General features: G+C 41.7%; 2 protein-coding genes across 2 annotated transcripts; both read left to right on the top strand.

Moving 5' to 3' along the window:
• Positions 1-2,115: 2,115 nt before the first annotated feature.
• Positions 2,116-26,345, top strand: IL18RAP (interleukin 18 receptor accessory protein; the record flags this gene model as incomplete). Its single annotated transcript, XM_080814500.1, has 10 exons — positions 2,116-2,185; positions 4,563-4,875; positions 4,972-5,161; positions 13,521-13,671; positions 15,795-15,860; positions 17,710-17,833; positions 20,556-20,707; positions 21,802-21,939; positions 24,609-24,782; positions 25,528-26,345. The coding sequence occupies 10 exons, from the start codon at positions 2,116-2,118 to the stop codon at positions 25,890-25,892; spliced, it is 1,743 nt and encodes a 580-aa protein (XP_080670626.1). The 3' UTR covers positions 25,893-26,345.
• A 23,762-nt stretch (positions 26,346-50,107) lies between these two features.
• Positions 50,108-110,662, top strand: SLC9A4 (solute carrier family 9 member A4; the record flags this gene model as incomplete). The annotated part of the gene is given in 13 exon segments (XM_080814383.1): positions 50,108-50,126; positions 50,129-50,407; positions 56,628-57,091; positions 78,495-78,754; positions 80,149-80,366; positions 82,788-82,990; positions 84,041-84,127; positions 87,459-87,529; positions 92,578-92,739; positions 98,189-98,285; positions 102,948-103,079; positions 104,215-104,302; positions 110,307-110,662. Coding segments are annotated over 13 exon segments (2,436 nt in total).
• Between the last annotated feature and the right edge of the window lie 6,720 nt (positions 110,663-117,382).

Here is a 117,382-nt window from a genome sequence, read left to right as displayed (position 1 = left end):
TTTTCCTTTCTTTCCTTCTTTTTTTTTCTTTTCTTCCTTCCTTCCTTCCCTCTTTATTTTTTCTTTTATGTCATCACTGTATTTGTTTCTGTCTTGCAACCTCCTGTAATTGCTTATTTGCAAGTTTGTATTGACAAAGACTCTCTTCCTGACCAAATTTTAGTCAGGCTCCTCTGAGATCTCTTCCCCACTAGACCTCGAACCCCGCCCTAGGCGTCTGTCTGGCCTTACTAGCCTAGTCTTAGCAAAGCATCCTGCTAAGTCATCCTCCTACCGTCAATGTCTAAGCCCTTGACTCACCTTGAGCAAGAACTCTGTTAGGTTAGTTCAGTAAGAATCCTTCTACTTCGATGTTTCCTTAATAACTCAGCCCCTGGCTCACCTTGTTCCTTGACTATATCCTCCCCTGTTCTTGTTGTCCTCCGAGTTGAGCTTGATTCCTCTTTCCTATTGTAATAGTCTTGAATGATAGTCTTTCTAATTATTTCAATAAGTGTCGGAATAATTTTTTATTTAACAATGTGCTTCACGTTGTGACAGATGGTTGAGGAAAGATGCTTGAGGACTGTTTATTTTGTCCCACACTACCCCCACTTTAAAGAGCCTGAGACAGCATGGGATTGTTTCAGGTGGAATTTTTCGGTAAAGCTCAGGGGTAAGTCTCCTTATTCCCATAACCCTGAGAGTAACACACAGAGTAATACAGAGTACTTTTTAGGTTAGTGATAATAGTTCAGGACTCTAGAAGGACAGATGAAGTAGTCGTATAACAAAATCACTTTTATTTTCTGCTCAAGACAACATTAAACATTAACCAAATATTACATACTATACTTGATTTTCCAAACTCACATGCTGAAATTCTAACCTTTAAAGATGATACCACTAATGATGGTATTAGGAGGTGGGGTCTTTGGCAGTTACTTAGGTCATAAGGGTAGAGCCTTCATGAATAGAATTAGTGTTTTTATAAAACAAACTCTAGAGAGATCTCCAGTGACTTCTACCACATGAGGACACAGTGAAAAGGCACCATACGCTGGATAGAGGGCCTTCAGCAGAATACAACCATGTTGGTGACTTAAACTTGGACTTCCCAGCCTCCAGAACTGTGAGCAATGAATTTCCATTGTGCGTAAACCACCCACCATGTGGTATTCTGTTCTAGCAGTTCAAATGGACTAAGACTCCCACCCAGTATCCTTATCTCTCATCTCTTATTAATGGTTTGAAAATTCCAATGGCCACCCTATCAATAAGGGGGACAAAAGTGCCATGAACACAGGCCAGGTTCTCATTCTCTCTCTTCAGGTGATCTTGTTCCCTCACTTTTTCTATTTCAGAGGTTTGTTTTGCTCCCCGCCCAAACCCAGCCTCCCTTTCACTTTAAAGAGCCTAAGTCAGTATTGGAGTGTTTTAGGGCAAATTTTAGATAAAGTTCCTTATTTCTACAACCAACCCCAAGAGTGTTACACAGGGTATTATGTAGTATTGCTATCCAGTGACAACTTTTCCTTTCTTATTTGGGGAACGGAGAGTCTATTCTCTAACAGTTAATCCAGATAGTAAAGTAAATAAAACAGACATGCGGACATTCTCAAATCTTACACATACGAGCTATAGCACAGGCTTCCAGAACTATGGAGATTCTGACATTTTTAATCAACTTGGGTCACCTTTTCAGGAAAAGTTGCATTTAACTTTTTCCAAATCACTCATGGAAATAGTCATGTTAGGTGATAATGTTAAGTAAGAAAAAAAAAAAAAAAGAAAAAGAAGAATTCCTTGAAGAAATGGCACCGAAAGTACACACAGGGTCCAAGTGGTTACCATGAGCTTGAGACACTCTCCCTCCTTTAGAGGTATCAGAAATGACACACGCAGAGACTGCCACACACCATTGTGGGCATGGGAAGGTGCATTTGGGTAGGACCCGCCCCTTTCAAGGCTTCCTGTGTGACTTGCATTTTGCTCACCGGTTCTAATTTCTTCATTTCTCACTTCTTGACTTCCAGAAATGAAGAGGGTTCTCAGGGAGGAGCTCTGAAACACAACGTTCCACAGCCTGGCAATAGAGCAAATTCACTGAAGTGATGACAGGACCCGGGGAGAACGATGCTTTATTTGGGCTGGATATTTCTTTGGCTTGTCACAGGAGAGAGAATTAAAGGAATGAATTTTTCAGGTAGGGTTTTCACTTTTCATGTTAACACTGTGAGTCTTGTGGTCAAGGTTTGAAGTGTCAGGTAATCTGATGTATCAACAGCTTAACCTGTTAACACAGAGAATTTCCTTCCGACTGTTGAGATGGGTGCAGGAAGAGAGAAATGACTTGGGGGGGGGGGAATAGCTTTCAGCTGGTGCCACGCATCAATGAGGAGCCCAGTTGTGGTAGCGCGGTGTTCAGAGGGAGCAGCTGAAGAGGAATGAGGGACAGTATGGTCATCTTTAAAAGGCAATTGCTGTGCTACTGGCCAGCTCAAGTTCACCGGGAGGGAGTCGGAGCACGACGTTCTAAATGGAAGCAGGAAAGAAGACAGACAAAGGAGCCTAATTCGTCATGAAGTCTTGGACTCTTTCTAAATGTCAGTTACAGTTTGATTGTTTTCCCCTCCAGTTTTGTTGAGATATAAGGGACAGACAGCACGCACAAATTTAAGATACACAGCAAAATGATTTGACTTACGTGTAGAGTGAAAGGATTACCACGATAAGTTTAGTTAATATCCTTTATGTCTTATAGCTACCAAAAAAAGAGGGAAAAAAAAGAAGCTTCCTTGTTTTTTAGTCATGATGAGAACCCTTAGAACCCACTTTCTTAACAACCCTCAGATCTATCAGACAGGAGTGTTAACTAGAGTCGTTGTGTTCTCCAGTACGTTCCCAGTACTGCTGTATTTTATAACTGGAAGTTTGTGCCTTTTTGATCACCTCATCCAATTTCCCCACTCCCCAGCTAGCCTCAGGTAACCACAAATCTGATCTCTTTTTTTTTTTTTCTAAACAAATAGTTTTTTTTTCTAAACAAGTAAGTTTTACTTTTTCACAGTTAGACACTGAGAATAGTATTAGATGATTTTGTTTGTTCAGTTTCTTTTGTTATTTTTTTAAATGTTACTAAATTTCACTTTATTTTATTTTTATATATTGATTTATTTTTATTATGTTTATAAGTTTGGTTTTTGTTCTGTTTTGGTTTTGTTTTGAGACTTCGCATGTAAGTTTTATCATATGGTATCTGTCTCTCTGACTTATTTCACTTAGTATAATGCCCTCAAGGTCCATCCATGTTGTTGCAAATGACAGGATTTCCTCTTTTTTTATGGCTGAATAATATGTGTGTGTGTGTGTGTGTGTGTGTCCAACTTCTTTATTCATTCATCTGTTGAACAGTCTATTTCCATATCTTGATTATTATGAATAACACTGCTATGACCATAGAGGTGCAGAATATCTCTTCGACACAGTGTTTTCATTTCCTTTAGATATACTTTCAGAAATGAAATTTCTGCATCATACGGTAGTTCTATTTTTAATATTTTTGAGGAGCCTCCCTACTGTTTCCCATAGCGGATGTACCAATTTATAAACCCAACAGTGCCCAAGGGTTCCCTTTTCCCCACCCCCTTGCCAACATTTCTTATTTCTTCCCTTTTTTTGGTAAGCCATCCTGCCAGGTGCAAGCTGATATTTCACTGTGGTTTTGATTTGCAGTTCCCTAATGATCAGTGATGTTAGCATCTTTTTATGTACCTGTTGGTCAATTATATATGTTCTTTGGAAAAATGCTTATTCAGGGTCATTGCCCATTTTTAAGTGGCTTATTTGGGGGGTTTTGTTTGTTCACTCTTGTTTGTTGGTTTTGCTTTTGAGTTGTATGTGTTCTTGATGTATTTTGGATGTTAATCAGATATATTTTATTAGATACATGGTTTGAAGATTTTTTTTTCCTATTCTGTAGGTCATCTTTACATTTCGTTGATCATTTCTTTTGCTGTGCAGAAGCTTTTTAGTTTGAGGTAGTTCTACTTGCTAATTTTTTTTTCTACTTGCTAATTTTTTTTAAAGATTTCATTTATTTATTTGACAGAGAGAGATCAGAAGTAGACAGAGAGGCAGGCGGGGGGGGGCAGGAAGCAGGCTCCCTGCTGAGCAGAGAGCCCGATGCGGGACTCGATCCCAGGACCCTGAGATCATGACCTGAGCCGAAGGCAGCGGCTCAACCCACTGAGCCACCCAGGTGCCCTACTTGCTAATTTTTTAAAAAGATTTTATTTATTTATTTCAGAGAGATAGAGAGATCATGAGCAGTGGGGAGGACAGAGGGACAAGCAGACTCCCTGCTGAGTGGGGAGCCTGATGTGGGGCTCCATCCCAGGCCCCTGAGAACATGACCTGACCCGAAGGCAGATGCTTAACGGACTGGGCCACCCAGGCGCCTGATACTTTATTTTTTTATCTGGTTGCTTGTGCTTTAGATGTCATGTCCAAAAACTCATTGCCAAGGGGCAGTTTCATCTCCTAATGCATCTCTCTGTTGCTTGGTTCCTTGTGGTTTTCAGATTGCTTCAGCAAGAACCTGCTTTGGGAATATTCCTCGACGAGGGAGCAATTTTTCTTATTTTGTAACTTAACAGAGTCACAGACATGCCACTCATCCCACAGAAGTCAACTCTCACCAACCCAAGGCTCTGAAAACTTGCCCTGCAGTGGTTACAAGGACCTATCTGATGTCCAGTGGTATCTACAATTTCCAAATGGAAGTCTACCACAGGAAATAATGAACAACTCTGCTTACATGATTGAAAAGGGCATCCTACACTTTTTGACCACGGGAGTACGTAATGCTACATATATCTGTAGGCCCAGGATTAGGTATGTCCCAAATGCATTCTTATATGAAAACACTCCCCAATTCTATATTATCTGGATATAACATCTATGTTCACAGGACCTTATTACCTCTCCTAGGTGTTCTTGGGACAAAGCCTGTTGTGTCAAGACCATCTTAGAAGTTAAGCCTAAGACAAAACTACCCTGTATACCACAAAACTCTGTATCACATGAGCAATACCTTCTTCTTGGTAGCACTGCCCATATTTATTGTCCTAGCCTCAACTGCCAAAGTGATGCACAAGGTCCAGAGGTGACCTGGTACCAGGTAAGAATGACTTCTCCAAAGCTGATGTGAGAGTATGGTTTTTATGGTAAGATCTCCATAGATGCTTTATAGAAATGTGGGTTTGCGAATCTGAGGTCTAGAACTTCGCAAATACTTGTGCCTACAGAGAAGACATGACCTTCTTCAAGAAAGTTGTCTTTCTCCTTGGGAACCATAGAGTGTGATAGTGCAAGTAGGAGAACCACCTTTTTGCTCAGTGCCAACAAAATTTCTAAAATTTGAGTGCATTATTCATGAGGTAAGACATAAACTTGCAAACATCCACTAATGCAGGAGACCAGTTGAATTCATTTCTAGTGTCTTTGGAAAACAATGGGTACTTTTAGGGGGAAGGGAGACACCAATAAGTGAGGCCCAGAGGGTTTCTGAACAAAAAGGAGATGAGTGCTTTCCAAAGAGAGCACATCTGAGAGGACAGTAATGGCAAACATAGGTGGTCTAGGTGACAGGTGTCTTGCACAGGTGAGGGGGAGTAGGGAGGGCAGAAAGGCATTATAAAGAGGAAAGGGAGTGGGGGCAAGGAAGAGGCAATCTTCTTAATGGTTTTGAGTTATGAACCACATGTGAGTCAGCTTTATAACCAAGAACACTTAGTGTTGCCATGGTGTCTTACAGTTTTTACACATGTTAACAGATACACAAATGCAGCATAAGCATGTCCTTCAACATAACCCCATGGTAGTTGACCCCTGGGTGGTGGAAACAAAGAACAGAATTTAAATTGCCTCCTACACTTGGAATCATTGTTGGAAGTTCAATACTCTGCTGTGAAAAGTCACATAAAATGTTAAATATGACTTCAAAACTTGTTCGTTAAATATAAAAATACCATTTTATTTTATTTTAAAGATATTATTTATTTATTTGACAGATAGAGATCACAAGTAGGCAGAGACAGAGAGGAGGAGGAAGCAGGCTTCCCTGCTAAGCAGAGAGCCCGATGCAGGGCTCGATCCCAGGACCCTGGGATCATGACCTGAGCTGAAGGCAGAGGCTTTAACCCACTGAGCCATGCAGGCACCCCTAAAAATATCATTTTAAATTGCCACTGAAAGGGTCACACAAGGGACCCATGTTTAGCTGGTGGCTCTATGGACTCCAAGACTCAGCAATCAGAGAGTCATGTGGGTACAAGCAATGTGGTGTGAGAAGCCATTTCCTCACTCAATTCCACTGACACAATGGGTAGATAGGCGTTATGGTGTCTGCTATAGAAATAAGCATACGGGGCACCTGGGTGGCTCAGTTGGTTAAATGTCTGTCTTCCGCTCAGGTCATGATCCCAGGGTCCTGGGATCTAGCCCCACATCAGGTTCCCTGCTCAGTAGGGAGCCTGATTCTCCCTCTCCCTCTGCTTCTCCCCCTGCCTGTGCTCTCTCTCTCTCTGTCAAATAAATAAATAACATCTTTTAAAAAAAAGAAATAAGTACGCAGAGAGAACAAGTGATGTGATGTGTTGTAGGTCTCACATTTGTATTTTACAGGGCTCACTAAAATCCCAACTTAAGAAACGCATTAATTTCATAACCTTTAAAATGAGGTTAGCCAGAAGAGGCCATGATTCCATTCATTATTTTCAGTTCTCTCTTTTTCTAACTAAAGATTTCACTTATTTATTTGATAGACAGAGAGAAAGAGAGAGAGTGTACAAGTGGGGAGGAGTGGCAGGTAGAGGGAGAGGGAGAAGCAGGTTCTCCACTGAGCAGGGAACCAACTTAGAGCTCCATCCCAAGACCCTGAGATCACGACCTGAGCCAAAGGCATACGCTTAACCGACTGAGCCAGCCGGGTGCCCCTATTTTCAGTTCTCTTAAGAACAAAACTCCCCTGGGTTCAAAAGTATTTGTGGTCTGGGATGACAGATATCTTGCTACGTCAAGGTAGGCTATTCCTAGGCCAGTAAAGCGGGCTTGCCCCCAGTCATTTCAGATCCAAATGCGTTTATATTTTCAAGGATTGTACCCCTAAAATGAAGGCTGTTTTCACTCTCAGGGAAACAGAAGCCACACAATAGTTGTCAGCTTTCTGCATATATTGCTCTTATAAAAGAAACCCTAACAGGGTATGACATTCACAGAAGGAAGCTTGATTTCACGTCCTGGAGGTCTTGTCGGGATGTGTTTAGCAGTAAATAGGCATCTGTCCTAAGAGTGGGCAGACGATGGCTCTTGATCATTGTACGTTCTAACGCAGATTCGGATAAGTCATCATTCAAGTTAGGTTTCCCAGTTGCACGTATGTGTGCACGTGCCTACATGCACCTACGCACACACATACACACACACGCATGCACAGACATGCACACGTACGTGTGTGCCATAGCTTGAAATGTCCCATAACTCGCAGAAAGAGTGTATCACTAGAAGTGGTGACATTAGGCAGCAAATAATACACAATGCACCTCTCCTTCATGCTGAACCCTCAGTCCTCAGGTGGTGGGTGGGTCACATCTAAGCCGTCTCAGAAGAGATTGTCGATGCTAACACTAACTCAGTAGATGAAAACATGGTGTTATTGAATTCAGATGAAACTCCTGACGGGTGATGCCTTTGCCAGATGTATAGGATATCCCACTGAAATAAATCTATGGGCTTGCGGCTCTGGGGGCTTTCAGATTTTTAATAGACATGTCAAAAAATTTAGGCTTGGCAATTTTAAAAAAAGTATGTATTTTTAAAGATTGTATTTATTTAACAGAGAGACAGTGAGAGAGGGAACACAAGCAGGGGAAGTGGAGAATGAGAAGCAGGCTTCCTGCTGAGTGGGGAGCCCAAAGCTGGGCTCGATCCCAGGACCCTGGAATCATGACCTGAGCTGAAGGCAGACACTTAACAACTGAGCCACCCAGTTGGAATTGGAGATTCTTTTTTTTTTTTTTTTTAAAGATTTTATTTATTTATTTGACAGTCAGATCACAAGTAGGCAGCGAGGCAGGCAGAGAGAGAAGGGAGGAAGCAGGCTCCCTGCTGAGCAGAGAGCCCGATGTGGGGCTCGATCCCAGGACGCTGGGATCATGACCTGAGCCGAAGGCAGCGGCTTTAACCCACTGAGCCACCCAGGCGCCCCTGGAATTGGAGATTCTTAACTGAAATATTAAATGGCCACAAAGTCAGAGTTAAAGTGAATTATCTGTTCTTTACTCCAAGAACATTTTCACCATACTTGCTAATTTCTAAAAATATACTAAAAAATAGTCTACACAGATTTCATCTTAAATAAATGAAAATTACATTTAATGAGAGGGCATTTTACGTTCTTTAAGCAAAGCTATGACATGGGCAAAATCATAACAGGGCAGCGGGAGAAGTCCTTCTGCAATGACGTTGAGACACAAATGTCAGCGACCCTGCTGTGGCCTTTTGTCAGTTAGATGTGTGCCCCAAGCAACCTTTCCATTGGTGGTTTAGGACACTCTCGCTCATATGCCACACTCACTGGCCACAATGCTGATGTGGCTGCTGCATCACCTCTGAGCCCTCTGTTCCATGGAATGTACGCACTCAGACTGGCCGCTTCTCCTTTTCATTTCTTTTTGGCCTACTTTTCTCAGAGCCACGAGTACTCCTGGCATTCTGTGAGCCTAGTGACCCAGGGAACCAATGGGTTGGCGAGACTGGTTAGACCAAAGATCAATGTGGTTCCGAGTAGGGAAGAAGTAGAGATCGTTTTGGTTTGATTTCTGAAAAGTATTTTCAAGGTCAGTATATTAGCCCATTCAGCTGCTATCACCAAGCAATTTCAGAGCGCTCAAAGTCCTGCACAACTTCCTAACATCTGTTCAGTGCTATAACCCACATGTTGCCTACCCAATAGTGAAAACAGAGAAACTATTTTCTTCCTTGCCTTGAGCAGCATATCGATGCGGTCTACGATTGCATGAGCTTTAGGTCAGCCCCATAATGTGGTCAATTCATTCTTAGTTGGCAGGTGGGGGGGTTTTGTTTTGTTTTGTTTTTTATTTTTCAAAAGAACTGTGATCAAGCCAATTCATTTTTGTGCTAACATAGTAGAATTTGTAACCCACATTCCTGATTTTACATTTATTCTAATTAAATTCTGAATTGTTGGTTTTAGCTCACCATTCTGCATATCCATTGGAATTTATTTTGAAACCCACCATACTAAGCCATCATTCCCAGACTGGTGTGAATTGAGGATGAGAGGCAGGCATGATAGGTGTTAGCAAAAATACTGAACAGCCTGGCACTGAACAACCAGTCAGCTCAGCTATTGACTCTAGCTGATCCCATGGTCCCTTAATCTACAACTTGGAAAGTATTACTGTTCAGGTAACTTAAAAAGGGCACCCAGATGTTGACTCATTCAGCCTATGTGTATCTATTTTATTTAACAAAGACCTCATCAACGTATTTTCCAAATGACTCACTACAGTGAAGATGGAAGATTTCCTCTATTCCTATATTCCTCTGAGCCTCTGGTGTATTCATTTTATCATACAGAAAAAAATGACAGAACTGGCATGAATGTTGGTAATGGATAAGCCGGCTGATAGTCACCAACTTTTCCTTTTTGAGAACTCATAAGCTATCTTTCCAATAATCCATTCAAGACTTTGGCTATAGATGAACATCTAGCTCATTGGTCTATACTTTTCATAATGTACCCTTTTCCACTTAGAAGATAAATATGAGTACAAAATTTACATATAATTAGAATGTGGTCAGTTGATGATTAGGGCGGGAGACTGAAGCTGCAGGAGAAGTCAGATGGGTCACAGAAAACAGAAGCACAAGGGACACATGAATGGTGAGTGGCTCAACATGGTGGGAGCAGAGAAGTGTACTTAGGGTTAGGGCTGAAAAGAAAGGCTGCAGGTTGATTATGTGGTATGGTTATTAGGGGTCCCTCTTGGTGTGATTGAACTTTAAGAGTATGAATCCTGATCCAGGGAACTAGCTTTGGGGACAGAAAAGAGTTGGTGGCTGCTAGTGATATCTTCAAGGAATAAAATACAAAATGAAATACTTTGGGGAACATAAAAGAGATGACTCATGTTTTGGGTCTTTCTGGCTCAAATATTCACAACATTTAGCAAGTTGAGACAGTAGAAGTGAATTCAATGAAGGATGAAAAGAGCTCACATAGATCTGGACGTAGTGAGTCATTAAAACAGACATGGGAATGTCAAGTCCATAAGGGAGAGTAGGGCTAAAGATGTCCAGGCTGGGAGTCATCCCAGAGTAGATAGCAAAATCCCTAGGAAGAGCTCCACTGTGTTGTCCAATGGTGGGGAGAACCACTCCCATACAATAATACTGTGTGTATTGTCCTCCCTGGGGTAGCTGCACTGCCTGGTAGTATTAGAGCTTGATGACAGTAGAGGGTAACATTTCAATAACTGCTCCACCTAGAATATATTTTCTCTGTTCTTCTTGCTTCACACATTCATTTAAAGTCCCGTTTTAGTGTCTTCCTCTTTTCTGCATGCCTCTCTTCTAAGACTTACTGACACTCTTCATACAGGTTCACATTGAGATATTCCTCCTTCCATATTTTGTTCAAGACTGTTTCATAGCTGAGCAAAACAGCCCCATTACCATCTCTCTGTCCTACTGGAATCATTTGTGATCGTCTTACCAGAATGGGTTCCCCATCATTCTTGACACAAATGGCCTTTCCCTTAACTGTTTTCTTTGATGTTTCCTTTTAGTTCCATCTCATTAAGTTTTAGAATACATATGAAGTCATACTTCTTTAATTTTTATTTTTTAAGATTTTATTCATTTATTTGAGATAGATAGAGCCCACAAGCAGGGGTGGGGGAAAAGCAGACTCCCTGTTGAGCAGGGGGCCTGACTCAATCCCAGGACCCTGAGATCACAACCTGAGCCAAAGGCAGATGCTTAAGCAACTGAGCCACCTAGGTCCCCCCCATACTTACCTTTTTATGAAAAAAAAAAAAAAATCAGATGTTTGGCCCATCCCCACTGTGGTCAGCTGAGGTCTCAGTCATGACTCTGGAGCTGCTCCCCCATTACTTTCTTGGATGATTTATGACACACCTCTGCTCCAATTGTCACTCATTCTATGTGATTATTGTATTCTCTGGAGTTTTATCTCTGAATTTCACTCCATGCTCTGATCTTTCTTTTGAAGGGGTCCCTGACCCTTGAGATCAGCTGATCTATATTTAACATTGTCTGCCCCACTTTTTTGTTTTCTTTTACTTCCTGCCTGCAGCTGCCCCTCTCTGACCCATTCTGACACTCAGGCTCTTTGCCAACTTACTGGAAGTCCCTTCTTGGGCCACAGAAACCACACCAGAGACTTGGAGTAGGGGAATCCCTGCTCCTATGAGTTAGCATGAGAAGTGGAAGGGATTTTCCTCAATGAGAACATGAAACTCAAGAGTCAGAAAAATTCACATTGACCCCCAGTCCTCTCAGTTGCTAGCTCTGGGATACAGAGCAATATATGAACTCCAAAACCTCAGTTTCCTTCTAGAGCTGTGCAGTCCAAGTCAGAGAATCCTTTGAGCGAATCACATGAGAAAGAATTTTATAATTTGTATAGGCAAGAGATACCTATTATTTTGTTATTTGTGTTCCTTATCTCTGCTTTGGACTGCTGTGATAAGAGATACAGTCTGGGGGCTATTTGTTGGAGATTGGAAGCCCATGTGCTACATGGAAGTTAGGGGCTACAGAATTACTGGTACAGTGAAACTCAACCATGCACAGATACTTATCAAGCCCTTACTATGTCTTAGCCCCTAGTGATACAGAGGTGATTACATGACTCTTACACTTCAAGACCTTTCAATTATACATACTTCATTCACTCAGCATTTACAAAGAGCTTACTCATGCTGCCTGCTTGCTGTATACTAGAGACATAAAGACCAACTGTCTACATGCAATCAGCCTCTTCACCATGGCCTTATTTCCTATAGCCATGCTCCATTTCAGACATTTCCAGAATGGCACTTACCTTCAGTGGAGTGATTCCCGCATATTCCTCAAGGCTCTGGTTAGCCCGGAGGGAGCATCCCTGCTTCCTGTTAAATGAGCCAAGGCTGCTCAAGTGCTTCATACTCTGGCTTACTCCTTGGGTCTGCCTTCTTAGACCGAGTGCTCTCCCAGTCTCAGAAGGCAGTCACAGCTCCATATCCTCTGATGAGAGAGATCTATGTTCATTCCTGCCAGTGTGTCCAGGAGCAGCTCTGTGTCTTGGCACAAAGGCTGTCTCAACACTGATGTAGAAAGAGGTAACTGTCCACATAAATTACGACCAAAGGACTATGAGCAATCGTGGGAGTCTAGGAGCATACAGGGACTTGTTCTGCTGGAAGAGTGCCTGGTCACTCCCTCCGCGAGTTACCTCTTGAGTTAAGAGTTAAAGACTGAGCTGTAGCTTACCCAGTGGTGGAGAAAGTGGTGGGAGAGATGTATGGACACATGGATGGAGAAAAAACATGGTTATTGGGGCACCTGGGTGGCTCAGTGGGTTAAGGCCTCTGTCTTCAGCTCAGGTCATGATCCCAGGGTCCTGGGATCAAGCTCCACATCCAGCTCTCTGCTCAGTGGGGAGCCTGCTTCCTCCTCTCTCTCTGCTTGCCTCTCTGCCTATTTGTGATCTCTATCTGTCAAATAAATAGATAAAATCTTAAAAAAAAAAAAAGTACATCGTTATTTAGGAAATGGCCAGTAGGTGAAAAGGCAGTAGCAGGAAATGAGAGCAGGAAGGCATGGTAAGTTCAGGCTGGGGAGAACTTTGGACCTTAGAAGAGCATCCCTGATGGATATGCTAAATAAGGGAAAGAAATGTTCATAATTGTTTGGGTCCTCTATGAGTTCTTTTGTTTCTCACTCATCAATTATTCTTTGTCATATCTGTATACACCTGTTTAGTTATTTACTTAATATTTTTAATTTAAATTTCACCTTTTTTGAGTTAAATCTATTTAGAGAAGAAACTTTGTATTAGCCCCATACACACACAAAAAAAACTATTGTCAGTTTCCATAAATATAAATACACACAGTTTAAAAAAAAATCATTGAGGTATCAACTCCTTAAAGCACTATGAGGTTTCTAGAATATTCTCAGAGGCCTGAAGTCATGCTTTGGGAAATACTAGGCTAAATAAGTTTGTGGATCAGTTGGCTTTGACGCCTCGATCACAACAGATAAGGTAATTGTATTTAAAAATGCCTCTCATGAGCCAATGAGAATCTTACAAGTACAACTTCTGAGCAGAAGCTCTTCATAGCTTGGGTGATGCTCTCATTTGTGAAGTTTTTCTATTGTTGTGACTAATATTAATAACAATTATTTGGCTAAAGAAGGTTATTTATTTTTCTCGTCCCTTGGATTAGAATGGAAAGCTACTCCCTGAAGAAAGGAGCAACTCAATCCTGGTGGATGAAGTTTACGAAGAACAGGACGGCACATATGTATGCGATTACATGGAGTCGGCTAACACAAGTTCACGGACAGTCAGAGCTGTTGTTCAAGTGATAACCATCGGTAAGGGAGATTTTCATATCAAGATCTGGGATTTGAAACCCCATTATCCAATTAAAGTAAATTCCTTTGGCTTAGTCATGGTTTCCCTTTTTGAAAAAAAAAAATTATAATCCTATACCGGTAGTCATAGGAAGCCTTACATGCGCGAAAACATTAATTTTCCCATTAACCTAGATTCCATCCCCCAGGGAAGGCTTAGTTCTGGATCACATTCAAATTGTCACAAGTTGGGTCACCAAGGGAGTGAGTATGGAGAGAAGAGGGCCTGGAATGGAGGCCTGGAGGATTGCAGTACTTGGAGGGATTGGGAAGAAGAGTAGGATCCTAGAATTGCTAAAGCAGGGGTATGAGCACAGAGGGAAACTGCCCCTGGGCGAGTGACAGTGACTAAAGTTATCTCCTGGCAGAGGGAGTGAAGCTCTGCCTTGGTGCTGACGTTTGAGAACTCATCATTGGGTCTGGGAAGATGGCAGTCGTTATTTACACAAGTGACTGGGTACTGGTGGAAGGATGGGGAGAGGAGCTATAAAGGAAGTGAAATTGATGACGTGGGAGAGAGATCATTTCAAGGTTCAAGACCTTTTGTAGGGAAGAGGGCTAGAGAGTGAACAACACAGCAGAGAACAAGGAAGAAAACTGATATGCACGAGAACCACACAGAAAGCAGAGCCCCCAAACACACTGGGAAGTGAGCAGAGAGGCAGAAGGTGAACGGGAGAGTAGGGAAACAGGGAAGCAAAAGACGAGAGGGTTCCAAGAGATGGTGTCCAGCAGTGTCCAATGGTACTGGGAAATAAAGCTGAAGAAAAACTCCATTGTGCCCAATGGAATTAGGTGCCAGGAGGTCACTGAGGTCTTGAGCTAAAGCAGTGTCTGTAGAGTGATGGGGGCAGGCATCGAACTCCACAGGAAGTGGAAGAAGGAGGATGAGCATATAGAAGGAGAATGAATGCAGCAGGGAAATGAGGTAAAGGGATTTTTCTCTGTTTTAAGATAGAGAGACTGGGGCACCTGGGTGGCTCAGTGGGTTAAACCCTCTGCCTTCAGCTCAGGTCATGATCTCAGGGTCCTGGGATCGAGCCCCATGTCAGGTTCTCTGCTCAGCGGGGAGCCTGCTTCCCCCTCTCCCTCTGTCTGCCTCTCTGCCTACTTGTGATCTCTGTCTGTCAAGTAAATAAAATCTTTAAAAAAAAGTTTAAGATAGAGAGACTGAGCATGGATAAATGCCAACGGGAAGAAGTGATGGGGGAGGAGTGGAGAGGAGAGAAAGAGGGAGAGAGAGAGAGAGAGAGTGGGGCAAATATACAAGGGAGAACTGGAATCTTTGAGGGAAAAAGTCCCTGAGAAGTAAGAGGACAATGTCTAGAGCAGAGGTGATGAGTCTTCCTTTATCAGGAGATAGACGTAGTCAAGAGGATGTTTGACCATAGTGCTCTATTTGACAGTTTGGGGCAGGAAACTGAGGGATAAATGAGTAATGTGGAGCCAGACTCACCTTTATTTTGATGTAAACCACAAACTGGGTGATGGAGGGGGTGGAGTCCAGGCTGGCTGATGTGGGCATTTTCTCAGGTGTGTCCTTCTGAATTACTCAGCCAGATGGTGCTAAAAAGCAATCTTGTAGGAGAAGACAGGAATGGGGGTTCAGGTCTGCGATGGTTGAGCAGGGCTGGTGTGGAAGAAAACGCACCGGGTGGATAAGGTTTTATCAGGGACTAATGTTTTGCTAGCACCTGCGGGCTGATGTCATGGTCGTTTTTGGAGGCTTTTTTTTTTTTTTTTAAGATTGTGTTTATTTACTTGACAGACAGAGATCACAAGTAGGCAGAGAGGCAGGCAGAGAGAGAGGAGGAAGCAGACTCCCTGCGGAGCAGAGAGCCCGATGTAGGGCTCTATCCTAGGACCCGGGGATCATGACCTGAGCCGAAGGCAGAGGCTTTAACCCACTGAGCCACCCAGCTTTCACGTGGAAACCTAAGTTCCTAGCCTTATAGAATATGACTCAAAATTGAAGAGGGAGCCCCCAAGTATTGAAATCAAAGTACCCCTTTGTACACGTATCTTCAGCAAGCAGGCTTTCAGATTTCCCAGTGCACATAATAATTTCTATTTTCCTCTTTTAGTGAAAGACACTAATCACAAACCAGATATTCTGGATCCCATCAAGGACACACTGGAAGTAGAACTTGGTAAGGTGGGTTGTGTTATCGCCATTGAATGACACTGTGCTTCTGGGAGCAGGTCTAAGTGTGGTATAATGAAAAGAGTCTCGGGATTTTTTTTTAAAGATTTTATTTATTTGTCAGAGAGAAATGGAGAAAGAGAACACAAGCCGGGGGAGTGTCAGGCAGAGAGGCAAAGGGAGAAGCAGGCTCCCCACTGAGCAAGAAGCCTACTGCGGGACTCCATCCCAGAATCCTGGGATCATGACCTGAGCCGAAGGCAGACGTTTAATTGACTGAGCCACCCAAGCATCCCGAGGCTTGATATTTGAAGTCAAACAGAATTGAGTATGAATCTTGGCTCAGCCAATGGCTACTTTTGTGACCTTATGGAGTTACTTATTCTTTCTAAGCTTCAGGTTTTAAATCTATAAACAGACAGAAGAAAACTGACCTCATCTGGATGAATCAAGAAATGTAGGCTAATGTATGTTAGGTGGCTGGTGCCACCTAACATGATCAATAGATTTTAGATTCTTCCTTACTCATCCCAGAAGCAGGTGTTACATATATTATTAGGTCCACTGGTGAGTCTGTAAGTTTAACCAATTTGCCAACTTGAATAGCATGAATCTTTGCAAGCATGGTGTTTGGTGTGGCCTTTAAGATAATTATAGAGAATTATAGAGGAACGCTACATCCCCTCATATTCCCAAGTAGTGTCTTCTTTTGGGTAGAGGTGTGAAGTGACTTTCCTATTGGTCTTCTTGTATTTTATCAACTTCAATAACATCTACATTTTCCCACACAGTAAAATAAGAACTGCTCAATTTAAAACCAAGTACTGGTTATTCCAATAAAATAAGCGCTCTTTTAAATGCTAAAATATTTATAATTATAAATGGCAAAATCGGTACTATGGTAAAAGACCGCTAGATGGCAGTATCAGTGTGTCCTGATTATGGAAATAGAATTTGCAAAACCAGCAGCATCACAAGAATGCAAGGAAGGAGGAAAGAAAAAAAAAATTAGTAATTCAAAAATAGCCAAGCTACATATGGTTCCAGTGAATTTTGAAGAATTACAGGGCAGGGGGACATTATTAAGATGCAAAGATGATTCTTTTTAAAGGTGAAAATTTGGGTTTGAGGCAGAATGTATCTGGATAGCCCTTATGGAAAAAAACAGGTAGAAAGAGGATAATGTAATAATACGCATCCCTACCTTAGTACATTGTTCAGGAAACTGATGGATATCTAAATAATTTCTTCTTTAAACCACATTAGCATAACCTCACAATTTTATTTTATTTTATTTTTAACTTATTTGACAGTCAGAGATCACAAGGAGGCAGAGAGGCAGGCGGGGGGTGGGAGGGGTGGACGGGTAAGCAGGCTCCCTGCTGAGCAGAGAACCCGATGCGGGGCTCGTTCCCAGGACCCTGAGATCATGACCTGAGCCGAAGGCAGAGGCCTTAACCCACTGAGCCACCCAGGCGCCCCTCACAATTTTAATTTAATATGCAAATACTGGTCCGCGGTAAAATGTTCTTTGTTAACACACCTCGTACTCAACAGCAGCAGGGTTAGAAGAACAGGCTGGTCACTGAGGGGACTCCTCATTTTCCCCGTGTCTATCCTCCAACCACATCAGAATTCTTAATGCTATGACCATATAGCCGCAGGTTTGAGATACAAGTATTGCCCATTCTGGTTTGTTTCCAGATGAGAAACAGCTAGGTTTGGTTACCCCTGGCACGTCTGTTTTTTACCTACAAACATGATTGCGGTCACGGATGATCTTCAGGTGGAGTCCTCCTCCTGAGGACAAAGCGTTCTCACCGACTTCCTATTTTCTGCGTCACCTTCATTTTCAGGAAAGCCTTTAACTCTTAACTGCACGGCACGATTTGGCTACCAAAAGGACTTTATGCCTGTAATAAAATGGTACATTAAAGATTCTGACCGGGAGTGGGAAGTCCCAACATCTGAGGAGATCAGGTAAGAAGGAAATCAGCAGACTGTTATTGTTTCTAACCCACACTAAATGCTTTCACCTTTGGAAACCTTAAAAATGCTGGAGGGATGGGGTGGCTGGGGGATGGACACTGGGAAGGGTATATGCTATAGTGAGTGCTGTGAATTGTGTAAGACTGGTGATTCACACACCTGTACCCCTGAAACAAATATTACATTAAATGTTAATAAAAATAAATGTAGACCCAGAGGTGAACCGGCAGGCCCAGTTGACAGTGTGGCCACTAGCGCCCACTAGTGGTGAATAGAAAAGCACGGAAATGCGAAGTTCAGGTTCATTTTATTTTATTATTTTTTAAAAATTTTAAAAAGACATTTATTTATTTATTTATTTATTTATTTATTTGACACAGAGAGAGAGAGAGCGAGAGATCACAAGCAGGCAGAGAGGCAGGTAGAGAGAGAGGGGGAAGCAGGCTCCCTGCTGAGCAGAGAGCCTGACGTGGGACTCCATCCCAGGACCCTGAGATCATGACCTGAGCTGAAGGCAGAGGCTTAACCCCCTGAACCACCCAGGTACCCCGAGGTTCATTTTAAACAGCAGTTTCTGATAAGCCATAAAATATCTAAGTTTTGTGAATATTTGTGAGCCTCAGTTTGTAGCAACAGTTTGATGCAGCTGCTTTAAACATCAGGCTGACAAGCAGACAGGCATACCCACCCAGGCTGCCTGGATAGAAGTAACACGTCCAGCCAATGGGAAAGAATGCTGCCCTCCCCCTACCCCATTTTTTCCCAGCGCCTTCCATTTAGAGTAGTGGTGGGTTCAGGCATCCAAATCTTCAGTTATTAACAGTCTGGGATATATCTGGAGGAAAATGCACAATAATGAGTCTGACCAAGAATATGTGAAGCGAGGAACAGTTGAAGCAATCCAAACGGAAAAGAGGATGAAGAGATGGGATATCTGTCTTGAAGTCCTTACGTTTTATGGAAACTAGAGTTAGTTTGTTGCTCTCTGGAGCACAGAACCCCGATTAGAGGTCAGAATTTACTGGGAAGACAGTTTGGCTTAATAGAAAGGAAAACTCTAGCTATTCAGAGCTATCCAACACCTCATGAAGCCGAACTCTGGTCCCTGGAAAGATTAAGTGTTTGGATCTAATCGGTCAGGGCTGTCACTAAAAAAGAGTCTCTTGTTTTTCCAAAATTTGTTCCCAAGTAATAGTCTATGTATTAAGCACTTCCTTCTGATTCTTAAAACATTTCAATGAACAAGTGTAATATTTTGAAAAGTACACATTACTACAAAAAGTAAAGAACAAATTTTGATAACAATAGTAGAATTTAGCAAGAACTTCTAAGACAAGAGAAGTCACACAAGTGCTCGGGTTTGAATATCTGTTTTCCACCTATTGGCAATGTGACCTTTGACCCCTGCAAGACTCCATCCCACCACCTGTAATCTATGGACACTTATGTCCACTTTCCAAGGTCCCTGTAGGGAGCTGATATAGTAGACGTGACATGCTCACCTGACCAGTAAGAAGCATTTAGTGAATATGAGTTGGTATTGCAGGGTCCAAGCACCACAGCCTAAAACCCCATCCATATAAACAGTATTCCTTCATGTAAGACAGACTATAGATTGGCAACTTTAGAGAACCCAGACTATGAATAAATACTGAGACTTACAACTTGCTGGATGGGGCAGAATGGCATTAGGCCCAGGACTCAGGCTGCCACTTGCAAGCAGAGTGACCTTGGACTGTCACCTACCTACTGTTTGTGTTGGTGGCCAAGTCAGGTGGCCAAGTTGGGGTGTTCCTACTCTTACCTCATGGGGGCTCCTGTGAGGTGAGGCATGAAGGAGATTTGATAGTCCACATTTAGTGTTCAAAAGAGTGAGCACAGATACATGATAAACCTCTGGTGGAAGGGAGCCAATAGTCAATATTATTCTTTTTTTTTTTTTTTAAAGATTTTATTTATTTATTTCTCAGAGAGAGAGAGAGAGAGAGAGAGAGAACAGGCAGACACAGTGGCAGAGGGAGAAGCAGGCTCCCTGCGGAGCAAGGAGCCTGATGCGGGACTCGATCCCAGGATGCTGGGATCATGACCTGAGCCGAAGGCAGCCACCTAACCAACTGAGCCACCCAGGCGTCCCAATATTATTCTTAAATTATTTTTACTGTCTGTTTTCTTTTTTAAAATTTTTATTTATTTATTTATTTAATGTTTATATATATATATATATATATATATTTTTTTTTTTTTTTTTGACAGAAAGACAGAGAGAGATCACAAGTAGGCAGAGAGGCAGGCAGAGAAAGGGGGGGAAGCCGGATCCCTGCTGAGCAGAGAGCCCAATGCGGGGCTCGATCCCAGGACCCTGAGATCATGACCTGAGCCGAAGGCAGAAGCTTAACCCACTGAGCCACCAGGCACCCCTTTACTGTCTGTTTTCAAGGAAAATGTTTAGAGTAATAAAGGTAGGATGAGGGCCACCATAAATTAAATCCTGGTATAAATGCATAAAATGATGCCTAGCAGATTCAATAATCAAAAAATGATCCCCCAGGATCAGATGGTCAATCTTACGTTCTTCGGGCATCTCCCTTTACTCTTTGATCCCTTAGCTCTTCTGAAAGCCAAACTGTTTGGTGGCTAATATGAATGCCAAATATTGCAAAAGGTGGTCAGTTTGTGCTACTGAATGAGTAGGGTGTTCATCCTTCTTTCCTAGTGTAAAATCTACCAAAAAGGATAAAGTCATTGCCTGCATCATCCACTTCAAAGAAGTTACTCAGAGGGAGCTTCACAGGAAGCTTATTTGCTTCGCCCAGAACTCCGTTGGGAACACTACCCAGTCCCTCCAACTGAAAGAAAAGCAAGCAGGTAAGCCTGGAAGGTTGCCACACCATGTACACAACTGCTTTTATCTGAGAGGAGAGGAATTTTCCTAAAGAATTGTAATGATGATGACAGCAATTATGCTTGCTAGTCACCGGACACTCTGCACTTCGCTTGTATTAAACCATTTGATACTTTGACCAAGGGCACATCAATAGTAAGTTTCCTGTCAGTGATACAGAACTGGTCCTCTTAACTAATACCCTATGTATGGGAGCTCTGTTAGAAAAACCTGTCATTCATTCATTCAATTATTCATTTATTCAGTTTACAAATACCTAACAGGTACCGTGCTAGGACCTAGCTCCCTTTTAGGGTTTTCATTTCCTGCCTTCTCAATTCAGAGACCATGATGATCGGGTATTGGAGTCATCTTGCTTACTGCTCTGGGTGATATGTGTAACATCACAGATCACAGCCTTTTAAAGGTGGAGTGGAAATTCCTGGTAGAGAATAGTTTTGAAATTTCTTTAATAAGACACTCAATGATAAGCTTGATATCATTCATTCAATTAATAAATAAATAAATTAATTAATAGATGCAAGTTTTGAATGCTACTGAGGCTTATAGGAGACAAAATTTGTGCTTGGCCATAGTGGATGCTCTGTAATGGGGCTCCAGCTAGGAGAGGGGTGTGGAAGGTCTGATGTATTAGGTACAGTGGAGGGTATGAAATGAAACCAAGCCATGCATAGCTCCTGGCCTCAGGAAGTTTAGACTTTACTGATGATGATAGTGCATGAAAATAATTTATAATATGCAATGACAGGGTGTAAATGGGTTTTGTGGAGGTTTATGGGAGAAAAATAACTAAAAATGGCCATAATCAGTTTCCCTGGCCACCCCAATCAGGAGTGGCCCGTTCCTGTGAATTGTCTCCTATTCATTGCAAGACAGTCTCCTCAAGATATAATTATACATGTTTCCAGCTTCAAGAGGATGCTTCCAAGAGAAATGATTTTGATAAAATAATAGCATCAGAAAAGGTGGTGGGTGGGCCCACAGCATTGGTTGGAATGTGGTCTTGTCCCTGGAAAGCTGTCTCTGCATTTGCTCATGGCTGCCATGTTTCCCCCAGTGGTGTTCCTATACATCCTGCTTGGCACGGTCATGACCCTGGCAGGCATGCTGATGGCAGCTGCTCTGCTCTACATGTACTGGATTGAAATAGTCCTGCTGTACCGAACCTACCAGAGCAAGGATGAGACCCTCGGGGGTAAGGCGACCCCCAACTTGCTTCTGAATTTTCCTCTCTGAACTGACTTAGAGGGAGAAACTCAAGAAATGGATGTTCCCTGGTAGAGAAGGTCCTGTCACTCAGCTTTTGAGACCTTCTTCCACATCTGGTGGCTTCAAACCTGGGAGAGCTGGGAGCAGGTGGAGGCACAACTTCTTCTCAGTCCATTTACCAGGAATCTTGCTGACCAGTGATGCTATTGTAGATAGAGCATGTTGGGCTTGAAAATAATCTCTCTGCTCACCAACCTAATGCGATATGACAAATGACCCAACATTCCTGTGCCTTAGTTTCCTCTCCTGTAAAATGGGATTGTAATCACCATCACAATGAATGCTCTGAGGACTCACTGAGTTAAGACATAGTAATCATTCAGAAGAGCATCTAGCACATAGTAAACACTCACTAGAAGCCAACTGTTATTGTCTCTTGAGTACTGAGCACATGACAGTCAGGTGTATTGGTGGCTTGAACTGTCACAGTGATCCTGCAAGCCTGGTGCAGGGATGTGAAGTCATGGGCCCAAAACTGAACTGCAGGGATGGTGCTAGAATTGGATATTTGGACCCAGGCAATTTGGTTTAGAGCCCCCATTAGTTATTACCTTGATTAGCCTCATCTATAAAACAAGGGGCTTTGAAGATGGTGGCAATGTTCAAGAAGTATGAAAGTCTATAAAATCCAAGTACTATTACAATGAATGAAGTTATCTGCACACTTCCCCAGGAGACGGGATCATAGTACTTATTAGTGTCTGCTTCTTTAGAATAGAAGAGCTTGCTTGAGTGTTTTTCTAGCCCCAGAGGTCCCTAAAATCAGAAGGTTTGCAGGTTTAGTGAATGATTCTCTTGCTTGGAAAGGGCAGGATGCCTTCTGCTGGATTCCCAGGCTTATTACTTCCCATGTCTGCGCTTGCCCCGCACTGAGAATTCAGTAAGGAGCTGTCAGATCTACAGGAAAAGGACAAGTAAAGCGATGCATCAATCGTTCCTTTCTTTAGACCAGTTATTCATGCAAGAAATCCTTAAGCCAAGAGTGTTTTTTGAGAATTATTTCTTTAAATTGGCTTTTTAGCTTTTACGAGTTGAGTAAGTTATTTAACCAATGTCTTAGTCATCCCCCTAGATGACTTATGCTTTTTTTTTTTAACTAAAATGATATTTATCTTAAGATTCTAGAGCTTGTACAGGAGAGCCAATCAACCATGAACCTTTCAAATCTGTCCTTTCTCTTTTCGCTTCGCATAGACAGTAACCTATTGAGGAGGCAGAACCCGGTTTTAAGGCATGGTGATTCATTGCCCTTCTGTGGCTGATCTAATGTTTTACAGCAAAATGGCTGTTTCCTTAGAAGTTAATGCTGGATACCCAAAATTTCAGAGAGAAATAGAAGGGTGAAGTTGCAAAGGACCTACGAGAGGTCCAGTACTCCCTTTCGCTAACTTCATTTCCAAAGAAATTTAATGTTTCCAGAGTACAGAAAAATCCAAGCCTGCTGGAGTTTCACAGGGATATGGAAGGAACAGAGATGACTAGGGTGTGTCACACATTTAAATGACACAGCCCTTCCCTGCTGGCCATGCCCCATTCTCCCCCATTCCCCCCCACCCCCAGCAGTGAGGAACTTTGCAGATGAGCCTCATGGGCCTCCATTCTTCAGCATTCTTCAGCATCCCTCTTTCTTATGTCCTGGACCTCCCCCCCTCTCTCTTCTTTTTCTACTGCTGGCATTTCCATCCAGTAGGGGTTCTCTTTATGTCCTGTTCAGCAAGTGTAGCACCAATAGCATCAGCCCCCCACCCCCACCCCGGGCTATCATTTGCTACTGTAACATTTCTATTTGCCAGCCATTGTGCAAAGGACTAGAATATGACTCAGTTATGTCCAGATGCAGAAGCCCATGAGTTAACTTTAGAGATTTTCTCCCTCTCTTGGTTGGTTAGTTACATAGCACATCCCAGTACTCAATGTGCATTTGTCATAACCCACTCAACAGAGGCACATGAGACTTTACAAATACTCTGAAAAGAGTTTTGAAAATATGATTTCCCATCTGGAAAGCAGGGGAAAAGTATATTTATCCTGTGAGCCTACTTTGAGCTGGACACCAAGCACTTTATATACCTGATATCGTGCAACCCCGAAAACATTCCACCAGGGCGTTCTTATTACAGCCTTTCACACACGGGGATTCTAAAATAGGTACATGTGCTGTTAGCTCTGTCCTCTGCAAGGTGCTGGGTCTTGGCAGTGCTTTGCTCGCTGGATGTTACCACGCTTTGACGGAACAGAGTCTTTGATGTGTAACTCCTGAGACAGCAACAGTGCAGTGCAAAGAAAACTCAGAGGAACCCCCAAGTATGTGTGATTTAATCACAGAAGCCACAGATGTTTGATCTGACCTCAGTGAAAAGGCAGGAGTGCGTCATAAATTAGAATTCAAATCCGGTTGGATAATTGACACCACTCAGCAGTATGATTCTGAAATGGACACAGCTGCTGCTTTTTATTGTGACATCAATTCAGTAAAGAGCCCAGAACTTAATTTTTGCATATATAAAGTAGGATACAAAGCCAGTGTAGAGATACCACGATAGTGAGGCGTAGGTAAATGGTTGACTTTTTTTTAAAATTGTTTTTCTTCCTCAGATAAAAAGGTATTTGATGCTTTTGTATCTTATGCAAAATGGAGCTCTTTTGGGAGTGAGGTCACTTCATCTCTGAGCGAGGAATACCTGGCTCTGAATCTGTTCCCTGAAGTTCTGGAAAACAAATATGGATACAACTTGTGTTTGCTCGAAAGAGATGTGGCCCCGGGAGGAGGTAGGTCCTGCGTGCCAAGAGAAGATCTAGAACAAAAAGGACAGTTGAAAACAAGTGCTCTGTGGGCTTTCCTGTCATTCCTTCTGTTGGGATATACCTCTTCTGGAAAGTTCCATGAGCTTAGAATAGGTTGGGCCACAGCACAGGAGAACATGTGTTGCAGAGACATGTTCTGTTGTCCAAAAAAAAAAAAAAAATCCATCTTCGGAAAAAATGACTGGGCCCTATGGAGGCTTTCCTGAACAAAGATAGAGTTCCTGCCTCCTCTGTAGGAAGTCATCTCTGTTATCCTAAATAAGTGGTCCCCCAGCTTTGTAAGACTCTACTGGCCACAACCCTCAGCACTGGGTAAGGCACTGGCCACTCATCAGATGTGCAGATCTCATTCCGTACCTCCCTTCCCCTTCCTCAGGTATCCCACCAGGGAGCCTGGGTCATCCCATGCCCCCCTGTTATCCCAGCCTGCCTTGTGCCAACAAGCTCTGCTCCTAGAGGAATTGAGCATTTGAGGACATGGAACACAAAGAGAGGCATGTAAATCTGAGAGTCACCTGAGACCAGAGTGTATCTTCAACTGTCAGCAGAGCTAATACTGAAAAAGGGGCATAGAGAACCATGCTTGCTTTTCTCCTTCCCCAAGAGTGCCTTTGAAAGGAACCCTCTGGGTAGATCTGGGAGATTCAGAGATTCGGGGTTGTGGAAACTCCAGGTTTAGCAATAACAGTTTCTTTAACTCTATTTCCAGTGTATGCAGAAGACATTGTGAACGTGATTAAGAAAAGTAGAAGAGGAATATTTATCTTGAGCCCCAGCTATGTCAGTGGACCCAGTGTCTTTGAACTACAAGCCGCAGTGAATCTGGCCTTGGATGATCAAACACTGAAACTAATTTTAATTAAGTTCTGCTCCTTCCAAGAGCCAGAGTCTCTACCTCATCTTGTGAAAAGAGCTCTCCGGGTTTTGCCCACGGTCACTTGGAGAAACTTAAAATCAGTCCCTCCCAATTCCAGGTTCTGGACTCAGATACGCTACCATATGCCAGTGAAAAACTCAAAAGGATTCAGGTGGAACCATCTCAGAAGTATCCCTGAGTTTTTTCACTGGAAATGACTCAGTGAAACAGAAACCACTGGGAGGAGCTCCCAGCCTAGGGAATGGTGAAGCAGACCTTGAACCATCTCCTCCCTGTCTCTAGTGAGTAGAGATGTGGATGGACAGAACACAGCACGGATTGAGCTGATAGAAAATGGGAAGTGTTTTGTCGACTCTGAGCAAGCCTGGCAGGCCCGGGAATGACCCCAAAGCTCTGGATAGTGCCTCCGATAGCCTCTGGACAGAGGGAGAGTACATTCTCCAGATGCTTGCACACATCCAGCACACAAAGCCCCTCAGACCTTCCAAGCGGTCTGAGCTGAATTGGCAGATACAGTCACTTTTGCTTTGTGTTTATCGGCTACCATGTCTGCTATTTATTATATATATAAATTTATATCCATTTGCAATCAAATAAATATTATTTTATTCGAAGTGACTGATTTAAACTTTGCCTAAAGCTTCTCTGTTAAAAAAAAAAAAAAGTTCTTACTCCACATTCACCTACTGACTCTGGAGCGCTGAAAGTAAGTGGGAAAGGCAGAAACCAGAGGGGGACAGGTGCAGACAGGGCCACCATCAGCCACTACTCTGTCCTTGAGGGAAGCGTGCCCTCTGAGCAGAGGAAATAGAGAAAGAAGCGCTTCCTGTGATGGGCAAGGGGGGTAGCTTTGTGCTGGACACAAGGCTAGGGGAGCAGCTGCTCCTTGTCCCGCTGGCCATTGGGCAGGGCATGAAGAACACCACCTTACTCCGCTCCACTGGAAATGGAGACCAAGCAGGTCATCATGACTGGGCCAATGAGGAGACAAGGAACAGCTTGGCACTTACAAGGTAGAAAGGCAATGGCAAGAGTTAGCAGCCAAGGTACAAGTCTGGGAAGTAAGTGTATACATTGTTTAAAAGACAACAAGGATGAAGCTTGGACAGAGCTTTGGTCTGAGCCGCTTGCCATTAAGGCTGCATTCCTTGCATGTGCTTCCTGACCTACTGATCTCAGCTGAGTCCTGAGTAACAGGGCGATATGCTAGAGCACCCAGTAGTTTTCCTGACCGCCAAGGCGGATCTCATTCTTGTAAATTCATTTTCCTTCGGAGAGTTCAAACTATAGTCACAACAGTGTTCTGCTCCCAGAGGACTATAAAATCTTCACCCTCTGCCATCCCTGTCTGAATGGAATGATTCGTCTGAGCAATAAAGACAAGCAACTTCTGGACTCATTCAAATGTGTCACATTCCCTGGTACGAACGCGATCCAAGTTCAGAATGGCGAAAAGGCATCATTGTCTGGCTACCGCTTGGAGCCTGTATGAAATGCTCTTGAGTGGTTTTTCCACAGAGGTTCCCACATCAGAAAAACCACTGCGGCTTTGGCACCAAGCGACATCCTTGTTGGGAATTTCAGTGATGAAGTTAAAGATGAGTTAAAAGGTATAAATTATTCCTGGAGGAAGTTTCTTGTGGGAAGGCTCATTGTAGGGTCTCAGTGGGGAAAGTATCCACACTGTCATTGTGCCCTTGTGCTATGGTGATGGCCAGCATCCCTGCTTTCCCTGCCAGCTGCTCACTGAGCTCTAAGACTTAGAAACCTCTTTGGGCCAGTTGACCCAGGTTTATTTTATTCAAAAATAAATTTTTCCAAAACTGATCGATCCAGTGGTCCACAGTTTTGTTCTTAGCATAACAGAAGCTCACACTGAGCCTCAGGTTTGTACATACTCAGAAAAGGCCAAAGGAGGGACTACCTAAGTCAACATTTTACAGAATATACTTTTTCTAGGTTGGTGGAGACACTAAAAATGACAAATCAGCATTAGGGACAAAGGTTGATTTACACTTCTTACACGCAAATCAACCACAATAAAGCGGGCAACTGAGACAAATATTCTATGTACAGGAGACGAATGGTAATTAAACAGTTGAACTCCGTGGAATACAATGAGAAAAGAGCACAATTTCCCCACTCCATTTTCTAGATAAGGTGACCACATGTTCGGTTTCTGGTTTACACTGTTGTCCCTCTATAGTAATCTCACTCTGAAAAGGTGCCCTAGTTTGGATGATGGTCATTCTGCCTCTAATATATGCTGGAGAGTACTCCTTACTAACCCTGGATGTTACCTCAGGCAAGTCTCACAGCCATCCTGGCATCTTCTGGGGTTTAATACCTACATTTTCTATCTCTGTTATTTCCAGATAGCAGTTCTAGGTAAGGTGGAGTAAGTACACACCACCCTATCTCTCCCATTCATTGCAGCTATAAAATATGGATCACATGCTAAGAAAGTCAGTTTCAGGATTTTTGAAAGGTAAATCAAGGCAGAACGATTGGAGAGGATTAGAACTCAAAGTTTCATGATTTTATTTCCCTCTGATATCCTTTGGCTTGGACTCAGTGCAGTCTGAAATCCAGAAGTGGATGTTGGTAAGGACAGAGGGTTCCAGAAGTAGCCCCCTCATTTCACTGTGAAGATCAGGAAAGGAGTTTCCTAACACTCTTGCGTTTTTTTTCTTTCTATGTTCTTTTACTTCCTGGCCCCTACGCAATTCTGCAAAAGCAGAGGTCAGAGAGCCTTCATCTCTGTGGAAGGGGAATTGTCCCCTTTGATACAAGAAGCGGTGGTCCCCAGAGAGTGTGGCAAACATCTTTCAATTGTTCTTTTTGGTCTCTCTGTCCTCTTACCATTTAGGTGTGGAGATAGAAGCAGTTGAAGAAGTGCACTGTAGGGTATATAAACACCAACACTCTAGCCAGAGAACTGCAAAAAAAAAAAAATAGGTTAAGAGGCCTCTAGAATCAGAAAGTGCCACGAGGATTGCAGACAGAAAAGAGCCCAGAAAAACAAAACATGAGGTTGCTTGCAAACACCTGGGCTCATCCTTAAGCATGTACATATGCACAAATCTGGCCCAAAATAGAATATTATAAATATTGAGAATTGAGCTATAGGACAAGCCACTTCCAGAGTTCCAGACTGACCACTGAAAAGTACATATGTATAATAAGTCTGAGTAGAACTGAAAGACAGTGAAATAGAACTGATATTGAAACCACAAGTCTGGTTAGAAATTGGGGTGTGAATCCAACTAGGTCAAATACTTGCTAAACAAAAATAACATTCTACATAGGACTTCAACAAGACCCAAATCTGCATAACAAAATACTTAAAATGTTCAGGATACAATCCACTAAAAGCAAAGAATTATATCTTCTGATAAGTTTTCCAACATAGGTAGATATAATATATACATTAACTACAACATGAAGGAAGAGGGTACGAGAACTTATATGGTGGTAAGGCATCTACATATCACTTGAAGTGGTAAAATATTGATTCTAAATAGAAAGTGAAACATAAAGATGTTATAACATAAGTATATTTAATGCCTTGGCCAATTGCTAAAACAAAGGAAAAAAACAAGCTTGAATGAAAATAGAATAATGAAGTTATTTAAATAACCCAAAAGAGGGAAGGAAAAGGAAAAGAAAGGGATAAAAAAAACTGAGAAAGCAAACATAAATCAAGTAATATAATGTTAAGGGCGCCTGAGTGGCTCAATGAGTTAAGCGACTGCCTTCAGCTCAGGTCATGATCTCAGGATCCTGGGATCGAGGCTCATGTCAGGCTCCCTGCTCAGGAGGGGAGTCTGCTTCTCCCCCTCCCCCTGCTCATGCTCTCTCTCATTCACTCTCCCTCTTTCAAATAGATAAAGTCTTATTTAAAAATTTGAGAGATAAAAATAATAAAATGGTAGACATAAATCTAAACATATCAATGATTATATTAAATGTAAAATATATAAACATAGCTAGTAAAAGGCCAACATTATCAGAACACGTTCTTTAAAAAATGACCCAACTGTATTCCCTCTACAATAAACATCTCAGATATAATGATATAGGTAGGCTGAAAGTAAAAGTTAGATATAAATATATTATATGATCATTAATTAAAAGAAAGTTGGAGTGCCTATGTTAATATCAGCTTAAGTAGACTTCAGAGCAAAGAAAATTACTGGATAAAGACAATGTCATATGAGGATTAAAAGGATAAATTTTCTAAAGAGATATAACAATCTTAAATGTGTATGTACCTAACAACAGAGATTCAAGATAAAATAAAGTAAAAACTGACAACTAAAAGAAGAAATATATAAATCCTCACTTGCACTTGGAGACTTTAATATTCTCCTCTCAGGTATTGATAAAACTAGTAAACAGAATTTAGGCAAGGACAAAGAACTGACCAATTACCATTTCATTAGTAATTTCTGGATCTAGTTTACAATTAGAGCAGAACACCTGACAACAGCAGAATACATATTATTTTGATGTACACATAGGACATTTTCCATGATAGACCATATCCTAAGTCATAAAGCAAAAATTACCAAAAATTTAAAAATTATACAAAATATGCTCTCTGTAATGGATTTAAATTAGAAATTAATAACAAAGTGACAGAAAAAAATCTCAAAACACTCGGAAATTAAACAACACATTTCTAATAATTCCTAGCTGCAACAGGATGTCTCAAGGGGAATTAAATGTATTTTGAATTGAAGGAAAATTTGCAGGATGAGGCCAAAGTTGTGCTTAGCAGAAACTTTAAAGTATTAAGAGCTTATAGTAGAAAAGGAAAACAGGGGAGGAGCAAGATGGCAGAGGAATAGGAGACCTAATATTCTTGGGTCCCAGGAGTTTAGCTAGATAGTTATCAAACCATTCTGAACACCTACAAACTCAACAGGAGATTGAAGAGAAGAAGAGCAGCAATTCTAGGAACAGAAATGCAACCACTTTCTGGAAGGTAGGACATGCGGAGAAGTGAATCTGAGGCCATGGGAAGTTAAACCACAGGGGGAGGGGCTGGCTCATGGCAAGTGGTAGCACAGTGGGGCAAAAAATTAGAACATTTAGAAATCTGCTCCATTGAGGGACCTCACTCCAGAGGCTAAGCCAGGGGTGGGAGAGGTGAAGCCCTTATGGGGACAGTGTGGTCTCCGGACCTGCAGAGTCACAGAAAGACTGGGGGTGCCTGAGTGTGGCAGAGCCCCCAGGCATCAGAGTGGGGAAGCCGGTGGCAGAGACTGAGCCAAGCAGTGAGCTGTCAGCTCAGGGTTACTTTAAACTGTGATCCAAGGCACAGTTTGGCCACTCTCTTCAAGCAGGGACCCCACAAGCAGCAGATCTGGGGAGACTCACCTTCTTCCTCCTCTTGGAGGAGCAGCATGATGGGGATCTGCTGGGTTTGGAGAATCCAAACGGGGCTGTGCGCCAGAGATAGAAATGCTCGGTTACAGGCCAGGTGAGCTCCGTGTGCTGCCAGAGACCAAGGAGACAGGAGCAACTGACTGCTTTTCTCTGAGAATGCACTGAGGAGTAGGGCCCCAAGCTCCACTGGGCTGGAGACTAGGAGGCCACCATTTTCATTCCTGTCCTCCAAAGCCCAGTGGAAAGCGTTCAGGGAACCAAAGCTATGAGCATGAACCCAAGCAGATTACTTAGTCTGGCCCCTGGCAAGGGCGGTGCAAGTCTGCCTCGGGCAAAGACATTTGAGAATCACTGCAAACAGGCCCCTCCCCGAGAAGATCAGCAAGAACATCCAGCCAAGACCAAGTTCACCTATCAGTGAGAACCAGGGAACTCCAGAGTTAGGGGAAAGCACATATATAATAGGGGATATATAATATATCACATATAATACATAGGGGAAAGCATATATAATGGAATACTTTGCAACCATCAAGAAAACCAAAATCTTGCCATTTGGAACAACATGGATGGAACTAGAGGGTATTATGCTAAGCAAAAGAAGTCAATCAGAGAAAGACAATATCATATGATCTCTCTGATATGAGGAATTTGAAAGGCAGGGTGGGGGTCATGGGGGAAAAATGAAACAAGATGGGACTGGTGAGGGAGACAAACCATAAGAGACTCTTAATCTCAGGAAACAAACTGGGGGTTGCTGGGTGGGGGGGAGGGGAGGAATACAGTGGGTAGGTTATGGACATTGGGGAGGGTATGTGCTAATGTGAGTGCTGTGAATTGTGTAAGATTGATGATTCACAGACCTGTACTCCTGAAGCAAATAATACATTATATTTTTACAAAATAAAGAAAATGAAAGGAATATATCTCAAATTAATAATCTAAATTTCCACTTTGGCAAGAAGAGGAAGGAAATAATAAAGATAAGAGCGCAAAATGATTATATTAATTATACTGAATATACGAAAACAATAGAGAAAATTAAGAACACCAAAAGCCAGATCTTTGAAAAGATCAGTAAAATTGATAAAATCCTTAGCAACACTGATAAGAAAAAAGGAGGGAAGACACAAATTACCAATATCAAGAATGAAATAAATGGTAGCACAACAGACCCTACACATCTTAAGGGGATAAGAAGAGAATACTATGGATAACTATATGGACATGTATAGGGAATTGAAATGAATAAATTCTAAAAAAAAAAAAACAACAAAAACCACAAGCTATCAAAATGTATCCAAGATGAAATAAAAAATCGAATTGAACATAACTGTTCAATAAATTGAATTTGTAGCTTAAAATTTCCAAAAGTAAACCAGATGTTTTCACCGCCTAATTCCACCAAACAGTTAAAGAGGAAAAAACCCTCCACCCATTTTCACAATTTCTTCCAGAGAACAGAAGCTGAGGGGACATTTCCAAAGTCATTTTATATGGTCAGAATCTTCTTAATAGCAAATCAAACCAAGCATCAGAAAATTATCAACTAAAATTCTTTATGAACACTGACACAAAAATATTCAGGAAATCTGAGCAGATTGAAACCAGCAATACGTAACTACAACAATAAACCATAGCCAAGGTTTCCAAGGTATATCCTAGATATGCAAAACTGGTTTAATATTCAAAAATCTTTCAATATAACCCTCCATATTAACAGCCTGAAGAAGAAAATCCACATATTCATATCAACCAATTCCAAAAGAGCAACTGACAAAATTTACCACCATTCATTATAAAAATTCTCAACAAACTTTCTCACTATAGTTAAAAACAAACAAACAAACAAACAACTATAGTTAAAACCATCCTTGATCATGACACACTGTTTGCTTTCTCCATAAAACTGAGAAAAAAGCAAGGATGTTTGTTCTCACAACCTATTCAAGCTTGTACTGAAAGTCCTCACCAGTGCAATAATGCAAGAAAAAGAAATAAAATTCATGCATTTTTGAAAGAAGATATAAAATTGTCCTTATTCATGACACATGATTTTCTGTGTAGAAAGAAAGCTAAAAAAATAAATAAATAAATCCTGGGATGATAGGTGAGTTTAAGAAGATCCCAAGATATAAGATTAACATGCAAAAATCAAATATGTTTCTATCTATAGAAATAAACAAGTCAAAACCAAAAATTAAAAAGCATTATCATTTATAATAGTTCCCTCCAAAAAAGAATTACTTAGGGACAAACCAAGGGAACATGCAGATGTTCCATACACAGAAAATTATATAATACTTTTGAAATAAATCAAAGAATAATTAAGTAAATGGAGAGGCATAGCATGTTCATTGACATAAAAAGTCAACATATTCTCAAATCAGCAATTCTCCTCAAATTGATTTAGAAATTTAACACAATTTCAATCAATACCTGAGCAAGATTTTTTATAGATACAGGCAAGCTGATTATAAAATTATATGGAAGGGCAAATTATCTAGAAAAACTAACGCAAATTGAAAAAGAACTCCTCAAACTCAACACACACAAAACAGATAATCATATTAAAAAATGGGCAGAAGATATGAACAGACACTTCTCCAATGAAGACATACAAATGGCTACCAGACACATGAAAAAATGTTCATCATCACTAGCCATCAGGGAGATTTAAATTAAAACCACATTGAGATACCACCTTACACCAGTTAGAATGGCCAAAATTAGCAAGACAGGAAACAACGTGTGTTGGAGAGGATGTGGAGAAAGGGGAACCTTCTTACACTGTTGGTGGGAATGCAAACTGGTGCAGCCACTTTGGAGAACAGTGTGGAGATTCCTCAGGAAATTAAAAATAGAGCTTCCCTATGACCCTGCAATTGCACTACTTGGTATTTACCTCAAAGATACAGATGTAGTGAAAAGAAGGGCCATCTGTACCCCAATGTTTATAGCAGCAATGGCCACGGTCGCCAAACTGTGAAAAGAACCAAGATGCCCTTCAACGGATGAATGGATAAGGAAGATGTGGTCCATATACACTATGGAGTATTATGCCTCCATCAGAAAGGACGAATACCCAACTTTTGTAGCAACATGGACAGGACTGGAAGAGATTATGCTGAGTGAAATAAGTCAAACAGAGAAAGTCAAGTATCATATGGTTTCACTTATTGGTGGAGCATAAAAAATAATATAGAGGACAAGGGTAGATGGAGAGGAGAAGGGAGTTGAGGGAAATTGGAAGGGGAGGTGAACCATGAGAGACTATGGACTCTGAAAAACAACCTGAGGGTTTTGAAGGGGCGGGGTGGGAGGGTGGGGGAACCAGGTGGTGGGTATTAGGGAGGGCACAGATTGCATGGAGCACTGGGTATGGTGAAAAAACAATGAATACTGTTACGCTGAAAATAAATAAAAAATTTAATTAAAAAAAAAAAAAAGAAAAGAAAATTGGAGGAATTAGACCACTCAGTTTTATCAGTCGATATAAAGTTACAGCAGTGAACACAGTGTGATATTGGCAAAGTGATAGATCAATGGAACAGAGTCAAAAGTGCAAAAATACACCCACACAAATATGGCCTGTTCATTCTTGATGATGTTTCATAGGTAATTCAGTGATGAAATATAGAGTTTTAAACAAATGGTGTTGGTAATTGGACATACATATGCAATAAGATGAACTTTATACCATATGCAAACATTAAATCTAAATGGGCCATCTATCTAAATGTAAAACCTAAACCTCTAGAATGTTTAGAAGAAAACGTGACCTGAGATTGTGAAAGTTCTTAGATCTGACACCAAAAGATGGCCTATAAGAAAAAGATTGATAAATTGGACTTTAACAGAATTAAGAATGTTTGCTTTGAGAAATATGCTATTAAAAGAATGAGAACACAAACTTTAAACTGGTAGAATATATTTGAAAAATCATATATCCACCAGAGAACTTGTGTCTAGAATACATAAAGATCTCTCTAAATTCAATAATAAAAATGTAAACTACTCAATTAAAAAAGAAGCAAAAAACTTAGACAATTCTGTGAAAAGGCCGTATAGATGGCAAATAAGCACATGAAAAGATGTGCAACATCATTCATTAAGAAAATGCAAAATAAAATGACAAACTAAAATGGCCAAAAACCAAACCAAAACAAAAAACAGAACAAAACAAAACAAAACAAAAAAACAATAAAAAGAGAAAGGAAGAAGGAAAGACTAAATAAATCTGACAATACCAAATGCGGATGATGACGCGGAGCAACGGGAACTCTCGTGCACTCCTGGAGGGAATGAAAAATGGCGGTCACTCTGCAAAAAGCTTAACAATTCCTTATAAAGTGAAATATCCACTTAACTACATACCCCAGAAATGCCATTCCTAGAAAATCTACCCCAGAGAAATAAAAACTTAGGTTCACACGCACACAAACTCCTGTGCCTGAATGTTTATATTAGCTCTATTCATCATCATCAATACCTGGAAAAAACCCAATGACCTTCAACTACTGTGTTAGTTTGAGTACAATCTGAAGACAGAAACCACACGGCAATTTTAAAAGGCAAATTTTAATATAAAGAATTATTTGGCTGTAAGAGAGTATCTTTAAAACCGTGAATAGAACTCTAGGGTATCTTAGGGCCAAAACAGGGTGGGAAGACAAACTTGGAAGGGAGCCCTCCTCCAGTCTGGGTCTCAGATGTTGTTAGAGGAGGTGTGGTACTGCGCAGCGAATAGCGAAGTTCTCTTGGTTGCCTGTGTCAGGGCTCCCCACAGTCGCTGGAAGGCATTAAGCAGCCCTCTGGGATCAGGACACGGCTGGGGGAAACGAGGTCTCGAATACAGAGTGTCCCCATAGAAGGAGCTTCAGGGAACAAAGCTTTGGTGTGCAGGAGAGTTGCAGCTGATGTGGGGGTGCACAGGGGCAGGTGGAGTGTCACCGTGGGCATGAGGCTTGGAGCGCTGTGTTCATGGCAGGAGGCGGTGGGAAGGTAGCCACGTGACTCAGGCCCGGAGACTGAGAGACTGTTTACTCTGGGTGCATGGCTGGCTTGCGTTGGGCCGGACAGACGTCTCACACACCCATACTGCTGAATGGTGTTGCAGCACCAGCAAGAAAAACAACATTCCGGGGCGGGAACCCGGAAGACCCTCCTGCAATGCCCCTCCAGCTCCCTCTACTGACGGAGTTTAATATTGCGCTCACTGCAAGGGGTAAATGCTATGAAATTCTTAGTCCATTATGCGGCGCAGGTACTGAATGGTAAACTCGGGACTGACAGGTAATAAAGTGATAACATGGCACAGGCCAAATCAATAAGTAAATAGTTGCACATGCGAAAAATTAAATACTTCTCAACCAAAAAGAAGAGTTCGCTAGTGAGACACACTACCTGGCTGAATCTCAAAGCGTCATGCTGAGTGGAGGGGGAAAAAACTAATCTCAAAAGAAAACCTTTTTTCATTGTTATGACATGTTTAAAAAGTCAAAACTGTGGCCCAGGAGAGATCGGTGGTTTCCAGGTGCGACAGAGGGACATAGGAAGAGAGAGAGACTTGTTGTCTTAGTCATTATGTGAACCTATGTGTGTGTCGCCCCTCACATGGCTGTATCTTACTGTATCTTATTTTTATTTCATTCTATTCTACTACCTTAATTTTAATAGATTTAATTTTAAAACAAAAAGTTTAAGTCAAGTCCCATCTAATATCAAAACTTTAATTTTGAATCCTGCTCAAACTTCTCCCCTTAGTTTAGACCCAACCTGTGTGTCCATGGACCAGCAATGGGACAAGGGAACGAGATCTACTCTTCCCTCCTTTTTCTGCATCCTTCTGTCTGCTTCTCCCTTTCTCCTCATTGGATTTAGAGGGAGGAAGGAGTAGAAGAGGAGGACAAATCTTAACTCAGATGGTGTTCTTTGAAATTCTCTGCCAATGGAGTGCTCTTTCTTCTACCTAATGCCAAAGCACTAGCTCCTTCCGAGTGAGGCATTCTGGTGAATTTGGAGGACAACCTCTTCTCCCCTGCGGCCCCACTGGGTCCCCCACTGCTTGGGAAGCACCTGCAGCAGGTTGATGTCTTTTCTGGATCTCCTCATCTCCTGCCCTGTGCAGTGAAGTCTCTAACAGCCAATTCTCTCAGTGTGATTCCCGTGGCTCCCGAGGAGTCAGATGCCCACTTTCTCCACCCCTGCAGTCATCCCAGCTGACCTCCCACTACCAGTGACATCCTGGGGAGGCTCAGGCACCCATCTGATCTTTGAATCCCAAAGGAGAAATGTCACATTCTCCCAAGATTTTTTTTTTTTTTAACCCTTGTACATCCAAACTGCAAGGATGCTCTGGGAATGATAATTCTTCAGCTCCACCCACCTTCAGCCAGGGGTGGGGCGGGAAATATAAATGTCAGCAGACAAGCCCCAGGTCTGGGGTTGTTCTTAGAGCTTTCTCCTTCTGGGGAGAGTAGTGAGTAGTGGGGCTGAGGTGCTTCTCCTCTTGGTTGCTAGGGGTTGCGATGTGGCAATTTGGCTGCCCTCAGCAAGTCCTGCAGGTGTGTTGTCTAACCCCTGTGTATGGACCAGGAAGGCACTTATCACTCACAGTCCTTCAATGTGTGACGTTTACCAAAATGCAAAGTCAACCAGAAAAGCCCCATGGAACATCTCGTTGCACCCACGCTGGGGAAGTTTTGGGGCCCTCTTCAAAACTAGTTACACAAAGGCAAGTTTCTGACCATAATTTTGCACATTTAAATACCACATAGCAGCTCTTCTTAGCTTTCTAATCTGGTTCTTTTCGTGTCTATAAGTTTTCCACCAGCCTCTTCAGCTCTGAGTGGATTATTGAGCAGGTTGCCCTTATTGACATACCTGCAGGAAATGGCTTTATTCTCCTCCCACCCCTACCTTACCACCTCCCACAGAGTCTCCTTCACATCCCCTGCTCCGAGCCCACAGGAAGTTATTTACAAATCGCCATCCAGCTGTGGATGGATGGTCACTTACAGAATTGCTCCTTGAGTCTAATTAGAGCTGACTTCAGAGTGTGGTCGACGTTGCTGTGTGTTCTCCAAGATCATTTTGTCTTTTCCAACATACAGGATGGCCACTTGTTCAGCCTCCTTTGTAGCTGGATGAGGACATGTGATAGATTTTTTCTAGAAGATAAATGGAAATGGTACATGATTTCTAACAGAGGCAAATAAGTGCAGGAATAATGTTCCCCCACTCTCCCTCCCGCCATTGTGACCTTGAAGTCCACATGCTTGGGTCGGCATTGCTGTGTGATTAAGAAGGGCTTCCCAACCACAATGAGCCGTAATGTGAGCGGGACATACACTTGTTATGTCGAGCCACTGAAGTTCCAAGATTATTGACTACTGTGGCTGACTAATAGAAGACAAAAACTTTTCTGTTCTCCTTCATAGTATCTCAGAGTCCTCGCCTTAGGGTTTGCCATCTGAAACTGTTATTTTTTCAGAGTTAAAGAAAACAATACCAAAGCAGTTATTTTTTGGTGGGGAGAGTTGTGACTTCCTTCCATGTTCTTTCATCTCATTTCTCCTCTATAACTTCTTCCTTTTGCCTTCTTGCTCTGGACAATGCTTCTGTGACAGAGCAGTTCAGTCAATAGTTGTTGAATTGAACTGAGCTCTGGGGCTCTATTTTAGGAACAGCTAATGAAGAAATCGATCATCCATCCCACTTACTCCCAGAGCTATTTACAACTGACTTTGACAGGAGCTTTTTTTTTTTTTTTAAGATTTTATTTATTTGAGAGAAAGAATACACAAGCAGAGGGGAGGGGCAGAGTGAGAGGGAGAAGCAGACTCCCCGCCAAACAGGGAGCCCGATCCAGGACTCAATCCCAGGTCCCTGGGATCATGACCTGAGCTGAAAGCAGACGCTCAACCAACTGAGCCACCTGGGTGTCCCTGACAGGAGCTCTTTTTAACTTTCCCAACAAGCCTTTTTTCCTCCTTTTAAAATTATCCAAATGACTCTTCTCTTTTGTTGGGTGAGCAGAATATAGGCATTTCTCAAAGGGACTCAAACTTACCAGAATCACATCATTTACCGTATTTCTCAGTAAAATAGGATCTGGTCTGAGGGTGGCCAAGTGGCTTCATTGGTGTGGAAAGATCACATGCCCAGTCTTTTGCAATACACACACACACACACACACACACAATAATACATTATTTAGTCATAAAAAAGAAGTAAATTTTGCCATTTGTAACAATATGGACGGGCATTGAGGACATTACGCCAAGAGAAATAACAGACAGAGAAAGATGAATACCATATAATCTCACTTGTACATATAAAATGTAAAATGAAAACATGAACTCATGGACATGGAGAAATAGATTGGGGTTGCCAGAGGTAGAGCAAAATAAGGGGTGGGCAAAATAGTTTGTAATCAAAAGGTACAAACTTCTAGTTATAAAGTAAGTAAGTCCTGGGGTTGTCATGTGCAGTGTCGTGACTATAGTTAATAACATCATATTGTAATTTGAAAGTTGCTAAGAGAGTAAATCTTAAAAGTTAACCATCACAAGAAAAATATCTGTAATTATGTGTGCTGATGGATACTAACTAGACTTATTGTGGTGGTCATTTTGTCATATACACAAATATCAATCACTACGTTGTACACCTGAAAATAGTATAACGCTAGACATTAATTATATTTCAATAAAACAAAGCGAATTTTAAAAAGACATAATCCCATCCAAGTTGCTTCAATTATCAAAAAGCTACTTCCCTGTAAGAGCCTTTCTCTTATCCCTGAGCTGAGCATTAGGTAAATATCCCCCAAACAGGTCTGGTCTCATAGGTCTCCAGAGGGAATAGTGTTTGGGAATCTCCTAGGGTTGATTAAACAAGAGAGCAGCCCCCTCTGTTTCTCTGAGCTATAGAAGGTTGACTTTGGGGAGCAGGGAGAGAGCTCAACTCTCCTGTCCTGAAAGCAGGGTCAAATCTCTTGACTTCTCTCCAGTGTGGGAGGCAGCCTTTCAATTTAGGGGTATGATATGCCAGAGCTCCGTCTGAGGCCATCCAGCTTAATTGCTAGCTATGGGCTTGGAAAGCAAATCATGTTTCTGGACAGCACTGACCAGCTCTCTATCACTGCTTTCTTCTTCTTCTTCCTGGGAAAAAAAAGAAAAAAAAAAAAAACCATGAAGTTTAACCATGAGAAAGTAACAAGAGTTCACAGACAAGCAACCTACCCTTTGAGTCCCAGAGGTGCTGCATGAGTACTTTCTGGTAAAGTCAAATTGCCAGGCACTCTGGACAGGAAGAAAAGAGGTGCTGACCATTTTGTTTAAAACTGTTCTTGGAGAGCGAGGACTTTCTAACTCCTCATATTCGGGCACAGAGCCTGGCATCAGTTTGACCCTTGTTTCTTTTGGAGCTTCGCTTAAGATGAAAGTTGCCTTTGGGAAACAAAACTGAGGGTAAACAGGGAAGAAGACCAAACCCCCAAACTCTGCTTCCAGCCACGCACAGCTGGAGCTCTCGGGGACGGGTGAGCCCTCTGCTGGGTGCACCACCCTTAATTAGTCCCATGAGGGTGGACCGGGTATGGTCACTTAAATTATAAGGGATCCACTGAGGAGAGGACAGCAGGTCATTCCTTCCCCACCGCTGGACTATATGAGTAGATGGGTTTCCAAGAGCAGATGACAAGGATCACAAGGTTTCATGGGACCTGGCACCAAAGGTCAGAGCAGGTCAGGTTTCTACTGCCAACATCATTATCTGGATAATTAGACCAAATGCATCACATCATTCAGTAGATTGCTGCTGACCTAAAATTCCAGACTAATTCCTTCAATTCTCTGTCCTGCAAGGGAGAGCTGGTCCTTTTCCCAAATCTCTTTCTATGTAGCGGCACCTGGGTGGGTGTGTTGGTTGAGCATCTGACTCTTGATTTCCGCTCAGATCATGATCTCAGGGTCATGAGATCGAGCCCTGTGTGGGGCTCTGTGCTGTGAGTGGAGCCTGCTTAGGATTCTCTGTCTCCCTCTCTGCCCCTCCCCTGCTGCTCTCTCTTCTGTCCCTCTCTCTCTCTCTCTCTCTCTTTCTCTCAAAAAAAAAAAAAAAAAAAAAACACAAACAAAAACCCTCTTTCTATGTACACCAGTGGATGGGTAAATGTCCAGCTCCCCCAGTGCCCTGAAGCCTTCTCAACTGATCTCTCTCAAGGAGTCAGATAAACCAATAATTGTCTGTGAATTTTGTTAAAATGTGGACACATAAAAAGGAATTTGTTTCAACTGAACAATGAGGATGTAACTAAAAGTCTCCTTCTGTCAGTTGCTGGGACCCTTCCTAAAGTCTGCAATCTCTCAGGTCTAGTCCAAGGTGTAAAATGTGTTCTTGAAACATCACATTCTTTTCCTGAGACAGTATCTCTTCCTTCCTGTTATCCTCAGGACATATGACAGCAAATTCATCATGCTTGTTGAACGAAGAAATGCCCTCCTCCTTCCCATTCCCTCTCCTCCCCCTTTCCTTAAGCAAGACTTACTTAGTGCTTTTCTATGTGCCAGGCTTCGTCAGTATCAGCTCGCCTAACACGCAGACATTACAGAAGGGGAAACCAAGGCACAAAAAGGTTAAGTCACTTGTTCAAGGTCACTTTTCCAAGACAGTAAATAGGAGAGCTGGGATTTGAAAGCAAACCATCTAGCTCTAGAACATGTGTTCTTAACCACCCCATAGCCCTGCTTCACTTCAGTAGCTTTCTCAACGTGCAGCTTTCCTGGCGAGACTTCTTAGCATTGTCTTCCTTAGTTTTGACTTTCAGAAGGCAATGAGTTTGTTCCGGAACTTCCAAAGAAGAGTTTAGTTTTTCCATATTGAGAAAATCAGACCGTGGAATAACTGAGGTTAATGGGAAACGCTTTTCATTTCCACATGGTTTGCAATATCTGTCCATCCAGCCCAGCGCCTTGGTGCCACACAAGGCACCAAGAGATAAACGTGGCAGTGCTTGTTCTGATGAGCTCCTCATCTGGTGGGAGGAGAAGAAACCCTCCAAGGGTTTTTTCTCCAAGAGAAACCCTCTTGGAGAGCAGAAGGGAGAGAGATGCTCCTGGCTTGAACCCTAAAGGGCCAGAACGCCATCATTCAGATAATGGGCAGCAATGGGATGTAGAGTTGAGGTATTGTAGTCAAAGGCATTTACAATGATGCAGGTTTGAAAGGAGAGTGTTGGGCTTTGTCTTCAAGAACTGTTAGCAATTTGGGTATATGGAGCTTGAGATGTAATCAGAAACTGCAAGTCACTTATGTTATGCTAAGAAATAAACTGACCAGAGAGGCCTTTTTTTTTTTTTTTAACTAGACCCCAGTTTAAGTCCCACCACCTCTGCCCCCTCCCTCCTATCCCTCCTATTCCTCCTCCCCACGCCCCACAGCCTCACTCAGGATTTCCCTGGCTCCATCTGCATGGGTCTCTACCACCTGCTCTGGCTCCCATAACCTTGCTTGTTCAACTGGTCCCACATCAGATTGGTCTTCTCCAACAGATGTCCTTGAGTGAGGCATGAGCACCTATCGTTGGAACAGCAGCTTCTCATCTAGCAGATGGATTATAATCTTAGAATACTCAAAACTTGTCTGTGTGCTTGGAGGTCAGCTTTCACAGCCAGAGATGAGCAGCTGTTTATTGTCTTATGTGAGGACCTGCAGCTCACCCTCCAGTTCTCGTCCCGTGGGCAGCAGCGTGGTAGGTGGCGTTTCCAAAACTGAAGCCATCCATTTCCCCAGCTCCCTGGCTCTGGCGTGGGGGTGGGGGTGGAAATACTAAGACATTTGGCAGCTTTCTACAGTCTTTGGCTGCAACAGCATCAGTGGCTTCTGTAGGCTTAAGCCTTGGTCTCAACTTGTCTGAACCCAAGGAGGCTATATGGCTCCTTTTCTTACTTCCAAGTGTATGGACTGCCTTTCCCATGGGTACTCTGGAAACACATCCTGAAGTAGAAGGAGTTAATGCCCAATGGGTCAACTGTGGACCAATAAGAGATCGGAGACAAAAAGGACCCTCCAGCTAAATCCTTTCTGATTTCACCCATCTCCCATAGACTTTTCCAAAGCACAGTGATTCCACACACCTTCTACACAGGAAGACACCTTATGGGACCGAGCAACAGATTGTGTTTCCTTGTGAAGCTTCAGCAGCTGAGTGGTAACAAATGAACTCCCTTCCCTTTCTCATTTCCTAGATTTTTAAACAGCTTTTTTGAGATGTAATTCTCATTTTCTACAATTCACCCATTTAAAGTGTACCATTTGGTGGTGTTGAGGATATATACAGACCTGTGAAACCATCCCCGTGAACTTAGAAGTTTTCGTTAACCCAAAGAAAACCCCATTACCATGAGCAGTCACTCTGGATCCCACCTGTGCCCATTTCCCTCTCACCTCAGCCCAGGCGGACAACTAATCTACTTTGCATCTCACAAAGTTGCCTATTTTGGGCACATCATCTAAAGAGTCTTGTGACATGTGATCTTTTGTAATGGGCTTCTTAAACTTCACATAATTTTTTTGAGGTCATTCTGGAGCACTTGTCAGGACTTCATTCCATCATATAGATATTCTATATTTTATTTACCCATTCAACTGTTGATAGGCATTTGGGCTGTTTCCTCTTGTTGTCTATTAAGAGTAATGCTGCTAAAAATACTCATGGACCAGTTTTTGAGTGGATATGTGTTTTCATTTCTCTTGGGTATATATCTAAGAGTGGAATTGCTGAGTCATATGGTAACACTGTGTTTACCCAAACTGACCCGTTTTAGATTTCCACTAGCATTTTACATTCCTACCGCATCCTTGCCAGCTTTGGCAGCATTGGTTATTACAGATCATCATCATCCGCTCCTCCTCCTCTTCTTCTTTCCATTTTTTTTTCTTTTTTTTCCCATTATTATTATTATTATCATTACTATTTAGCCATTCTAGCATTCTAGTGAGTATGAAATGATATCTCATTGTGGTTTCAATTCATATCTCCCTTTTGACTAATGGTATTGGGCCTCTTATCATGTGCTTATTGGCCATTTACATATCTTTTCTGGAGAAATGTGTTTTCAGATTCTTCATCCATTTTTTAATTGGGTTATTTATCTTTTTATTATTGAGTTGCAAGAGCTCTTTATATATTCAGGATACAAGTCCCTTATCAGACATGAGAGTTACAAGTATTTTTTCCCATTCTGTGAGTTGTCTTTCTCACTTCCCTGATAGTATAGTTTGGAGCACAAGATTTTTATTTTGATGAAATCCAGTTTATCTGTTTTTTTCTTTTGTTCGTTGTGGCTTTGGGATGTGTATATGAGAAAGTTTTGCCAAATCAGGATCATCAAATCTTATTCCTGGTGTGTTTTTTTTTTTTTCTTTTTTGGTAGGTTTTGGGGTTTAACTCTTACATTTAGTCCATACTCCATTTTGAATTAACTTTTATTCATGGTATAAGCATGGAGTATGTCTTCATTCTCCTGCATGTGGATATTCAGGTTTTCTAGCACTATGTGTTGAAAAAGTTATTTTTTACCTATTGAATTAATTGTGTTGGAACACTTGTCAGGAATCAATTGACAATAAATGGAAAGACTGATTTCTCTTTTCTCAATTCTGCTCTACTTATCTGTATGTACATTCTGACGCCAATATCATATTATCTTGATTACTGTACCTTTGTAGTAAGGTCTGTTTGTTTATTTAGGATTTATTTATTTATTTGAGAGAGAGAGAGAGAGCGCAGGGGGAGAGGTAGAAGGAGAGATACTTTAGCGGATTCCCCACTAAGCATAGAGGCCAAACAGAGTTTCGGTCTCACCACCCTGAGATGATGACCTAAGCTGAGATCAAGAGTTGGATGCTTAACCTACTGAGCCACCCAGCCACCCAAGTTTGCAATAAGTTTTGAAATGGGAAGTATATGTTTTCCAGCTTTGTTTTTGTTTGAAGATGGTTTTTCAAGATTGCTTTGTTTCAAGATTGACTGATTGATTTTGGAGAGGGGCTTTTCTGGACATATTCCGTATAAATCTTAGGACCAGCTTGTCAATTTCTTAAAAGAAAAAAAAAGATACATGGGATTTTGATAGAGATTGTGTTGAATCTGTAGATCATTTTGGCAGAATATTCCCGTCTTAACAATATTAATTCTTTTGATCCATGAACAGGGATATCTTTCTTTCCATTTATTTAGGTCTTCTTTAACTACTTAACTTTGTGTTTTTTTGGAATACAAGATTTACACTGCTTTTGTTAAATTTATTCCTAAGAAATTTAGCTTTTGATGCTATTAATTTCACTTTGGTTTATTCATTGTTACTATAAAATGTAATTCGTTATTTTATATTGATGTCATATCCTGCAAATTTGCTGAAGTTACTTACTAGATCTAGGAGTATTTTATTCAATTATTTAGGATTTTCTATATGTAAAAGGACCTGTCATGTGTAAATAGAGATGGTTTTACTTTTCCCTTCCAATCTGTGTATCTTTTATCTATTTTTCGTGCCCATTGCCCTTGCTAGAACCTCCAGTGGAATGCTGAATGAGGGTGGCAAGAGCGAGCATCCTTGTCTTATTTCTGATCTTCTGGGAATACATTTAATCTTCAACATTATGGATGATGGCAGCTGTGGATTTTTTATAGTTGGCCTTTGTCATGTTGAGGAAGTTCCTTTTAATTCCTACTCTGTTGAATGTTCTTAAAATGAAGGGATATTAAATTTTGTTAAATGCCTCTACTTAGTGTACTGAAATGGTCATGTGGTTTTTTCCTTTATTCCTTTGGTATGATGTTATACTAACTGACATTTGGATGATTAGCTGGCCTTGTACTCCTAGGACAAATCCCATTTGGTATAGAGAAGTTTGTAATTGCTATGTCTTCTTGGTGAGTTGGTCCTTTGATTTTTATAAAATGCTCCTCTTCATCTCCTGTAAAATTGTCCTAACATCTATTTTGTCTGTTATTTGTATAACCACTCCAGCTTTCTGACCTTACTGCTTTAGGGTATATTTTTTCCATCCTTTTATTTTCACTCTATTTGTATTTTTGAATCTAACAGTGTGTCTTCGGGGCGCCTGGGTGGCACAGTTGTTCGAGTGACCGACTCTTGGTTTCAGCTCAGGTCACCATCTCAAGGTCATGAGATTGAGCCACACGTCTGGTTCCATGCTCAGCGGAGAGTCTCCTTAGATTCTCTCTCCCTCTCCCTCTGCCCTTCCCCTGCCCCACTTGTGCTCTTTCTCTCTAAAATAAATAAATAAATCTTTAAAAAAAAAACTGTATCTTCTGGAGATAGCATGTAGTCTTACATTTTGGTTGTTGTTAAAACTAGACATTTTAATGTCTTGTAGTGATTCTTGTTACCGATTCTTCCCCTTCCCCCGGCTCCAGCTGTTACTGCGGTCTGGTTGTCTGTTTGTTTGTATAGTGACTTGGATGGACTTGTTTTGGTAAAGTCTGCTTCCCTATGCAGACTTTAATATTGCCTTTCGGCCCATTCGGTCTTGGGCATACTCATAATCTCCCTCACCTCTTCTTCTCTCAGCCAGGATGACAGTGTGTTGAATAGGATTCCCTTTGACTCTTTCCCTGATATCCCTGTTAAGTTCTGGCTTGTCTGTTGTCTCTATGAACATTACATCTAGCTCTTAGTTTCCAGTAATTGCTAGCTGAATGATCTGTTGTGTTCAACAGGCCTTAAATTGCTCCACAGTCTGATCCAAATAAAGTCAGGCCCTTTTCAGGGAGCTCTTGAGGCCAGTCTTTGACACTCCTCTGACCCCATGATGACTCTTCATATCTGTTTCTTTCCCTCGTTCTTCTGTTATACTTCTAAGTAGTCTACCTTTCACATATTGGTATCAGGGAGCTACTGGCTCTTCTTACTCAAGCTCTACCTAAATCTCTGCTGTCTTTGACAGTCCCCTTAGGCTTGAACTTCCCTACTTTTCCTCCAAGTAAAGTCAGTCCCCTTAGAGATACTTATGGAGTTCTCTGTTCTAGGCCTGTCTTCCCCCTTAACAGAACCTCTGCTCCAACACTCTGGAAATGGATACAGGGATAGCAAACTGCTTCTCTTGGAATAACACTCCTGCTTTTACGAATAAGGTCCAGATAGAGGCAGTAACTCTCAGTCTTCTTGGCTTGTCTTCCCTGGTGTGGAAACTCAGCCCTATGAGTAAGTGGTGGTGAGAGTGACTGGGGCCCAGTATTCTTGGCCTGCCATGCTTGGGGTAGAATTTCAAGCCTATAAGTGAGTGGCGCTGTATACAAGAAGGGATCTCCAGTCACACTATCCTGCAATGCAGTTTGTATAAGGCATTGCTTGGGGGTGGTGGGTGGTGGGTGGGGTGTTACTGATGGCCAATACTGACTGTCTGACTTTCTGAGTAGAAATTGTAGCCCAAGACCAGGAGCTGGGGTTAGAGGGAGCCCCATCCTCTTGACTGTGCCTGCCCAGAGTAGAGTTTTCCTCGCACTGAGTGGGGAGGTAGGGGCAGAAATAGATCATGCCACAGACTCTCACAGGTTTTACCAATATTTAGAAGATTTATTTTAATTGCTGAATTCCCAGAGGACAATTTCCACAGACCAAGGGGATGTTCTTTTTATTTTCAATAGCTCTTCCCAATTACAGTTGTCTCCCTAACACTAGGGAGAGGATCTATAGAGCTCCCCACACCACCATTCTAGAAGTGTTTCTCCCTTGCTTCCTTTTTTCTCTCACTTTGCTACCTTTGGTTTGCACCACTCATGTAAGCTTTGTCTCACACAGTTTTCTAGAGAACCAGGATTAAGGGCATTTTAGAAAGAATATTTCATGTGGCTGTGTGAAAGCACTTTTGCATGGGTGGAAGTGATACCAAGGGTGGACCCTGCAGGCAGGGTTGGGGCGTTGGGGGGTTGGAGGAGACAGCAAACCTCGATCTGGAAGACAAGGTGGCTAGTTGCTGTAGAATTCACGTTTACCTCTCCCCATCCCCTGACCTTGGCTTCACTTCTCCGATAGTGATTGTTCTCTCAGCTACCTGATGATTGTATGGCAAAGCATGTTGTAGTATATTCACAAAGATTTGAAGTTTTAGAGCAGGAAAAGAGACCTGGAGTGGACAGCATCTTCAGTTTATAGATGACAAAAGGTAAAATGTTTTTCCCAGAGTGTAGCAGGTAATTAAAGCCAAAGAACAGAGGTTTTCTGATTCTTGTTTTGGTCTTGTCATGGAGCACTATGGGAAATTCTTTCCCATTTCTTTTTAGAAAACAAAAGTAAAACAGATGTGCAAACGAAAAGACAAATATCTAGTCTAAAGAAGTTTACCACTACAAGTTTATGCATGTCATCTTTCCTGAGAAAAAAATTGACCCAATATGGTGACCTACTTGTGGTCAACCTCTAAGTTTAGTGACTAAATCAGATCTATTTTTAGAGCCAAACTGCAAAGGAAAGAGAAAAACCTATATGTGAGCTCTTAATCCTTGTCTTACTAAGAAGTTGCATCTAGGTGCTAGCCTTCCTCAACAGAGGTAGCTCTGTTTTCCAGTGATCTCTGCTGAGCATGGGTTGGAGGGTTGGAGTGATCCACACTCACTAACATGAACCAAAAATATATATATGAATTGTCCTGCAATATGATATGGAAAAGGCATTGAGACTGTTTATGAAGACTAATTTGCTTTTTCCATTGAGTGATATTCTGCATTGCAACAGAGTTCTTGTTTTCATACAGCCAAGAAATTTGAGGCAAAATAATAAAACCAGCATTTATTAAGTGCCACTTAAATGCCAGGGACTTTACTTGCTTTAAATGCTCCTTTAATGCTTCTAGTCAGTCAATGAGGTAGACATTATTATCCTCCCCCTTTTCAGAAAATGATGCTTTGAAAAGTAACTAATTTGGTTAAGGTCACTTGGCCAGATATAGTAGATCCATGGAATCCATTTCAAATTCTCCCATAAACCCTCTGTGGCACTGCTCTTTTCGAATAAATAAACCATAATAACAAAATTCTTTAAAATGAAAAATTTGGATGTGCCATGGAGGGTTTTTTATTACAAAGTTTTAAATGTATTTCATAAAAATTGCTTTCCTGCTCTTTTTTTTTTTTTTCCTGTGTTAAGTTCTTGGAAACCTGGAACTTTCTTTGAATTACCGCTCATGAGTTTGGTAATATGCTGCCTCCTTTTCCTTCCTAATTTACAGAGACCATATGATTCCAGGATAACCCTGGCTGATACCCATAGTCTGGCGTTCAGTATCAATCGCTATTCTCTACTCTCAAAAATGCCCTTGTGTGGATGATAATTACAAGACCACCTTAATCATTCATCATTAAATATACCGAAGTGTCATTTTGCGGCTGCCCACTAGGTGTCAGCAGTGTAACCGCCGGAAAAACCCTCAAGGAGAGCATTTCATTACAAAAGTCCTATCAGAGCAAATAATTAAGTGCAGGAGCTACCTGCAGCCTTGCCCATTCAAAACAAGTGCGAGAGCAGGGGGAGGAGAGAAGGAGCAGGTGCAGGACAGGTAGCTCCTTACTGAGACCTGGTGGAGAGGGAAGAATCACCTTCCTAGTCAGAAGGACTCCAGTGATACCTGGAAAGCACACCGTGGTGTCCTTCTTAATTTCCACTCTCAAGATGAAACCAGTGTGCCGTGAAGTGAGAAAACAGCTTTGAATGAAGACATGTTTTTCCCCTTCCCAAACTGTTCTTCAAATCACGATCGGATGAAGGTCACACAGGTGACTTGGGCTTTACCGGGTCTACTGAATGACTGACGCCTTGGAGCCAGAGGCTGAGTTGTCTGGACACAAATCCTTTAAAGGTGATTTGAAAACATCAACACTCAGAATTCCATGGCAAGCTCGGACTCTTCCTGGAATGACCCACAGACTGTATGTATATTACCTTTGACCCAGGTAGACGCCTCTGCGCTCTAAAAACCCTCCTCGCAGCAGATGTGTGGCACACAACTGCGTATGGGGTAGCAGAAGCCCACAGCATGGGTTTTCCAATGCTTGTGCCTTTCAGTCCTTGGAGCTGGTTGCTACTGCTGGTGGCCCTCAAGTGTTCTGAAGCATCTTCAGATTTGAACAAATCCGCAAATTCCACTGCCCAGCATGAACCTAATGTTCGGTTTGCTGCCGCCAGCTCAGAGGCCGATGAGAAGATATCTGTTTTTGCCCTGGATTATGACTACGTACAAATTCCTTATGAGGTCACCCTCTGGATACTTCTAGCATCCCTTGCAAAAATAGGTAAGTCCCCCAGACACCTGGTTGTGGGAGTCGTTCATCACGTGAGATAATATATGTGAACTTTCACATACATTTCACTTGTAGGCAGTGAACTACATGGATTTTAATGGTTACTGCTATTAGATTAAAAAAAAAATCTGTTCCTTTGAGTCAAGGGAAAGTTGTAACTGCTTTTTATGAAGCCATGTAACACCTCAGGATTGTGCTTTGAAATTTGAGCAGATTTCTGGGTCCTGGGTCGTTTTGATTTCTTCTTGTTTCAGGGTGACAACTATGGGACATTATTTGGCATGTAAAAATCTCGAGTTCTATGCATTAAAAACTAGAGAATAAGGCATTAGACCTTGGAATGATACCCATTGTAAATTTCAGGAGCACATAATGATTCTTCTGTAAAATAGTCTTCCTTCATTCTTGGCCATGTAACTGTGGGCTTCATCAATGACTCCCATTGTTTATTCTTTAAAAGTGACATGCACTCCTTGCAGAATGACAGAAAGCAAGGAACAAGACAATCACAGGCCATTCTTATATCACCCAGTGTGGGATATGGGGGCGTAAGGGAGGATATGTCAGTAAAATACTGGTTTATGCCTGAGCCAAATGGTGTCAGTGGGGTACCTCTTCTTTCCTTTGTGAAATAAAGGGAATTTCAAGTTCGTGGATTAAATTCTAATCAGGGTTATTTGTGCCAAAACCCAAAATAATGGTATACACCCTGTGATCCTTTAATCCCTAACTCCACCCCCCCTTTCTCCCTAAAACCAGCTTATTCCAAAGTGAAAAACTGATACAGTTATCTCAGTCATTACGCATGACATCTCCTTTGCCTCTGTTAGGAACTTTATTACTTGGTAGATAAGTTGTCCTATTGGGATAGAATCTATGATTCATTTGGATGCTTATTTATAATTTTCCCCTAGCATGGATGTGAAACAAGGGTTGAGCCGTGGGATCTGGCAGATAACTCCTGGGGATCAGGTCTGCAGGCTCCGTCTCCCCATCTTACTCCCTCCCGGGGATGATCGGGTACGAGTGTAATCTCTAGATGCCCTTCACAATTGCTACTCATTTTGAGCTAGTAAAGTGTGAAGAGTGAATGGAAATTGTTAATTAGAAGAACTCCTGTGTGATTTGTCCAAGCATTAAATTACACAGAGGATCTCCCGTTATTTCTCAAAAGTGCTCGAGTGAAAATAGCTTTCTGATGGGATAACATTCTCAGTTCAGAGGTAGGGTTCTACCACCTTTCACGCAACTGTGTGGGCGCTGAGATCGTTCGAAGTGATCTTATGTGGATCTTGTCTTTTCCTGGGTGAACAATACTGTCCCCACCCACTCCTTCCTTCTTTACAGTAATGGAAGAAGTCGGGCTGGGAATCAAGGAACTAGAGCTGTCACTGACCAGCTAGTCACATTGTCTAAGTCTTTGCTGTGAAATTATTTCTAAGACCTCCTTTTGGTGCAAATAAGGATTTTCTAGTCGCAAAAAGGTTTAAATTTTATGTCAGTGAACGGCTCAATGCAGAAAGGATATATTTTATCTTGGTCTTATATTAGCATAAAACTCAGATTTTTTTTTTAGAATATTGCACGTATCCAGACCCACAATGTCTAGAGGCTCAGAGGATGGTAAGGACGCTGCTGTTCACAGGACTACAGGCTTAAATGGTCTTAATTTTCATTTTGGTGAAATGCAACACACTTTAGAAAAAGAAAGTAACTTCAGTTGGTTGTCATTTGAAAAATCATTCTTTTTTTTTAAGATTTTATTTATTTATTTGACACACACACACACACACACACACACACACACACACACACATAGCGAGAGAGGGAACACAAGCAGGGGGAGTGGGAGAGGGAGAAGCAGTCTTCCTGCTGAGCAGGGAGCCTGAAGCAGGACTTGATCCCAGGACCCGGAATCATGACCCAAACCAAAGCCAGATGCTTAACGACTGAGTCACCAAGGTGCCCCTGGATCATTCTCATTCAAATACAATTTCATACTTTCTAGCCTTTAAGAACTCAAGACTATTTCTATATTGTACACGAAAAGAAGGCTACATTTAGTGATTATTATTTCTTATGTCAAGTACTGAGCTCATAGTTTTATATACGGTGGCTCATTTGCTTCGGGCAAAAAAAAAATGACACAAAACTTTCACACATGAAGAATCTATATAGATTTTTTAGATTCTATATTGTGAAACTTGAATCAAAATATAACTAACAATATTATATTTAACATTTATTCTTTTTTTTTAAGATTTTTATTTATTTATTGGACAGACAGAGATCACAAGTAGGCAGAGAGGCAGGCAGACAGAGAGGAGGAAGCCGGCGTCCCACAGAGCAGAGAGCCCAATGCGGGGCTCGATCCCAGGACCCTGGGACCATGACCTGAGCTGAAGGCAGAGGCTTTAATCCACTGAGCGACCCAGGCGCCCCTTAACATTCATTCTTTCATTCAGTCATTCTGTTGAGACACATTTTTTGAATACTCCTACCATACATCGTAATGACCATGGTTCCTGGCCTCAAGGGACTTAGCATAACGGGGAAAATAGATGAATCTAGCACTGCCTGGCAGGCGCTGGGACATTAGAACATCACGGTTCTCCCCCAATCCTTTTTAAAATAGCCAACTCTGTGTGTTATAGAAGAATATTATAGGACAAAGATAATACAGAGTTACCTCAGATTTTGTTGTTTATCTTTTATTTTAGTTCCACTCCTTGGCACATTACAGAAGGGTGTTCCTTGAGTCATTGGGCAGAATGGAATGGTAGGACCATCCCTGACTTTCAGGCAGGACTTTGCTATCGGTGGCCATTTAAATTTCAGGCACTGGAACTGAAAACTCTCAGTGACAACTCAGGACGGATGCCGTGGTCCATCATGAAAGAAAAAGAGAACTGGAGCGTGTGATGCACGTGGTGTTTCTCCTTATATTGCCCTACTTTACAGTGCACAGTGCCTCTTCCTGCCACCACTGCGTAGGTGTAACTTGGCTTAGACAGGTGCATGTTGGATCCATTTCAGGAAACTTGATTCCTGGAAGAAGGACCAAACTGGGAAGACACAGAGCCTGAGGAAATCACACTATAGGCTCTTCCACCTCTTTTACATGTTAAAGAATTCAATGTAGTTAAAATGAGCATGAATTGAAGAAGAGAAAAAAGGAGGAGGAGGGTGGGGAGGAGGACAAGAAAGCCGTTGTTAAGGAACGGAGAGAGCAGGGCTCTCAGACTCTTAAAGGAGACCTTAAACTGGTCTTAAAGCCAATGTGTAGGCTTGTGGTTTTGGACAGTCCCTTGATACTAATTATATCCTATCATAATAACCTGCCTGCTGATAACAAATGAAATTCAAAGCCGTGATCAGATGAACCTACAGACTCTTAGATGGTTGTGCTTAAAAGTCTTTTTTTTTAAATTTTAATTGTTTTTATTTCAAGTTTTATTTAAATTCTAGTTTGTTAACATATATGGTAAAATTGGTTTCTCATAGAGAATTTAGTGATTTGTCACTTACATGTAACACCCAGTACTCATCACATCAAGTACCCATCACCCATTTAACCCTTTCCCCCCCACCCACTTCCCTCCATCAGCCCTCAGTTTGTTCTCTATAGATAAGAGTCTCTTATAGTTTGCTTCTCTCTCTCTTTTTTTTCTTCCCTTATGTTCATCTGTTTTGTTTCTTAAATTCCGCATATGAGTGAAATCATATGTTATTTATCCTTCTCTAACTGACTTATTATATGTATATATATATGTACATATATATATACATATATATACAGACACACACCCACATCTTCTTTATCCATTCATAAGTTGATGGACATGTGGGCTCTTTCCACAGTTTGGCTGTTGTTGATAATGTTGCTATAAACAGTGGGGAGCATGTGCTCCTTTGAATCTGTATTTTTGGATCCTTTAGGTAAATATCTAGTATGCAATTGCTGGGCCATAAGGTAGTATTATTTTTAACTATTTGAGGAGCCATTATACTGTTTTCCAGTGTGGCTGCACCACTTGCATTTCCAACACCCCAAAATATATAATCCAGTTAAGAAATGAGCAGAAGACATGAACAGACATTTTTCCAAAGAAGACATCCAGATGGCCAACAGACACATGAAAAGATGCTCAACATCATTCATCATCAGGGAAATACAAATCAAAGCCACAATGAGATACCACCTCTTACATGTGTAAGAATGGCTAAAATGGAATTAAAATTAAAATTCCTAAGGAGACATTCAATGGCTCACTATGACCTGTGGAGAAATCTACATTCCTTAGCTTTGAACTCAAGACCCTGTCTTATTTGGCACAATCATCTATGGACTCTTCTTCCAATATTCTTCCCAACTCATAAAAACTTTGCTGCAACCAGGTGGATCTCCTCAATGAATGTCAGACATATCTTACTGGGCCATTCCTGGCTCCCCATTTTTTCTTTGGGGTTATCCCCATTTAAAATCTCTTCCATTCTGCTGTCCAACTATGTAAGTCCTAGTCACTCCCCAACAACCTGTTCAATTTCTACTTCTCATATAAAAGCTTCTCTGGTGAACATTTAACCAGATCAATCATTCATGTACACACTTATAGATTCTTCCAGCAAACAGACCAACTGTTGTGGGCAAGACACCTTGCTAAGCACTTTGGGTCAGTTGGAAGAATTTGGAGGTTAGTAGGGCAGATAAGTCATGCACAGAAAATGGTAGGAAGAGAACATTGTTGTTAGACAGATACTGATAAAATATTACAGTAATTCAGAGGAAGACATATGATTTCCTTGGAAAGTGGTCAGGAAAAGTTTAATTTTGAAGACCAAGAAGGACCTAAATAGGTTGAAGAAAAAAACAATTCAGGCAGCAATAAATAAAGATACGAAAGGGGACCACAGGGAAAAGGTGTGTGGTTGGCTGTCACATAGGATGCATAAGAAGGATAGTGTTGGGTGGGAGGGATACTGACTTAGAGTGAACCCTAGGGCAGCCTGCTGTGCACTGATCTCTTCTCCTGCTTGTTGATGTGGTCAATATATACTTCACTGCATTCTTATACATTGCCTTGTCTTTGTCTTCCTATTTGTTAATGTCTTATTTCTGATATGTGTTCAAAAAGCTGGAATTATAATAAGCCTTTTTTGTTCTCCACATCACACACAGTGCTAAGCAGTGCCACACATACCCTCAGCTAAAAATCTGTGAGATGCTTTGTGTGCCTTGAGAGTCCTAGGTGGGGAATGAGATGAGCATATACACATGGTTTGGAAAAGTCATCTGACAGTGGAAGATGGAATGGGCTGGGGAGTTGAAGGTGAGACAGGAGATCAGGAAGCCAGTGCAGAAGTCAGGATGGGAAATGGGGAGCCCCTCATAAAGGCGGTGACGGTATGAATAAGGAGGAGGAGATGGTCCTTAGGGGCAGCCACTGAGAGACATAGATGACGAAATAGGGAGCTGGTTGCACGAGGAGCAAAGTGATGGGGGTTAAGGAAATGCAACTTGATTTCTTTCCCTTTTGTAAGGTTGTATTTATTTATTTTAGAAAGAGAGAGAGTGTGTGAGTGGGGGGAAGGGCGGAGGAAGGGAATCCTCACATAGACTCTTCACTGAGCATAGAAGCTGACATGAGGGCTCCATCCCATGACCCATAAGATCATGACCTGAGCCAAAACCAAGAGTCAGACACTCAACTGACTGAACCACCCAGGCACCCCTTGATTTCCTTCGTACGCAGCTGACCAGATGGCAGTGTCATTGGTTAAATGAGGAAAATACAATAAAAGGCTGAATTTTCATTTATTGGCTTGGTGAAAGGGAAGTTTGGAAGAAGCTGACTGTGATTGACTCTGAATGAGCCTTAAAGAGGGTCTTGCAGAGGAGCTTCACCTCCTTGCTCTTCTTTTCTCACTGCCCTCTCAGACCCTGTAAAGTGGGGAAGCAGGACAGAGGAAGGGGAGGGGACAGAGGGCTGAGGACTACTCCGAGACCTGCACTGGGCCTGGCCTGTTAAGTACTTGATCTGACTGAAAGCCCTGGCAACACTTCCAGTCCCTGCTGCGGATGGGATGCTAAGGCTCAGGGAGGCACATCAGCCTACCCCAGGTCCCCTCTGCTTGGTTTCTTCATGGTATCTTCATGGCCAGAGCCATTTTATTAGCAAACATCTCAATGTGGTTGTCTGCTCTTCCCTAGGCTTCCATCTTTACCACAGACTACCAGGCCTCATGCCAGAAAGCTGCCTCCTCATCATCGTTGGGGCTCTGGTGGGCGCCATCATCTTTGGCACTGACCATAAATCTCCTCCCGTCATGGATTCAAGCATCTACTTCCTGTACCTCCTTCCACCCATCGTCCTGGAGGGTGGTTACTTCATGCCCACCCGGCCCTTCTTTGAGAACATTGGGTCCATCCTGTGGTGGGCAGGCCTGGGGGCCCTGATCAATGCCTTCGGCATTGGCCTCTCTCTCTACCTCATCTGCCAAATCAAAGCTTTTGGCCTCAGTGACGTCAACCTGCTTCAGAACCTGCTGTTTGGCAGCCTGATCTCAGCCGTGGACCCGGTGGCCGTGCTGGCTGTGTTCGAGGAGGCGCGTGTGAACGAGCCACTCTACATGATGATCTTCGGGGAGGCCCTTCTCAATGACGGCATTAGTGTGGTAAGATGTCAAAGCGTGTCCCCAGGGAGAGCAGGGGTCAGGGTGGAGCTGGAGACAGGAGTCTGTCCTCAGGGCAATTGGAGAAGGCTGAGCAGGACTGGGTCTTGGCTGAGCAGGGATAGACTTTGGTCAATGGAATGTGACCCAAGTTCTGGTGACTTCTCTTATGACCTGCATCAAGTATGTAATTACTTGCTAATAATGCTTTTCATTCAGTAGCCAGATGACCTCTTTAAAGAGAGAAAAAGTAGAGGACATATCTATCATTGTTTAGTTAAACTCAAGTTTTCACTTAGCAAGAGGGAACAGCTGCCAAGGGCTCATCTGGTTTTCGCACTGGGATGAACAGTACTTAACCACTTTTCATTTCTCTCATTCACTGGACTTCATCCTCCTTCTCTTTATGTACTTTTTGTTCGTTTGTTTTTAACCTGTTGCATGAGATGATGAAGTCAAATAAAAGATGGTGTAGGAAGGGAATTGAAAAGGATTTGCAAAAATACATTGGCTGGCGTATCTGTCTTGATTGCCTGACTCCTCCAGAATATGTGAATGAGGCAGTTTTGCTTTGGGACTCCCAGAGAGAAGCTGAGAAAAATTTAACAGTCTGAGTCAACACATAGTGTTAAGGCCCAGAAGATATCTTTGGTGCTGGGATAGTCAGACTAGACACTCCCACTCCTTAGTCGTGTTACATTACTACAAACCTTCACCAGGTGTTAGTCTAGGAGACTTTTGTATATAGTTTGATTTCCCTTCCTTACTTTAAATTTCTATCACATCACATGATACTAGAATGCACTTTCAGTGTAGAAGACTCAAACGGTGCAAAATTACACAGCATAAAAACACAAAAGCTTCCCCTTGTCCCTCTCCTCACTGTCTACGGTAACTCTGATCAGTTTGGCTTTTTCTTCCCTGTCTTTATTATATGTGTATATGTTTATAAGTGTATATGCACACACACATATATGTAGGTGTATATTATTTTGCATAAATTGGGTGTGATTATATGTATTGCTTAAATATAACAAGTCTTGGAATTCATTCTATGTCATTTTAATTGTTAGGTGGTGTTTCACAGATTACATTGACGATAATTTATTTAACCATTTCCTGACAGATGGATATTCAGGTTGCTACCAATTTTTCACTTTTATTTGTTTTCTTTTTTTTATTCCTCTTTTTAAAAAAATAGGATGTTGTATTGAATATTCTTGTTTCTGCATGCATCTCTTTTTGTTTGTGAGTATTTTTATAGGCTATATTGTCAGAAGTGAAATTTCGAAAGTGAACACCTTCAAAAATTTGAAAGATGCTGCTGTTTTAATCACCTCCTCTTCATGGGGTTGATGAGGGAAGGATTCCTGCCCCAAGGATAGGAGTGACAGCCCACCATAAAGAGATGACACCAATTAGATGCATATACTCACAGCCCAGGGGAGGAGGACACTGCACACGACACAGGGCCACATGGGTGCTACACATGGGAATGGAGGGAACAATCAGGGCTATGGGAGTAAGGCTTTGTTGTAGCAAGAAGAGAGGTGCCTCCTGGTTCCCACAGGATGACGTGATTGGCTTGTTTTACATAACTCCACAGGCTATCAGGAGATTGACACCTAATACTCAGGGATGAGCAGGTATGGCACCCAGTTCCAGCAGTGAGGAGGGCTATTTGGCCAGCAGGCAATCAGACTGGGGAGGAGAGTTTGCAGTTACATGATTGAGGACCCTCCCAGCTTTACCAAATGTCGAGGTAGCACATAACATTGGATCTTAATTTTAGGTCTTACACCATAGCTGCTAGAATTTTCTGGAAACTCCTTATGGTCTTATGTTTTCCATAGACAGTGCATTAAATATTAGTATATTAAGTATTTTCTTTATTGAAGCCCACAACGGACATTGCTTCTTAATGTTTTCCAATCAAATGAGCAAAAACAGGTTAGGCATTTTTGTTTGATTTGTATACATCTCTTCCATGATCTTGGATCATTAGTGTTTTTCATGCTGTCAATTGGAAGTTCATATCCTCTTACAGCTGCCAGACTTTAAAAAAAAAACAACAACAACTCAGGACACCCAGTTAAATTGAAATTTCATATAAACAAGGAATTTTTTTTAGAAGTGTGTCCCAGTTATTGTATGCAAGTACCACATCCTGTCCGTTTTCTTTGCTGTTTTTTTTTAATTTTTTAAATTGATTTGTAGAAACTCATTAAATTATCTAAATTTGAAACCTTTGAGTATTACATGCAAATCAAATACTTTCTCTCATTCTGTCACTTAAAATTTTTTAGACTATGATTTTTTTATCCTATAAAAGTTTTAAATTTTTATGAGCTCAAACCTAATGTACTCTTCTATTGCCTCTGCAATTCATATCTTGTTTGCAGAGATTGTATCTAACCAAAGAACATGCAAACATTTTTTTTTAAGATCTTATTTATTTATTTTACAGACAGAGTGAGTGCCAGCCACGGGTGGGGCAGAGGGAGAGACAGAATCTCAAGCAGAATTCCTGCTGAGTGCAGAGCCTGCTGCAGGGCCTGATCTCACGACCCTGAGAGCATGACCTGAGCTGAAATCAAGTGTTGACCACTTTACGACTGAATCGCGCAGGCACCCCACAAACATTGTTTTTTTTTTTTTCTTTTTCACCTTTTACAATTAGCTAGTTAATTCATCTGATACACAGTGCTTTATAGTGAGGACTTCTTGCGAAAGTAGATAGTACAGGGACAAAAGGCTCTTAAAAAGTAATCCAAGACATCTAGGTTGGATTCACCAAGTGAAGGAGACCCGTACATGAAATTGGAAGTCAATTTATTGATTCATAATTCGAATCTCTAACCGTTTAAGAAGATGCTGAACTCATCAGGGCTCCATAGTCTTTCCTTCTGGGCAAGTTCCACAGGAAGCCAAGTTGTCAGGAACTGAGAGGGGATGCTGGGAGTCCAGACTCCAGACTCCCGCCGCATGCTTCAGAATCAAACCTCAGTGGGACTCATGAATATTTGAATGTCCAAAACCCATCTCAGACTCTCCGAGAATGGAACCTGGAGATCTGTATTTTAACAGGCACCTCTAATGATTGTTGACACTTGAGAACTCTTGGTTTCCTGCCTTTAAGTTGAGAGTAGCTGCTGTATCTTGATGCAAAACAGTGCTATGTTTGGAACAAGGGCAGCTCTCTCCTCACACTGGGCTGGATTGACTCTGAGATCCCCTTTCCTCACCCCATTCTGTCTTTAGATATTTTCATCCTTTCAGTGTTCTTAACAATGGAGTAAGTGGCCTCAGCTGGGAGTCTATCCACTCCCAAGATGGCCCCTCTAAGCCATGAGGTGTTCATTTCACAGTTCATATTCCAAAGATTTCACTTAAATCCAAGTTATTGGGTGTTACTTGCTTACTGTAACTCCCACTCCCGGCAGCGTCACTGAGGAGGCTTATCTGTGATAACATCAAAGGCAGCTCTTGGCAGCCCATTCTGAAGTAATTAATTCTTCAACCTTTCCTTCACCAGTGCCTTTCCAAATATCACCTCTTGTCATTTTCCCAGAACGTGCTATTTATAGCACTGGACTCTGCTACCTCTTTGGTGTTGCCTCTGAACTTGAAAATCTGACGTCCCCCTGAATTTTCTCTTGATTTTATATCTAGAGCCAATCACAGCTTGGTTTCTGGTTGGAGTTTCTTGGCTAGAAAGATTTGTTTGACTTTCCCAAAGTTTAATTGTTTCCACTTGGGTTTTTTTTTTTTTTAATGATCATTTCAAAATAAAATTACAATTTTCAACTGACCACAGTATCTGCTGAGGGCACTGCTGTGACCTCCAATGGGCCAAGCTGTCATTGTGTTGGCTGCAGGGGGGTCGCCCACACGTCACTCCCGGGTCATTCTGTGGTCGCCCACAGCACAGTGAGTATTAAGTGTGTGCTGGGGCACTTCTGTGACCCAATGTGAAACCAGAGAAGCTCCAGGGCCAGATTTAGAAGGCAGTTTGAAAGCAACTGGTATTTAATGCAGTCCAGTTGTATTTTGAGCAAAGGCCCTTGAACTCACCCTTTCATTGAGGAAGGGGCCTTCCCGAGGGCAGCAGTCACAGCACGCTCTTTCAGCAGAAAGTCTGAGTCATCGGGAAAGCGATCTGTGATTTGTGGGTTACATGTGACAACTCCACAGATCTTTATCCGCTGAAGAGATGCTTTCTCAGTAAAGAAGAGCTGTTCTAGAACTGTCGAAATACCACTGAATTGGACCCTCCAGGTCTCTTGTTCTACGTATTTTTCCCTCTTGCTGAACATTTCACCAGAACACACCCTTAGTGGTGGGCAAAGGGAGCAGAGACAAAACCCGAATAGCTCTAATATGATCACTAGCACCCCCGGTTGAACAACATGGCCAAAGTCATAGCAAGGGACTATATCCAGCTAGTATATCCAGGCCCTGGGTCGGGTCACTTCAACCCTTATTATTTTATTAAATTCTTGCATTTTACTATGACACATGACTTAACAACCACATTTCACAGATGAAGAAAACAAGGCAAAGGGAGTTAAAATAAATTGAACAAGGACATTGTTGCTCGACAAAGGACAGTCTGCACAAGACACACAGCTCTGTCCTATTCCAATCTTTTCCCTTGTAGTCTTACCTCTTGCCTTTCTTCCTTTTCTTTCTCTTTTTTCCCTTCTTTCCCTCCCTCTCTCCCTTCCTTCTTTCCCTTCCTTCCTCCCTTCCTTCCTCTCTCGTTCTCTCTAAAGATTTTATTTTTAAGTAATCTCTACACCAAGCATGGGGCTTGAACTCACAACACCGAGGGCAAGAGTTGCCTGCTCTATCCACTCAGCCCATCCTTTTGAGTTTCCAACTCATGGAGTCCCAAGGGATACGAAAGAACCCATGTGTTACCGCTGAGTGCACTGGGCTCATGTCCACTTAGCAGGGAAGCCAGTGCTCTTTCTTTGAATTGGCTAACAGGGCCGAGTCCAACGTGTGGCGCCGGGAAATGTTCTGATCATCTCTGTGCCTCATTTCTGTAAATATTGAAATGATGAGATTCCTTAGCTCCTAGGGTCACTGGAAAATTCCTATTAAACATGCATGAGTACTCAACACGCAGGGAGCACTCAGTGAGTGTATCGCAGAAGCTCCTGGACAGGGCATGGCAGTTGGCTTACTCTTAGCGGGCAGTCAGTTTGAAATACGGCGCTACTTCATTTTCTGGAGGCAGATGGTTTTCCCTGCGGGAGGATTGTTTCTCCCTGGTTTTCCCTGAGTCAGTTTGCTAAACATGGCCACGCTACCAAGGTCTCTTTTGTGTCTCATCTCTCCCCGTCTTCCCCCTCCTCCATCTCATCTGAGAGGTCCGAGAGGCCAGCACAGGCCAGGACTGACACTTGAGCTGGGGTGGAGGGTTCCAGAGCAGTCTGCTCCTGACTGGTACTCCATGCTCTCCCACCTCTCTCCCTCTCTCTCTGCGCTTTCTTTCCCTCTGACTTTCTTTCCTTTGTATTCATCTGGCATCTCGCTGCGGTGGAGTCCACCCTCCAGCACAACAGTGAATGAGAGAGTAGTAGAGGGAGGCAAATGAAAATATCTGACTGAGCACAGACCTCAGGCCCCTCACGTGGCTGGTGCTTCGTGGAGATTTCCTTATTCAAGATTCACTGCAACCTGATGTAGCCAGGGTTGTTGTCCCCATGGCATGAAGGGACAGTATGTACGGGTTAAAAAGAGAGACACCCCCCACTCCCACCCTGGACTCCAACCTCCGGTTCACATCTCCTGTTGGTTCTTCTTGCTTCTTGAGAGCCTCTGAATTCACAGATCGCCAAGTGCTTATGGTTCTTCATTGTTATTTTTATTATAAAGACACAGATGGTCTGGAAGTTGTTTTTTGGATACAATTTATTCTATGTGGTTCAGGATCCAAAAGACAGAATGAAAAGTTGCCCTCCCCCTGCTTTTCCAGGGTGCTTTTCTAAGGCAGAAATCCATAGCACTGGTTTCTTCACAGAGAGCTTTTGCCTTTCATTCAATTTACCCCTCTCTTTATTATGCGTGCTTGTTGCTGGCCTTAGACCCTAAATTTCCGGACCCCTTATGCTAGAATTCCCTGCCCTCCTCTTGTCTCATCTTGCCATCCCTTTGCCAGCCTAACTTGGCTAACTATTTGCCAGGTGAATCCCGTGATTCCGCTCCTAGCAGCTCCTGCCATCATTCCTATGACCTACGTTCATGTCATGATCCCAGGGTCCTGGAATCGAGCCCCAAACTGGGCTCCCTGCTCCTCTCAGCAGGGAGCCTACTTCTCCCTCTCCCTCTGCCTGCTGTTCCTCCTGCTTGTGCTCTCTCTTTCTCTGTGTCAAATAAATAAAAATAAAATCTTAAAAAGCAACAACGACAAAAGGACCAGGTTCTGAGAGTTGGGGGTTGGTGAAAGTGGAGATTCAGGGACAGTGGTGTGTCTGGAGAGAGCATGGAAGCTCCACACACTGTCCCTGCGCCTTACCCTATGCACCCCTCCTTCGGGCTGTTCCTGGTTATAGCCACCTGTACCAAACTGGTAATCTGGTCAGTAAAATGCTTCTCTGAGTTCTGTGAGCCATTCTGGCACATAAATAGAATCTGAGGAGGGGGTCGTTGGAACCTCCTTTCTATGTCCAGTTGATCGGAGACACAGGTGACAACCTGGACTTGTGATTGGCATCTGGAGTGCGGGCGAGGAGGACATTCCTGTGGGACTGAGTCCTTCACCTGTGGGGTCTGACGCTATCTCCAATTGAGTTAATTGCTCAGAGTTGTGAGATTAATCACACTCATAGCTACTGGTGTCAGAATTGGGTGTTAGTAAAAATACAAGTCCACCTATGTGACTGCTTCTGAGTCAGGGATCTCCTCACATCCTAGGTGATGCTACATCACCTGGTCGATCAGGCGGCCTAAGCTTTTCCTAGAGAAGTGCTGTGCGCAAACTTGACTCTTTAGTGGGCATGGTAGGTAGGTATTTTCTTGTCCTCTTTTTACCTCCTTATTTCCTTTCAACTTATTCAGGCTCCTAGGATAGGAAGTGAGAGGCTCCACATACAAGTAGACAGTTTCCTCTGGCCAAGAATGTAGGGAGCTCAGAGTAGAAGGCAGAGGCGAAACTTACAATTTGTACAATCTTGAGCAGCTGGCTCAATCTATTTGCATCTCCATTTCCCCGTGTGTACAATGGGATAACTGATCTCACCTCAGAGAGCGGTTTCGAGGAGGACATGAAAAAATACACAAAGATGTCCGGCACATAGTAGTTGATGGCTAAATGTCCCTTTGCCCTTCCCATATTCGAGGGGAAGTTCCACACAAGAAAGGCAATCTGGTTGGCATCTGTTGGCACAGAAATGGGGAGAAGGCCTAAACCACAGACAAACTGGGCCCTGGAGCCTTGGCTGGTTGGCTTTAGCTGCCTGGGGAATGAATTTTACCACCCCCACCCTTGCAAGGGCTCAGCAAGTGCACCGGAGCTGTGAGACACCTCCCCCATGGCTGCTTCTGACCCACCGTGGTGGGGAGAGCAGGTGTCTGGTGCTCACCCAGCCAGGGGCCCAAACAATTTCCTTCAGACATGTGCTTTCAACAAAACATTTGGAATTTAGCCCACAGCTGCCATTGGCAGTGAAATATGGTGCTGACTATGAGGTGTAGGCGTGGGCACACGCCTGCACATGTGTGATGCAACGGCAAAAAGACCTTGGGATGATGCTTGGAGCAGGCTGGAGAGATGGAAAGAGCTGGGAAAACAGAAGGGCAGAGAACATTCCCATTCAAACAGGATGTTGGAGAGGTCACAGATTCACCAACCTGGAGGAGGCAAATCTGACTCCTAAATGTCCCCAACTGGGTGACACCGTTACCTCCCAAATATCCCATAGACTCTTGTTCACCAGCAGCCTGAAAGATTTGTCCCCTAGATGCATGTCCCAATTCAGGAGCTTACGCAGTACAGGGACAGAGAGGGACACTGCGATCATTATTTCACTGGAATTCCTCAAATTTGATTCACATATAGTTGTTTGGTTTATTTTCTTTGGGTTGAAAAAACAATGATTGCAGTGGGAATTGTATAAATCGATTTTCCACCAGCCTACGCCGTGAGCCCTTTACGGGTGGTTAGAACTCCCTCCAACTCCCAAGTGCAGGAAAAAAGAACAAAGCCTCACTGGTTGTCAAGTTGTCCTTCCTTTGTCAGGAGGGAGGTTGAGCAGCTGTGGAAATGGATTTGGAAAAGAAACACTTGGGGAGAAAAGCAAACTCTGTAAGCCTTTAGAGAACAAGCAGAATGAGCACAGAAAAGCATGTCCAAGCACTTCTTTCAGAACCATAACGGCCACACACTGCACAGCGAGCGCGCTGAGTGCCCGGATGCAGGAGCACAGGAGCGTTGTCCCGGCCTTTGATGAGCCACCAGCTATCAACATTTGCCTTGTTTCTTCTCAGCTGTAAATTCTTTTTCTTGCCCCACAACCAGGAACCTGCCTGTTCTTCTGTATTTTCTTTTTTTCTGTTTGTTTGTCGATTTATTTAATTTAGAGAGAAGAGAGAGCCAGCACATGGAAGTGGGGGGAGGCACAGAGGGAGAGACTCTCAAACAGACCCCCTGCTCAACGTAAGCCGCACCTGGGGCTCCATCGCCCAACCCTGAGATCATGATCTGAGCTGGCCCTGAAATCATGAACCCAAGAAACCAGAGAGCCGAAAGCAAGAGTTGTTTGCTCAACCAAGTGAGCCACCCAGATGCCCCCTTCTGTATTCTCTTACTGCCCTTTCAAGCCATAGAGATTTCTTAGGAAATTACATAATTCATTAATAAAAGTCATTGACTTGGGAGAAAAGCCTGGAACTACAAAGAGAGTTTCCTAGTTCAGTGGTTTTCAATAGAGCCCACCCTCCTGCATTCTCAAGGGTGAGTTGGGTGTGTCTGGCTGTGGTTGGGAAAAAATATGCTCAGGGTCAGGTGAAAAGCCCCACGAATTGGCTGACAAAGAGTTTCCCTATAGCTTCCTAAATGATTATGTAAGGTGAACAGTAGGTCCCGCAGAACCTGTTGCACAAGGCTGCTCTGTGACATAATATCCAGACCTTGGGCTGGAGAGGCTAAGCCATGAGTACTGTCTGGGCTATGGTTCTCCAGATTTTACCCCTCACCACCCAGGACCAGCTGTGGTCCTTAGTGAGTAGGAGACTCACAGCCTGGGAGAAAATGGAGAGATCTTGAAACCCAGAGCCTTAATTTTAAGGATACAAGTTCAGTTCTGTTTGAGCCATAGAGCTCCTGAATTCAAATCATCTATTTACTCCTCATTCATTTATTCACAAAAAACTATTACTGAGCAACCCCTTCCAGTTTCTGAAAGGTCAGTTTCTCCAGAGAAGCCAATCACCAAGCTAGTCTTCGGTGAATTTAAAGCTACTGGTCACAGCTGATGTTTGCTTTTATAGTTAATAAAATTTCTGAGGTTAATAGCCTTTAAATGACTTTTCCTGCCATGCTGGTGTACTAACACCAGATGGTGAAAGATAGCCCTGTGGGCATTTGCTCTAAGCTGATGAGAGGGCGGGGGAGGCCAAGATGACGTAGACTCTGGAGTGCTAGGCTGCGACCTTCCTTGGATGGTATTATGGGTGAGGAACAGGTGTTGGTAGGGGCCACGTGATGACTGTTAGGTGAGTTTTGACCTGCTGAGCTTGAGATACCTATAAGCCATTGAAAAGAATTTTCCCCGAGTTTTAGAAATAGGAGTCTGTAGGGTGGGGGCAGGATCTAATGGACGTGAACACTTGGAAGCCATTGGCAGGTAAGTGGCAATTGTAGCTGTGAAACCTGGCAGCCCTCCTTCCTACCATTCTTCGGGCTGAGAAGAATTTTCAGGATTTTTATATGAAGATGAATTTCTCAAAGAAGCTTCTTTGCTGGGCCCTGCATCAATAAAGTCCTGCCACTCACACTTCTCTTTATCAAATCTTCTGACATCTCTTTAGGTCATCTCCCTGGCCTCTGTTCTCTGAGGTTCTAAGCGACATGTATTCAGGGATATCCAGCCTAGGAGAGCTGGGAAATCCCGTGTTATGTGTCCTGATGGGGTTGCTGATCATCTCTTTCCTTTCTTTAGGAGTGAGACTGAAGCTTCCTCCATTCTGTCTTTTATTTTATAACATTATGCATTGCCTGTAGGTCATTGCTGGGTTCCTTAGTTGATTTCCTTTACCTGTCAGAGCCAGTGGTTGTCAAGGAAATGCTCTATGACAGAGTCTAATGTGTCCGTGACCCTTCAAACAAAAGAGAAAATTAGCTGGGCTTATTATTTAATTTCCTGTAAGGTCGATGGGTACAGCTCCCTCTGACAGTCTTTGTACCTGTCCAGTATCTGACATAGAATAAGGATCATTTTTACTGTGATTCTGAAATTTCAATACTTTTCACATGTGTGAGGAGTCAGGAATTAGTTGGGCTTTTTGTTTTGAAGGAATCCAGTTTATGGCAAACTTTAAGAATGAGGATTAGTTAAAAAGACATACACAAAGTAATCAGGAAGACAGAGATCACAAAGTAGTCTGTTTAGGGCCACCATAATAAATAGCACAGACTGGGGGGCTTACACCACAGAAATGTATTTTCTCAGACTTCAGGAAAAGTCCAACACCAAGGTGCCGGCAGAATTGGTTTCTGGTGAGACCTCTCCTCCAGCCTGGCAGCTGGCTGCCTTCTTGCTGTGACTTCACGTGGCCTTTCCTGTGTGCACCTTCTTGGTACCCCTTCCTTTTCTTTTATAATGAATTCTTTTTTTAAAAAAAGATTGTATTTATTTGACAGAGATCACAAGTAGGCTGAGAGGCAGGCAGAGAGAGAGGAAGGGAAGCAGGCTCCCCACTGAGCAGAGAGCCCGATGCGGGGCTCGATCCCAGGACCCCGAGATCATGACCTGAGCCGAAGGCAGAGGCTTAACCCGCTGAGCCACCCAGGCTCCCCAGCCCCTTCCTTTTCTTATAAGGACACCAGTCTTACTGGATTAGGACCCCTCCCTTATGACCTCATTTTAACTTAATTACCTCTCAAGAGACCCTATCTCTTATTCACTCACATTCTGCAGTACTGGATGTTAAGACTTCACATAAATTTGAGGGGGACACAATTCAGCTCAGAGAAGACCCGTCAGGAACCCTTCAGGAAATGCTTTTCTACCAGGCCTCATAAAAGCCGTACCTGTAACCAAGCTGGTTTTAGGATTTCAGAAGTACCTAAAGTAGCGGAAAAGAAACAAACAAACAGAAAAGTAAAATCAATGAATCACTGAAGTAGTCATTAGTAAAAAAGTGCAAACCAGGAGCACTCAAACCAAAACGTGGAATGAGGATATGTTGTGAGCAAGAAGCTTATCTAGTGTGAAGGCAGAGACTCTTCTTTATACTGATTGGTTACAATATTAGAATTTTCTTAAATGAAAGGGAATTGGTTAGTAGTCACTTCATATCAATTTTAGGGAGTTATTTAAGTTTTGCTAGGGGGCGCCTGGGTGGCTCAGTAGGTTGAGTGTCTGACTCCTGGTTTCGGTTCAGGTCATGATCTTAGGGTCCTGAGTTTAAGCCCTGCATCAGGCTCCACGTTCAGCAGGAAGTCTGCTTGAGATTCTCTCTCTCTCTCTCTCTCTCTCTGTCTCTCTCTCTCTCTCATCTGCTTGAGATTCTTTCACTCCCTCAGACCCTCCCCTTGCTCGCTTACTCTCTCTCTCTAAAACAAACAAATAAAATCTTTTAAGTTTTGCTAATGATTTTCGGAGGTGTATGCAAAGAGAGGCCCAGGTGGTGCTAGCCTGGCTTGTCTCACAAAATAATGTAAATTAAGTGTTGCTGACTAAACTGGTTTTGTCTGCTCAGGAAATTTTCCAGTCTGGTTTCCATTTGTGTTTGGCTTTAACAGAAGCAAGAGTTCATAATCTTCTGATTGTCAGGAAGGTCCAGATTATGCTGTGGTAATAAACATCCTTCTGAACCTCTTATTTCTTGTTTACAGTACTGGTTTCTCACGGGCCAGCCAGATACTCTATTCATCATGGTTACTAGGGACCCTGGGCTTATAGAGCAGGCACCATATTGAACATTGCTGGGCACTGCTGGGAACTGTGTCATAGGGCAAACGAGTTATGGAAACTCATCTCAGCAAGCAAGTGTCCCATCTCATAAATGATACATATCGCTCCTCGAAACTCATTCAAAATCAAAACTTGGCCAGGCTTAGTCACATGGTGGTGCTGAAAGTGGAGTCCTACCAGGTGCCTTGAAGGAAAAGAACTATGGGCTAAACCGTGCTAATAAGTATCACATGATCCCTCCAGAGCGCTGCCCACCCCCACCCGCCATGGACGCACCATGGGTCAGTTGCTCAGAATCTGCTGCTTTGTATAGCTCTTTCCAGTTTCACTCCAAGTAGAGTCAACATAATCTACTCAATTATCTTTTCCACTACTCCTACTCATAATCCTTACTTCTTTGTGCCTCTTTATCATCTCTTAATTGATCTCATGGTATTTATTTTTCTATACCTAGTCAAGTCTCCCTGTGCTTCTCAGAAAATAGAGTTACTATAGATCATAAATAGGGAGAGGATATTCCTGACAGTTCCGTCTATGGACAGGTTTCTCAAGAGTCTGTGTACTCTGTTCTTGAATGGGAAGTCTCATGTTGAAAGCCACATGAGGCTACCCCTTCCTTAGATTCAATGTCATAGCAGTTACCTTTACAAGGAGCCACTGAGTGGTGGGGAGTATGACTATGATGTCAGGAGGGTTTGTGTATTGAAAGGGTTTTGCTGACTTTTGCAGTGGTTTCTGGTTGGTTGGTTTGTTTGTTTTAGATTTTATTTATTTATTTGAGAGAGAGAGAGAGAATGAGCGATCATGAGCAGGGGGAGGGGCAGAGGAAGAGGGAGAAGTAGCCTTCCCACTGTGGAGGGAGCCGGATGTGGGGCTTAATCCCAGGACCCTGGGAGCATAACCTGAGGTGAAGGCAGACACATAAGCAACTGAGCCACCCAGGTGCCCCTCAGTGGTTTCTTTTTTTTTTCCTTTTTTTTTAATTTAAATTTTTTTTTATTTTAATAAACATATAATGTATTTTTTAAAATTTTTTTTAATTTAAATTTTTACCCTCAGTGGTTTCTCTCTCTCTCTCCCCCCCCCCCCTCTTTTAATTTATTTGACAGAGAGATACACAGCAAGACAGGGAACACAAGCAGGGGGAGTGGGAGAGGGAGAAGGAGGCTTCCCACAGACCAGGGAGCCCTATGTGGGGCTCGATCCCAGGACCCTCGGATCATGACCTGAGCCAAAGGCAGACGCTTAACGACTGAGCCACCCGGGTGCCTCCTCAGTGGTTTCTCTTAAAGGGTTGATGTTATTATGATCTTGGGAGGTTTCATGAATTTCTTCAAGGGAACATAACAGGACTCTTCCCTGAGCCCCCCTCTCTGAACTGTTGTGTTTTACACCATTTGTGACATATCAAATGTGTGGCTGTGTTTTCCTATACCAGCCAGTTCTCCAACTCTCCAGACTTGGTGTTCTACAGTTTAATTCAATTCTGACACTAATTCTGAATTAACACAGATCCCACAGATGAAGGACTCAGTCCCATTAAATGGCCCCCACTTCAGACATCCATTGCAAGTCTGGGCCACTCATACCGAAATTGGCTGTGAAATTGGGGGTTCTAAAACCCTCTCCTCAGGTTTGATAATTCGCTAGAATAGCTCATAGAACTTGGGAAAGCACTTTACCTTGGTTGCCAGTTAGTTATAATGGATGCAAATCAGAAAGAGCCAAATGAAAAAGAGGCATAGAGCAAGGTATAGAAGGAAGGGTTGGTATTCCATGTCCTCTCCAGACATGCCATCATCCTGGCATCAACCTGGAGGCTTTCTGACTCTGGTAGTTTCAGATTTTTCTGGAGGTTCCATTACATAGGCATAATTGATTAAATCATTGGGCATTGGTGATTGAACTCAATCTCTAGCCCCTCTCCTCCACCTGCAGATCATGGAGTAGGGATGAAAGTCACAACCTTCTAATCACTTGGTTGGTTCCTCTGGCAACCAGCCCACCTCCAGAAGCTCTCTGGAACCCAGACAAGAGTAACCTCATTAGCAGAAACTCAGGTGTGGTCAAAAATGGTCCGTTATGAATAACAAAGGATGCTCTTCTCACTCAGGAAATGACAAGGTTTTTAGGAACTCTGTGCAAGGTATTGGAAACAAAGGCAATACATACAGATTTTTCTGTTATATCACATTACTGCATCTCCATCTTGAGTGAAGAGGGTAAACCTAATCTTGTTTTCATGAATGCCATGGACATGTTTGAGATTTAGCATTGGCTGAGATTTCCCCTCCAATATGTGAAAAAGATCCACATGATTGTGATTGAAATGAGTCCAAAGAAAATCTTTTACAACTCTAATGACATCCAGAGCCATGTAATTTGGAAAGATAAGAATTGTTTTTCATGTAGTCATATGGACTGCGTCTGTAAGTGTAGTCTTCTTAAATTATATGTGCTACTTTAGCTTCTCAAACTAGCATGCATCTTTCTGGCAGTGTATACCGGTGTCCAGGGACAGGGCTGGCCCAGCTGACTTTCCCAGACCCTGGGAACAGACTGAGTAGCTCCTTAGAACCCGGAGGGCTATGCAGAGGAGTTTTCGTTTGTGGCAACAACATGCAAATCTTTGAGTCTTAATCATATCCCCTGTGTTTCCTCTAGATTTGAGAGTCAAATAAACTAGGTCCCACTAACACTCATTCAAATACGCCTTTTTTAGGGACTTGTGGAATGTCTGGCCCCTCATCTTGGCTTCACTCCTTGGATATGAGCACATCTGCAGAGGTGGTCTGTATGTGGGTTGTTCTAAGGTCAGGCAGAAGGTACAATGGGACCGAATAAACTCATTGATTTGGGATACAACCACTAAGCTTCTGTTGTATCCATTTTGAAACCTTACATCACAGTTTCCTTTCAAACACTCAGCCAAGATTTTTCTCAAAATCTGGCCTCACTTTGCTTAAACTAAAGAGACCAATATTATAACAGTTTTGTAAAATATGCTGGGTACAGATGGATAGATATTGTCCAGGTCAGCCATGTGCCAGACAGTCAAAGGACATTTAGATACACAAGAGATGTATAGGGGAAATTCCTATTAAAGAAGATGGGGAGGGAGCTTAGAGAAATGGGGAGCTCTGACCACCACTCAGAGTGACCCCAGCTGAGCAAAAAGGGGCTGAAGGGAAACTGAAGGGGACTGTCTGACTGCATTTCTGAGAGGGTTTATTAAGCCCAGTGGGAGTCTTCAGACTAAGAACATCTGTCAGAGGATCCTGCACCTTCCAAGATTGGGCCTGCCTTAGGGCCCTGCCACACTAGGTCCTTGGCTGAGGACAGCAGTAGGAATCAAGGTGCAGTCCCTGGCTGCTCAGTTTCATTCCCTGCAGTTGGAGACCTGAGGGCTCCTGACTGCCATGGAGGGAGAGGTAGATGATAGATGCAGGGCAGATAGACAGACGATAGATGGGTAATGGATGGATGGATGGATGGATGGATAGACAGATGGTGGGCAGACAAGCAGGCTTAGAAAGGACATACATATGTGTGTGTGTGTGTGTGTGTGTGTGTGTTTACATGATATTTACATATGTATTTATAAATATATATGCACATACAGTGTCTATATATAATATTTAGAGTGGCTTTCTCTGGGAGGAACTGGGAGATAATATGGGTACTTTACTTTGTACTTTTAAAATTTCTGAGCATCAGCATGAGTATTCTTAAGCAAATCTGGTGTGAAATTTCAGCAAGTCTCTCCCTCTCTCTATTTAAGGCAATCCCTTTCCTAATTGCACCAATGTACAGAGCTCATGATGTGAGAGTATGTGTGTCCTTGCTTGAGCCAATTTGCACTAAGTTTTTGATGCTGCTTCTGCTGCTGCTTCTTCTTTAAAGGTTTATTTTTTTAAGCAAGAGAGAGAGAACGAGTGGGTGGTGGAGGGAAAGTGTCAGAGGGAGAGGGAGAAGATCCCCCGCTGAGTGGGGAGCTTGCTTCAGGGCTCGATCCCAGGACCCTGAGATCATGACCTGAGTTGAAATCAAGAGTTGGCTGTTTAACTGACCAAACCAGCCATGAACCCCTTTTTCTTCTTCTTATACACCTTCCCCAGCTTCTTCTCCTTTTCCCAGAAGATGTCTAGAAACATTTCTTTAGGGGAGGAAGGGAGCCTGTTTACAATCTTCTGTCCATATCCCTCTCTCTAACCAAGCTTGTTGGTTACTGGCTACTAATCACATTAAAAAGCAGGAACTAATCCAGACACTGAAAACATGTGTCCTAGGCTCCCTAAAGAAATAAAATGGAGCCATTTGGAGGAAAGCCACAGATCAGGACTTTTTAAAATTCAAAAACAAGTTGTAGTCTGAGAGATTGACAGTGAAAATCTGCTAGTCTGTAATACAAGTCAATTCATTGTAAGGTCATTTTGGTTTTAGAAGCTTTACTGGATTGAATAGTGCCCCCCCCCCCAAAAAAAGAACTCATGTCCACCCAGAACAAGATCACATGAGATGTGATCTTATTTGGAAATAGCTCTTTGCAGATACAATTATTTAAGATGAACTCACACTGAACTGAGGTGGGTTCTAGTCCAAGGACTAGTATCCTTGTAAGAAGACAATGTGAAGACACAGAGGAGAGGACACACAGAGAAGGCCATATGTGGACAGCGGCAGAGACCACAGTCATATGTCCACAAGTCAAGGAACACCAAGGCCTTCCAACAACCACCAGAAATGAAGAAGACGCAAAGAACTATCCTTTCCTAGAAACTTCAATGGAGTATGGTCCTTTCAGCTCCTTGATTGTGGACTTCTAGCCTCCAGTAGAGTGAGAGAGAATCAAATTTCCGTCCAAGTTTGGGGTGTGCTGTTACAGCTGCTCTGGGAAACTCATACAGAGGGCAGTGTGACAAAGCTGCACTGGGGAGGGGAGGTGCACTGGATGCCCTCCTCATGTCTCCCCTCCCCATTCAGCAAAGTCCATTAGTGATACAGCATCCTACATGAGGAGTGGTGACAACCGAGTGACGTTGAGGACCGACATTTCCGCCAACCCATATTCCAAAGACAAAAGCCATTCTGTTCTGGACAGACTTTTTTTTTTCTTATAATTCTCTTTACTAAAGGTGTTGTCATTCCCAAAGCTAGAGAATGTAGAGATGGAAGTTTCCATTTAAAGGTAAGTGCTCACAGCTGCAAGGGCCATGCAGGAACAGGAAACCACACAACACATTGTCATTTCTGAGACATCGTGGCAATATAAAAGAGTCAAAAAAAGGTCCAAAAGGATCTTTAAGGGAAAATTAGATGGAACAAAATTGGAGGCTATAAAATGGCATATTGTGAATGCATGAGAATCCCTTATACGCGGAGGTAGCATCATAGTTTAAGACCCATTATTAGGGAAACCCAAACACAACAAATGACTTGCAGATTTAACTAACAAATTTCCAGGAAAACAGAAACATTCCTGGGTTTTTTCCCCATTTATTGTTTTCTTTGGAATTGAATTTATTCTATTTAACTTTACTTCTTTGTAAGTTAGTGTACGAAGACTAAATGTGAAAAGTCACTACTCTTGCAATATCTTATAGCAGAACCCTAATACTTTTTTCTTTTTTTTCTTTTCCTTCCTTCCTTCCTTCCTTCCTTCCTTCCTTCCTTTCTTTCTTTCTCTCTTTTCTTTCTTTCTTTTTTGAGAGAGAGTACATGTGTACAGTGAGAGGGAGGGGCAGAGGGAGCAAGAGAGAGAGAGCGCCAAGCTGGGTGTGGAGCCTGACTTGGGCTGGATCTTGCGACCCTGAGATCATGACCTGAGCCCAAATCAGGAGTTGGACGCTTAACTGACTGAGCCACCCAGGTGCCCCCAAACCCTATATTAAAGAAGGTGATATACAAGTCTGTGATTCAGAAAGGAAACTCAAGTCCAGAGGTTCTGTAGGGAAAAGCAGAGACAGTACAAGAACATTTTCCCAATGAAAATGCTTCCCAATTTGACATGCAAGGATCCAAACCAGATTAAGAAAGAATAGAATAGATTTCCAAGGGAGGGCGGCAGGGAGAAAGACCTGAAGTATCACTGTAAGAAAGAAGTGCTGTATGCTTGGCCATATTAGGTGCACCCTGGTGGGTGTGGGAGGGCCGTGGAAAGGTGGCCAGCACGGAGAACAGTATTTAAGTGTTGGTTGCAGTATAAGCAAGTTGTGTATGTCCTGTGGAGTGCCTATAGTTGTGATAGTAACCAGCTAAATATGTAAGACTTGAAAGAATGGAATATTTAAATTCTTCTTAAGAAAAAAGATCACCAATTCATCCTTCAGAGATATAGTACAAAGGTGCTTTCCATAGACTCCCAGGGAAGGACATGATATGGGCCGAACAACCCATGCTGCCCCAGCCCCTTACCTCCCATCTCCAGAAATAGACTTAAGTATAAAAGTAGTAGTAAGTAAGTATAAAAGTAGTAATAGTACTTTTATAAAAGAAGTAGTAGTAAGTATAGAAAAATTAACATATTAACAACTGGACTCTGGGGAGCTCTGTCTACGTGCCACAAGCTTTTAAACAATTCTGCTGAAAACATTTTCAGATAGGCCAATCAAAATTTAAAACCTGTTGCAAATCCCATATTGCCTAACTTTTTTTTCTTTCTCATTCTAGCTTTATTGAGCTATAATTGACATATACCCTGGATAAGAATTTTTTTTTTGAAAAATGTATTTTTTTTCCTTTTTTTAAAAAAGATTTTATTTATTTGTTAGAAAATGAGAGAGTGAAAGAGAGGGCACAAGCGGGGGGAGCAGCAGGCAGAGGGAGAAGCAGGCTCCCCTGCTGAGCAGGAAGCCCAATGCAGGGTTTGATTCCAGGACCCTGGGATCATGACCTGAGCTGAAGGCAGATGCTCAACCACCATGCAGGCATCCCTGGATAAAATTTCTGCTCTCCACACAGAAATGGATAACAAAGTATGTTAACAGTCTATACAGTAACTCTAGGGCACCCAGGAACAGAGACACACATTGCCACAGACCAGCTGCTTGTGCTATTTCTGCTACTGGAGAACAACCTCACTCAAACAAATGAGGCACTCCTTAGAAAATAAATGCAAATGAGATGAAGTGGGGCTTTGCTTTAAATGTACCTTGATGGTTTATGATTTTTGAACCTAACAAGAAGCCAGCCTAGGCTTCTTCATTGACCTTCTCTGTCAGAAGAACACATTTTAATCAAATGTGATGTCATGGGGTATCAGCAGAGGCCCTTCACAGGGCAGATCTGGAAAGGGCAGGATTGGGATAAGGGCTGGGGAAGGAATGGCAGATGAAAGACCATGGCCAAAGGGTCAGTGTGTATACAAAGCTGCGAGTAGTTCTGGTAAGCCCCATGGGTGAAGCCAAGGCCAAACGCTGTCAGGGCACCCTGAAGAACAGAGGTGACACTGAGTGTCTCAGTAAAGAAAGACAAATTGGGGATGGAGAAGTCAGAGCCACACAGGAGGCTCAGGCCTGGGCAAGTCTTGCAGGTCACAGAGTGGGGGATCATTCCAGAAGTGAGGTGAGAGCAGAGTGAGAGCCAGGGAAATGAATGGGATAGAGACCTAACCATACTGGAGGGTCCGTCCACTCCTGTGTTTCCACATACAGCAGATAATCATTGACCTTATTTCCTTGAGTGTTAGCTTCTGCTCCTGCTCTGATTTTTCCCCCATTTTTCCTAGCATAGGCAAACAAAGACCAATACGTATATTTGTGGTTTATCAGGGCTGTTCAGGGCCTGATTTTCTCAAAGTTCTTGAATTTCCTCAGAGATCTCACTTTATTTGTGTGTCTCGTTAACGGTGTAGCAGCTGCCGCTTTTCAGAAGTTCAGTCTAAATTCTGGGCTGCCAAGCACACGAAGCAGTCATCCCTAGATTACTGTAATTTATTCATTCATTCATTCATTTAGATTTTATTTATTTGAGAGAGAGAGAGAGTGTGCAAGTGAGAGAAGGAGCAGAGGTAGAGGGACAAGCAGAGTCTCTGAAGAGTGTGGCTCTATCCCAGGACTCTGAGATCATGACCTGAGACAAAAATCAAGAGTCGGATGCTTAACCGAGTCACCCAGGCACCCCCACTGTAATTTCTTACACACGTTGAACTGAGTAGAGAAATAGCAGGAAAATTGGGAGTGTGTATCAGATGGGCTCCAGTGGTTTGAAGGATTCAATGAGATGACATATATGCAAAGTAGAGTAGGTGGGGTCCAATTGAGAGAGAGAAACCACACAGTAGGTTAAACAGAGAAGTTTTAATATCGAAATGATTAACTGTAACAAAGGACTAGCTGTAAGCTAGGAGAACTCTTTCCGGTACCCTTAGAATAGGGTACCAGGTTTACCAAAGCATAGACTTGAAAGGGATTCCCATCTCCCTGGAGGTGTGGATGGACCACTGGGCAGGAGAGAAGCTGGCCTCGAGCTGCTGGGCAAAGAGCAGGCCACCCTCAGGGAGGCAGGCAGGGAGAGGGCATCAGTAGTTGGTAGCACGCGGTGTGCAGTGGGAGGCTGGGCTTAGGAGGGGGCACAGGGCCTTCCAGGGACAGGGGAGAGGAGAGGGTTTACACACAGTGGGCTGCTCAAGGGGCCCCCTGACGACAGGCATGCTGCATGAGGGTTATGACAGGGCTTCTTTTTTCTATGTCAGGAGGTCCACGGACAAGTTATCCCCAGGGGAAGCCATAACTTATAGACCAATTTCTTCCAAGGTCTGTGGCCCGCCCCTCCAAGGACCTACCGGAAGTCCTCCCAGTCACCTGACTGACTCTTGCCCCTCCCACCGGAAGTTGCTGGAAAGCTCCTTCTCCCAGCAATGTCCCTTCAGCGCCCTCTGCTGAGAGAGTTGTAACACGCAGCTCCTTTGAAGGAGAAAAATTCTGCTGAGGGAATTCCGTTGTTTATTATAGAGCCCGTATTGAAAGGTGCATTTGGAGCTGGGAGGAAATCAAGTTAGTTGATAACTGGAATAGAGAGCTTTGCAAAGAGACTGGCACAGAGTAGGTGCTCAGTGACTGACAACTGTATTAGACTCTTACCCACGGTAATGAATAAGAGTAAATTATGTAGAATGATTTTAAAGTTAAGTGTAAGTCATATTGATATTTATGGTCCTGTAATTCACTTATTTATTACTCAACTGGACACGAAGTTAAGAATCTGTGTGTCAAGTAATTCTCATTTCTAATTCATGTTTCTTTCATTTTCTTTTTGTCTAGGTCTTATACAATATATTAATTGCCTTCACAAAGATGCATAAATTTGAAGACATAGAACCTATTGACATTTTGGCTGGATGTGCCCGATTCATTATTGTGGGGGTTGGAGGAGTGTTTTTCGGCATCATTTTTGGGTTTATTTCTGCATTTATCACACGTTTCACTCAGAATATCTCTGCCATCGAACCACTCATCGTCTTCATGTTCAGCTACCTGTCTTACTTAGCTGCGGAAACACTCTACCTCTCCGGCATCCTGGCGTGAGTACAAACCAAGGACCGACTCTTACAGCAATATAAGAGAATGCAGGACCGCACGGTGTGGACTAGCATTTGCAGAAGGCAGAACTTCTGACACTAATCTGCAAAAGTGTTGCTGGATTTAGGTTTTTTTAAAGCTCCGTAAAATCTGATTCGGGGCCTTTGCCAAACAAATGTTCTTTCCTCCCAGCCTTTGTATTTGCTCTTCTCCTGAATGACCTTAGCAGAGCAGAGCAATTACGAGGTCAATTTAAAAGGCTCAAAAGCTCTGATGCAGAGAAGAACTATAAGTTCAAGCTTAAAGTCTTATTTCAATAGCTTTTTTTTCCCCCCTTGAAAAATTCATTATTTTGAAGGTAAAGGGCAGCATGCCATGCAGGACTGTCATTCCTGAGCTCTGCCTTCTGCTATTTCCCTTAAATCACATCACACCAGACTGGAATGAGACTAGGTAGATGGGATAAGACCAGAAGTCCAGATTTCTTTTTCCTAATGAAACTATTTGTAAATATTTATCTTTCCATAGGTCTTGGAATGAGGCTTCTTAACTTGGCTTTCTGTATCTGGTCATGTTTTTTTCTATGGCATTATCCTCATACCCAGCTACTCAGGCAGAAATATTTAATTTTATTGCATAGAAATACCTATTTTAATTAAATATAATAGTATAAAATCTAGATACTCATTATTGTCCCACCTTAAAATTGGTATAAATTACTTAGACAAGGCAAAGATTTTTTTCTCTTCCCCTGTCCTCAGGTAACCACCCACCATCCTCCCGCCTGACTTGCTAGTGAGCCTAGAGTAAAAACATTTTAAATAAAAAATTTCTCATTAAATTGTTGTAAGAAGCATTGCTTAGGTGGAGGAAATGAGAGCCTTGTTTCATTATTCTTTCTAGAAACACTTCTGCTTTGAGTTTGCGCACCCAATGCACAAATGATTGATACCATTTTCTTTTTTTTTTAAGATTTTATTTATTTTTTTGACAGAGAGAGAGATTACAAGGAGGCAGAGAGGCAGGCAGAGAAAGAGGGGGAAGAGGCTCCCCATTGAGCAGAGAGCCCGATGTGGGACCCTCAGTTCCCAGGACCCTGAGATCATGATCTGAGCCGAAAGCAGAGGCTCAACCCACTGAGCCACCCAGGAGACCCCGATGCCATTTTCTTGTGAGAAACCCATGCCATGCCCACCTTCTCTAACAGACTAATTTGAGCAAACTCTGGGGAGGGAGAAGGGAAAGAAAGAAAACCTGTGGGAAAAGGGAAAGGGCAATGGAGACGGTGTTTTCTCTGGATAAAAACAAGATGTGTGTATCTATGACATCACCAAGAGGGAGTTTTTCAGGGAGGGGGAAATCTCGGGCTTCTCCTGAGACTGTCTTCCTTCTGCAGAATCACGGCCTGCGCAGTAACAATGAAGAAGTATGTAGAGGAAAATGTGTCCCAGACATCCTACACCACCATCAAGTATTTCATGAAGATGCTGAGCAGCGTCAGCGAGACCCTGATTTTCATCTTCATGGGCGTGTCCACCATTGGCAAGAACCACGAGTGGAACTGGGCCTTCATCTGTTTCACCCTGGTCTTCTGCCAGATCTGGAGAGCCATTAGTAAGGGACAGCAGGACCCACAGAGCCTCCTGCCTGCTTGCTTTTTACAAATTTTCTTTTCCCTTTCTGCAGTGGAACAGCCTAAGTAGTGAGGTGACACTAACTGGTTTTACAGGTTAGGGGAGTAGAGGCACCTTGTAGGGACCAGGAATGTTGTCTGTGTGCTCCCTCACTCTGTTCAGAGCAGTTAGAGGCTGAGAAGTTTGTGCACCGAAGCAAGGCGGGGGCAAGGAGTTTGTTTCTCTTTTTTATTTGAAGAGAGAACTTTCACGTCTACACATTTAAATATAACTCAATAAATTTATCCCTTATTCTTCCTTTTCTTGTCAGTTTTTACCCTCTTGCACCTTAAATAAGATATAGGTTATACACTGTGAGCATTTACACTTTTATTACAAGAAAAGTGAGATCTCACTACGTGTATTCTATGTAAGGCAGGTATTGCCAGAAAACAATCCCCTAAAACCCACAGGTGATTTTAGTTGAGGGTTGAGTTTGACGTACAGAAAACCAAGGACCAGGAAGTGAATCTTTATTTTTAAAAGTGCTTATTACTAATTACTAAAGGCAACTCTATAATGTAACCGACTTCACCCCTATAAAATGTGCCTAATTTAAAAACATGAGATCTCTTGACTAATGGCTGCTTATTTATCTTGTACATTATGTTTCTGGGGCTAGCGAGAACATTAAGTACTGAATGACATTATAAGTGCTGCCCTTTGATTAGAAGCCGTTTTATTTTTAAATGATTTTGACCAGGATTTGAAACATTTGCTTGATTGACTTTATCAATGTTTTCAAGCCAATTACAGTCAAAGAGAAATTAGGGGAAATGATTCAAAAACTTACCTTGAACATGCAATTCTAAATTAATTTAAGGTGGGTTTTAAATCTAGGAAAGAATAACAAGAATGCAAAAATATTAAAATATTCAAAAAACCAACTCTGAATATGTATGCCTGTTCGGTTTCTTGGGGTGAAAAGAATTAAGGAAACTGTGTTATTTAACAATACCAATGTATAATTTCAAATCAAATCTCAGCATGGCTAATAACTAGCTATATTCAAAATCGTCTTCCTCAACCACAAAATGGGAGGCATGGACAAATTTCCTGGGTTCCCTTCCCTCTCTAATGTCAAGAGAAATAATATTACCGAACTTCAGCCTAGCCAACAGGAGTGTAGACCATCTAAGAAAGGATTAATATTTTGGATACCTCAATATTGTTGGTCCTTGGTGACAATTCAACCCAACTCCCTCATATTCTAGCTGAGAGAATGGCTGACTGGGTCATGTCACAGTGAGGGACAGAGCTAGCTGTCAGAATCCAGTTCTCTCTCCCAGCCTCTTCTCATCCCCAGCCTGACTTGTGGCTAATAGTAGCCATGAAGGCTTATAACGCAAAGTCCCTGCTTTCTGTTATATATAGATATTTAATTTATGTAAGCCTTCCATCTACCTTCTGAGGTAAATACTACCATTACCTCCTCCAGAGAGATGGACTACATGAAAAGATTAGAACCTTAACCAAGGTCACATACTAGTATGTGGAGGAGCCAGGACACATAAAACAAAAAGAAAAATTTTAGATTTTACCATCTCTCACATCATCCATGTGCCTGTCATCAAGGGTTGCTTGCTGTGAGGTCTGTGTGATTAAAAGTCACACGTGGATATTGAGAGTTTTATTCTGCAGTAAAAGCTCCTTAGTCAGAGCTTTAGTGAAGGACCTTTCCCACCAGGAAGCAGTGCATTGGTGGTAAGCTAGGTCATGACGGCCACTCAGGGATGGGAAAATCAGTGAGGTAGAAAACACCTCTGTGTTTTAAACAAGCTCTGTCACCCTCCACCTTCCACTTACTGATGGTAAGAACCCCCCCCCCCTTTGAGCCCTTGCCAACTTTCTTGTTTGCATTGAACCTCAAGAAGAACCAAACCAACCACAAAAGTTTTGCTTACCCAGCAGAGACCACAATCACTAAGAGAGTCCTCTTATGTTTAAAATTATATGCCTTCTTTTGTTACTCATTGAGAACATGAGATGACAAAAATGTTTCTATCCCCCAAGTAATATCCTTGCTTTACCCAGTTTTGAAAGGCAGAGCAAAAATTTTGAGTATAGATTAGAATATATATACTATGTCATATCAAAAAGTATCAAGGTTTTATTACTTTAAACACACACACACACACACACGTGCACACAAGCTAGGAATCTAACAACGTGAAGTACTACTGTTCACAACTACTCAAGAAATGAAGTTTTGTAAGATGTTCTGTTTGGGATGGACAAGCATGGATGTGATGAAATTAGGTTGCATTGTTTTGCGGGCACGTGCACACAATTTGGGTAAGCTAGCACTGTATATCTCCTCATTCATGACCCTCTGCTCTAATACATATTTCCCCCTTTCTAGGCGTATTTGCTCTCTTCTATATCAGTAACCAGTTTCGGACTTTCCCCTTCTCCATCAAGGACCAGTGCATAATTTTCTACAGTGGTGTCCGAGGAGCTGGAAGTTTTTCACTTGCATTTTTGCTTCCTCTGTCTCTTTTTCCTAGGAAGAAAATGTTTGTCACTGCTACTCTAGTAGTTATATATTTTACTGTATTTATTCAGGTTAGTAGATTTTTTTCATATCTGAAATAAGTAGAGTCTTTCAGGATAATGTATTAAATACATATAGTACCAAAAAGATGGATGCTTTGTCTAATTTTTCAACATATGCTCAGTACTCCAACTAAATTCCCAAATACTTCTAGATCATGTTTGTGTTCATCCTTTAACCTCTAAAATATGTTGCTTTTTCATCAATAAGACATATTAGTCAAAATATTCCTGAGTAGCAGGTGAATGATAGTTACTCTAATGTGTTTTAGTGAAAACAGATTTCCATTAGTACTGGATAGCTCAAGTTTTTATTTTAGCTGGAGTTTTTTCTCAGCAAACTAATGAGAGGTTATTTTAAGGGATGACACTAAATTCCTGCCCTAAAGTAATGCCTTTTTTTTAGGGGCGCCTGGGTGGTTCAGTGGGTTAAATCCTCTGCCTTCGGCTCAGGTCATGATCCCAGGGTCCTGGGATCAAGCCCACATCTAGCCCCACATCGAGCCCCACATCGGGCTCTCTGCTCAGCAGGGAGCCTGCTTCCTCTCTCTCTGCCTTCTTCTCTGCCTACTTGTGATCTCCGTCTGTCAAATAAATAAATAAATAAAATCTTTTTTTAAAAAAGTAATGCTTTTTTTTAAAGAGAAATGTGATTAAAGCTGTTTTTTTTTCTTTTAAAGAATTATTTATTTATTTGTTTATTTGGCAGAGAGAGACAGCAATAGAGGGAACACAAGCAGGGGGAGTGGGAGAGGGAGAAGCAGGCTTCCCACTGAGCAGGGAACTGGCATGGGGCTTGATCCCAGGACACTGGGATCATGACCTGAGGCAAAGGCAGACTTAAGGACTGAGACACCCAGGAGTCCCAAAGTAATGTCTATTTTCATCGCAGAATTTGAAAGACTTATATAAGAACTAAACACTAGAGCATTTATCCAATCGAAGCTAGTACAAAACAAAGATATGAAAATTGGAAGCTCTAACAGTTTTGCTAATAGATTTGCTCTCTATATGACAATCTTCACTACAACAGAACTCTTTATTTTGTCATTTGTGGTCTAGGGAATCACAATTGGCCCACTGGTCAGGTACCTGGATGTTAGAAAGACTAATAAAAAAGAATCCATCAATGAAGAGCTTCATATTCGCGTAAGTTATCTCTGTCATAATTAGTAAGTTAAAAGGATGTTCTCTGCTTGTCACTGACAGGAGTAATCTAGAGCTTTGATGAGATGTTGCATACACATTACTAAATGTAGCTTCTTTTCTCGCCAGCTAGATTAAGAGTGACTGTACTAGTTTCTGATTGCTGCTGTAGGAAATTGCCACAAATTTAGTAGCTTAAAAAACCATACTTACTATCTTATAGTTCTGGAGGTCAGAAGTTCAAAATGGGTCTCACTGGGCTAAAATCAAGATGTTGCTGGGCTGCATTTCTTTCTGGAGTTTCTAGGGAAAAATCTGTTTTCTTGCCTCTTGCAGCTTCTAGAATCTTCCAGCATTCCTTGGAATGGACCCCTCTCATCTTCAAAGCTAGCAATGGCCACTCAGGTCTTCTCATGTTGCATCACTCTGATCCTGAATTTTCTGCCTTCCTCTTCCACATTAAAGACCTTTATGATTATGTTGGGCCCGTGTGGTTAATTTAGGGTATTCTCTCTATCTTAAAGTTGGCAACCCTAAGTCCAACTCCTATCTTAATTTTCTTTTGCATATAAACTAACATATTCACAGGTTCTGGAGATTAGAATATAGACATATGCAGGAACCATTATTCTGTCTATCAGTCTGCCCTTGGCCCCTCAAAGATTCGTATCTATTCCACAGGCAAAATACATTAACTCTATCTTGACATCCCCAAATTCTCAATCCATTGTAGTGTCAACTGCAAGACTAAGATCTCACCTAAATTTTATCAGCCCAAAAGTCCCAAATCTCATCATCTCAGTCATCTAAATCAGGGATGATTGACCCTCTGGGTATTATCCATCCTCAGGCACAGCTCTTCTCCAATGCTGAACCTGTGGAATTCAAGAGACAATCATCTGCTCCCAAAACACACTGGGAGGGCAGTCATAAGATAATGGCTATAGATATTCCCTTTCAAAAAGGGAGGAAATGGAAGGAAACAAATGGAGTCATTTCTAATGACTGGAAAATTACTTGGTTTCAAGGCCTGGGAACTGCCTCTGTTCCCTCGGATCAGAACTCCAATATGGGTTCCACCTTCTGGATTCTCAACTCCTCCCTCTGAGTCACCCTTCCTGTTTCATGAAAGATGGCCTGTGTTTTCTGCTCATTCCTTTAATCAGTCTGTTTCTTGCCTATAGAACTTTGGGGTCCCAACCTTCACTTTCATTTTATCTATTTGCCTTGCCTTTTGATCCAAGCTGGAAGTGTTTCTGTCAGGATTCAACAGGGAAGCAGAACCAGTAAGAGATATATATTAAGAATGTCACTGGAAGGAATTGGCTTACCTACTGTGTGGGCTGACTAGGCAAGCCCAGAATCTTTAAGACAGCCCTTCAGGATGGGTAGACCAGAACCCTCAGGCATGAGCCATAGCTGCACAGTGCACAACTGGAGTTTTCTTCTTCATTAGGGAAGCTTCAGTCCTACTCTTCAGGCCTTTTAACTGATCAGCGTAGGCCCACCCAGATTATCTGGGATAATCTCCCTTACTTCAAGACAACTGATTATGGGCTTTAATCAGATCTACTAAATACCTTCACAGCAACATATAGATTAGTGTTAATAGTACCTGGGACTAGCCTTGCTTAGAGGACACCTCAAAAAACTATCACAGTAACTAATGCTCATAATTGCCCTCCTTGCTTCTGAAATCACCGTTCCAATGGAACATGGGCCCTTCTGCTCTTTCTGAACTTCTCATTAGGGAAGGGTGAAGACTTCTACTCCTTCTGCAGATACAGCCTAGTACAGTTTTCAGTGAAAACATTCAATTCGGACAAAGATGAAGTTGAGCATGGTTTCTATCTGTTTAAGTTCAATACAGTAGTAGAGGGATGCCATTTTATATGGCTCCAGAGCATAAAGATTAGAGGGAATACATGGAAGACAGAGGGAAAGAGACTTCAGCTCAGCTAAGGAAGACCATTCTGGCAATGGCGTCTCCCATAGCACACCCAAAGGTAAAATGGATGTATACAAACAGTGACTGGGAACACTTGGCAGAGCTGCTGTACAGGAGATTCAGGCTCTGCGGGGATGATTGTCTCAGATAATTTTGGGGTTTCTTTTATGCCTATAAGTTCATGATTGTAATGCTGGAGAGACTGATGAAGTCTTTCAAAATCAGCCCTGAATTTTATGGCCAAAGTCATCTAAACCCAAACCGACAATCTTCAAGGCCGTTTGAAAATTTTCAACAGATGGGGATAAGGAACAAATGTTTTAAAAATAAGAAATGTTTTGGGGATCCTGGGTTACTCCATCTATTGATTGTCTGCCTTTGGCTCAGGTCACAATCCCAGGGTCCTGGGATCGAGCCCTGTGTCAGGCTCCCTGCTCAGCAGGGAGTCTGCTTCTCCCTCTCTTTTTGCCCCTCCCCCCTGCTCATTCTCTCTCTTGCCTTCTCAAATAAATAAATAAAATCTTTAAAAAAAATAAGAAACACTTTAATCTGATTGAAGATTTTTGTTTCTATTTTTATACCCTCTATTCGGTATTTTTAGAAATTAAATAATATACCTAAGACAATAGAACTTGGGTATTTTACTGCTTCCTTAATTTTTTCTCAAATAGAGTTATAATTAGTGGTAGAAAGTACATCAATTAAATATTTCAGAATTAATTTAGTATTTTAATCTATTTTGCAAAAGTATTTTAGAAGTCAGCATAAACTTCAATGATTACAAGTTTAAATTATGAAGAGTAATTCATAAATTTTGAAGAGGTTATGCTTTTTTATGAAATTCCTATTAATAATTTGGGTGAAGCAAATTTAGTATAATTGGCTTGGATTGTGAAGTGTAATACTGAGACACAATAATCAGATAAAAATGAGGCAAATAGGTAAATTTTGTTATGAGTTATTGTTATTATAGGATATCTGTAGAATTCTATTTTCAGAAACTATAAATTGGATCCTGACAACATTTTTCTTTTGTGTTGAAATTATAAGTAACAATTAGAATTACATTCATGTGATCTCAGTAGTGAGACATTGTCCAAGTTGTTCTAGAAAAATATTATTCAAAATAAACAGCAGTTACCCTGTTTTCATCAAAAGTTATGTGCATTATTAAGGAGCTTATCAGCAGAGTCTGAATCATGAAACTAAGTTGAATTACTATGGAAAGCATTATAAGTTTCAGTTACATGAACAGACTGATAGAAAAGAGGACATGTTCCAGGAAATTAAAACCTCCTTTGTTTTCCAAAGTGTATTAGCTTTCCTTGTGTGTCTTTTAGAGTTAACGTTCCACCAGCAATCACTTTCCTGTATTTGGTTTGGCAGCTGATGGATCACTTGAAAGCTGGAATTGAAGATGTGTGTGGGCAATGGAGCCACTACCAAGTGAGAGACAAGTAAGGAGGCAGAGGGTTTCACTGACTAGGGAGGTTATCTGTGGCCCGAGGCACCTCAGAATGTTACATTGAAGATTGAGCATAAGAGACAAGTAAGGAGGCAGAGGGTTTCACTGACTAGGGAGGTTATCTGTGGCCCGAGGCACCTCAGAATGTTACATTGAAGATTGAGCATAAGACTTAAAGAATCCAGAGGAATGGGACCGGGAGTACAAAGGGCCCAGGAATCCTGGCGTAGAAGAGGCAGGTGGAAGCTGTGGGAATGCCTGTGAGTGGAGAGCTCTCGGGTGGAGGGGCCGTAGATTTGGGCTGGGTTGTGTCAGAGAGAACTAGTGCAACTTTCAGATTGAAATTAGAGAAGTCGGATCTAAGTTTAAAACAAGGACAATTTTCCCAATGAGAAGAGAAGCTCAACCATGGAGTGACTGGCTTCATAAGGCTACAAAGGGAGTTTAGTGAGTCATCAAGGATCCTGGGGAAGAGAGTCCTCCACTGGGGAGGGGGGTTGCAGTGAAAGAACTTCAGGGGTCCTTTCTATGTGATTCTACACAAATGCCAAAGTCTCTCTTCTCCACCACATCTCACATTTCAGAACACATTCTCTCCCTGGATTTTAGTCTACAGCATATTTCTTATGTGGCCCTGAAGAGAGTTTCACTCAGAATAAGGAAGATGAGAGTTTGGGAATTAAACACAGCTATTTAGTGAATGTAGGAGTTGACAGTAGTTGAGTTAACCAAACGATAGAAGTTTTCTTTCTAGGGCTTGCCAACATATTGACGTTGGTGATGTGAAGAGAAACGGGATTTTGAAAAGTCTCGCTGTCAAGATGGGTAGTGGCACCTAAATGAGAAACTGCGAGCTTTTGTGTGGGGTCTTTAAGTTTTATTTTATTTTTTTCTGTATTTTGTGAGTCTGTGAGTAATCTATTTTTACATTTTAATTCCAGTTAGTTAACATGCAGTGTTATATTAGTTTCAGGTGTACAATATAGTGAGTGATTCGACACTGCTATGCAACACCTGGTGCTCATCACAACACAACAAATCCCCATCCCCTGTTTCACCCATTCCCCCCACCACGTCCTCTCTGGGAACCATCGATTCTCTATAGTTAGGAGTCTGTTTCTTGGTTTGTCTCTCTTTTTTCCTTTTTTCCTTTGTTTTGTTTTCTAAATTCTATATGTGGGTGAACTCACATAGTATTGGTCTTTCTCTGACTGATTTGTTTTACTTAGTATTATATTCTCTAGTTCCATCTATGTTGTTGTAAATGGCAAGATTTCCTCCTTTTAGATGGCTGAGTAATATTCCATCTTATATATCATATCTTTTTTATCCATTCGTCAGTCGATGGACACTTGGGCTACTTCCATTGTTTGGCTATTGTAAATAGTGCTGCTTTAAACACAGGGCTACATGTATCCCTTTGATTTAGTGCTTTTGTATTTGGGGTTAAATACTCAGAGGTATAATTCCTGGATTATAAGGTAGTTTTATTTTTAACTTTTTAAGGAACCTCCATACTGTTTTCCACAGTAGCTGCACAAATTTGCATTTTGAGTGGGCTCTTTTTTATGAAGTAAAAAGGACAGTCCTCATAGTGTTAAAATAGAACTTAATTTATGTAAGTGTCCACCAACCTAGAACCTAGGTCATGGATTTTTAAAGTCTAAACCTGATAGTTCACCCAAAGAAAAATCATTTAATATTATTCCATTTAGCCAAATTTACACCAAATTTTCTAGACACTAAGCAGTAAGACACATTCAGTGCATTCCAGGTCCTCAAAATGTAGTAGAAAAGGTCTTTGGGGAAAGAAAAGAGAAAGAGCCTGAATCAATAATGATAATCCATATAAGAAATGCTATAACAAAGGTAAATGCATAGAACTATAACAGTACAGTGATGGGAGTTCATTTTGAAAATACATGAGGAATTCTCCAGGCAAAGAAGAATGGAAAACCCGCCAAGCAGCAGCAGTAGCAGCAGGATATTTCAAAATGTAAGGCAAGAAAGAGTACAGCATGGTTTAGACACAGTCAGAGAAAGGGACATGGTGAGACAGGAGGTTGGAATGACAGAGATACACTTGGCACAGTGCTAAGAAACTCTATACAGCCATTAATGCTATAAAATTCCATTTGATATTGAACATTCAGATCAAGAGTTTTAAATAGAGTAGTATAAAGTAGGAGAGTAGTGGAAACAGTTGACAAAGTCAAAGGACAACCTATAGAATGAAAGAAGATATTTGCAAATGTCTTATCAGATAAAGGGCTAATATCCAATATCAAACTTGGCAACCAGAAAACAAATAACCCAAGCCAAGGAATGGGCAGAAGACACAAACAGACATTTCTCCAAAGACATAGAAATGGCCAACAGACACCTGAAAAAATGTTCAACATCATTTGGCATCACAGAAATACAAATCAAAACCACAATGAGATACCCCCTCACACCAGTCAGAATGGCTAAAATTAACAAGTCAGGAAATAACAAATGTTGGCAAGGATGCAGAGAAAGGGGAACCCTCTTACAATGTTGGTGGGAATGCAAGCTGGTGCAGCCATTCTGGAAAACAGTATGGAGGTTCCTCAAAAGGTTAAGAATAGAGATACTCTATGACTCAGCAATTGCACTACTAGGTATTTACACAAAGAATACAGATGTTGTGATCTGAAGGGGCACCTGTACCCCCAATGTTTATAGCAGCAATGTCCATAATAACCAAACTATGGAAAGAGCCCAGACATTGGCAGATGGATGGATAAAGTAAATGTGGTATCTGTACACAGTGAAATATTACTCAACCTTCAAAAGGATGAAATCTTACCATTTGCAATGACATGGATATAACTAGGGGATATCACAGTAAGCAAAATAAGTCAATTAGAAGAAGAAGTTATCATATGGTTTCATTCATATGTGGAATTCAAGAAATAAAACAGGATCATAGGGGAGAAGAGGGGAAAATAAGATAAGATAAAATCAGAGAAGGAAACAAACCATAAGAGACTCTTAATCATAAGAAACAAACTGAGGATTGTAGGAGGGGAGGTGGGTAGGGGAATAAGGTAACTGGGTGATGGGCATTAAGGCGGACACGTGATATAATGGACACTGGATGAATGACTGAACTCTGCATCTGAAATTAATGGTACACTATATGATAATTAACTGAACTCAAATAAAATAAGATTCATTTTTTAAAAAGGAAAAAGAAATAAACAAATAGGAGAGTAGTATGACCATACTTGGCTTTTGAAAGGCAAATAACAACAGCGATATGGAAGCTGAATTTGAGAGATACTGTGGGTGCGAGATGTGTAAGGGATATCCACATGGACGTAAGAATTTCATCCTGTAAACACAAAATAAGCCCCAGGTACTATGTTAGCTGTTTCATATATTGTATCTTACATGATCTCCTGAATCTCCTGTGTTAGCCCTATTTTGCTCATTTTGAAGATGAAGAAACCAACTCCAGGAGATCAAGTGACCTACAGCGGAACCTTGATTGAATTTAGGTCTGACTTTAGAGCCTCTTCTGTTTTCAGTGAACCACAGAGCTTTCAGAATCATAGGGATGAGGAACTAGCAGAAGGCGGGCATGGGAACTGGCCAGGGGCTTAAGGAGAGGACGGTGAGGAAAGACAGTTAAGAGTGACTCTCAGATTTCCAGATAGTGAGTCTAGGGGGATAACACCACCATGGTGAAATGTATAGACTAGTAGAAGAATGTTCAGTTAAATAATACGAGGGTGTGCAGAGGGGAAGCTGAATGAGGACAGGACTCTGAGAAGCTTCCATTCCTCTGGGATAGGTAAGGATGAGGAAGAGATTTGGAAGAGGCCTTTGGGGAGGCTGAAAGGGAAGCAGGTGTGGATCAGGTGGTGGAGGGCACAGAGGGAATGACCCGGCGGCCCATCAGGAGAATCCAGGAGGCACGTGGGGCACCCACCCGTGTTGAACAGTAAAGGTCAGGTGAGCTCAGTATGGAGAGTGTCAGGGAAGTCCTATGGGTGGGGCGCGAGGCAGTGGATTGAACAATAGACAGGAACAACAAACAGCCTCTCTTGAAGAAAAGCAGAAAACAAGAAGGCTGAGGGGTGAGCCCACTTGGAGCACCAACAGGTCTGGCATGAGCCAAACGTGGGTCCCAAGGAATCACAGCCTGCTAACCCCAGAGGAGGCTTGACTTATAAAGGATCCATCTACTTCACAGACCGGGAGACCAATCACCAGATAAGAAGGCAGCAGCCCGGGGAGTTCCTTTCCCCTCCGGAAAATAAAGCAGGCACACAAATTACTCTTTGAGTGTAAAATGATTGGAAGTGTTGAAAATTCCTACTCCAAACAAATGGTCGACTCCGAAGACGCCATATGCGGACATGCAGCTCAGTCTAATGGGTCAGCCAGAGGTTTGCTACAATAGTCAGCGGCCATCAGCGCCTAGCCTATTCAGCTTCCCCATCATTCAGACTGTCAGGATATGTGGGTTCTCCCCCCCACTGCTCCCTCTTGCATTGTCAGGAATCAAAATGATCTGCAGCATAATGGGCAAAACTACTGTAACTACTGGGCCATTTAAATTTATTGGGTTCTGGTTGAATAGGCCAGTATTACTGTAAGTGCAGCTGCCACTGTTGGGAGCTGTTAGAATGGAACATTTGTTCAAAAGGCTCAACCCCTCATTTCTTCTCTTACAATTGGAGCTGAGCTGGGCTGGGCCTCCCCCCGCTCCGCACTTAGGCATACTTTCTGCCCTAATTGCAGCTTGTCCCTCCCTTTTGTCTAGTTGATTTTCAATGTATTCAGGCCACTAGGTTATTCTTTCTTTATTAAAAAAATATATATATATAATAAAAATAAAATACAAAAATATAAAATTCCTATTATTTTTTAAAAATGTGTTCAAAGACTGAATTTTCAGCACTATCCTGGTGTTCAGAACAAAGTGAGGTAATTGTTTTAGGAAAAATACATGCTTCTATAACACGTACAGAGATTAAAGATGTCCAAACCATTGGTTTTTGTTTTTAGGTTTAAGAAGTTTGATCACAGATACTTACGGAAAATCCTAACCCGAAAGAACCAGCCCAAGTCCAGCATTGTCTCCTTGTACAAGAAGCTGGAAATGAAACAAGCTATCGAGATGGTAGAAACCGGGATCCTCAGTTCCACAGCCTTTTCCGTACCCCACCAGTAAGTCCCGTATGTCCTTTGACCTGGACTTTCCATGTCAGAATTCCTAGGAGGCACTAACTCATCATTTCATTTAGAGATAATACGAGGAGTGAAGAGGCAGAAATTTGAAGGAGGAATCATGGGAAAAGGATGACCCAAGTCTTGGCCATTAGGTCATTGGCCATTTGTACTTTGGCCCATTCTCAGCCTCTCTCAGCTAGTTTCTGAACATTACTTTCTAGCAAAAGTTGCGTGCTATAGCTGTATGACTCCTTACCTTGGGAAGGAGGGGCAGGTGAATTTCTAGAATGATGGCATAGTTTACAAGACTTTTTCTTTCTCTTTTTGATTAATTTCTATCCTTTAACCCATGCTCATTTGATTTTGCTAATTGTATACTAATAATAATATGCATTTCTCCCGCAAGTCATTTATTTCTCTTCCTGTCTTATATGAGGAGGAGAGACCCAATCAGCATCCTTTGACGCTAGCTGGGATTAGGGGTTGAGGGGTGGTAACAGGAGGTGTGGTGGTTGGTGGGCTAGTTACATTTACCTGCCAACCCCCTCCCGTTCCCCCTGCCCGCTCAAGGATGTCCAGGTTTCTTTCATGAAGAAGTTTATGAGGGATGCCTGGGTGGCTCAATTGGTTAGGCATCTGTCTTCCACTCAGGTCATGATCCCAGGGGCCTGAGATTGAGCCCCACATCAGGCTCCCTGCTCGGTGGGAAGCCTGCTTCTCCCTCTGCCTGTCGCTCCCCCTGCTTGTGTGCGCTCTCTCTCTCTGAGAAATTAAAAGATACCTTTAAAAAAAGGAGTTTCTGAATTGAGGAAAATTACTCATAATTTCTATAGGAGAAGGAACACTGCCATCCCATTCTCTTCTGTAGACACTTGATCATGAGCTCTAATTGAGTCTTCACATTTGAAAAGCAGGTTGAGATAAGAGCTAGGAACAGATAGCAGTAAAAAGGTCGCTAATGACTGAGTGTGATCTCGCATCCCTTACTTGCTAATGAATCAGAAACACTCTTGCCTTTCTTCCGAGGCCTGAGAAAAATCTCAAGTCCGGTCCCTGAGGGTATCTCTGTGTAAACAGAGAGCTTTCGGCCTTATTTCTCAGTGAGACTGTTTTTGTGGTTTGCTTGTTTGTTTTGGTTCTCCCTGTTGCCTGGCTTGCTTTAAGGAAACTTCTGATCCCAAAATGGCAGTGTGCTAACAAATATTTATCGGCAGTGCCATACGGAGCCATGTTAGAGCCTAAGGCAGAAGAAAAAAACAAAAAACAAAAAACAACTCAGTATTGTCAATCCTGTCTTTATTTAAAATGTTGATATTGTACTCATTGTGGGTTGTTTTCTTTTTTACAGTGACCTTTGTTTTCTGAAATACTGTGTTTGCATCCTACTTAACTTGACTGAGCTTTTTGGCATCATCTTGGGCCTAACCCTGTTCCTTGGGTACCTATTATGTTCCAGGAACTTCAAGCCGACACAGTCCCTGGCCTTATGGAGCTCAAACCCTAGTGGGGTCATGGCATTAATTAAAAAAAAAGTCTCACAAACTTACAATCCTAAAGTCTAGGGAGCTATGAGAGTGAGAAGAGGTGACCCTCTGGTCCCCAGGCATTTGACCTGCCCACTGAAGGGGGAAAGGGGAGTTACTGCCCTGCAGGAGGGCTGGATAGCTTCAGGCACCTTAAACCATTAGGAACTTCCTCAATCCATTTGCTTAGTAGTCCTGTGAGCTCTTGGTCTAAGAATGTAGGGGTGCTTATCTCAAATGAGAATCAGGCTGTCATGTGCTAAAACATATTTGCAATCTCTGTATTACGTTGCATTGGTCGTAAGCAGCCAGCCCAGCCTGTAACCTCAGGGCAGTTTCCAAGCCAGCTTTATCTGGAGGGAGCCTTTCTGTTGAGTTCATTAGTTTTTGGACATCGATTCAAGATTAGTAAGAGAGCCCAAGAGGTTAGAGACTCTTCCCCCACCCCCCTAATAGCCCAAACCTGTGAGTTAACTGGGTTAGGAGAGGAGATTCTTTTACCTGATATTTTATACAAGTTTAATCATATTTAAATTGCAGTCATTTGATCTCATCAGAAATCTGTACGACATCAAGCAAAAAGGAATTCCTCTCCCAAGATCAAAGCAGCTAATTTCTTCAAAACAAACCTTCATACAATAATAGGAAAAAGAAGTGTGTACTCAGCTCGCTTTTTATTATTCTGTATGAGATGATAACAACAAAATGCACATATATTTTTTTCTTTAGAAGTTTAAGCGATTGTTCTACAAGAGAGTTAGCTTTCCAAACTCTGTGAACCTCAGGAGAACACTATCACCAGAAGTTGTCAATAGCACAGAGCAGATGGCCTTTCTTCTACGGAATGCCCTTTTTTTTTCTTTTCTTTTCTTTTTTTTTTTTTTTTTGCATGGATTATGTTATTTGACCCTCAGAACAACCCTAAGGAATAGATAGAGTGTATACTTGGATTATTATTTTAAATGAGAGGCACCTCGTTTTACCAATGAGTAGCAAGCTTTTAGAAATACCAGACAATAAAGGCTCAAATGATTAAAAGTGTCAAAACTTTAAAAATATTTGATAAATATTAAATAGATATTAAAGTGTGTATAAAGTTATGGGTATAACAAACTACAACAGTAGAACTTCAAAGCATCATCCTTAAACGCTCCCAAAGAATTTTAACATGTTGTTTATTTAAAAAAAATCCATAAATTACTTTATTGTAGTTTAAGAATTTTTTAATTGATCACATATTGGCAGGTAGAGGCTTACATTTATGCTTCTTATACTGAAGACTCCAGAATGAAGATTCTGGTGCCATTTTCATTTCCATAATGAAACACGGTGTCATGTGGAGCCAGGCTCTCTCCTACACCACTCTTAACTCATCCTAAATGTTGGTAGTCTACGTGACCTTTCTAAAAAGACACAAGGAACCCACACACAGAGAAGAGCAGTTGAGTCCCATTAGTTTATCACAGGACGCATTCTTCATTCGCCTTAGCATACATTTCTTATGGATTTCGTGTGTAAAACTATCACAAGAGAAAGGGTTCTTTCAAATGAATCAAGGTATAATATTCGATCTTTTAGGAATTCATATCATGGCATGAATAGAACATCTACTAGATTTCATATTTATATTGCTGTGTTTCAAACTGAAGCGTCTTTTTACATTATTATAGCATCTGATTTAAAAAAGCTAAGAGCAATGTGAACCTTTTATTTAAATACATTTGGATTCAGATTTTCCCAGTCTGACCTTAATAGTCATGAAATTACTTTTATTTAAGGTGACAGAAATTTCCTTTATGGATATTGAATGGATGCTCCAGTCACAAGCATCTCTCAGCTTATTTTATTTTTTTGACCTAGAGATTATTTAATATTTGGTTTTTCTAAGGATTATATCTTTCTGTGCTCACAATATGATCATCTCAGGGATGATTTTGCTAATGAAGTGGCATGTAGAAAACTCAAGGTATCACCTTTCCTAAATTAATAATTCCTCTGTATAATTTCATAGCTGTCGCTTCTCAGTGTGGATCAGTGTGAGATAATGCCTTTGGGATCCCTGTATTACACATCTAGCCAACAGCCTGAATGGACCTTAATTAAGTCTAGTCTTTTCCAAAGTGGCCAATTATAAACTGGGAAGGGTGCCAAGTGAGACCTACTGCTATCTTGAGTTTAACTTCACTATTATCTTATGGTTTCTTTCCTATTTGGTTGTGAATATCATTATCAACATAGGAAATGTAACTTTTCAATTAGCTGTTTTTTTCTGCTCAGCAAGAGATTGCTTCCATAATAATAAAGGAATGTGTTCAGATTGTGGGAATGTGTAGGTATATCTCAATCAGAATAAATTTTATTTCAAGGACTTTTCAATAGTGAGGTTGAAATGCCCTGATAATAATGTTTAGATCACCAAGGGTGGTAACTAAATATCGATAGTGTTGACATTTGCAGCTTTGAGATATGGTAACTCTGATTTCAAGAATTTTGTATAAAGGTCATTAGTCAGTCTACAGATAGGATTGCTAAATAAATTCTGGCTTGCTGTGATACCTGGTATCTGAGTTCTTAATTCTTGAACATATTTTCCTAAATATTTTTTCTTAAAAATATTTTACCAATTGTACTTACAAATGCACAAAAAGTACTCACAAGATGTTCTTGCTATGTTGCTACTAATGTTTAGGAAAAAAATACTTAGAAAAAGTGGCCTGTATTGAAACCAATAACTACTGATTTCTGTGATCAATTATTGTAAGACCTTTTCCAAGCAGATAGTAGGATCTCCGTGCCTTTATGCACCGAGAAGAGCTCCAGCAAGGAAAGAAAAAAAATCAACATTCTGGGAGGTTTTATACCAAGATACTAAGGGAGAGGACAGTATTAAAAGATGTATTTAATTTTCTTTAGTTCTCTCTTTTTCGTTCTTATTTTCTATAGTGAACATATATTATTCATACAATGAAATGTTTACTAGAAATTTCTGCCACTAGATTGAAATGACTGAAATCAAATATATTTGTCACATGGGAATTCTGCACATAGCAATGTCATGATTTTGAAACCCTCAGAAGACAATTGTGCATTGACTGATAACCTGGACATGACTTGATATTTAAACCCTTTTGGGGGCACAGTGGGTGGGGGGGATGGGGAGGGCTCATGGTGAAGGAAGCCTTGGGGAGCTGGTCATGCGGAGGCAGAGAGCAGTCAACGGCTTCTAGAATCTCACAGAGTGCCCAGTGTCTCAGAGCTGGGCTGGCTTTCAGAATAGAAATAGTCCAAATATCCTTGTAAAATATGATTCTAGTTTCTTATAATTATTCTTTAACCAACGATAAAATTCCTAAAGGAACCATTCCCAGGTAAATGTACTCACAGAATCTTAATAGTCCCTTAGATCAGTGTTATTCAAAATGTGGCATGTGGATGGTGTTGTCTGTGAGCTGTTTGTCACCTGTCTGCAATGAGATCAGTGCAGACCTAACCATGAGCCAATCTTGCTGAATACTCTTATTTCCATTGAATCTAACAGTAAAACATTTGGTTCTAATTTTATAGTATCTTTTTAAACATTTATTTTTAGCAATTGATTTTTGTTGTATTTTACCAGCGTGTCTGCTCATTACAGATGTGGAGGGAAAAAATAACTGGTTTGTAACCACCTTCAACTCCTTTCTAAAAAATGAGTTAGAATAATTCCCACATAAAAGCTATAGGCAAGGAAACCATATTTTCAAAATGGTAAGTCAAGATGCATGTATTGTGTCTTACTAAACTTACTAACTAAAACAGTAGAAAAAATTGTGTTAAAATATGGGTTCTGGAACTTAGAACTCCCACATATATATTGACACTTTTGTGGCGCTCTTGCCAGGATATAAGAATAATGCTTGGCTTCCCTCCGTTGATGCTTCCAGGGCCCAGAGGATACACAGAACTAAAAGGCTTTCCCCGGAAGACGTGGAGTCCATGAGGGACATTCTGACACACAACATGTACCAAGTTCGACAAAGGGTGTGTATAAGCCATCTGACTTGTCCCATTGCCTGGCCTTGGAACCAGTCCTTCAGGAATAGGTTCTTGTTCACATTATCTCCTCTAAAGCAGCCTTCTGGCTAAACCATTTCTTTCTGCCTGATTTGGAGAACAGAAAGTTAATTGTTACTTTTCTGCTTAAAAAAAAAAAAAAAAATTGGCACATGTGTTGTAAAAAGGAATGCAGATCCAGTTGCTGGCCCTAGGGGTCAGGCTGCCCTAGCCCTGCAGCCTGGTACTTTCCAGAACCAACAGGTCTCCCTCTCCGTCCAGAGATGAACAAGTGGTGGAGCTCATTCACCACACCACAGAGAAAGATGGTACCAGGACGCCAATGATAGGCTCAATCCGATTGCCTGGAATAGAGTTTAGAAAATTGAGATGGTTATTGAAATGCTGAAAGCCTACTTTAGAGGAGATGTATTAGGTGTATTATGTTTTAATTTGGGGAAAGGGTATAGTCTGTACTACCACTTGGGAACTGGTGGAAAGTGTATAGTAAGAACATTCCTGGGGCAGTGGGTGAGTCCTTCTGAAATTTTGATGCAGTCAAATGACATTTAAGCTTGCAAAATCTAATTATGAGGTAGTTTTTGTTTTGTTTTATTTTTCCAGTTTGAGGATTCTATTGAATATGCTAATTCTTGAGTATGATATGGCTACAAGTAAATTCATTTGGGGGCCTTGGATTTTGTGACTATGTTATAGATCATAGTCTTGAGTGGGGCCAAAAAATTTCATCAGGTTAAAGCCCCTTAATTTCAAGGAGAAGATGTTGAGGTTAGGAGAGTTGTTTATTTGACCTGTTGAAGGTCACACAAGAAAAATCCAAGTTAAGAACCAGGTCTTCCAACTGTCTACCCAGTGCTCTTTCCATGACTCCAGCCTTACGTGATCCAGTAAAGTGAATGTTCTCTGGCTTCCTGTTTTGGAAAGGTCAGTGATTAAGGGGAATGTGTCAGCAAAAGGCTCTGCACCTGCTGAAGGAATATAGGTCAGCATCAATCATAGCAAGCTTAGAGTAAATTCAAGAGCTTTCAAATCATTCCAAGTGAAACTGTTTCAGTAAGACTATCACATTCTGATAAATAGTTAGATAAATTCTTAAGAGCTTCCTGGTTTGAAGAATGTCAGCTGGTTTCTTGGGGGCCGAACTCAAAGACAGGCTGAAACTCAGCCTTTTCCTCATGTGGACAAAGGTTGAATTTAAGAAAAGGTCCAGAAATGGAGAGCAAGTTCCTGGGACTCCAACCCAGCTAAAATGAAGTTAACCGTTCTCTCTTTCTTTTCTTTCATGAAGGTTCCCAGACAGCCAAATTTCTTCTTTCATAAGTACACCTGTTTAGTCTGTCCTCCAGGTTTCTCCCATCTAAGCTATATAGCATCTTCCCTTCTTACTGCCCCCAAATAAGCAGATAGGTCATAGAAGGTCAAACGGGGAGAATATAAATAATAAACAGAAGGGAGTTTCAAGCCCCTAAGTTGGCTTTCACCTCCACTTTTGTTACTTTGACAGAGTAAGCCTTATCAGTCCTTCCCTTCCTATCTCCTTTCTCACCCCATCTTTTATATAGGTCATGTGACTCCCCTTTTCCCTGTGGTCCTCTAGCCCTCTTGAAAGAAAAACTGCTCTAGAGATACAATGCAGGACACGTGTTTCCTTGGTTTCTGGTGGGTGATCTACAGTTTTGAGGATTGTCACAAAGGTGACATCTGTTGTCTCTAGCCTGGGTGGTAGGTCACTGGACCTCATACAGTGTAGGGCTGATGGCTGGGGCATTTCTCACGGTCTCATCTCAGAAGAGGCCATCTTGGGAGTCAGGAGTCACTTCAGGGCAAGGGTGGGATGAATGCAGTGTTCAACTCTGGGGATCCTGATTCATAGTTGATCTGGAACTGAGCTGGTCCATCGCACCTGGGAGGGCTCTGGCCATTCCTGCTTGAAGCCACTCCCCTCAGCACGCCCAGTATCAGATTGTCACTGCTGGACAAGTTAAGAACTAGCCTCTGGAAGTTCCCAGTGGGACAGCCCTCTGGGATACAGAAGCTCTCTCCAATGTACTGGGAATGGAGATGGAGAAACACTCTCTTTAAACATTCAAGGGAAGAAACTGACCTCACCTTAGTCTAAGGATAAGTCAGAGGTTGATGGGCAGCCCCCTGGGGTGGCCTAAATGATCAGGTCACACTCAGAATTCTCACACACTCTCAAAGAAGGAAAACAATTTATTCAACTTAGTTCTCTTCAGTCAATATTTAATACACATCTACAGCCTTTTCCCATAGAACACAAGTTCTAGGGGGAAATACAGTCTTTCAGCAACCACCAGCTCCTTCGGTAAAGGGCTGGACTAAAAGAAACAGAGGGAAGGAAACTGCGTGTACGTTATATGCATAGGACCTACTATGCTTCCTGCAGACAAGCAAGGATAAGCACATGGGTGATGTGATATCAGGTGAAATAGAACAAAAAATGTCCACATGTTCCTCAAAGTACAGGCTTCAAGTCAAGGTGTAGGAAATTCCTAACAGTAACATGCATGTGTATGTGTGTATATATATATACACACACACAGACACTCATATATAAGTGTGTGTATATAAACATACTCACACACTGACTTCACTTTTGCATGAATTTAACATTGATAAAAAATTATAAGTTTGTCTTGGGATTCTAATACTCAGTTTTAAAATGTTTCTGTGATAGTGTCATGTGTCATTCCTTAATATCTCCATCCATACAGTGAGTGCACTGAAGTTGAGGTTCATCATTAGTGACGGTGGATAAGCGTCCATATTTCAAACATATTTCAAAAATTTAATTTTTTGCCAGGTTTTTATCAGATTGGTTAATTTGTCAAGAGTGGCTTGTAAAGATCTCCTATCAGGAGATGGTGAAAGTTGGCTTTACAAATTCTTCATCCTTCCCTTGGCCTCCAACCTCTGCCTTCTATATGGAACACCTTTTAGACAATTGTCTGTTTTACGAGGCTTAGTTAGCTAACAGATAATGAAAGCCACAAATCTACTTAACTGGCTGTATAGACACTAAAGACAAGCAATAAACTGAAAACCAGTGAACCAGTGAGGTTGACTTCTTTCTCTTAGTCAACCCCTCTTTGTTACAAACACCCCCTTCTGTTCTGGCAGGAAACTAGACCATCCCCTATATTGACCAGGCAAGGGTCTATTATAAATCTGCATAGTAAGTACAGAGAAATTTAATTTCATTCATATTTTATGAAGATGAATGGAAACATAAGTATTAGTATTCTTTCCTTACACTGGAGATCATCTTATAGTATCTCCTAGAGTATGTGCTCCCCATTTAGGGAACCCTTAACCTGGACGATGGAGTCTCATCTCTTGGCAGGTTGTCCCTAGGTGCTCTACCACCCCCATCCCACCCCATACCTCTGTCTCATTTCTCACCATGCTTTGAATAAAGTACTAAATTCTCCTGTGGTAAACAAATTCCCAGCTCTGCTCCAGTAGGTCCCCCTCTCTCCCATCACATTTTTTTCAGAGTTATGTCTTATCTCATGTGTTCCATCTTCCTGAAGGGAACATCTACTCATCTTTCAAGAGTCAGTCCGGGCAATGCAGCTTTCCCACGCAAGACTGGATCAGTGCCCTTTGCCTGTACTCTATGAATCCCTGCAGACCCAATATCATAACACATAATATAGTACATAACAATACATGCTTGTTTGATTCCCCAAGTAGACCACGAGCCTTATGAAGACCGTTCTTCAAAATTATCCATTTTTTAAAAATCCCGTGCTTACCATGGCACACACAGAACAATTGCCCTTCTGATATTGAATTGGAAATCCTTATCACAATTTTCATTAACCAGGAGTGCCAGGACCTGTAGTTTGAGTCTGTTACCCAGTGAGACTGGTATAGTCACTGTTGCACAGTGAAAGGTACAGAGAGAAGAGATTCCAGTTTAAGTACTTTGTAAACATTTGAAGACCAGCGTTGCTCTGTGGTTTAAGACAGGTTATCACTGGCCTGGTGAGAATAAGGAAGAAATTTTTTATAAAGATAATTGTTTCAGTTTGAAGGACTACTCTTTAATCTGCAATTATGTCTTTCCTACATTTTGGTTGGGAAAAAAACCTCTTCCTTTTTAAACTAACAGTGATGATAATTGGTTGATTTTTTTTTTTTTTAAATGTGGCTTTAACCGGAAAAATGTAAGAATAGCAACCTTAATGAAATTCCCAAAGCAGTTTTGACATTTTCCTCATCCATTGGATCCAAACATTCAGTAAGCACTGTACAGGCATAAAAAACACGACCAAGGAAAATGTGTGGGTATGGGGCAGCTGAAGTCCATGGGTATCTCAGGGCAGGACCACTGCAAAGATACAAAAGAGACAGTATAGGGGGACAGCAGGGCTGTGTGGGCTGGAAGGCATAGGCTCCAAACCACAGCTCTGTCCTGGTACGGTGGCCTCAGTCACAGGCCTTTCTTCTCGGGGGCCACCACTTGCTCCCCTGTAATTGAGGCAAATGCTCAGGTGGCCTCTTTGATGTCTTCTTTCTCTTAGTTTGTGATATTTCCATGGACTCTGAAAGCCATGGTGGTTTGGAAATGTCCTGACGTATTTGACATTATTCCTTCCGCAGACCCTGTCCTACAACAAATACAACCTCAAACCCCAAACAAGCGAGAAACAGGCTAAAGAGATTCTGATCCGCCGCCAGAATACCTTAAGGGAGAGCATGAGGAAAGGCCACAGCCTGCCATGGGGAAAGCCGGTAAGGTGGGGTCCGTGGACACACCTGGGAGCTGTGCCAGTCCCTTTCCCAGGCCTCCTCCGTGACGGCCAGTGGTAGTTACACAAAACCAGCACCTTGCTGTAATACAACAAGTAATACAAAAGCAAGAGGGCACAGGACATGAGACAACATCCCTCTGGGTCCAGAGCTTTAGGGTTCGTGGTTAGGGTGGGCCTCCAAGATGGGTCAGTGTTGGGAGCACACTCTCTGGGCTGTGACTCTAGATCAAGTGTCACGGTGGCCAGGTACTGACCATAGGGGAGCCTCCATGGACTGGGGCCCTGGGGTCTAGGAAGCTTCTTTCTCTCCCAGAAAGATCTAGGGAAGGATCAGTTCTTACCCAGACTCTTGGGCTCGTCTTCATATTACCCATGGTGCATCTGTACTATGCTATTTGAGGCCATATCAAACAATTTCACTGGAACTTCCGAACAAAGGTTACGTCTGGATAGATTCTAATTTCTACCCTAGTCTCCGTAGCTCAAATGTAGTGATAATGAGGAGGATAGTAATAATAGCACTAACCGCCTGAACAGCCGGTTAAGTGACCTTGTTCAAACATTTTAGTTACACACTTCATCATTTTCAAAATAAAATCAAACCAAGTATTCAACCTGTGATCCTGTAGGAATGCTTACCTTAAGCACACAACTGACGAGCTAACATTAAGAGGTACCTGTAAACTTCCTAGCGATATCGTGTTTACAAATACAAGTGAATTCTAATGTTTTACTTTATCCTCCTAGTTGGCTTATCCCACTTAATCATAATTAATCCAATGAATAGAATACATAGATCTTCTGACCGTGGACTAAATACTCTTTATTTTTTCCTATAAAAATACAGCCCAATAACCCATAATTTTGTTTCCCTTAGTAAAAAACAAATGCTTTCTAAAATAACATCACCCAAGGAGTTCCCTTATAGGAGGGAAAGGAAACACATATTGAAGGTTGAGGCGTTCTGTTGTCTTTAAACCAGAGGGACAGGAGTACAGGCGAGCCTGTAACTTACATGAGATGCCCAGTGTGGGCCTGTGGCTCCCACTGTTTCCCATGGGACAGTCTGAATTGCAGACTCACCTCTGCTTTTCCTTTCTGCTTCTTACCCACAGGCTGGTACTAAAAACATCCGCTACCTGTCCTTTCCCTACGGCCACCCTCAGCCCATAAGAAGAGACCCGAAGGTTGCTGATTTCACAGGTAAGCTGCCTGCCTGGCTGTTCTTTTCTTTGTGCTTGGTTTACAGACACTGAAATTTGAATTTTTTGTCATTTTACCTGTCATAAAATCTTCTTCTTTTAATTTTTTTTTCAGCCCCTTATAAAGGTAGAAACTATTCTTTGTTCACAGGCCATATGAAAAGGCAACAGGATGGATATAGCCCAGGGGGGATAATTTGCCAATAAAATGGGCACTCTTTGCAAATATTTGAAAAATTTTAACTCAAATTAAATATTTGAAATATTTAAAAATTAGCAGGATTCTCCAAAGTTGGTTAAGTTTTACTAAAATAATTTCATCAAATTTACAGATTAAATTTTTAAGTAGAATTCTTAGAATTTTTGAAGCTGTCTATTATTCTAATAAAGGCCATTATTATTGTATATGTAAAATGATTCTTTATGAGCAAAAGATGATATATAATATATAATATGCCATATTATCTATTTAAATTTTTCCAAATTTTTAAGGCTTAAAAATCGATTAGAAATTCAAATAAGCTAAATGTATCAGATTTTAGAATTCAATCTTTGAAGAGTGAATATAATTATTCTTCAAAATGAAACTTTATTTTCTTCTGATTTAAAAACATGCTTGATATAAAATAAAAATCAATCAGTAGGAAAAAGTATAAAATAAGAAAGGTAAAAGCACTTGAAACCCCAACAGCAGGATATAATCACTATAGAACATTATGATAAGCATTCTTCTATAATTCTGTCTGCACCATCCTGATCTCTACCCTATCTGTACCTGATAAAAGAAAGAAAGAAAAAAACACACAGCATCATATTATCCACAAAATCATTGTGTCATTATTGTTTTGGAATTTTTATAAATTGTCTAGTATACTCAACCATCTACTATAGACATATTTCCATTCAATTGATATGAACTAAATAATCATTTTTATGAGTAAATAATAGTCAATTATATAAAATCATCCTAGCTTAGTCAGCCAAATCCATATTAATAAATATTAAGGTATTTTGTTTTTATATGTAATATGAGCAATGATACATAATAAGCTCTTCAAATCACTTGTGATTTTTTTTGCACAAATAACCATTTATTGCCTTAGTATGTTTTCTTAAAGCAAAATTTGGGGGTCAAAAGCTGCACATATTTAAATTTACCCTCACACCAACAGTCTATGAGAAGGGTCATTGCCAATCATTTCACCATCACTCAGACTTCTGAGTAAACTATGCTGTGATAGGATAAAATTTATATACTATATATTTTTTTAAAGATTTTATTTATTTATTTGACAGAGAGAGAGATCACAAGTAGGTGGAGAGGCAGGCAGAGAGAGAGAGAGAGGAGGAAACATGCTCCCCACTAAGCAGAGAGCCCGATGTGGGGCTCAATCCCTGGACCCCAGGATCATGACCTGAGCCTAAGGCAGAGGCTTTAACCCACTGAGTCACCCAGGCACCCCAAATTTATATACAATATTAATTTTTATCTGAGTCTGTTTCATTTTTAGTAAGGTCAAATCTTTTCATATTTTTGGAAGCAACGGCATTTCTTCTTGGGAAGTTTCTGTTTCTGCCTCTGGCAATTTTTTTTTTTTTTCGTTTCCATTGTTTGTTTTGTTAAAATGAATTAGAAGAACACTGTTTAACAAGGATATTATCTATTGTCTCATGTTTGTTGCCCATGGTTTCTCTTTCGGTTTCACATTTATCTGTTAGTTTTTAGATATATTCACCGTTCAGAAAATTTTATTCCAACCAATCAAATCTGCTCCATCTTCCACAGAAAAATTAAAAAACGATTTACCCAATGTTTTTAAACTTTAATAATTTAACAATTCCATTTAAGTTTCAAGCCTTTGAGATATATCTTTGTGTAGATTAAGACAGAGACACCCTTCAAATTGGTTTCCAATGGCTGTGCACCTGCCCCAACCGCATCTTTTCCTCCAAGTTGAGATGCCACCTTTGCTGTGCTAAAGTCACTTATCCTAAGAGAGCTCTGGGCTCTTCAGTTCTGTTTCACTGATCTAGACATCTATTCCCAGCGCACCCTCTGGAAAGCAGTGTCATTTTATATTATGAAAGAGCTAGTCCACAAACAAAATAAACAAAACAAAAGAGCACCATTGTAGAGTGTACAGTCAATTAATTTCTAACAATCTTCCTGGTACAAATCATCTGGTGCTATTTATATTGTTTGAATGCATAGAAAACATGAAATTCTCATGGTCATTTCTTGTGATGGACATCAATGTCACATGCTCCTGTAGCAGGAGACCACCACATAGCAATCTCACTTGAGCAAAATGTGAATTCCTCAATAAAGCATTATTAACAAGATACAGTAGAATGTTAAAGAAATACTATACCTTACAAAGTGGGATTTATTCCAGAAGTGGGGGTTGTTTAACATTTGGAAATGTGTCTACATTATTCACCAGATGAATAGGTCAAAGGATCCGATTCTTTGAACAGATGTCCTAAAAGGCATCTCACTCATATTTTCCATAAAAATAATAAAATCCTAGGATAATATACTTAGGACTTATATGAAGAAAACACAAAAGCCTACTTCTCCGTTCTCTCTCTAAAGAGGAGAGTATTGATACCTCCTACACAGACCAGTGTTGTCCTGAGACGAAGCCAGTCAACGCATACAAAGCTCCCAGAACCGTGCCTAGAATCAAGTAAATGAGAAAGAAATATTACCCATTATAATTAGTACTACTGAGGAACATCAAAAAAAAACTTGATGTGGGTAGCTAGAGGTGTTCTTGCAAAGAAAGACACTTCAGAATTGCCAGTTGAACATGAATTCTTCCGGGAATGAAATGAAATCTTGGTCCAATGCAGTATTTTTCCTTCAACTGTGTACAACAACTCCTTCAACTGGCTCAAAATTTTTATTAGGTGAGCAAAAAATAGTGGTTAACCTAGAAGTCTGAGAAGGTAAAGTAATGAAGTGGGACCTATTTTTAAATTTTATCAAGTTTTTAATTTTAATTCCAGTATAGTTAAGATACCGTGTTATATTAGTTTCAAGTGTATGATATAGTGATGTAACAATTCTGTCCCTTACTCAGTGCTCAGCAAGATAACTGTACTCTTAACCCCTTTATCTATTTCACCCATCCCCCCACCCACCTCTCTTCTGGTAACTACATTTGCTTTCTATAGCTAAGAGTCCGTTTCTTGGTTTACCTCTCTCTCTTTTTTCCCTTTGTTCATTTGTTTTGATTCTTAAATTCCACATGTGAGTGAAATCATATAGTATTTGTTTTTCTCTGACTGACTTATTTCACTTAGCATAATACCCTCTGGATTCTTTCATGTCATTGCAAATAGCAAGATTTCATTCTTTTTGAAGGCTAAATAATATTCCGCTGTATGTATATACCACATCTTCTTTATCCATTCATCAATCAGTGGGCACATGAGCCGCTTCCATAGTTCGGCTGTTGTAAATAATGTTGCAGTGAACATAGAGGTGCGTATATCCTTTCCAAGTGGGACTGAATTTATCAGCTATCCTTAATAAGTTTCAAAGCATTATAATAATCAGAGTTAGACTGAAATAATTCTCAGTGTGTCTCTGGGCACAATTATTTGAATTCACATTCTCTCCAAACTTGAAGTCTTTCTGCACCAGGACAAAACAAGGAGTGGCCAGAGGGCTTCTAGGGGAGAATATGGAGGGAGAGAAGGCATCCAGCCCACAGTCCCTGGGTAATCAGGCTGTAACTTGGGGAACATTCTCCTTTCTCACTGTCCCCTTGCTCTCCCTTAGTCTAGATGTGGCGGGGGGTGGGGGGGGCTCCACATACTTTTCCAAGGCTCTTCTGTAAAAAGCCAAGGCTCACTTGGTGTTGTAAGTAGAGAACTCCTTCTTAGACACTGACATCCTCTGCTCTGAGACTATTGACAATCCATGTGGATTGGGGAAGACGAAAGAGTTTTGGAGATGGACACACAGCAATGCAAATGTACTGAATGCCACAGGACTGTACAAAAAAATGGTGACAATGGGGAAAAAAAAGGTTAAAATGGTATGTTTTACCAGAATTAAAACAAAACCATGAGGAAAGGGAGCAGAGAGGGTTGCACCCAAGTTCTAGGTCTCTAAACAGCAAATTTTGCATGAGATGATCCATGGTCATCCCCTGGGTATCAGGCTCTGCCTTGCCCTGTGCAGAAGCACTTCCTGTTTCTCCTTCACCCTGCCCCTGGGTGCCAACATCCAGAAGCTAAAGTGGAGGATAGAAGAATAGATGTTCAGATTCTGCTGCAAGGTCTCCATTGATCTCTCCCTGGAGCTGCCAGCCTGGGTGTTGCCGGCAGGAGGTTGTGCAATTGGGACAGAGCCCAGCTCCCAATCTTCCTCCTTCCTCTTCCCCTTTCCTCTGGCTTCTTCCTCCCCTTTTGGACACATCTACTGACTTAAGTTGCATGGAACCTTGTAAGTTGTCTGTTCAAGCCTCTTCCTAGGGTTTGAAACCTATAGCTATAATCTGTGTGCTGATGCTGAACATACACTTAGAAGGAGGGGTAGGAAACCAGGAGGGGGCAGAGGGGAGGGACAAAAGACCGCTCTTGGGGGCAGAAGCATCCAGGCCATTGTTTTCTTAGGTAATATTCCAAGTACCAAAGGATCAAGAGGAACTTTTGTTCCAGGCCAAGTCATGGAGCACAAATTAAAGGGAAGTAATGAAAAAAAATGGACAAATATTCTGAACTAATTTTTTTAAATTCAAACAATTGATTCCTGTCCCCACTCCCCTCAACTTCCAGGCTACGTTCTGAGGATAATTCTATCACATTTAGAAAAACATTAATGAACAGGTTATTTTAAATTTTTCTGATGGCTCAACACATTTTGTCTTCTGTATACTTGTGTGCATATCTGTTCTAACTGTGGGGTTTTTATTTTGCTTTGTGTTTGTTTTTTTTTAAGAGGGAATAAAGAGTAGGAGAAATAACTCTACTTTCAGATTTAAATATGAAGTTCTTAAAACGCTTAAATTCTCAGGAGACTCAGCCTCTTTACCTGTGAAATGGGGATGCTAACTATACTCATCTCCAAGGCTTGCCATAAGGGTTAAATGGCATTATAGATGTAAAACAGTTAGCACAGTGATGGGTGCATGGTGAGTTCTCCATACAAGGACATGTCCACTATTATCATGGGCTGTCATGTGCCAGCGGTAATCTGTTCACCTCTGACTTCCTTTGAAGGGAGGACATCTAGTCACTGTGGCTTTGCCACACATGGCTATCTGCTGTGGCTCTCTCCCACCCATTTCTCCAAGACTGGCTCTTTCAAGGTCAAAGGGATGAAACTCAGATTTAATGCTTTCTGGTAACCACCAATTCAAAAGCAAACCGACCAGGGTGCCTGGGTGGCTCAGTCAGTTAAGTGTCTGCCTTCCACTCAGGTCATGATCCCAGGACCCTGGGATCAGGCTTCCTGCTCAGCAGGGAGTCTGCTTGTCACTCTCCCTCTGCCTTCCCCACCCCTACCACTCATGCTCTCTCTCAAATAAATGAATAAAATCTGAAAAAAACAAAAACAAACAACAACAAAAAATCCAAACCAACCATGTTCCTATCACAGTTACCATGAAACCTTCAGTTAAACATTCGTCTCTGACAACACAAAGCATCTTTGTGCCTTATGGCCTAATGCCTATGGCCAGTTGATCTGATTTGTGAAACAAAACAAAACAAAACAAAACAAAACAAAAAGAAAACCAAACAGAAAAAAACCACTCCCTTACTTACCTGAAGAAGTCTAGCCTGATACACAGGTTTCAGTGCGTTTCTGTTTATAGCCCAGCACATATGCTTCTGTTCTGTGCCTTCACTGGGGCAGGGAAAGTCAAACCAGTGACCGTGAGAACTGGAACCTCAAGGACTCTGTTTCACTCTGAGTTCTTGCCATCCCGATACAGCGTCCTCTCTGACCTTCGGTCGTGTTCTTTCCTCCTCTTGTCATATTTTCCTAGGTGATGACAGCAGCGATTCAGAACTCCCATCCATCATGTTCAAACCACACCCTCGAACAGGGACACTTCAAGAAAGATGGCTGACACAAGAGATAATCCCAATGAAGAGTTTACCCAGAGGAGGGAAGCCATACCACTTTGGGTATCCAAGAAACACAAGCCAAGAAGAGCATGGTGGCGCAGGGAGAAGGGAGGCACTACGGCCCAAACCACTGTTCCACGCAGTAGATGAAGAGTTTGAATCTGGAGAGGAAAGTGAGGAGGAGGCCTCAGCAGGTGGGTCCCGGTGGTCAGCGGAGCACAGACCCAGCAGGCAACATCGCAGGTCCCACAGTCCTTTGCTCCAAAGAAAATAATTTCATCATCCACAGGATTGTCTCCATGTATTTCAAGAGTCCATTTTCCTGTTATTGTGGAAGAAAGATTTTCCAAGTTTTGAAGAGAGCTACTAAGTTTATTTTTCAGAAGCTATTAGACATGTATCTATTAGAGAAAGGGGGATTTTTCTGGAGAATGACTTGGAACAAATTTGTAGGCTCTGCTACATTCTTGGTTGGTGTACTCTGCAGATGAATTCCCTGAAAGTGATAAATATTAATTGTCACAGGGATTATTGCTAAAATTCCCAAGAGTGTGTGATCCATGAAATTCATTGAGATACAAGCATGATTGGTCAAGTAATTCACCTTGACTATCTGCATGTGCAGCTTATAATCGAGTTAGAACTGGAAAGGGCCTGGGAAATCGTCTGGCCCAGTCCTCTGTGTTTACAAATAAAGACGCCTTGCCCAAGGTCCGTGGTGAGTTGCTGCTTTCACAAGCTGGCTGTACTCTATCCAGAGAGAATGCATTCAATTTTCATTTTGATGTATACTATGTGAGAATTACACTTCTGGGGAAAGGTAAAATTTGCCACAACATGGCTATATTTAATCAGTAACAATAATAAATGGATGGGATATGTACTAGAGGATTAATCTGTGAACCATGGGCTTGTAGTCTATTTTATAATTGGAATATTTATTTTAAAAACAAAATAGCCATACACAGTCCTTAATAACGATGACACGAGCAACAGGTATTTATTAGACATGTAGTTGTAGGCTGTGATACTGTGCCCTAGGGTTTGAAACTCTTTCCCAATTTAATTTTCCATCCTCATCACCCCCAGACTTGACCTTGAGCCTCACAGTCCAGATGGTCTAGCTCACCAGCTTTGCTAGATGACTTTATCTTTCCTCCCTTCTTGCCCTCCCTCCCTCTTCTCTCTGCTGGCCACCTGTAGATGAACACATATTTATTTGTTGTGCGAAATGGCTGATCTATAATAAACAATTAAGCATACTACCCTTGATCATTGCTATATTTGACATCTCTAACCATCGCCAAATGATTTAATCATATACATCTTTAAAGGATGCTTTCTGATGCACCCTGCTCCCTAGACCTGCCTTGATCCCCTTACTCAGAAGCAATGAAGTGATCTGCTTCCTCCTGGGTGTTCCACATCACTTTGGTGTGTTACAGAACTTACTTAGGAATTGCATGTATTCCTATGTGTGTACATCTGATGTGGTCTGAAGGACAGGGGGGATAGTCTGTTCATTTTAAATTTTATCCATTCATCAGTTGTGTTTTTATGTCTTGGATTTACCCTTTTTCTATTCTTTTAGACTTTTCTCCATTTTTTTTTGTCTTAGTTATTACAATACATGGTGGATTATCTATTAATGTTGGGGCAGCAGTGACTTTTTTTTTTTTTTTTTTCGCCTCTGAATCTGAAATATAAGACTGCTTCTAGGTTGCCTAAATATTTTAGGTTATATGTTACCAAGTAATAGTAATCAACCCAAAGAGACAGGAGTATGTATAAAAGCCAGGCGTCTCTGGGTTTGGGTTGCTGTTGTTGCTTCCCCGCCCCCCCCTTTATTATTGTTCAAACAAACAAGCAGTCAAAGCAATAGAAAAAACTTTATGCCCCATGAGAGGGAGTCAGTGAGTCATTATCTTCAAACCGTAGATGAAGATACAGAGACAGAGTAGAAGCATCAGAAATCACCTTTCCAAAGCCATATGCAGAGCTGATTCTTAAGATTCGTCTGGGTTCCTTGCTGGATTCTCCACATAACAGAAATCCAAACTATGAAAGTCCCTTCCCAGAGTAGCCAGCGAAGTCTAAAGATTAGTGGACTTCATGTAATTCTTCTGTTTTCTCTGAGATGTTGCTTCCATTTGAGAGTGGGATTTAGTGAATAGATGGGAATTTGCCCCTTTTATTGGTAGAAAACATCATAACTTTGTTAGCCCCAAGGACCTCTGGTCATCTAGATACTGTCTGGCCCTGGTTGACTGTGTCAGGAAAGTGGGTCTGGAGTTCCCTCCTGCAAAGTGTGACATATTGAGGGCCCTCGTGGTCCAGGTAGCTGGTAGACTTGGTGAGCTCATGGTGGAAATGGTGGAAATGGCCTCTTTCCACAGTCATCCAGTGTGGTTTCCAAATGCAGTGCGACCTGATCTTCATCCAACTGGTGACAGCCTACTCTGGGGATTGGTTGAGGGTCTGATCAATACCCCAAGAGTGCTCTTGGGTATGGGTTTCACATTATGAATTTTTCCAACAGGCACCATGCAGTGCAGCAGAGAAAGTTCCCTTTTGAGTGTTGAGAAAGATCCGCTTCTTTTTCCCCTCACAGCTCAGGGAGAGGTCAGAATCCCATGAGGGCGCTCTCCTGGGCCCAGCAGCACCACAACTTCTCCACCAGGGGCAGAATTTGCCCTTCTATCTTCAACCTTGAAAAAGCAAACACACAACCCACAGAATCCTACCCCCCCGCCCCGCCCCAGTGTTTTTTTAGTTTCTCAAAACTGTTCTTATTGTTAGCCTTAGTGGACTTAATTTTAGTAAATTCTGAAATTCGGTAAAGTAGCATTTCCTTTTCTTTATCCTATACAGCAGCTTTCTACCCTAAAGGTTTCCCACATGTTTGCTGGTGTTTGGAATCTGGTAAATATTTGTACACACCCCACCCAAACCTGATGGGATGCTATGGGACCTCTCCTGTCTTTCATCACCTGCTAAAAGAGAAACCTTGGCTGCAGGAGAGAGTCTGCTATGACAGAGTGTGGATGGCATTCTGGACACTCTATTGTGCTTCCCTCGTGGTTTTCTCTCTCGGGAAGGCCAGATACTTCTAAGCTTCTCTTCTGAGAAAAAGTTAAAGGGTCATGGGAAGTAGGGCTAGAATTGCCACTTGAATTCAGTAATAGAATTACCATGCCTGGGTAGAAGAGGTGACTACTACTGCTCAGGTCTTTGGCCTACATCGTTGGTTTCAGCCTATAGGGAAGCTCCTAGAACACTTCCTCACCTCCTCAGATGTCTGCCACTCAGATCATTTAGATTTTTAAATTTATATAGTTAGTTCAGCGCTCAGGCTCTGAGGTGAGGCCAATTTCAGCTGTGGGACTTTGGGCAACCTAGTTATCTTCCCCAAGCTGAAATTTACCTATTGATAAAATAAGATAGTTATTTAATCTACCTCATCATTAAGGATTAAGTTAGGTAATATTTGGAAAATTCTCAGCTATGTTCTTGTTTTATAGTAAGAGCTTGATCATTAACAGCTATAATTATTTAGGCAAAAATGTAGGTACTCATGACAGAGGAATATTACATGAAGAGGTATAAATAACACATCTGAGACTTTTCTGAGAGGCAGTTTGAATGACATAATAGAGGACACTTGGGGCTATCCATCAATCTGTAGCAAAACCAGAGATCAGGTCTGGATACAGATTCATGTTTTTCCAGCAAAGCTTATTTAATTTTTTTGTCATTACCTCAAAATTATTGTATTTCCTTGTTTGGGGGGATGGTCACCATGGCACCCGATCCTAAGCATGGCTTACTCTCAAAGAGACAATGAATTTAGAAGACCTACCCCTGCATATCATGACAGGTACCCAGTGAAGAAAGGGAAAATTTCTGTGTTGGGGAAACATTCAATGGGGTTTAGCTCCTTGACTTGAAATCTTTTCTCTAAAAGACCTTTGCTCTGAAAGAGTGGTTATTTTTAACTTATAAATATTAACTAGTGAAATAAGTGTTTAAGGACTTTCAGCACGGTAAAAAGTAGTTTTTATTGTGTTTTGTAACTTTCTAAAATTAGGGAAAGTCTTTTTTTTTTTTTTTAATAAATAAGGGCAGTGCATGTGTTTGTATTGTGTAGGGTTTTTGCAAATATATTTTATTGACAAGTAATACAGGTGGTTTCTTGTAGTTTTGATTTTTTTTTTCCCTGACTAAACTCTGTCAAATATCTTATTTCTAACTCCTCCTGAGAAAACCCAGCAGTGCAGACAGAAAGCTTCCTTTTAGGACATTAGTCACTGCTAATTGTTAATTGGGCCATAAGCCGAAGGGAATAAAAGAGATGCCTGCATCAGTGCTAGTCACTCCTGTAATTAGCAAGTGATATGTTGTTTCATCTGTGTATAATATTTGATTTAATAAATTCTTTTTCTTTCTGAGACTCTAACAAGCTTCCAAGCCAAGGGTGCTCCAAGTGAGTATGGCAGGTCAGAAATCAAAATTTCCATTGTCCGGCCTCCTTCATGTTAGGGCTCATTCAACAAAGTAACTGGAGCCATGTTGTAAACTGAACGGAGATGGTCACTACTCTGTTTACAGACACAGTGATATAAATCTTGAATCAAAATGGGTGGTCCTAAAATCAAGGCGGATACTCTGTGTCCTAAGAGATTAGTCTTGAATAAAACAGTAATATTAGCCAACATTTATAGAGGGCTTGCTATACGCCGGGCACTATTCAAAATGCTTTACTATAGTTGGATGCAATGTCACCCCATCTGAAAAGAAAGAGTACAGCTTTAGAGTGATTGAATAACAGGTCCAAGGTCTCCCTGCTTCCAGCAAAGATCTTGGAAACTGAGTCTATTTGTTTCATAGCCATTGACCTAAACTTTCTCCCTGAGGAGAATTGAGAATTTAATTTTTTTCTCACTTGGGAAAGATCCAATGGGAAGAAATGGAGGACTCCCATCCTACAAAAAAGGAACTTGGCTAGGGCAACTGAGTGACTGAGTGGTTAAGCATCTGCCTTTGTCTCAGGGCATGCTCCCAGGGTCCTGGGATCGAGCCCCGCATCGGGCTCCCCTGTTCAGCGAGAAGCCTGCTTCTTCCTCTCCCACTCCCCCCTTCTTGTGTTCCCTCTCTCTCTGTGAAATAAATACATAAAATCTTTAAAAAAATTAAAAAGGAACTTGGGTTTAAAATGGACAAATAAATACAGTGGAAAGTGATGTGATTTTGAAATTCTGTTTTTTACAGAGGGTGGAAAGGGGTTAGAATGACTGACTTCTGAAGCATTCATCTAATATTTAAAGAGATACATACATTCCTGGTAAGCACTGTACCATTAATTGGAAACAGCACGTGCCTGGCTTTTTACTAAGAAGTTTTCATTTTTGTTGTTGTTGTTGTTTTTTAAAGATTTTATTTATTTGATAGAGAGACATCCAGAGAGGGAACATAAGCAGGGGGAATGGGAAAGGGAGAAGCAGGCTTCCCACTGAGCAGGGAGCCCAATGCGGGCTCAACCCCAGGACCCTGGGATCATGACCTGAGCCGAAGTCATACACTTAATGTCTGAGCCACCCAGGTGCCCCCTAAGAACTTTTCATACACATTTTTAAAAATTAAATTCTCAGGGTGCCTGGGTGGCCCAATCGGTTAAATATTTGCCTTTGGCTCAGGTCATGATCCTGGAGGACTGGAATTGAGCCCCCCAGTCAGGCTCCCTTCTCGGTGGGGAATCTGCTTCTCCCTCTCCCTCTGCTTGCCACTTCCCCTGCTTGTACTCTCTCTCTCTCTGTCAAATAAATAAATAAAATATTTAATAAAAAATAAAAAATGAAATAAAAATTAAATATTTATAACAATCTCATGAAGTTGGTGTTATGATTATTATCCCCATTTTACAGATGAAGAAACTGCGTCTCAGAAAAGCTTTCACCAAGGACACACAGCCGGTTCAGGTGTGCATCAAGGGCACACAAATGGTGCTCGCTTTGGCAGCACATATACTAAAAAAAAAAAAAAAGGGCACACAAATGGCAGTGTGTTTACATGTAGAGCTATCTGACTCCAAAGCCACTAATTATACCCACTAAGCTATAGCAACACCTTCATCGCTGTTGTAAAGAATACAGAGTCACCTAAAATAGTGAATTTGCCGTCTACCACCATCATTTGAATTTTTGAGATCTCTTCACTACTTCAAGTCATAGTTCTGGTCTTATTTATACACTGCTGCCACAAAGACAAGTTTCCTTTCTGTTTGGCTTGATGTTCATATGCTAATTGAAGCTAACAGTACCGAATCATTGCTTCCGGACTCTTGGAATAAGCATAGTGAACAGAGAACATGAATTGTCCTTTAACTGGTTTTTATAATTTGAGTATTTTTATTCCTATCGGAGTTTATCTTTCAACAAATGAAAATACTAGAAATAAAGTCAGATAGAAATTTTCAAAATAAGGGGTCACCTGGCACCCTGGCCTTGGACCAGTGGAAAAGGAAGGAAGGCCCCACAGTGTTTCATTTATTTTGTTTCCTTACAGGAATTTTTCTAGGTAACTAAGAGCGAGTGAAACTAGGACTCTGGGTTTCGCCGGTGTACTGTTTCACTGGTGAAGGCTGCCCTTGTTTTGAGTTTGTGCTTGTCCTGGACCTGGTTCAAGAGGCAGCCCTATTATCTAACTATGCCATCTTTCAAAGGGGTTGTGTGTATGGGTAGAGAGGATGTTCCAGATGTTCTTCTAAACACAGAAGTTAAAAAGCCAATCAGAAAGAGGAAAAGAGGATAAATGTTCTGCCCTCCGAAAAGGAGATACTCTTAAAACAAGAGGACAAAGGACAGGTCCTCGCCCAGGGATACGCCCACGGGAAAGGCACACAGAGCTGGGCAGTCCAAACCAACAGTCTTAAGAGCATGGGGTTCAGCAAACAATGGTGGCTGTACTCCACCCACACCCCTGGAGCTGAATTTCAAGT

This window comes from Martes martes, assembly GCF_963455335.1.
Source record: "Martes martes genome assembly, chromosome: 9".
NCBI lineage: Eukaryota > Metazoa > Chordata > Mammalia > Carnivora > Mustelidae > Martes > Martes martes.
The sequence above is the reverse complement of the archived record's forward strand: the minus strand, read 5'-3'. Positions and strand labels throughout refer to the sequence as shown.